This window comes from Calliphora vicina, chromosome 3, assembly GCF_958450345.1.
Source record: "Calliphora vicina chromosome 3, idCalVici1.1, whole genome shotgun sequence".
Classification (NCBI taxonomy): Eukaryota; Metazoa; Arthropoda; class Insecta; order Diptera; family Calliphoridae; genus Calliphora; species Calliphora vicina.
Window position 1 is genome coordinate 56,180,867 of NC_088782.1, and position 144,179 is coordinate 56,325,045.

At 31.7% G+C, this 144,179-nt stretch overlaps 4 protein-coding genes across 8 annotated transcripts; 1 reads left to right on the forward strand and 3 right to left on the reverse strand.

Moving 5' to 3' along the window:
• Nucleotides 1-298: 298 nt before the first annotated feature.
• Nucleotides 299-5,857, forward strand: LOC135955203 (waprin-like protein). Its single transcript, XM_065505528.1, has 4 exons — nucleotides 299-442; nucleotides 560-625; nucleotides 723-896; nucleotides 5,677-5,857. Exons 1-4 carry the CDS (start codon nucleotides 439-441, stop codon nucleotides 5,775-5,777), a joined length of 345 nt encoding a protein of 114 aa, XP_065361600.1. The 5' UTR covers nucleotides 299-438; the 3' UTR covers nucleotides 5,778-5,857.
• Nucleotides 5,858-16,879: 11,022 nt separating this feature from the next.
• lqf (epsin homolog lqf) lies at nucleotides 16,880-54,055 on the reverse strand. The gene is given in 11 exon segments (XM_065506522.1): nucleotides 16,880-17,334; nucleotides 26,038-26,791; nucleotides 26,910-26,916; nucleotides 27,377-27,506; nucleotides 27,584-27,855; nucleotides 27,922-28,024; nucleotides 28,332-29,001; nucleotides 29,063-29,730; nucleotides 29,787-29,875; nucleotides 35,860-36,032; nucleotides 53,134-54,055. Coding segments are annotated over 10 exon segments (2,757 nt in total). The 5' UTR covers nucleotides 35,861-36,032; nucleotides 53,134-54,055; the 3' UTR covers nucleotides 16,880-17,271.
• Nucleotides 54,056-58,922: 4,867 nt separating this feature from the next.
• Nucleotides 58,923-94,374, reverse strand: ltl (larval translucida). The gene is made up of 4 exons (XM_065503109.1): nucleotides 92,690-94,374; nucleotides 64,879-65,893; nucleotides 60,431-60,629; nucleotides 58,923-60,358 (listed from the first exon to the last, which is right to left on the reverse strand). Exons 1-4 carry the CDS (start codon nucleotides 92,989-92,991, stop codon nucleotides 59,499-59,501), a joined length of 2,376 nt encoding a protein of 791 aa, XP_065359181.1. The 5' UTR covers nucleotides 92,992-94,374; the 3' UTR covers nucleotides 58,923-59,498.
• A 29,127-nt stretch (nucleotides 94,375-123,501) lies between these two features.
• Nucleotides 123,502-138,547, reverse strand: LOC135955959 (large proline-rich protein bag6). Of its 5 annotated transcripts, none has more exons than XM_065506397.1 (12): nucleotides 138,203-138,547; nucleotides 137,988-138,105; nucleotides 137,716-137,918; nucleotides 132,342-132,470; nucleotides 131,647-132,276; nucleotides 131,035-131,563; nucleotides 130,870-130,938; nucleotides 126,733-127,317; nucleotides 125,736-126,350; nucleotides 125,520-125,656; nucleotides 125,257-125,457; nucleotides 123,502-124,195 (listed from the first exon to the last, which is right to left on the reverse strand). In XM_065506397.1, exons 1-12 carry the CDS (start codon nucleotides 138,266-138,268, stop codon nucleotides 123,860-123,862), a joined length of 3,618 nt encoding a protein of 1,205 aa, XP_065362469.1. In that variant the 5' UTR covers nucleotides 138,269-138,547; the 3' UTR covers nucleotides 123,502-123,859. The 5 variants fall into 5 exon arrangements, with proteins under 5 accessions (XP_065362469.1, XP_065362466.1, XP_065362467.1 ...); XM_065506394.1 differs by having other exon boundaries at nucleotides 125,736-126,431; XM_065506395.1 differs by having other exon boundaries at nucleotides 125,257-125,421; nucleotides 125,736-126,431; nucleotides 138,203-138,545.
• Between the last annotated feature and the right edge of the window lie 5,632 nt (nucleotides 138,548-144,179).

Here is a 144,179-nt window from a genome sequence, read left to right on the forward strand (position 1 = left end):
GACATTAATATATTGAAAATTTTAAGATTTAAAAAATCTGTTATATTTACTTATATATGTATGCATGCCTATATTTTTAAAACGCCAAAGCGTGTACTTAAATCGGTTTGGACTTTTACAATTTAACAATATTTAATTTATTAATAAACACAAGATTAATAAACAACAATAAAAAAAAATCAAAAACAATAATTAATTTAAAGGTCGAGCCTGTTTGTACATGTCATACATACTGTTTTATGTATATTCTCAATCTAAATCTCAAATTCTGCTCATCTTAATTTACGACTTAAAGTAAAAATAAAAAAAAACTCAGACATCAGGGTTCACTTGTTTAAAGTGAATAAATTCTGTATTCAGTTTGAATTGAATTCTCAAAGTGTGAACAACTAAACGTGCCCGCAACAAATTTTAAATTTTTTTATATTGTTTAATAAAATGGGTTGGTATTTCTTTTTTTCTGTGTGTTTTTATGTTTATAAAACTAATCTAAAAGTGTCTGCATGTTTAAAATTTTATAAAAAAAATAAATATTTTATTTGCATTTATTCGATTTTAGCCAATAAAACCGTAATTTTAACATTGTGCGCCTTAAGTCTGATTGCGTTGACCTTGGCAGCTGGTGGTAAGTAATGTTTATTTACCGATTTAAACATATTTGCTTTATTTAATATTATGTATTTATTACATGTTAATTTTTTTTTGTTTGTTTTTCTGTTTAGATTGTCCTTCATCGACTAAAGTTCAAACATGTACGCCAAAATGTTTACACGACAGCGAATGTAGTGCCATTGGTGGCAAATGTTGTCCTAATTTATGCAACGGTCGCTCATGTATCCAACCTAATCTTTTGTCTAATTCCGGCAGCCGTGATAATTCTCCATTTAGCAAGAATTGTAAGTATAAAACAGAGTAATTTGTTTTGGTTTTTAAACTAGAGATCTTTTCAAAAGGGAATTATGATATTCAAACATCTACTCACGATAGATAACTCAGATTTAACTAAATTTGAAAATACTGTGTGCCTACAAGTAATTAAGACTAACTTAACTTTTCTATAAAGCATTTGCTTGAATTATTGGTTCTGTCTAAGTGTGTTCAGGGAAAAAAGTTTTGCCATTGTTAGCTCTGACCATTTCCCATCATTCTGGTAACATATGTATTCCCAAATACATATGTCAGCCAAACGAACTGATCATATTTTGAGGCCATGAACGAATCAGACTACTTCACTGTTCCAAATTGAAGTAGTCTGACGGGGCACAGTCTGGTCTATAAAGCGGGTGAGGCAAAACTTCCCAACCACTCCATTCTAAATACTTTTTAACAGGTATTGCAACATGTGGCCGGGCGTTATCATGATGGAATATTACGGTTTCATGCCTGGCCGCATATTCTGGCCGTTTTTTGTTTCATACGAATCAGTTGCGTTCGGTACATGTACCCTGTGTTGGTCTGATTAGATTTCAGCAGCTCATAATAGATAAGACCCTTTTGCTCCCACCAAATACAAAGAATTACCTTAGCGCCATGGATATTTAGATTTGGTGTCGATTCGGCTGGTTGACCGGGCTTAACATACGATCTCTTACGCTTCGGGATATTGTAATTCATACATTTTTCATCGCAAGTAATGATTCGGTGCAAAAATTATTTTCTTTTATAGCGTTCAAGCATCATTTCGGACATTCAAAATCGTCTAAATGTTTTGAAATTGCTGCTTGTGTAGCTCCCAATGATTTTGCAAGATCTTGTTGAGTCTGACAACAATCTTCATGGATTAATGCCTCCAACTATTAAATCTTCAAACTTTTTTGGCTGCCATTTCTGAACCGCACAAATCATCTCCCGCAAGTTTAAACCGATGAAACACATTCACCATAAGCTTTAGTGAGCAAACGTTTTTTTCGAATTAAATAAATAAAGCAAAACTTCCCGCATATGAAGTTTGCTTTACTTAATTTGAACACCGATTGCTCTCCAAAACTTATGGTGAATGTGTTTCATCGGTTTCAACGTACGAGAGATAGTTTGTTCGGTTCAGGAGTGTTAATTTTGACACGGAAGAAAAAGATCGCCAAGGCCAGTCAAAAAAGTTTGAAGACCAAGAGCAGCAGGATTCATCTAAAAGAAGGGAAATTGGGTACCATACGAATTGAAGCTGAGATACTTTGATAGACGATTTTGCATGTCCGAAATTATGTTTGAACGCTATAAATGAAAATAATTTTTCTACCGAATCATTACATGCGATGAAAAATGGATCCAATACGTAAGTCTAGTTGTCATCTAAGGACTGAGATCGTAAAATTCTTAACATATGTTTATCATTAAAACTTTTAACCCAAGTATCATTTGATTTTTTTTTGATCAAGTTACCTTTGTAAAGCACGTCAGTTATTATGTTGAATATCAATTATGTTCATTTGTTGCTAATCTGATTAAAATGAGTGACCAGAAAAAAGTGCGTACTAAAATTATTAAATATTTTCCACAAAACCCAACTTGGTCCTACAAAAAGTTGGCCAAACAATCAAAGGTCTATCAAACTGTTTCCAATGTTATCAAATAGTACCTGGTTTAGGTAAAAGGAATGGTCCACATGATGTTTCTAAAGCCAAAAAAATAGAAAGCATTTTCAAAAGAGCCCCCAACACCTCCGGTAGGAATGCAGCCCGGTTAGGTCGGTACTAGGAATATTTGATACGAAAAGTTAAAGCCAATGCAGGTTTAAAAGCATACAGGCTCAAAAAGTTCCTGACAGGAACTCTGCTAAAAATTTAGAGGCCAAAGACAGAGCACGGAAATTGAAGTAAAATTTTATACAAAAAATATATCTGCTGTATAATGGATGACGAAATGTACGTATGGACATTTTTTCGCAGCTTCTGGGTCAATTTTTATACCCTACACCACCATAGTGGGGAGGGTATAATGCTTTGTAACGCCCAAAACGATGTCCTTCCGTCCGTCTGGCTGGCTGGCTAGCATGTAAACCTTGTGCGCAGAGTACAGGCCGCAATTTTGAAGAATTTTCGATCAAATTTGGTATATATTATTTTTTCGGCCCAAGGACCAAGCCTATTGAAACTGGCTGAAATCGGTCCATTATTTCACCTAGCTCCCATACAAATGTCCTTCCGAAATTGGACCTTATGGGTCATAAATCACCACAAATTGCGCTCCAAATAAGTTTTATATATACAAAATTCATGTCACCAAATTTTGTTGCGATCGGTCCATAATTAGTCATAGCTCCCATATAGACCCGCTTCCGAAAATCACTTTAACGTGCATAAATCGCTTGGTATACACACAAAAATCAACATAGTTAACTTTAATATAGACATAAATCCCACTTCCGAAAATCACTCAAAAATATACAGTGGTGGTCAAAATATATGCAACCAGCAACAGAATTTTACAAAAGTGGTTTAAACTACTTTAAGATGTAAACAAAAATATTCATTTGCTTATAATATTTTTTAATTTATGCTTTAAAAATAAGAATATGAAATTTAATTCAGAATTTTTTGCATTGAAAAGAAAAAAAATTTAAAAAACTACGTATGGGTTGATATTTCATTGGCCAAAACATATGCAACTAATTGCTTTTAAAACATTTCTGTCTATAAAACTTAATATTTCGTGGCAAATCCTATATTTTCAATGACGGCCTTACATCGGCAAGGCTGTGAAGCTATCAAATTGGCAATAAAATTTGCAGGAATAGCGTTCCAAGCATCTACCAATCCTTGAAACATAATATTATTAATAATATTGAAATAGTGCAATTTTCGGTGTCGATTCTTTGATTAACGATTTCCCAAATGTTCTCAATGGGATTTAGATCTGGTAATTGTGGTGGCCATTCCATTACCGAAACTGTTTCTTGTGCTAACCACGATTTAACAACATGTAAAGAGTGCTTGGGGTCGTTATCGTGCTGAATAACTCATCGAAGAGGCTTATTATCCTCAGAATTTGGAAGCATTACTCTTTCCAAGATGTCTCTATAGATAAATCCATCCATTATTTCATTAATTTAGAGCGATGGGCCAACTCCAGCAGCAGAAAAACAACCCCCATACCATTACGTTGCATCCTGCAAGCTTCACCGACGATTTCCCTACGCGCAAAAAGCGCTTATATTAAAAGAAACGTTTGAAGTTTGCTATGGAGTATTTAAATTGGCCAGAAAACAAATGGACGACTGTCCTATTTAGCGACGAATCCGAATTTAATATCATCGGAAGTGATTTCATGTGTTACGTAAGACGACCACTTAACACGCGGCTTCAAGCACATAATGCAAAAAGACACTGAAACATGGAGGATGCAACGTAATGGTATGGGGGCAGTTTTTCTGCTGCAGGAGTTGGCCAATCGCTCTAAATTAATGAAATAATGGATGGATTTATCTATAGAGACATCTTGGAAAGAGTAATGCTTCCAAATTCTGAGGATAATAAGCCTCTTGGATGAGTTATTCAGCACTATAACGACCCCAAGCACTCTTCACATGTTGTTAAATCGTTGTTAGCACAAGAAAGAGTTTCGGTAATGGAATGGCCACCACAATTACCAGATCTAAATCCCATTGAGAACATTTGGGCAATCGTTAATCCAAGAATCGACACCGAAAATTGCACTAATTCAGATATTATGTTTCAAGGATTGGTAGATGCTTGGAACGCTATTCCTGCAAATTTTATTGCCAATTTGATAGCTTCACAGCCTTGCCGATGTAAGGCCGTCATTGGAAATATAGGATTTGCCACGAAATATTAAGTTTTATAGACAGAAATGTTTTAAAAGCAATTAGTTGCATATGTTTTGGCCAATGAAATATCAACCCATACGTAGTTTTTTAAATTTTTTTTCTTTTCAATGCAAAAAATTCTGAATTAAATTTCATATTCTTATTTTTAAAGCATTAATTAAAAAATATTATAAGCAAATGAATATTTTTGTTTACATCTTAAAGTAGTTTAAACCACTTTTGTAAAATTCTGTTATTGGTTGCATATGTTTTGACCACCACTGTATATTATTGAAATTTTAAAAGAAAAATGTTTTTGCTCTCTTACTTAGTGTAGGGTATTATATGGTCGGGCTTGACCGACCTACTTTCTTACTTGTTTTATGTTGCAGATGCTCGAGGGAATGTTGAAGAAAAGTTTAGTACCCAAAAGCAGACAAAATTTCCCAAAAAGTTCTTGGTATGGCAAGCAATATGCAGTTGCGGCAAAAATGCCAAAAATTTGTTACAAAGGGCTCTATAAATACCGAAATTTACATCAAGGAATGTTTACAAAAAAGGATGTTTCCATTCATAAGACTTCATAATGTGTCCACTTAGTTTTGGCCTGATTTGGCATCTATCACTATGGTAAGAATGGTAATGGGTGTTACAATATCAATAATGTGGTATTTGTACCAAGAGAGGCAATTCCTCCAAACTGCCTGGAGCTGAGGCCAGTGGAGAGATATTGGGCTCTTGTTAAAAGAGAATTGAGGAGCACAATTATGCCAAAAACCTTATTTGGACTGAATTCATACGTAATTTTTCCGAATTAATTTCTTCTTAATCTTTATTAAATTCTTAATAACAAAATAATTTTCAAAAATGTGTCCTTCCTATTTTACTAAACAACAACATCTCTTATTTTACAGCTGGTTCCAGTGGTTCTTATTGCGGCAATGTCAAGTGTAGCTCGTTTGAAAAGTGCGAAAGTGATCGTTCTACCAAGAGACCAAAATGTGTACGTGCTTAAGCTATAAATGTTTAATAAACAAGATCAAATCTCCACATTTGCTTACGACTGTTAATAAAGTTTAAAACCAGTTTTTTTTTTAAATTATAATTGTTTTTTCTGAGAACTCTAGACTAATGTGAATGGTAAGTATCAGCCACAATGTTAAACGCAAATATATGGTAATTTTGTAGCCAAAACTTTATAGTTTGTTGTTTAAATTGGGTTGGGGAATATATTATTTCTAGTACTAAAGAATTGTCAATATAGTGTTATGCGTAATTAAAATTATTTTATCATTCAGCATTATAAAGTTATGTATTTACCAGAGACATCTGACGTTTGTGTGCTGACAGCACACTTCATTCAGTAACTGTGTCAGCTACAACAAATGCTCTGAAATGTCACAATAGCCCCCATTTTCTCAATCTGTGGTTATTTTTTATCGTGACGATATACTGACAGTCCTCATACAAAAAAAATGTTACGAAAAACGATAACCAGATATTGAGAAAATGGGGGTAGGTCTTATGTAAAATGTCATAACCCGGCTTCTAACTAAACCATCTAGGTATTTATTACAAATATTTTTAATCCTTTTATAACTTTACTAGGAGTATTTTTAAAAACTTATGCTTAAACGCTTTTGAACAACAAATATTATGAAACAAATTAAATAATAAACAAAATTTGATTTACTAAATGTTTGTTCATGTTTATTGTGTAAGTATTTACTTACCTACATACATACGTAAATGTAAATGTGTATTTATTCGATATTTCTGTATGTATATCTTAATTGAATATTCCTGATAACCTGCAGACAACAATAAAAAACAGTTAAGGTGTTTGATGAAAAACACAACAGCAAGACAATCTTTCAATTATGCAATATTATATATGCAACAACAATAACAACAAAAACACATCCTTACATCCATTGATACATGTTCAAGTACTTATGAATACTGCATACAAATTTATATCTATCCCTTTAATGTCTTTTACTAAGTAACTGATAGATAGTTTTGACTCAGCTATATATTTTTTCAGAGACCCGGAATGATTGTTTAACTCTTTGCGGTTTGGTGGTCACTTTACTAACCACCTTTTCTATAACCTTTAAAACATAGTTTATTGACGCATTTATTGTTCATCGAATTCAGTGTTATACCATGTTCACACGACGGCATTATTCGTCATTCAACCCCCAATTACGAACTGAATTACATGATTCGCCATACAAAATTTCAAGTGCGAATTACCTTGTTCGTACGTAATTCAGTTTGAATTACCTTATGAATTACGAACGAATGACTGTCATCTCTAATTTTTATCGATTATTTATGTATCAAAATCAGCTGTCCAAACAAAAATGTCATAACAAAATAAAGAAAAAGATTTTTGTATTAAATAAATAAATTAAAAGAAATAAAAAGTCTGATTAAAGTTAAATTCATTTGTAGAAGTAGCAGCTCTGCCATTCTTTCAGCCCACACCTCTAATAAAGCCCGCTCGCTGCCCTGGTCCCACTTGCTTGCACTTTTTCTTTTTTCTAATAATGAAAATAATAATTAAATTATATTTGTTTAATTAATAATGCTACAATTTTATGTTTTTACTTATCTTTTTTATCCATTGCCAAATTACAAATTTAAAATTCGCACCAAACAAACAAAATAAACAAAAAAAAAACATGTAAACAGAAGAAAAAAAAACAAGAAGAAGAAATAAATAAATGTCAAACTGAATTACGAATGTTGTCGTGTAAACAGGTTGATTCGCAATCGTAATTCAAAACCCGAATTAAGTAATTCAGACTGTCGTGGAAACATGGCATTAGTTTGCTATGTTTGGTCAGAAAATTTAGCCAAAAATATTCGATTTCAAAAAAATATATACCAAAATTTGTATCATAGTTATTTTTAATGCCAACCACGTTGCACAGTGGTATGAGAATAAAAAAAGAGGGAAATAAATCTGTAACTTCTAAACCCTTAAGCCGATTTGAATGAAATTTAAATTTAAATGTATATATTTTTGTTAATTGTAGTTTTTTATATAGTTAGTAGCTTTTATTAACCATATAAGGCCCTTAAGGGCTCGGTTATGTAATTGAAGAATTAATAAAAAAAAAAATAAAAAATTTCACATGCGCAAAGAGGAAGTGTAGTCGAGTTTAAGTTTAGAATTTGGACCTCATGACCCCACCAAGAGCGGGATCTGGGGTTCCCAAAGTAGGACACCTCGGGTATGTTCAATTTTTAAAATGATCCTATTTCTTCGTTTGTGTTCCGATTTAAAAAAAATTACACATACACAATCTCCTCGTCGAGCACTGGTCCCGCTCCTGGTGAGGTCATGAGGTCCAAATTCTAAACTTAAACTCGAATACACTTCCGCTTTGCGCATGTGAAATTTCATTCAAATCGGCGTAATGGTTTAGAAGTTACAGATTTATTTCCCTCTTTTTTTATTCTCATACCACTGTGCGTTGGTTAGTAAACTAACCACTTCACTCCACAAAAATCATTGGAATGGTTTTTTATGTTTTGATTTATTTTTCTTACTTTTTATAATAAACTAACCTAGATTAAAGTAAAAATGCAATTTTGATTTTAAACTTATACACAAAAAAGCGTGGCTGCATGAGCTAAATGGTCTTCCATTTTATTATTGTGTGTTCTTTCATAGCATTCGCCAGAAGAACGTCGTTAATTGTTCAACGAGGCAAAGAGGCTGGGAAACTGGCCGGAATATAAATCCTCATTGAGGGACTTCTGTAGCGGCGTGGAAGGATCCTCAAAGACTATCCAAGCTACACATATTCATAAAGCCTGTGGTAGATGGACTCTGAATAGTAAAGAGACACTTGAGGTCCTACTTGACACACATTTCCCTGGCTGCCTCCCAGTCGGCGATGAGACTGTGAATGGGTCTGCTGATTCTGTTGCTCCGTGTATTAAGTCTGTTCCGGTGAACAGGGAAAGTATCCAGTGGGCAATCAAAAGCTTCGACCCGTTTAAATCCCCTGGGCCGAATGGCATCATTCCTGCTGATCTTCAAAAGAACGAAGAAATAGTTATACCATGGCTCACTAATATATACGCAGCGTCTATCAGATGAAACTATATTCCTACATGGTGGAAGAGGTATAGAGTAGTCTTCAGAAGTAAGGCAACACATACTAAACCAAAGGATTACAGATCAATTAGTCTTACATCATTTCTGCTGAAAGCTATAGAAAGCGTGATTGACGTATACCTGAAAATGACCTCTCCGACGAAACTCTTCTCTAAATCCCAATATGCCTACATACATATGGAACAGCACTTTGAAGAGTCGCTATCAATAAAGGTGTATTCACTTGTTGCCTTCCTCGATATTGAGGAAGGCCCGATGACATCCTATCTGCAATGGACGAACATGGAATTGATCTATGTATACGCAGAATAGTCGGAAAGACTATTGAGTCATATGTCTTCAATAGGAGGTACAAGATCGATGACTTTAGATCACCTAGACTGAATGGAATCAGTCTTTAGATCAAGGATAATGCAAAGTACCTTGTCATCATTCTAGAAAAGATTATCCTGGAATCTAAACATTCAGAACATGATTAATAAGGCATATGTGGCCATCTACTCTTGTAAAAGAGCAATTGGGGTATTAAGCCGAAGGCAATGAATTGGATCTTCAAAGCAGTTGTTAACACATCTTGTTTTATGGAGAACTGGTGTGGTGGCACGCCATGGAGAATGCTAGTCACCGGAATGCCGTTGAACGTGTTCTAAGGACTATCGTGATACTGATTACAGCCGCTATAAGGTCTAGCTCTTCTAAGGCACTTTTTATTATTTTAAACTGGTTACCATTTGATTTGATGGTAATTGAAATGGCCCTCAACTCTGCTGTGAGACTGAATGCTGGCTGTTCGTGGTTTGGTAAGGACCTTGGGCATTCTAAGATACTGAATTGCCAATTACTGCATCACAAAACCTTTTTTCCAGGTTAGGGATTTATTGGAGCGTGGACTCTTCCCCCATGACGATGTCATAAGGGTATATGGAGGTTGATGGAGATTTCTATGTATATTAGGAACTTTGGGATAAAATCCTAATTTAGGCTACCTAACTGATCTTCAGGCAATTGGCTGAGATATTATAGAATATCTGGTGATATATGTATATTTACTGATAGCAAGGCTGCCGATAACGAAATAGTGGGTGTCTTCATGACATCTAGGTTAACCAAGGAATACAGGGTATCTCTAAATGAGATAGCGAGACATTCCAGGATAACGCTTATATAGGTCCCTGGACACGATGGAAATCAGAGTAATTGTATAGCAGATGAATTAGGCAAAAGGGGTGCGATGATGAATTAGGAGGCGATCGACCCCTTTGTTAAATGTAAAACAGGTGGACCACTGAACCTTCCTGTGCTACAACGAGGTCGACCTGGTCCATATATGGTGCCAACAGGATGAATCTACTTATGGAATTCCGTCGTGAGCAAATAAGGCTAATTGTCTCCTTTATTACAGGGCACTGTATAATTGCGACACATGCTAGAAGAATGGGCCTACGATACAACGACTAGAAGCTGTCATAATGAAGAAGACTGTGCCTCACCTTTTCTGCTATTGCCAGTTTATGAAAAACCAGAGGAAACGCATCCTCGGAATCCCATTTCTATCGTCAATGTTGAAATTTTGATTAAAAAAATAGGTCAATTTCCGAAGATACCTTACAGAAAATCATAAAATTGTTATATATTCTTAAAGAAAGTTTTTTTTAATAAAAAAAAGAGTTAAGTCACCTTTTCGCCCAAAAAACAGCAAAAATTTACTATTTTTTCAATTTTTAAATTGAAAATCGTTTATTTTTGGATTCATAATTGATATTGCTCTGAAATCGTTTGTATGTTATTGGTAATTTAGCTGTCTAACTAACAAAAAATTCGACTCCATTCGGTCCAAAAGTACGCCCTTTATTTTTAAAAAAACCGAACCAAGTTATGGCAAAATTTTAAAATTTAAATTTTGAAATGCCTATAACTTGAGATATAAATAGCACATGCAAGCATGTTTTTTCAAGACCTAGCCGAACGCTTTCCAAGATGATAACTCATCCAGAATTAAATTATAAATAAAATTTACAACAAATTAAAAAAAAGTGAAAAAGGTGCATTTTAATTTTTTTGGGATTTCAATAAACACAATTATTTAATTGCAGTTATTTCGGTAACGGCAGCTTAGAGGCAGCGATAGCTTAGAGGTAACGGTAGTTGCGCTGAAAGGGTATTTTAGGTGTAACTGTAGACAACCTTTTTGAAAAAGTATCAAATGAGTCACTTTTTAATATGGAAACCCTCAAAAAATGTCCAATAAAAGATATCATGAAATCTATCAACGATGTCACTTTTAAAACTCTCTTGATCTCAAGTTAGAAGTTTTAAAAAAGTAAACGATTGGAATCTCGCAACATCCAATAATAATTTGTACAAATGCGTATACCCAGCTAATTATATGAGATAAATAAGACACGCAAGAAAAATTGTATAGTCCTAATCGAGGACTAAGAATATATAATCATTTACATTGGGCGAACCACACAAAAACTCGAAGATTCTAGAAGGTTCTAGAAGAGTTTACAATATCACTAGTTCTAAAAATGTTATCAAATAATATGAAAAGTTTATGATTGTAGTGATTCTAAAACCAGTGATTTTCATATAAGTTCTAAAATTGTTCCTACATATTTATCTCGTTTGAATAGTGTTAAGTGTACATCGAGATATATGCACAACAATATTTGGTTACTGCACTTTATAACAATTTGCTATTGTTTTAAAGACATTTTCATGTTGATGTTGCTTCAATTGTTTATCGTTTTGTGCAAATTATAAAATTGTTTAAACAAGCCTGTCTGTATCCTCTAACAACTAACAAAATTCATACCGTAAATTTGAAGTGTGGGCGGGCCGCCGTTTTTCTTCATGTTTCTTTTACTTTTTGTTTTCCTTTTTTTTGGGGGATTTTGGCAAAGGAAAAACTCACTTCACCAACCATGAGCTGGAGCATGGATATGTGAACACTTTCTCTGCGCTGACAAACCATTCATAACAAATTAAAAGGAAAAAAATCACATACTCGTTCATACATACATAGAAAAGGAAAAATGAAACGAAATAATTAGCATAATCGTGCCGATATATTTTTCTTTCATTTTCTTGCAAAATTTATTTCTAAAGGCTCTGGTAGTGAGTTCAGTGGGTACAAGCGAGTATGTGGATTATTCCAGCACCTATTTGGTATTTTAAACTAATGGCAAATATCAAATGAACAACAAATATCTAGCTGATGAAAATGTATGTAAGTGGCTCTTCTTGGGTTTACAAAATAAATGAGATAATTTAAATTGCCCAGAAGGGAATCATTTTTTAGGTTTTAGTTGCAACAAAAATAAAAAAACTATTTAAAATGTATGCATTGTAAAACTGACCTAAATAAGGTCATGGAAAATATAGTATGTACATTATACATATATTATGAGAGAAAGTTAAAGTCCTGTCCTACGTTATGTTTTTATCATTAAGATAGTATTTACTACCACAGAATTATTGCCCTAAAAAGTCGAAATTAATGGGATCTATCTTTTTTTTTAAAAAATAAAAACTTACTCATACAAGTTATCAAAATAGATCATCGAACTCAAAATTAACCCCATATAAACGATGCTTATCCACATCATAAATAAGTGAAAGTATGATTTTGGAGCCATCTATCAGGACTGCATTAAATCAGTCTTACGAACTTAACTATTTACATACAATTTTAGATAAAGTGTTAAAATGAAAATATAACTATCACTAAACACACAAGATCATTAAAAATATTTCACATTTGAATCTTACACTGTTGTAATCCACATATACCCTCACCGAAAATAAGTTAGATTAGTTACTATCCTACTGTGTTCTAGGCAGTGATCCTTGTTAGATAAGACAGGCAAACTGCCCTATCTAATCGGTGTCCACGATATATTTCATCTCGAGATCCTTGTCCTACTGGTAACAAAGTAAGAACGCTAAATGTTCTATATCTCCCAAAGCATCTAATTGTCTCTATCATGTTCGATTAATTGGATTGGTCTTATTTAAGTGAGAAAAGATTTCCAATGATACCAAAGTCCATATTGTTTGAAGAGCTTTAAAACCACTCCAGTGTTTCTGAATTGAGGCCAAGGAATTGTACTACATCTACCAGGTTAAATCCACAGAACGAAGTGAAGTACTATATATTACAGTCTGTGCTTCATTTCATTCAAAACTTATTTTCAACAAACGCACAGATTGGGCAACACAGCACTCACTTTGGAAATATGTAAATTTGCAATATTTCCCAATGTTCTTCAAGGTTATTTTGGCCAGCGGAGATACGAGGTACCGTGAAATAGCTCCCAAATGAAATAACTCCCTAAGTGCCCTGCCGAAGGCCGGCAATGCAAAACAAATTTTCTGAGCGAAGCCAGTTTTTGATACGAAATAACTCCCAATACAGTGAAATAACTCCTAATTCCCAAAATAAAATGAAATAAAACCCAACAACAATTTCATTGGGAGTTGTTTCATTGGGAGTTATTGCATTATGAAATAACTGCCTATGCGGTAGGAGTTGTTTCATAATGACATAAGTCCCAAGTTGTATGAAAAATTTGTTGGGTGTTATTTCATTTGGGAGTTATTTCACGGTACCGAGATATGATACTGACTGAAATGATAAAACGTTGTTGATATTGTAACATCTGAGTCTAAGCTATGGGTGGATGAAAATATCCTACTACGATATGCATTTATGCGACTGCGGACCATGCACGGACTATAGTTGAACTATCGTGCAAATACATCTGTGATATGAAGGTATTTTTGTAATATGTCTCATAGGAAATTCCAACTCATCCGATGACATCCCAGGAGGAACTGTTTTGTCAACATGACATCTTGTTCCGTGTTAAGTTGCAGCGATTTTTCTATATATATATTGGTGCAGTGTAAATTTGGTTGATTAACAGTCAGAATATGGACTCTATACACTACAACACCAAGGATGTTCCCGAAGGCTTTGTTTCAGGTTTCGTGCAGGTTTATAAAGGGTCTTCCAATTCGGACATCCGAACTTTGACGGTTGATAGCAGCCATATTGTTAAAGCTATATCTGTCGAACTGACTGTCATTTATTCAGTTTATTTTGCAAATCACCATGGACTGATATAGCATTCAAAAATACGTGAAAATGATAAAATTGTTTTATAAAAGTCGGTGTTCGGGCAACGTTCCGCGCGCTTTTTACGGTTTGGTCCATTTCTGGATGAATGCGCACGTCAACAAACAGAATTGTCGAATTTAGAACGATACCAATCCATATGAGATCCAAGAACATCCAATGCATCCAGAAAATTTCACTGTTTGGTCTGGATTTGAGAACGACGTTGGCCTGGCCATCTCAGTAAACGACGAAAGCTATAGGTTGATGATTAGCAAATTCTTTTGGTCTGAATTGGATGATATGAACACTAGAGTGTCCCTTAGAATTAAATTTCTTGAAATGTTGAAACGGTAGCCGCTGAAAACTTGTGTAATGACCTAAAATACCACCAAAAAAATGTTTAGCTTGTTCTACGAAGGGCAACCCGTGCCGACTTTCGATTTAGTTTTGAAATTTTTGCCATTAAATAATTACTTTTGCAATTTAATTTAAAAGAATCGAAATGTGTACGTAATTGTCGTTCTAATGAGATATAAATGACAAAAATTGGTTAAAAAATGTTAAAGTTATTAAAAAATCGCCAGGCCATTAACTTGTCTCAGGCCACTAGAACAAGAAATGTAGGAACAAAATTAAAATATTTTGAGAAATATTAAAACAAAAGTTTATTCTTAATTAAAATATATCCATATTTACTTGTATTTGAGTTTTTGTCTTCGTAGGATACCGTTAACCTATTCGCAGGTATAACCAAAAAAAATATTTTTTAACGGCAGTTTCAAAACTGCAATTTCAAATTTTTAAAAATTTTGTTAAACAAATTTCTGAATTTTTTGATCATCACATGGGGATTTATTGACAACATAATAGGGAATAAAAGTATGAAAAAAATATGACAATACCTCCTATAGTTTTTCCGTACCTGCGATATAAATTTTGCGATTTTCGAGAAAAACTAATTTGTTGGCCATATTTTGGCGAATGAGCCCAATTTCCTTACTGTTATTAATTTTAAGTAATATCTGTTCAGAATATTATAGTCCAGGTAATTTTAAATATAGTCTGAAAGTCTTCCTAAAATCGGAAAACGTTAACCCTTAAATCGTGAAGGTCAAAGGTCAAATTTTTCAATATTTCGAATTTCGAAATTAACCCTTAAGAGCACTTGTTGTGTTCAGGTTTGGGATAGTGAAGAGTTACCACAAAAGCTGATACACCTCATCAATAACCTGTAGAGTAGCTGCTTTTTTTGCGTCCTCGATATAGTGTTGAAAAGGCCTACAAACTTCGTGGGAAGGGTATATATAAGTTTGTCATTCCGTTTGTAATTTCCACAATATAATTTTCCGATCTTATAATGTATATATATATTGGAGATATGAGGAAAAAACCACCACAACCTCGATTTTTGATATATTTTTAGATTTATCTCTATTACTAAGTCATTAATATAGACAATATGGATATCTAATGATATATATTTCAAAGACCTTTGCAACGATGTATATAATACCATAGTAAGTTGGACCTACCAATGGGTCAAAATGGAAAAAATATTTTTTAACCCGAATTTTTTTTTTTCACAAAAAAAAATATTTAAAAAACCAAAATTTTTTTTTTAAATTTTAAAATAACAATTCGTTCACCTAAAAATATTTAAAATTTGTATTTTACAGTATAATTTGGTGAAGGGTATATAAGATTCGACACAGCCGAATATAGCTCTCTTGTTTTTTTATTCAAAATCGTTTTTTTACATAACTCAAATACACCTCCCTAAAAAATTATGTTGACGAATTACAGATTTACAATAATTAAAAAAAAAGCCGTAACTCATTTCAAAAATAGTTTGAAAGAAAAATCGCTAACTCATTAAAAAGTTGGATGCATATTTTTTGGATTTCAGATTCTGTAGGAAGAAACAAATCAGCTCCCATAAATGTGGAAATTCAGATGCGTAATTGATTTTGGATTGAACACACGCTGCGAAAACCCCAAACTACCACAAGGTAGTCGTCGTATCGGAAGGCCAGCATACACATGAATGCGCCAAGTTATGATGGAATTATCCAAAATAAGTTTACAATGGAAATCGCTTTTGCACCGAATCATTACTTGCGAAGGCTAAGAGATCGTATGTGAAGCCCGGCCAATCAACACCAAAGCCAAATATCCATGGCGCTAAGGTAATTCTCTGTATTTGGTGGGAGCAATATTATGAGCTGCTGAAAAATGATTCGTTTGAAGCGAGCATTGGCCGAAAAATGACCAGAATATGCTGTCAGACATGAAACCGTAATATACATGTAAACAACTATTTAGAAAGAAGTGGTAGGGAGGTTTTGCCTCACAAGCATTATAGTCCAGACTGTGACCCGTCCGAATACTATTTGTTTCGATGGATGCAGAACACTCTCTCTGGGATATGCTTCACTTTGGAACAGAGTATCCGATATTGGCTTGATTCGTTCTTGGCCTCAAAAGATGAGCAGTTATTTTGGCTCGGTATCCATATGTTGCCAGAAATATGGGACAAGGTCATAGCTAGCAATGGCCAATAGTTTGTGTAAATCGCATTTTAAAGTCATAAACCCAATAACTTTAGGTTAAAGTGGGGGTTAGGATATAAAACTCTTAAATGTTTTTCTTTAAATGGACTGATAAAATTGTTAACTTAAAGAATCAAATGCATATATTTAACGAAAAATTTTATTTCAATGATACCTATTCATTAGGGATTGGTAATTGAAAATCAGATCATAGCTGTATTCCATTCAATACCTTAGATGTGCTAAAAACACAATGAAATGCTTTCCTATTCCATATTTCCCCTGTTAAAATAAATTCATGGGAATTTTACTTTTTTTAAGCATTTTTTTTTTCATATTTATTACAATTATAATACTTAAAGATTAAAAAAGAATTAATTTATAATCGTTTTTTTATCATCATCATTATCATCCTTGTTTTAATCTACATTTACATAAAAAATATTATTGAATTAATTTTTGTGTTTCTTTTTAATCTTTTTCTTTTAATAATTTATTTATAGGCATTTATGTGTGTGTATAAGTGTGTATATAAATTAATTTCCAAAAATTTAAAACATGTTGATTTTTGTTGTTATTGTAATTAATTTGTTCAACTAGGAAAAATTATATATAATTTATCGACTTAATTTTAAAAAAAATAATAAACAAAATTATAGTATGTATAAATATTTTGAATTATCGCTTCTTTTGTTGTTTATGACAAAAATGGATTCGATGCTGTTGCTTCCGGTTTCATCCAAGGCATGTTATTGTTGTTCTGAAAAATAGAATTAAAAAGAAAAAATAAAATTAAATTAGAAAGAGAAAGAGAAATAAACTACATATAGTAAAAGAAGAACAAAAAATATAAATATAGCATGCAAATTTTGTGTTTAAAAAAAAAAAAAAAAAAAAAAAATAGATATTAATTTGTAGTTGAAAGATTATTAACTACTAAACCAATCATATGCATAAATACTAATTCTCTACTATAACTACTATTATTAAGAAAAAAAGATTTTGCTAAACTACATTCGGGTTAGTATGGGTTTAAAACAAATATGTTAGAGCAAATATTTACATATAAAGAAGAAGTTATAGTTAAATTTAAGATTTTTATAAGTTTTACCCAGTTTATTTAAGCGTCCAAGCTTCCATTGTTGGCTACAAGATATAAAATTGCAATTGTATATTAAATATTAGCATTACATTCATAAGGATCAGCATTAGTTGTATTAAATATATTTAGCTTTTTATTTTTCTATTTTAAATTAAATTTATTTTATGTTTTTTTATATTAGCTGCTGCAGTAACAAGAACAACTTAAAAGTAATCAATCAATATCACTTTACACAAGCAGGCGCAAGCGATTAATAAAAAACACTTCACTTTTTCAAAAACCTATACAACAAAATGTATTATACAACTTGTATGATACAAGAGTTAACATTTTTTATATTTAATTTCCTATTTATTTCTATATTAAATTTAAAAACTCTCAAATAATTAAAAAAAAAATCTTTAAAAACTATTCATGGATGATATTTTAAACGGCTTCCTTACTGGCGATTTTATTCGAATTTAGGAAGGCATTTAGAATGAATTGTAAAATACTATTGCTTAAGAAGTCATGAAAATGTCATACACTTTGAACTACATCCAATTTTTCTTTTTTTCTGGGATATAATTTATTTGTTTATCCATGAAATAAAACTTCTCAAAATTTGATGATTGTTTGATATACTAATTACGGCAGAATTCAAGAAAAAGAATATTAATGGTAAATATTGATATTTTCACAGCACGAAAAAACCTATGCATATAAAATATAAAGGGTACTCATTTAAACGCTTAAGTTTCCCATTCGTTCAATTGTGCAAATTTGAGCGACGTGTTTCATAAACCCACTTTTGTGCTAGTTTATACCAAGGCGAATTTATTGTACAGGTGGCGTTGATATTACAACAAGTACAACATAGCAAAAACAACATTGTGTTTTATTGTTGCTTGAGGGGCAAATGTGTCAAAACAAAATATGTCAAACAATCAAAAATTTGTGAAAACAAACAAAAGTAATAAATTTAGTAAAAAATAAAAAAGTAATTAATCCTTGTTATAGCATTTTTAAAATGGTTTGCTGTGCAAAATAAGAGAACTCCAAGGCGGACAGCTCCAAAGAGGATGTGCCTAAGCCTGCGAAACGCAATGTGGTCCGAGCAAACTAGAGCTTGTCGGGAGAAGTCCAGACAGCAAATTTTGCTCCACTTAAGCAGGCGGTCATCACTTGGAATGCGAAAGAAGCTACCGTTTCCCGGTTTTTGTTTTTTTGCATATGCAGCAATTGTTGATTTTATTTTATTTTCACAAAAATAAATTTCAAATAATTTAATTTTGAAAGTAACATTTTTTTGAAATTGAAAATGTAAACAAAAAACAACTTTTGACATAAAACAAATTCGCCTGTATACAACTTTTGACAAGTCGACCCCAAGGCGAAGAAAAAAAAAGTAGATCAGCTGTGCTGTTAACGCCACCTGTAAAATAAATTCGCCTTGGTTTATACATTAAATTTCTCTCTATTTGATAAAAATGTCAAATAAAAATAAATTCAACAAAAGCTTTTAAAAAAAAGTTTTCCAAATTGTTTAAATTTAAATTCTAGAAATGTTGAATGAAAATTAAATCTTTGGAACAAACGATGGTACACATAGTTTGGAAGAATTTGTCTATGTTCTAGCTGTTGGTTAATGTTTCCATACACAATGCCATTCAATCCAATCATTCTGTTAGAAAGATACACAATTTTCACATGCACAAAAAGTAAACAAAAGCAGCTGATTCATCAATTGCACAATAAATTCAAGTTTGCGAGTCGAAATTGTCGCACAAACTTATCGGAGTTGTGCAAACGAATTTCCATACATTTTTTGACAGTTCATTTGCGAGAGTGTAAAAATGCACAGATTGCTCAGTTTGCGAGGCTTTTAATTAAGCGTTTACATGAGGACCCTTATAAAGTTTAAAGTTGTATTTTTTTCTGGAATTTTATTCATGTGTTTATTGTGTAAAAGTGTAAACAAAAAATCAGAGTGTAATTTTCCATTTTTTTGAAATGAATACCCTTAAGGTTTAACTTTCGAACATTGGAAAGTATAAATAGTTCATAAGTTTAGAATAAATTAAAGCATTAGAGGTTTGTTTTTTCTTGGAAAAAAGTACCGAAATTTTTAAGGTGCGGTCAGACTTGGCCAGGCATATATTGTAGAAATGGGCAAACTTAATACTAATAACTAGACAAAAAATCATAACAGATCATTTACAAATATTCCAAAACAAGTAACAGTTTATATTGCATTTTCCTTATATATAGCCTGGAACAGATAATGGGGATTTCTTAATAACTCGTCAATTTTCCAACTGATTTCTCTTTTTTTATTGGTGGACATAAAAATGCGGGATTTTGAACGCGGTTTTTGTTTTTAATAATTTCTACGTAATTTTATTCTCACTTAGTTATTGAACATTATAGCGTAAACAACAAACCTTGCTTCGAAAATGTCGAATTTTGTACCAACAAAACTTCGTTAATTGAATAAGAGTTCCGCTGAATCACACCGATTGCTCACCAAGGATTATGGTGAATCGGTTTAAACGTGCGAGAGTTGGTTTGTGCGGTTGAGAAGTTGTGAAGACAAAGATCGCCCAGACCAGCCAAAAATTTTTGAAGACTTAGAATTGGAGCGATCATTGGCCGAAAAACGCCCATAATTTGAAACCGTAATATTCCATCATGACAACGCTCTGCCACATGTTACAATACATTTTAGAAATGATTTAGAATGAAGTGGTTGGCCTCACCCGCTTTATAGTCCGAGTACTATTTGTTTCGATCGATGCAGAACGCTATCTCTGGGATACGCTTCACTTTGAAACAGAGTGCCCTATATTGGCTTGATTCGTTTTTTGCCTCAAAACATAAGCAGTTTCTTTTGGCTCGAAATCCATATGTTGCCAGAAAAATGGTAAAAGGTCATAGCTAACAATGACCAATACTTTGAATAAATTTATATTGTACAAATGTTTCAAAATAAAAGCTAAAAATTTAAAAAAAATCCCGTTTAAGTCATACACCCAATATATTTTTATAAAAATTACGATACCGTTGTAAGTACTGACTAAAAAAATCCCAAATAAAAGTGAGCAGAAACATTAAAATTATCTTTATGTTGTTAATAAATTCCGTCGCCACATGAAAACAAAACTTTAGAGCTCTGAAACAATATATTAACTATATTATTATCACTGAAGACCTAGGCCAAGGAGTTGTGCTACTTCAATTGGATTCGTCCATAAATCAACTGAAAGTAGTTCAGATGGGTTGCATACATACTGGGCAGAAGTTGAAGCCGGCACAATTAGTCCTAGTTCAGTAAACAACAAATTGGTTGAAAATTTAATTTAAATTCAAAAGTTTATAAATCTCATTGAAACATTTAATAAAATATCTTTTACTTTTGGAAATAACTTTTAAATACATTTAATTTGGTATCTAAATTAATCTGCAAAACTGAATATATTATGGAAAAGAATACGTTATTAATTAATGTCGTTTAAATCTGTCAGGAGCAGTAATCTAAAGGGACCTGCTAATATCCCTATGCTCTCCTCGCACATAACTAAGTTTGAAGGAATTTGTTGGCAGCCCTTCGCCAAGGTACTTCTGGTCATTATGTTGCGTAGAACCAGTGTTCGAGCAATTCGGTTAAGACTGTGCTTTAAAGCCTTTTTCAATATTGAAACAATTTTAAGCCAACCTCTATCTGACAAGCTTTATCTAAGTGAAGTCTAAAGAGTACAAAAATTTATCTTTTTCGATATTGAAACAATGTCGAAGTTCAGAAATAGGCTCACAGATGCAGGCTTGGAGCCTATTTCTGAACTTAGTTTTAAGCTATGGACAAATGGCTTCGTAGAAAGGTTACTCTCGATTAGGAACATTTATGGGGAGACATATTTATCTTAAAAAGAGGGGTCTAGACAAATCATACAAATGCTATGGCTAAGAGTTGGTTGTAAAATCTTTATAGAGCAGTTTGGAATCAGAATTTCTCTCAGTCCCTTTGATTACTGTTGCATAATTCATGCTGAAGTATCAGCTATTAAAAGAACGACAAAATCGTGACAAATCATTAGACAGTGTAATTTATATGCGTGCATAGACGCGTGGAGCATTAGCATTGCACTGCACATGCTGCATAAAGTTGAGATTGAATCTTTCTATTACATCTTACTTGTTTGTTATAAGAAAGATTGGTCGTACTAACCTGTTCAACGAACATTTACTAAAAATATAGGATTTTTTCTAAGTTAATTGGTTGTTTCATTTAGAAATATGTATTATATAATCAGGAGAATAAAATTTCGTGAAAATAATGATTTAAAATCTAACCATTTCTCAAATGCCAATTGTTTGAGTATGATTTGATAAACATTTCAAAATAATGGTGATCTCAACAAAAAAAAAATAAGTCTATTATCTGTATGTAAAATACAGTGGTTGGCAAGACAATGGAAACTTTTCCAAATATTCCATATGTAGCCCAAAATTTAAAATATTTTTTTAAAATAAAATTTTTTTTTTTAGTATTTTACTTGTATAGTTTTATTTATATAAATTAACTGAAAAACAAACAACATAATTAATTATATTCTGAAAAAAGGGAACAAAATTAAAAATATTCACTATTTCGCTACTGACAAAACAATGGAAACTTTTAAACTTCTGCAAGAAAGAAGTGTAAAACGAAAATAATATTTAAAAGAACGATGTAAAAAGCAGAGCTGTAAATGAATCACTCATTTTTGAATTAATTCGCGAATCATTCACACAAAAAAATGAATTGAGAGAATTTGAGTCAATTCAAATGAATTTGGTAAAAATGAATTGCAATTCGTTTCCAATTCAAATGAATTGAATTGATTTTGAATTAATTCAAATGAATTTGGTAAAAATGAATTGCTATTCGTTTCCAATTCAAATGAATTGAATTGATTTTGAATTAATTCAATTCATTTACAATTCATTTGAATTGAATTGATTTTGAATTAATTCAAACGAATTAGAAAAAAATTAGCAATTCATTTCCAACTCCGACGCGAAATTCGCAGCATATTTAGCAGATTCTTCAATGTCATTAAGTATGCAGTATAATTAATCGACGGTAAAAAAGTCTTCCTTTAAATATAATGCGCCGTTACCATCGTCAGCTGGTGTTGAAAGATTATTTTCGTACGCCTCTTTGTGCATTTCTTTCAGATGATAATTTTGAAAAGCTATTGTTGTTAAGGTGAATGATGCATTCTAATTAAATCTAATAAATATTAGCAAAAAGTTAGTTGTTGGGTGGTCGTGGGTCACAAAATTTCAAAAATTATTAATTGCTTCTTGAATATTACATATATGTTTTGTCGTTCAGCGTATTTCAAAATAAAAATCAGTTCTTCTTGAAGAAATAAACTCCAAACACCATGTTTTTATTGATCAGGCGCGTATACAGGACAAGGCTTTTCAATCTTTCTACTGGATATTTTCATTTTGGTAGGAGAAATCTTTCATTCCCCCTAGATATCTGCTCTTGAATTTGATTGATTGCAACTCATTTTTGAATCATTCATTTGAATTGCTAATTCTTTTTTCTAATTCATTTGAATTAATTCAAAATCAATTCAATTCAAATGAATTGTAAATGAATTGCAATTCATTTTTACAAATTCATTTGAATTGGAAATGAATTGAAATTCATTTCTGCCTAATTCGTTTGAATTGATTCAAATTTCATTCAATTCATTTTTTCAATTCAATGAATTAATTCAAAATTTAGCTAATTCATAATGAATTAAAATCAAAAAAGAATGATTCATTTACAGCTCTGGTAAAAAGCATCCTGTTTACAGTTATTTTATTTTTAAATTCTGGTAATTTTTCACAATTTCTTTTTCTAAGTTTTTCGCATACTTGCTTTTTTTCAAAGTTAACGAAAATAGCTAAAGTTAAGATTTGTGAAGACTTAAAAAATAAAATAATTAACGATTTTAAAGCTGGTTTAAAACAAAAAAGTATCTGTGACAAATATTCAATAAATAAGTCAGCAGTTTCAAAAATTATAAAGAAATTTCGTGAGACCGGTTCTGTAAAAACTCAACATTTAGGTGGAAGACCTCGTAAGACTACTCCTAGACAAGATAATTTAATAGCGAGAGAGTTCAAGAAATTCCCAAAAATAACTCCTCGAGAGGTTGTTAATAGCCTAAAATTAGAAATAAGTACCCGAACAGTTAGTCGCAGGGCAAATGAGGCTGGTCTTGGTTGCTATCGTCCTGAGAAAAAACCACTCATTTCTAAAAAGAACCGTTCTGCTCGTTTACAATTTGCCAGGGATAATTTAAAATGGTCGATACAGAAATGGAATACTGTCCTCTTTTCCGACGAATCCAAATACAATTTAAGAGGCAGTGATGGGAGAACATTTGTAAGACGACCAAAGGGAAAAAGATTATATCCAAAGTACATAAATAAGACTGTAATGTTTGGCGGTGGCAATATTATGGTATGGGGATATTTTTCAGGGCAAAGTATGGGCCCAATTCATATATATATACAGAACCATATTAAACGATGTTATGTATCCATACGCTGAGGAAAATATGCCCCTAGTTTGGAGATTCCAATACGACAACGACCCGAAACACACCTCTAGGTTTGTAACCGAGTGGTTACAATCCAACGAGGTACGTGTTTTGAAGTGGCCTGCCCAATCGCCAGATCTCAATCCCATAGAAAATCTATGGGAAATTGTAGATCGTAAAATAAGGACCCAAAATTACACCAGGAAGGAAGATTTATCGGAGGCGGTTATAAGGGAATGGCAAAATATTTCAAAGGAGACCATTGTCTCTTTAATTGGTTCAATGCATCGTCGATGTGTAGCAGTTATAAAAAATTAGGGATACCCAACAAAATATTGAGTTATTGCAAAGTTTATACCACATTTGTTAAAATAATACCTAAGTTTCCATTCTTTTGTCAATGCCGTAATAAAGAAATCTTTTAATTTTGTTTTCTCATTTTTAGAATTTAACTTGTTTTTTGTTAAATTAAGTTAATAAAAGTATACAAATAAAATACTACATAAATGTTAAAAATTTTTAAAAAAATATTTCAGATTTTAGGCCACTAATGAAATATTTGGAAAAGTTTCCATTGTTTTGTCAACCACTGTATGTATCTTTATTCTTAAATTGAAATAAATAATAATTATAAATTTGTTGTATTCAAAAATTTGTATTTGCATTTTTTATTTTAACCCTTATCCTGTAGTCACGGGTCTAAATCGTCCAAACAGTTTTTAATGCAAATAATTATTCGGGATGTAATAAATTTATTTATATTTTTGCACGAGTGTGAAAATATACTCAAAAATAGTGTCATTTGCATTTAATTTTTTAAGTACAAGATAAAGCATAAAATATAAACTTGGGAAAAACAACATTGTATCATTTTCGTTTCCATTCCATTGTTTGAACATTCACTTTGATAGTTTAATTTTCATAAATTTGTATCACCTTTCTTGCTATTATTTGCTTTGCCACCTAAGCTTTATTCTCCTAGGAAATTATAAGCCATTCAGATATGTGATGGACATCGATTTTGAAAATTTCGCTTTGTGTGATTAAAATTAAAATTTGTTAACTAAATTATTTTAAACAACTTGATATTTGACATACATATGGATGGACTGTATTTACGAATCATACTTGAAATGGAATGAAATTCATCTCTCTTTTTTAATTCCAAAATTATTCTTGAATCGAAATTCGTTAAATTTTCGTTACCAGGGAAAGTTTTTTAAGCTTTTTGTTTGAAAAGTTAAAAGAAAAACTGCTGAATTTTGCATAATTATGCATATTTCGCACTTAGACTATATCGCGTTTAAAGAAAATATTGACTTGAAATTCAAATGTGAAATTCAAAACTCTGTTTAGGTTTGCGAAAATTTTAAGAATTATATTTTGTATCAACTGAAAACAAAGTAATTTTGTATGACTTTCTGTTTATTAGAAATGTGCAAATGCACACGCTCAAAATCTTACTAACGTCAATAAACATTCTAATAGATAAAGTTCACAAAAATGTTTGTTTAAAATGTTCATATTTTCGTATAAGAAAATTAGCAATAATAAATCAATTACAAATTTAAATATAAAGAAAAGTATAATATACAAACAAACAAACAAAACAACAACTTATAATAACAATTAAATAGAAATAATAACAAATTCACTAGCAAACATTATCTCATCAACAACAACAACAAAACAAAGTAGGAAAAAATTGCAAGTAGAAAGTAAGAAAAAATAATAAATTTTTTTTAAGTAAATAACAAAAATCGTTGTTTGTATGTAGTAGGTAGTAAGTACTCACTTCCAATTTGCACTGAGCAGTAGTAGTAGTAGTAGGATTGAAGTCATTATTGGAATCATAGAAACCGTAATTGAATAGATTTGAAGCTGAGCTTGATTTATTATTCAATGGCATTATGGTTACTCCAGGAGTGGAAGCCAGGGATGCCGATAGGACATGACTGTAGTTGGGACCAGATGATTTTGGAGCCGTGGTGGCGGCGTTGCCTAAATTCGAAGACGACGACGTCATGTTTGATGAATTGTTATTGTTGTTGGTTTTGTTGTAGTATTGGTTATTGTTGTAGTTGTTATTGTAATTATTATTGATATTGACGGTATCTTGAGGTGTTATGGGCGTTAAGGGTGGTGCATATGATGGAGCGAATGATTGAAATGGGGGCGATAATTGTTGTTGTATAGGAGAAGAAGGTGGTGATTTTGTATTCATTGATAGATTATTATTAACAATTTCCACATGGGGATACAAAGAGGGATAGGATATATTTTTAGTAGTTTGTGTATAAAACACATCTGAAGCATCTAGAAAACTATCGTCTTCATTTAAAGAGTCACTGCGTAAATTGTCCATGGTATGGGACGATGTAAAATTATATATAGAATTTTTAGGGACAGATGGCGGCGGTGGAGCATTTTCCGCCGTCTCAATTTGAAAGATGCTAGTGAAAGCATCATAATCACTTTTTGAATGTTTCATGGTTGTGGAAAATGTTGAATTGTTAGAATAATTCATATTGCTGCTGCTGCCACTGCCACTATTAAAGCCACCACCGAAAGGTGGTAGTGGTTGGCTTAGATTACTATTGTTATTTGTATTGAAATTTAAAGTAGTTGGTCTTAAAGGAGCAGTCTGGTTTGGAGGGGTATTAAAACTTAGCAACTTTTAACATATCATATGTAGACAAGATTGACGACAACAAAATAAAATTCATGCAGAAATAATTAAACAATAAAATGCACAGGGTAAAGATGAATAATTATGTAGAGATATATATATATATAGAGATAGAGAGAGACGGATTAATGTTTCGCAAAAAGTTTTGTAGAGTTTTTATAAAAAAAAAGTGTAAAAAAGGGGGAAAATAAATTAAAAAAATAAATCATTATAAAAGGTAAAGAAAACAAATAACAAATAAATAAGTTTTAAAAGAACTAAGAAATGTATAGTATATAAAAAAGAAAATAAGACATAAGAAATAAGAAATAAATAAAGTAGAATGCCTAACATTTTCAACACCATTGTAATACAATTCTGTTCTTAACTGATTTTGTTCTTTTCTTTTTTTTTTGTTTTTGTTTAATTTGTATGCTTAATAGCAATTTGGCCATTTCCCTTACACATATTTTTAAATTAAATTAACTAAAGCTTACCTGAGAAGCTGGTACATTTGTATTGTTAACAGGTGCCCATGGATCTTGATTGATGGTCATTTGAAAACTTTGTTGTTTTAATTGATTTATGGACGGCACCTTTGTTAGCGGAAAAATAAATAAAATATTAGTTGTTTAGAATGTTTTAAAAATAGAAATATTAATGTAAAACATACTGCTGGTTGCTGTTGTTGGAATAGATTTGTTTTTGGTGGTATTACTGTATCACTAAATGGATTGTAAGCTGCTGCATTGGCTGCTGTAGTTTGCGGTACGGCAGGTTTTATTAAATTATCTAAATTAACCAAACCCGAATTTTCACCCAAAAATGACTGCGGATCTTTGAGCGGTTTCTTAGCTGTTGCTCCAGTTGAATTTGTAGTAATAGTTGTAGTAGATATAAGCGCATTCGTTGACGATAATGGATCTAAATCATCAAGAAGTAGTGCTGCAAAGTAAGTTATAATAAAAATTTTATTCAGAAATTTAATATTTATAAATTGTTTCTTCTTACCATTATTATTGCTGATATTTGTTGTGGAATCATTAGTTAATAAATCACCAGTCTTATTACGATTCGTTATTATATCAAATTCATCCATATCAGGCGAAGGTTTCTGGAAATTGAAGAATATTTGAAATTAAAAATGTTTAAATACAAATTTGAGATGTTGAATTTTCTTTCGATATATAGTATTTCTAAAATCGTTGCAGTTAAAGTATTTAAGAACACATAGAATTTTGTAGACTCTGTAGTCAAAATGTCCGCACAGGAGTTTTCGAAACTGTTTTTAAAAAGTAGAAATATGTATCTCAGGCTAGACTTGTATCGCAATAAGGCGATACAAGTCATTTGAGTTTCCCTTACTCCTAATTTGTTCTAAGACACAACAACAAACAAAAAAAACTCTCTTTAAAACATACCTTAGCTGCTGTTGTATTCTCTAAATTCTTCCAGGGATCATCATTGGCAGCCGCTAATGCCTTTGGTGCCCAAGGATCTTCTATCAACGGTTTGGATGGCGGAGGAACAACTGCTGCAGTGACTTTAGCATTTTCCGATAACCATGCATCTAAAGGTGCATTAGAGGGAGGAGCTGCCAGCACACTAGCTGATTGTTTTCCCAGCCATGGATCGGCCGATACGGCGGCACCACCTACAGCCCCCGCTACATTTGTCGAGTTCTGAGTATTACCATTAGTTTGTAGCCAGCCTTCTGTGGAGGAACCCGAAGTAACCGAAGGTGATTGTGTACGCAAACCACCCCAAGCCTCGCCGCCATTAGTGCCATTGGTGGCCATCGACAGGCCTAAACCGCCAACAGCACCCATTTGAGCCGAACTCAATGGTGTGGAACGTGATGCTGCCGTTGGTTGCCAGGGATCAACGGGTGGCGAAGCCGTGCCAGTCCAAGGATCAGACATTTGACTAGCCGCTCGTGCTGGTGTACCCCAAGGATCCGAAGGGTTGTTGGTTAAGCCGCCAGCGGCTATACCTAAGGGGGGACTGGAAATACTAGTGGCTCCCAGTTGTATATCCAATAGATCCAATAAATGTGATTGTGGCGGCTCCTCATCGTGTTGTTTTTGCACGCTAAAATAAAATTGGTTTTTAAATTAAATTAGCCAAATATTAAGAACAATAAAAAACTTACTTAAAATCTTGTTCACTCTGGCTCAAAGCCAATTGTAGGCGAACATCATCACTGCGGCGTTTGGCCTCTTCCTGTTCAGCTTCTTCACGTGACATGGCCATGGCCAATTGTAGTTGTAGCTCTTCCTCTCCAGCCGTTTGAGGACGTACCATTTCCAGCTCGGAAACTGGTTTGGCTGGTTCCTCTTGCCAGCCAGGCGGCATGTCACGCAAATCACGTTGTAAGGGACCATCTATATAGCCATCACTGCCAAAACCACTTGGATATTGAGCAAAACGTTCCTTGGCCTTTAAGGCTTTAACACGTTCATTTTTCAAGCGCTCATCGTCTTTCAACAGATTTACCAATTGTTTAGCCTTTTCCCTCACATGAGTACCTTGATCTTTGCCCTCCTCAAAATATACAAACTCCCGCAGAGTTTGTATGGCAAATATGTTTTCTTTGCACTGTTGCGACACCTTTTCATTGCCAGTCTTAATTAGATATTCCAGCAGTATAAGAGCCTTATAGACATGACGCCAGTTCTTGCCATGATCATTGAGACGTTTCCAAATCATTTGCATTATTTCCGAAAATGCCACCACATTGTTGGTTAATTCGGCGACTTCCGCCATTATAGTGGCCGAGGGACCCCATGGATCATTTGAAGTAGCCTCACGTACTTTAACCTTTATTTAGAAAGTGTTTAAAATTGAGATTTCAAATTGAAAATTTTAATTATTACCTGGGCATCAGAGTAGTTGTGGGCTAAATTTTTTATATTCCGACGTAGACCTGCCACATTGACTTGCATATCGTCTTTATGTTTTCGCACTTTAAAATAAAGTAAAAAAAAAATATAGAAAAAATTTAATTTAATAACAATTAAGCAAATTTATAAAAACCAAAAGACAGAAACTTATTTTTTTACATTTTATATACTTCAATAAAAGTTATGTTTTAGTTAGTTTAAAGGTAAAATAAAAAATATGATTTATAGATAAATATTGTAGTAGTACTCGCCTAGCAAATGTCTCAAAAAAAACTATAACCACATTAGAGAATTATTATTTAGAAGTAGCTAAGAACAGCAGACAGTTGGAAGAAGAAGAGACGAAACCAAAGCCTTACAAGTTCTTAATCTGACACTGAAGACTTTTGCTTGTCTTACATGTTTACGTCATTTGTGTTTGCACATTTCTGTTTGTACAGAAGAAAACTATTTCATAATTGCAAAAAATATAAAACAAAGAAAACAACACACAATCCTAGACAAAGTTACACAAACAAAAATAAAAAAAAGATTTAAAAGCTAAAATTAAACTGCTTGGTTTTATTGCTTTCTGTTTTTTTATTATTATTATTTCAATTAAAAACATAACTTTTATATCGGTTTAAAATATATGTGAATAGTAGTTGAATATTTTAGTAGTGTACAGTGGAGAACACTTAATTGGGATGTATTTTATTTACTTCTGAAGTAGTAACGAGTATTTAACATTTAAATAAATGTGTGTTGAATATGTAAATTTAACTATATGGTTGTAAATAAAAAGATTTTGTTCAATTATAATTTGAGTGAATTCAATGGAGCCAAACTGTTTCCAAGTAAAGAAATGCCTCAGCGTTATTTTGATATTTTCAACAAAATCCATTAGACAAGAGTTTGCAAAGTTCTTCAATGTGCAAAATTAATTGCTAGAAATTTGGCGCAACAGATAGTTCATGGAATATGTTACTTTCTGAAAAGTTTAACTCAAATCATATTCAAAGTATTTGCATAGTTACATTTCAAATTATGACAGACGAATAAATATTTCCAGGACGTAATATTTAATAATTTGAAGACCCTCGCCCCAAAAATTATTTAATCGTAGGTCGGCTTATCACAGTTGTAGAAGATTAATTAATTCAGTTTAAGTTTAATTCCACAAAATCTTAATTCATGTTTATGAATGAATTGAATTGAAGAAAAATTGATAAATTCAATAAATATTTTGTAATGGATTTGAATCAAAGCTTTAAAAGAATGAAACTTCGTGTTATTCAGCCAATTAAATGTGATTTTTACAATGCATTAACTTTGCCGAAAATATGAATTGAATTAAAATTTTAATGAATTCATGTTGAACTGGAAAGCAATGAATTTAATTAAAATTTTAATGATCGCGAATTAATGTCTTGAATGCATCCGTTTCATGAAATCAACTTGAAATATAAATTCTTGAATGCATTATTATTGACTTTCATTGTAATAAATATTTTATTGCAATATGAATCCACATCAGATAGCGTATCTTTTGCTTCGAAAAGCGTCAGATGCTGAAAGACGATTTTACATTTCCGAAATGCAGCATGAACACTATAAATGAAAATCATTTTGCACCAAATCATTACTTGCGATGAAAAATGGATCGATCCATTACGATAACCCAAAGCGTAAGAGATCGTATGTCAAGCTGAATCGACACCAAAGCCAAATATCCATGGAACTATGGTAATGTTCTGTAATTTGTCGTATCTATTATAAGTTGCTGAAATCTGAACAGACCATCACAGGGAAACTGTACCGAATGCAACTTATTCTTTTGAAGCGAGCATTGGTCGAAAAACGCCCTGACATGAAATTGTAATATTCCATTATGATAACGCTGGGCCACATATTGCAATACCTGTTAAAAAGTATTTAGAATAAAGTGGTTGGGAAGTTAATTTACACCCGCCTTATAGTCCAGACCTTGCCCCTTCCGACTACTATTTGTTTCGATCGATACAGAACGATCTCTCTGGGATACGATTCAGAACAGACTATCCGAAATAGACTTGATTCGTTCTTGTCCTTAAAAGATGAGCAGTTCTTTTGGCCCGGAATTTATATGTTTTATTTATATACTAGAAAGAAGGGAAAATGTCATACCTAGCAATGACCAATACTTTGAATAAATTCATATTGTACAAATGTCAAAATAAAGCTAAACATTTTATAAAATCCCACATTTTTAAGTCATTCTTTTTTTTTGCAAAATACGAATGCAATTCATATTTTGTGCATTTAAGAATTTTTAATTCATAATTAATTCTAATTCAATGAAAAGAACGAATACAAGAATTAAACTGTGCTCGAAAGAGGGGTACCCGGCGGGTTAAACTAATTTGTGTACGCTGAATCCAGTGGTACTAAGCGTTTTTTAGGTTAGCTCTTGTATTCGAGATATACCGTTATTTTGAAAATGGAGGAGGTTGCACAACATATATTCGCGTAACTCAAAAACGGTTTAGTTTATTCAATAAACTGATAAAACTGAAATTCGGCAATAAAATTACCTTTAAGTAAGGATTAACATTTTTTTTAATCTGCGCAGTCCTTTTAGAAATATTTCCAATTTTATTCCGCATTTTCCAATTTTTTATGCCATTTTAAAAACAAAAATTTCAAAATTTTCTTAAAAAAATTATTTTTATGTTGCCAAAATCTATATTTCTAAAACGACAGCGCATATTAAAAAAAATTTTAATCTCTGCTTAAAGGTAATGTTATTGTGGAATTTCGTTTTTTTCAGTTTATTTAATAAACTAAACCGTTTTTGAATTAGGCGAATATATGTTGTGCAACCTCCTCCATTTTCGAATTAACGGTATATCTCGAAAACAAGAGCTAACCTAAAAAAAGGTTAGCGCCACTCTGCGTACTCGAGTTTACATTAATTTTAATAAATTTTTTCAAATATTTTTCCAGTGAAATCAAATTCCAAATTATATTAACAAAGCAAAATATAAACATAGTATTTTACTAAAAACCTGGCCCACACCAAAAAATCCACACTGCTCGTATACAATTTTCCAAAGTACATTTAAAATGGACGAGACAGAAATCAAATATCAATTTTAGATTATTGATAACCAAACTTGACTGTTTTATTTGTGTACTTAGAAATATACATTTATAATTGGTAAAATGTAATGTCTTTGAAAACTTAAATTACGGAATATGGATTTGAAAAAAGTTTCCATTGAATAATGTGCTGCTAAACAGTTAGAAGATCAAAGTAATACATGAAATTCTCAACTAACAGTTGGAGCTAAGGCCTATTACACTAGTTTACAAATCAAACATTTTTGTTTGCTCATGGAATGAAACTTATATTTTCGAGAAGAGCTAGGGACGCTAGTTAATTGACCATTTTTTGTTTCCCTTCTATACGTCAAAATTTTGAGATATATGGGTTTTTATTTTTCCCCTGACCTGAGTACTACTAATGCATACTGTAGTGTACCGAATTGTGGTAATTAGGTATTTACATCGTTTTTGGGTACATAACACTCTGGCGAAGCTACTAGATACTTTCAGAGTTGTATTCTTTTGACAAATTCCAAAAAAAATTAACGGGAAAAAAATAAATACTGTTTAAAAGTACATCTTTCCTATAGATAAACGTTAATAAATCGCTATTAAATACAAAACTCTGAAGTAAAAACTATTTTAAAATGTCTTCTAGAAAGTGTAAAATAAACCCAGACCATTTTTGTTTTATTTGCGGAAAAATTATTCAGTCAAATCAAGGTTTTCCTATAACACAAACACTGCAAAATGCTTATTTACATTAAAAAATTTCGTAAAAGCTTTAGATAAGACAAAACCAGCATTTCAATATTTATGCAGCGTGTTCCCGAGTCTTTCTGAGGCTAAACTAAAAGAAGGCATATTTGTGGGTCGTCAAATAAGAAACATTTTGGTTGATACCAAATTTGAGTGTCTATTAACCGACGTTGAAAATGCAGCATGGAATTCTTTTAAACTTGTTGTTCAAGAATTTTTGGGGAATAAGAAAAGTCAAAATTCAAAGATATTGTTGCGAATTTATTACATAATTTTGAACTGATGGGTGTAAATATATCCCTCAAAATTCACTTTTTATATTCTCATGTGGATTTTTTCCCGAAAAACCTCCGACACATGAGTGACGAACATGGAGAGCGTTTCCATCAAGATTTGAAGATTTTCGAGAGGAATTATCAAGGTTTTTGGGATCAGAATATGCTAGGAGACTACTGTGGGAGTGTCGTGAGGGAAACAAATGAAAATAATTATAAAAAGAACTTCACTTTTTATTTTTTTTGTACTAATTTAATGTAAATTTTTATATGTTTCGTTTTTAAGAAATATCTCAAAAGTTTGACGTCCAGGATTTTTTTAATATTTTTTCCGAAGTTAGAAGACCTAATTACACAAACATTGTAAACTAGTGTTATCAACCGTTCGTTAAGGTATTCGATAGTATGATTCCAGTCTATATTATTTGTGCTGATTTTTAACTCGATAGGCGATTCTGTTCAATAAAATAGCGCAAGTCTGAAAAATTTTCGGATTGAAAACTAGTTGAATAAAGACAGAGTAACAATTTGCTAGGCTACCAATGCGAATGACAACAAATAGTATGTAAATAGTTATTATTTTATTATGCTCTCCACTGTACAATTTTATTGAAATGATTAATTAGTCTACATTCAAAGTATATATCAAAGAAAAAGTTCCAATAATAAGTTATATTAGACTAAAGAAAACAAACTGTTAATAGGAAAAAGATGGCAATTAAATTAGTGATAATGATGACTTGTTAGAAAATCAGAAATACTTATGAATGTACATATTAAAAATTAGACCAAACAATTCAACAAAGAAGAAATCTTTGGAAAACCTTTATAAAGCGGGTTTTTTTATGACCGATAGAACTTGAAATTGTAAAAAAATAACAACAAAAAAAGTAAATTTTAATCAAAAAATTGTTTTATTCGAAAGATCAACATTTGGGCATTAACATTTCAACATGATTTCTGGCATATGGCGGCTGTTCTTGACGTCCAATTTAGCACGAATTTTTCGACTTGGTTGCCTCCAAGACGTCAATTGTTGCTGGTTTATCAGCATAAACCAGCGGTCCACCGAAAATAATCGAGAGGTGTCAAATCACACGACCTTGGAGACAGGACCATTTCTTGAAATCAATTTATCGCCAAATTTTGATTTCAATAAATCTCGTCCGAATCAATGTCATCCATATTTTCAAACTAAAAATCATTGATCAACGTTGCATTCTTCTGGATATAATGGAGTCTGTTGTGGATTGGTCCATATGCGGCAATTTTGTTTATTAACAAATTCCAAAATGAGCCACATCGCTGAACACAATTTTGCCATAAAACATTCGGCTATAAGTTGCGCGAATCGATGACTGATTTGGATAATTTGGTAGAGTTGTTCAAACGTCAATCTATTGATGATGATTTGCCAGAGTATACTGATCATATATAGCAAAAAGTAAGCGAAGTATGACAGTTCGTTTGGCAGTTACACGTTTCAAAAGTTCTATCGGGCTTAAAAAAACACACTTTTGAAAATATTTGCAAAATAATTTATTTTTGTTTGTAAGTTAAGGCTTAAAACAGAGAAACAAAACACAATATACAATATACAATAGTAAAGAAATTAACCAACAAAAATTCAAAAGAAAAACAATTATTCCAACAAGTGTTTAAAATAAATAAATAACAAAAGTGATTATTTTAGTGTTGAAATTAGTTTAATACCAAAAATTTAATATATGTTTGTTTGTTTATTTAAAAGTGTAATAGTAGGAGAAGGTATGATAAGTGGTAGTTGGTATGATAAAGTGTTTGATTGTTTTGTTCGAAATGTTTTTTTTTTAAACGTATTTCATTTTTAACGGGTTAATGTGAAAATTAAAATAGTAAACAAAAATTAACCACAAGTTTCATTTTCTTAGGTGGAAAAAAAATTATACAATTTCATTAGAACTTACTTTTCGGGCCCTTGTTTTGTATTTAAGGCTTTGTTTGATTTGTTTTTGTTTGTTTTGCTGTTTGTTTTATTTGCAAATTAAGTTTAATGTGATTTATTCTTTGTTTGTTTAAACTTTATATTTTATGTTGGCGTTTTATTTTATATTTATTTGGTTTAGTGCTCCAAAGCAAGCTAAGAGATACAACAAGATTAAAAATTGAAATATAAATAATTTAAAGCATTTGTATTATTAAAAATGTAGTTATAATTAACAATATAATGGTGAAAATATATATGATACTCAAAAAAAAATAATAATAATAATAAGATACAAAATTAAGTATTTTTTATACAAACAATTCTAGAAAAAATAAATTGGGAGCAAATTATACATATATTGTACGTGTGTAAAAACATTTATAATCAAAACTGTAAGAATTCATATTCATTATTAAAATTAGTCACAATTAATTGAGTTTTATATAAAAAAATTCATTTAGAAAAAAGTTTTGCCTAAAGAATTGCAGTATATTTTTTTTACATATCAAACTGAACAAACAAGAATATCAGCATGCAATAATTTTATTATTAAGATTATCAAATGAATATACTAATTTCAAGTTAAAATTCAACATATTCAACTTTTTAAAGGCTATACACTTTTTTTTACATGACTACTACTGAATGCATAGAGATTTATACATAGAGAAGAGACACTCCGTTTTGTCAAACAAAAATAAAACAAATCACATGGTTGATAAAACAACAAAATATAATCACTAACATGTATTTTGTTTTGAATGAAATGATTCAATAAGAATTAATTCTATAAAGAATTAATTCTCAAAAGAATGAGTTCAATACGTTTGTTGTACTAAGGAAATATGCCTAGAAATTAATTTAATGGAATGGCTAAGAGAAAAACTTTAATTTGATTTTGAAAATTAAAATCTAAACGCTATTAGGTAATATTTTTGTTCTTGTACGATTTACTAATTTTAGTTATTCAAATTTGCAGATCCCCATATACTTTCCCATATATAATCTGTGTGAGACGCATCATAATACCATGAGTCGAAAATATATTCGCGGAATGAAATCAAGGTTATAAATCTAAAACACTTTGAATATGATTATTTCAAATCATATTAATCCTATTGAAAGTAGAAACATCAACGGATCTATTACGGCCAAGTAAATATCGATCATTAACTCCTAACATAATTGCTTAATATTCAAAGAATTCATCGATAGACATTGAAGGAAATCATTGATATTACCTATAGATTGAAAGGCCGTCAAAAAAAAAGGCAAATGTGATCCGCCAAGGCATTTATTTAAAGAACAAAGAGAATGTTAAAGTGCAAAATTCGAAAACTGGCTTACTATAGCCTTATCTACATCGTTGCAATGGACTTTGAAATATCTATCATTAGATATCCATATTCTCATATTAATGACTTAGTAATCCAGATATATATAGATCAAAAATCGAGGTTGTCCCGGTTTTTTGCTCATATCTCTGTTATTTATGGACCGATTTTGCTGATTTTAAATAGCAAACTTCTCGAAAGCATGTCTGACAGAATTATTGAAGATTTGGATCCCGAAGATATCTGGGGTCTTCAGAAATTTGATTTCAACAGACAGACGGACAGACAGACAGACGGACATCGACTCCGCTATCTATAAGGATCCAGAATATATATACTTTATAGGGTCGGAAATTAAAAATGTAGAAATTACAAACGGAATGACAAACTTATATATACCCTTCTCACGAAGGTGAAGGGTATACAAATAAAACCGAAAAAATAACAAGATTAAAGACCTGGATATAAACGTACATATATGTAAGTCACATTCACCCCTATCGGCAATAACATGTAAAATTTATGTTCCCATGAAATATCCATTTCCCCCGAAGGGAAAATTGCTATCTTAATATTCCCATGAACTTTTCATTCACAATAGTTGATTTTGTTAGTAACAGCTGTTTATTGTTTACAAAATTCCATGTAAAAAATTCACAACATGGGGAATTTTTCACGTGAACAAAGTTGATGAACGAAAAATGTGAAAAGGGAACATATTTCATGTGAAATATTGATTCGAGATAGGAGTGATTAACTCTATCGAAATAAAATTATACATTCACAACCTCAAGTGAAACAATATCAACAGATTCATTACCATCACTAATAAGGCACCATTATCAAAATAATCATTCATATAACATGACAATTCACCTTCTCCTACAAAGCCAATCACACTCAAAAACATCCACATACAAGAACAATATCCTTTCCCTGGAAAGCACGTTCTTCAGCATATATGCAGTATATAGTCAAATTCAAACTAGATCTATGAAACTGAAAAGCAGTATAACACAATTGTCTTAAGGATGTCACCAGATCATTCTTAATTCTCCTTCTAACTACTAGAACCAAATTGTAAACGAAGTCAATCAATTACTTTTCAGTCTTCTGATTTCTTAAGAAATTTCGTTTTTTTCACAACATTGATTTAATGATTCATTAAAAGTTTCATTTGTGGGTCATCAAAAAGATCAGCTTTTATTTTTCGGTACTTTGAGCAGTTTTTCGCAAAATTTGTTGTTTTTCAGAAATGTTTATGAAAATATTTTCAAAATCAGGTGAAGTTTTTTATAAAATAATAAAACATTTGTGAAATTGAATTTTTCAATATTTCAACATTATCAAATCATTGTTGCCCTAAGCCCTTAATTTATTTAATAAATGTGTTTCAACGCATTTATTTCACTTGGCCGGCTTTTAAATAACATCTAGCCTAGCTAAAACAACAATTTTGTTACCTGTTTACGAAAACATTGCCACATGTAACAAACATTTAAGCAATTATTTAAAATACTTATTCCACAAACAGCTGCTCCCTGAAACGTGACGAGAGCACTCGTCATACATATTCCAAAGGGTCAAGTTGCAAAATATTTTCAACAATTATTTATTCTCTTTCTGCACTAAACGATACAATAATTATTTCAAAAATAAAAAAATCCATACACCAACACGTAAGCTTAAGGTCATTGTTACTGGAAGAAAAAAAATAATATGCAAATACCTAGCAGTCTTTAAATGTAAAAAAAAAATTAAGATACAAGTTCAATGCAGGCCGAAAAACAAAAACCGAAAACAATTGAATTAAAATACCAATATAAACAAAACGGAAATAATTAAATTTGCCATAAAAAAAAATAATAATGTCTGGAAAGATAAAGGGAAAATAAAGAAAAATTCTAACAAGAAATAATTAAATCAATATATATATCGTTACCTTAATATAGAAAGGTCCTAACGCGTGCTTTTTTAAGTCGAGATTTTTTGGCTAAATATGTTAATGAGCGGACCATTTATCGAAATAAATGAAAATCTGGTCGTCAAAAAAACGAGTTAGGGCCTTTCTATATTAAGGTAACGATATGTAATTTAAATGAAACCATAAAAATTTAAACAATCTGAAAAATAAAAACAATATTCGATAACAAAACAAGCAAGCAATAAACAAACATGTAAAAGGGAAGAAAATCAATGGACAAGTAATTTAATAAGTATCGATAAATTTATGTAAGTCCTACGGAAGATAGTTATATGAATTTATCAATAATTTGTATTATTGTTGATGAGGAACATGTTACCGCAACCCGAAATGTTTATTTGCTTATCGAAAGTACAATATAATTAAATTATGCACTTATTAGTCTGGACAGTTTAAGTTCCAATAAAAATCCATTGAATTGTTGAGGAATATTTAGCAATTTCTTAAAAATTATAGAAATTTTTGCAGATTAACTAGCACTGACCTTAAATTTTGACCCACTTTAAATGCACATTTTTGAAATTATGGTTTATAAAAAGAAATAAGAGCAAATAAGCAAAACGTTTGGATCCATTACAATAAAGACGAATCGACACCAAAGCCAAATATCCATGGCGCTAAGGTAATTACAGAGCACTCGCGATAATATGAACACCCCAATATATGGGAATTAGATGACATTCGCTAATATGAACAATCTTGCAAAACTGAACTGAACTGGTTTTAATTAGTTCATATTATCGCGAGTGCACTGTATATGTATTTGGTGGGAGCAAAAGGGTCCTATCTACTATGAGCTGCTGAAATCTGACCAGACAATCACAGGGAATCTGTAGCGAGCATTGGCCGAAAAATGCCCAGAATATGCGGCAAGCATGAAACCGGAATATTCCATCATGACAACGCTCGGCCACATGTTGCAGTACCTGCAAAAAGTATTTAAAATTAAGTGGTTGGAAAGTTTTGCCTCAATCACTAATAAAATCACCAACTATGCTAACGATTGGACAGCCACTATTATTTGACTGCTATCAGCGTATCCTAGTAAATCACGAGTGGAAATCATAAATGTTATAGAAATAGTTAATGTGTTAGTTCGCTGCACACAAGGAAATGGTTTAGAAATCTAATTTACACAGAAAAAACAGATTCGTGATAGCAACCGAATTTGTTGCCAATCGAATGATTCTTCTACCTTAGTGACCGAATTTTACAGTTGTGGCTACGAAATTTTGAAAGGGGTAACAAAAGTTTGGTTGCTTCAACCGAAATTCTTCTTTATCATCTGAATTTCTGTTGATAGAACCGAAATATTCTATGTCTACAACCGAATGATTCGATTGGCAACAAATTCGGTTGCTATCACGAATCTGTTTTCTGTGTGTAATTCGATTTTAAAATTTTAATAAAAAATGAGACTCACAATGAGATCAAGACTGGTTACTATAGAAATGAGTACTTAATCCATCTTATTGCATTGAGATGTCTTATAACATCTTATTTCCGATTCTCCTGAAAAGTTTTCAAAATTGCGCTGACTGACAAAAATACTACTTTTAGGTTATTTAAATGCTGGGTCCTACACATTTCTGTCTTGCTACATGCGGAGTTGGTCATTCGCAGTGATGATGAAAAAGAACTTTCTCATTTTATTTAAAGATCGTCATATGACCCGAAAACACTACCGTCAAGATCCAAATTTCCGGTTACGATATAAAAGTTGTGACTATTTTATGCCATATATTACAGTGTCTGAACATTGCACTTTCAATAATCCCAGTATTCCGACAGATACAGCATCAAAAATATTAAAAGCGACAAGGATTACAAATAACAGTGAACCGACAGTGAACCACCCGAAAATCTTGGGTATCAGTTTTGATAGCCTTTTTACCTCCTCAGCACACGCCACTGCAATCACGCATAAACTGCGAAATAGGAACAAGGTCCTCAAAGAACTAGCCGGCAGTACTTGGGGTATGGACAAAGAAACTTTGCTTGCTACCTACAAGACGATTCAGTGGTCAACTATGCTGCTCCAGTGTGGTCGCCTTCGTTGAGTGATACCCAGTGGAGAAATATTCAAAGCTGTCAAAACGCAGCCTTAAGGACCGTCACAGGCTGCCTTCAAATAACCTCCGAACACCACCTTCACGAGGAAACCAAGGTTCTACCGGTCAAGGAACACAACGTCATGTTGTTTCTGGGATGTCATCGGAGGAGTCATCCAAACTTCAACATCACACAGTTGGAATCTCCCCCGAGGCATGTCAGACAGGACCTTCGGAAATACGAGGAGAACATACAGAGGTATGTGCAGGATCCATTTGATTGCCGCTCGTATATGACAGCTTTGAACGACATTCACAGAGACGCCATCAATTCCGCGGTAGCAGGATACCGTATGAATGTCGTACTTGGAGGTCGCCCACCACCGATAGCAGACGCCGAGAAGGTTCTGCCGCGTGGAACAAGAGTCGTTCTGGCACAACTTAGATCAGGATGGAGCAACAGGCTTAATGCCTTTTGGTCTCGCATAGACCGTGCCGTCCTTAACTTATGCCCAGCATGTGGTCAGGGTCCTCATGACACCCTCCACATATTTAACTGTTCAGCCAACCCTACTTCACTCAGTCCAATGGATTTATGGACTCATCCTGTTGAAGTAGCTCAATTTCTTGGACTTGAACAACATGCAGAACCACCAGAACATCCAGATAGATTATTGTAAATTGTTTATGCTGCTACAACAACAACAAATAAATTTCAGGCGGGTTACTGCGCAACTCAATCCGAAAACGGAAATGTTCGAAATTGTCTGCTAAATACATTGTAATTCGAAACGATTTCCTATCGAATCGAATTATGGAGTACCCCCCCTAGGATAATGGCAGGTGTACGAGCTTACTTGGACAGTTCCAACATGAAGTATTTAGCTTAAAATTGAAGAATTAGTGCATAATTTGTACAACATAAGCCACAAACAGTCTATCGACAAAATTATTAGCTGGCAACTCTTGGGACATGGATTAAGAGAGATTGTAGCGACATACAAGGCAAATGGTGGCTCTCTTCTTAATTAAGCTGGGTTGGGGTTATGGACTCCATTCCTCAGCGACACCCAATGGCGAGGTTTACCCCAATGGATCATCTTCATGAGAAGACGAAGTTACAGTCAGCCAGACACCATAATGTGTTGTTGACTAGACAGTTGCTTAGTCACCCAGAGATTACCCTTCACAGAAACATCCGAATGGAAACGACATCTAAGACGTCATGTCCATTGTCTATTGCAAATGTTAAACTTTTTTTGCATCAAATGACCGTTTTCAAAGCTCTATCTGATATTGAGAGACACCTCCCTATGTAGGCAAGAGCCGGTTGGTGCAGTTTTCTCAACAACTACCGTATTGTTCCTGGCACTTTAAACCGTTGACCTGTCTGTTATCGCATAGACTGACACCGTTTCTCCACCTACTGACATAAAAAAATAATTAAAAACTTCTTCATAAAAATCTGTTACAACAACAACACAAATCAGGAGCCAAACCTAATCGGATATCTGTCTCTAAACAACTTGAATAACAAAGAAGTCTATAAAATTTATAAAATAAGAAACAAATATCATAAATAGCTGGTCAGATTACAACAGAGAAAGAAGGTGCGTAACAAGTTATTACAATATAATTCAGGATCCACGTTCTCTTGATGCCTACGACTGGCGTAAAGACCCACAACTAAACAAATTAAAAGACAAAAAAGAAACGAAGTTAAATTTGAAGTGTAGTAATATATTAAAAATGTAAGTCGAATGTCAATTGCACATGTTTTCTGACAATGTTGTCATATTGCTTTTGATCGAACAGAATATTTGTAACACACAAACATCCCTTCAGCAGAAAAGGATTTAAACCCAGCAGAATCTAATTATTACCAAGCCTCCGTGAAACTTGACCTATATAATTATGCTATAATTAGAGCGATTCTGATTGTTTTGTGATTTTCTCACTTCCAAAAATATTGCTAAACACAAAAAGCCGTCCATAATTTAACATACCAAACAAATACCAATATCTCTAGTTACAAATAATTGATAATTCAATTTCAATTAAGTATGTCTTAAGAAAACATTTTATAAATTGTATCCACTTAATACCTTTAATACAATAAAATGCTACAAAAATGATGATAAACATTGTATACCTATTGTAAAACAATACCATACATTTTAATTAATATTTATTCATTTATTGTATTATTTAATATAAATTCTACTCATTGAAGTACAAAAAATAAAAGCAAGAACAACAACATGTTCGCCTTTAGAAATTTAATAATATTTATAATAATTTCATTGTACACGTCTCGAGTTCAATTCCAATTGAATTTCAATAATATTTTATGTTTGTATGTATTTATATGTGTATAAACTTTAACTAAAAGTCACGTGTTTAGAATGTACATATGTAATGACAAATGTATGTATATTAGAGTGGTTCTTATTTAGAATTTTTTGGAATTTTAATGTTCCCAAGGTTTTTGTGATCCAAAAACCAAATGTTGAAAATTTGGGAAAAATCTGATAAAGTTTAGAGGTAGCAATATTTAAAAAAAAATCCAAATAAAAAATGTTTTTGAATTTCATTTACCCGTAGATGTTTAAATATCTATATATATAAAAATGAAATGGTGAGAACGGCTGGAGCGATTTGGCTGATTTTTTTTTATTCGATTCGAAATTTTCAGAAGATCGTTTGTAAAGAAAAAAAAATCAAAAATTCCGGGTAAAACTCGGAAATTTTTTTTTTTTGAGTAAATAAAAAATTTTGAGCAATAAAAAAGCTCCTTAAAGTATGCAGTACAAATTTAGATATTTTATTTGCAAATAAATAAGAACAGGCGTATGTGGGTTGGAGAAACTTGAAGAACTAACATAAGTAAATGCTACCGGGCGAAGCCGGGGCGGTCAACTAGTAAAATATAATAATGTTCTTTCATCAATAACTTATTATAATTTCATACCACAAAAATTCATGCCTATCTCAAATCCCAAATTTTACATTTTAAAAATTTGTTGTAAAAGAAATTTCAAAAGAATTAATTCTTAATTAAATTTTCGAAATCAAATTTTTTTATCTAAGACTCGAAATTTCCACTAAAATGTGAAACCTCTAAACGTTATCCGATTTTGCAAAAAATTTTAACATTTGGGTATTAGATGATGACGAAAAATATTACACCTTGAAAGCATCGAAAATCTAAAAAGCGCGAAATAAGGTCCACCCTAATATATATACATAATATATACGCACATAAATGCATACATATGTATATGTTCTTTAAGTATTTGTAAATTTAACAAATTAAAAGAAATAATTATAAAAATAAAAGGCATTAAAAGCTTTTTTTAATCATTATTCATTATCATAATGTCGAGATAATGGCAAAAACAGAAATACAAAAACAAAATGCTTTTATCAATTATTATTTGACTACATGTACTATTTACTTAAGTGTTTAATAGATTGATATCAAGGTCTAAAATAAAGGGGGTTACTTGATTTAAGAGAGTGAATAAGTAGCACACAGCATTTTTTTTTTTGCAAAGAGCATCAGTTTAAAAACATTAAACATTTGAAAATATAAACTATTAAAATTATTAAACAAATTAATTGCTTAGAAAGATGTTAAAGTTTAAGTGTAGATTTGTCTAGTAAGAACTTTGAAATTAAATAACGAACGCTAAAATAATCCACTATTGTTTGTAATAAAGAAGTTGAGCATATAATTAAATCAAAAGATGGGTTCCGTAAGAACCCATCTTTTTATTGAGAGTTAAGAGAGATAATTTAAAGGATTACTGAACTGAAATTAAATAACTGGCAGCTCTAATGAATGAGCAAAACGAATTTAATATACTAAAATGATCAGTAATGATAGTTCAGCAACTACACAAGTCTGAAAATTATTAAATTATCTGTGAAATGCCTTCGAATAAGTGCATTTGAAGGTTTCCAAATAATTCAAAATGACAGCAGAAAATAATTTTATTTTTTAGAAAATTACAGAAAGTCATTGCTAACAGTTTAACATTGTTAAATAATTTTATATTCTCTTACATTTACTTCTGAAATTGTGAAAATTTAAAGCGACCGGCACATTTAACTGCAAAACTTTGGAAGCTTTGTTTATAAGATATTTGTTTACTTAATGATTAAAGTTTTGTATTGCTTTATCTTCTGTTTATGTATTTTTGTAAGTGAATTATTAATGCTACCTTTTTATCATCAGCTTGCCGAGATAAACAAATTATCATTGTTTTACTTTTAGACAAAAGGTAATAAGTTTTGTTTTGTAACTAGTTATCTTATCATGTTTTTCTGACTGACTCTAAATTTAGAGATTTCCGTACAAATTTATTGCTAAATTGTGAGCATTTCAACAACAGAAATTTTTTTCAATTTCGTGATTTGAAATATCTAGGAGAGAAAAGTTTGAATTATGCTTCCAACGCAGGGACGGAGAATTAAAAAAACTTCAAATGAAAAACTGTTATACACAAAATTTTCTACAGAACAAACAGTTATACACAAAATTTGTATAGACAAAAATTGTTCTACACAAAATAAGTTTAGAACAATTTTTATATATAAAAACAGAAAAAACCGTTATACAAACAATTTTCTATGGAAAAAACAGTTATACATAAAATTTCTATATAAAAAGCAGTTAGATATACACATATTCTTTTATAGAAAAGACTGTTATACACTAAATTTTCTATCGAAAAACTGTTATACACTAAATTTTCTATAGAAAAATCGGTTATACATGAAATTTTCTATAAAAACATTTAAATTTTCCTATAGAAAAGACTGTTTCCCGTACGATTTTCTATAGAAAAAACGTTTTCCATATAAAACACTATTATACACATATTCTTTTATAGAAAAGACTCTTATACACTAAATTTTCTATCGAAAAAACTGTAATACACTAAATTTTCTATAGAAAAAAAACTGTTATACCCATAATTTACTACAGAAAAAGCTGTTATACATAAAATTTAGTATAGAAAAATTGTTATTGGGTATTAAAAATGGGGGATTTACAACAGAAGGCGTATTTTTTGAACCCGTTTTTATACCCTACACCATGAGTGGCAAGGGTATATATAACTTTGTCATTCCGTTTGTAATTTCTACATTTTTCATTTGCGACCCCACAAATTATATATGTATATTCTGAATCGTTATATATAGCGGAGTCGATATAGCCATGTCCGTCTGTGTGTTGAAATTAACTTTCTGAAGCCCCTAAATAACTTACATACACGAATGATACATCAATATCTCCGAAATTCTTCCTGCTCGGTTGCTATTTAAAATCGATAAAATCGGTCCACAAATGGCTGAGATATAAGGAAAAACCAGGACAACCTCGATTTTTGACCTATTTTTGACCCATATCTGGATTACTAAATCATTATTATAGACAATATGGATATCTAATGATAGATATTTCAAAGACCTGTGCAACGACGTATATAAGACCATAGTAAGTTGGACCTACAATGGGTCAAAATCGGAAAAAATATTTTTTAACCCGAATTTTTTTTTTTCATCAAAATTTTTTTTCACTAAATATTAAAAAAAAAAATTTGAAAACTAAAAAAAAAAAATTTTTAAAATTAAAAAAAAAAAATTAAAATTTTAAAAACAAGTGGAAAAAAATTTAAATTTTGTTTACCTGAAAATATTTAAAATTTTTATTTTAAGGTATAATTTGGTGAAGGGTATATAAGATTCGGCACAGCCGAATATAGCTCTCTTACTTGTTTTTATTAACTTATATGTAATTTTGATCTCTCTTAGACCTTGTTACTATTTCGCATAAACTGCGAAACAAAGAAACCTAGCTAGTTACATACGATTGGTCGGTCAGTGGTCAACTATGCTGTTCCAGTGTGATCGCCTTCGTTGAGTGATGCAGTGGAGAAATATTCAAAGCTGTCAAAAGCAGCATTAGGGACCGTCACAAGCTGCCTTCAAATTACATCCGAACACCACCTTTACGAGGAAAACAATGTTCCACCGATCAAGGAACACAACGTCATATTGACGCAACAGTTCCTTCTGTGATGTCACCGGTGGAGTCATCCAAACTTCAATATCACACAGTTGGATTCTTCCCCGAGGCATGTCAGACAGGACATACGGAAATACGAGGAGAGCATACAGAGATATGTGCAGGATCCATTTGATCGCCGCTCGTATATGACAGCTTTGAATGACATTCACAGAGACGCCTTCAATTTCGGCATAGCAGGATACCGTATGAATTTCGTTCTTGGATGTCTGCCGGGTAAAAAAAGAGTCGTTCTGGCAGAACTTATATCAGAATTGAGAAACAGACTTAAGTTTTTTGATCCCGCATAGGGTCCTCATGACTCCCTCCACATATTAAACTGTTCAGCCAACCCCACTTCACTACGTCCTATGTGAAGTAGCACAATTTATTGGACTTGAACATCTTTCGCCAAAGTAAAAACAATTTTTGGTGAAAAAATTTTTAATTCCGGAATGACAAACTTATATATCGTCGTCTAAAATGCAAAATAACGTACAAATGTACGATTGTATTAAATTTCCATAACTGTACCAAAGTGCTTTGTAAATATCTCTCCTATCACTTTAGCAAGATGTTTACTACATAACACTTTATTATTTACTTAAATAAACACAAATATTTCCAACAATTTGCAAAATCATTTATCATTCGATACAATTTTTATTTAAAAAAATACGAATAAAATTTGGTTTGAAACAAGTATATAATTGCTAATGGATAAACAAATAAAATTTGTTCTTTAAAGAAAATTCTCATTCACTTCTCAATTTTCTAGTATTTGCCTTGTTAAATGTAAGTTGGCTGTACAGCAGAAACTATATGAGACTGCACAAAACAGGTGGACCAGTGAACATTTCTGTGCTACAACGAGTTCGACATGGCCCGTATATGATGCCAACAGGACGAATCTATTTATGGAATTCCGTCGTGAGCAAATAAGGATAATTGTATCCTTTATTACAGGACACTGTATAATTGGGACGCATGATGAGGCAACGGTACAACGACTACTGTATAAGCTGTCATAATGAAGAAGAGGAGGAGACTATGCCTCACCTTTTCTGCAATTGCCCGGCAGCGGAAGTACTATAAATACCCTGCTGTTTACCCCTTGAGTATCACAATGGGATCAGTTTTAAATGGAACCAAGTGAGCTGCTTAGAAAGTGACTGCCCACTCAAAATTTATCAAAAGTTAAATTGGAAATTTATCACGTTAAAACTAAATCTTATTTATAGTTTAAAATTTCACAAAAAATATCTAATTTATCGCATCAATATAAAAATGATTACAAACCACCTTCAATCAAATATTCCCATTAAATCGCAATAGTAACAGCAACAAATATTTCAAATATTTTTCAAAACCACAACAAAAATGTTAATTTAAATACAAAAAATATGATTACTATAAAATTACAACAATATTAACATTTAAACTATAGATAAATACACATAGATCAGAAACTCTCCTATCAAAGACACCTAACTCAGTTGACAAAAACCTAAATGATGTATTTAAAAAAAATGATGAGTAAAGAAGCAACACTCATATGTGTAATTTTTTTTGTTAACTTTTTTTTAAGTGTCCGCTCTATGTTTAGTACTCTATAAATGAAACCTTGAAGAATTACTCATAATTTGGAGAAAAAAAAATACAAGTATTTTGAGAAACTACATACAGTTCCCAAATGTATGACTCAATATCAAACGTAAAACACAAAACCCATTAAAAACCACAACAGTTGAAGCGTTTAGTTATCTTATCAAGAAGTAAATTGAAATAAATAAAAGGCTTTATATAAACTGTAAATAACAACAGAAAATTACGAATAAAAAACAAAATAATAACTACAAAAGAGACACGAATTTGGGGTAAAGCGAACAAAATTCAACGCAAAAGAAAGTGTTTATTTTGAAAATAATGGCAAACAACGAATTTAAACAAAAATTCAAGATCAACGACCAGTTAGTGTCTCAAGGCAAACATTTATATACGAATATTTCAAAGAACATTGTCACAACAAAGAGACAGTAAAGAGCATACGGTCGGCAAGAGAAATGGTAGTTAGTTGTGCTAATCAACAGTTATTTTTATCAAAATTCTAAAGAAACTAACATTAGTTTTATATTATTCTAACTGCTATTAGCAAATAAAAAATGTTTATATTAATGATAGTAACTTGAAAGTTCTGAGAGAACTGAACTGATATTTGACTAGTAAATACTTTTAAAGTGTTTCTGCTTTTTTTCGCCAATACAAGCACATACCACAGGTCCATGCACATGTTATTTTCAAGTTTATTTTCAAGAATAAAAAACCCTCAAATTTGATCGCCTCCAATAAATATTAAAAAATAATTGAAATGTATATAAATGCCTTGATATTAAAGTAATTTAAACCTGAAACTCAAGTAGTGCTAAACTCCATATGCCACCAATCTAAAGTCAATGCACTTTAATAATGCTAATTTTTAAAACTGAATTTATTAATTTATGACTTTCGTCTTTTGTTTAATTTTTTTTATTTTTTGGAAAAAGTCTAAATTTAAGCAGATATTCGAATAAAAGAAAACACACAAAAGAGGCAACCAAAAATACTTAAAAATAATGAATTAGAAAACAAAACAATATCATAAAAAAAAACAAAAGATTTTATGAATTGAAGTACTCTGCTGCTCAAGTGAAACGTTTAAATTAACAATAAACAGATAAAATATACAAATAAATTTTATTTGATAACAAAGTTAAAAATAAAAACAGTGTGTACATTTTTATATAGATTTCATTATAAAATAAAATTTTCTTCTAGAAATTAATTGATATTATTCAAATTCAATAGATTAAAGGAAAAACCCCCTTGCAAACTACTAGCAAGTTGTGGAGAAATGATTCATACAGAGTATTGTTTGTATTAAATAATTGTAGTATGAGAAAAATTGTTATATGTATGAAATAATAAAATCCAAAAATATTTCCACAATTTTATCTTTGCTCCGGAATGTACCTACTCCAACTCGGCCAGAGCTTGTCAACTCAGCAATGGAAATAACTTTCGAAGTCACAGCTGTTACAACAACAACGTAACAGTTTCTCTATAATAAAAGTTTTCTAAATAAACAACTGTTATTTAATTACAAAAGATTAGATATCGTAATTAAACATCATTCAACCGCATTATTGTACAAGCCTGGAGAACAGAAATCATTAATTGTTCGTGGACTAGAGGTAATGTAGTAAAATTACTTAAAAAAGATGACCTCTGAGATTGTGACAACTGTAGAGTATTAAGTTGATTTATACAAGGCTGTATAGTCTGGACTTAGAGACTAACAGGCTGGGTTTCGCCCATATCGTATCTGTGTCGATCAGGTAAATACACTTGTATAGTTATTGAACAGTTGATCGAATGGAGGTCCCCACTGTACCTGCTTTTCGTTGATTTTAAAAAAGCGTTCTATTCAGTCAATAGAAACTCCTTTCTTATACCATCTCTATAAGAAAGGAGTGACAAACAAAATAATACACTGCGGCTTCTATACAGCGGGACAATTGGTGATACGATCATGATCATTATGGGCGTCCGACAGGGCTGCCCTCTATCGCCATTATATTTTGTAAGTAAGTAAGTATAAAAAAGACGTACGCCATGCGCCTACATAACAGCAGCAATGCTCATATCACCATCGACAATCAGCGAATAGAATACGTTGACTGATTCTGCTACATAGGGAGCAAAATTTCGTCAAGCGGTGGCATTAATGAGGACATCACGAATAAGCTCAATAAAGAAAGAAGTGCATTTGGCAGATTAAAAAATATATGGCGAGCACCACAAATCACAAGACCAACAAAGACCCGTATTTTCAACGCATGTTTCAATTCAACCCTTTTATACGGAAGTGAAACATGGCTGATAAATAAAAGACTTTGCATTATATGTGGCATATACAGCCCCAACACAATAACAAACGAAAACTTCTGGAGCTTGGCAAAAGAAGAGCCCATACACATACAGCTATGGAGCTGGAATGGAACCCACATGGAAGTAGACAAAGAGGAAGACAATAAAAATACCTGATATAGGTAAGGAAAAAACTAGCTAGCATCAATAAATCATGGGATGAGGCAAAAATAATGGCGAATAAAAATATTAAGTTGGAAATATCTTTTTGTAGAATCCCTATGTTCCCTCGAGGAATAAATAAGCTTATCTACTTATCTAAAAATGTAATAATAAAGTATGTTTGTGGAAATCCTGCTTTTGAAATTATGAAATAAAATGACTACCGTTCAAGCAAAACTTAATTTTGCAAACTAACACTTTATGGAACGAACTAAAAAATTTTTCTAATCAATTAGAAAAAAAGTATTGGAAAAATACCTATGTGAAAACAAAAACAACACTAGTATGCGTGATTTTTTTAGTTATATTTTTGTTTCAGTTTTTTTCTAGTCCCTGCTCTATGTGTATTTCTCTATGCTTATAGCATCAATCAGAAACACGAACGGAAACCAATTACAAATTTTTTGTATGAAGATCACTTAGATTTCTAATAATTTTAAGTGTATTTTATACAAAAATTAGAAAATTGTTTTCCGGTAATTTTTTCGAATCAGGCTCTTATATGAAAATGAAATTTGCATCTGTATTTCCACTCAGAATTTACATTTAGACAATTATATTGTTGCTCTTCTACAGAAAATCTTATGTTTAATATAATTGCCAGATTGTTGTTGCTGGGTTGACAGACCTTGGCCGGATATTTTCGTAAATTCCGGTATGTAGATGCTGCTGTCATGGGAATAGAACACAATCTTCACGAGGAGACTAAGGTTTTATCAGTCAAGGAATACAACGTCATGTTGACGCCATATTGTAGCAACTGAAAGATATTTTGAAGATTTATTCAATAATACCCATAATGTTTAGATTATTAATTTATTAAAGGAGATATTTACTATTGCATATACTATTTAAAGAATTTTAACACCTAAACTAAAAGACAGCCGACAAGCATTGTAGCGTCTTTATGCTTATTTTCTTAAAATACAAGCTGATTCGATTATCTTAATTTATGCTACTAATTTTCAGAATAACGGACGTATTCTGAACTTTATGACAATGACAAACATATATGTATTTATGTAACAGAAATTAAGCCTGTGAACAATATCTTTAGCAAAATTTATAGTTAAAAAGCACTCAGGCACACCGGCCATCTACTCGGAGAACAATTTTCAACGAAGCCTGAATTCAACTAACCCCATAGTTAAATAGAAGATCGACCAGAGATTAAATTTAGCAAATCTGACTTTTTATTTTTGGTTTTTTACACAGAATAATGATAATTACTTCCTCCGAACTGTATAGGTACAACCTAAAGTTCTTAATAGACTAGTGTAAAAAAGACAACAACAAAAAACTATTAAGCAAAAACTATAATAATAATATGTCTTGTTTTATTATTATTAGTAATAATTTCCAAATAAATACAACTACTTTCTATTTTGTGGCACAAAGAAAGCAAAAAACAATCAAAATAAAAGAAATACATCGTACAATTGTAAAATTTCCGGTTTCGAACGAACGAACGAATGTGAAAGAAAAACACAAAGTAAACAAAGTGGAGAAAATATATAAATAAATACAACACAATAAGAAACAAGAGGCAAAAAGGGAAGACGACAAAAAACAAGAGAGTTCATATACATAAATTAACACCAAAATAAATAAGAAAATTACAATAATAAATGAACTAATAAAGAATTGTTTGTAAAAAAGTATTCGTATGTAAGTAACTCACCTGAATTAACAAACAGCAAATAATAAAATTTTAACAAATAAAAATATGAATGGAATTTTTTGCTTTAAAATTTTCGAAATGGAGTAGTAAGTAGTAGGTAGGTATTTTAGTTGGTGAATGTTGCTGATGTTGTTGTTATTTGTTTGGCGAGAAAAGTTAGTGAACCCAACCAATCAACCAAAATCTAACTGGGAATGTGCAACACTGCTAAAACGAACGTCACGAGACACCACAAACGTAAAAAAATACTAAATTAAACAGACACTCAAGTCTCTAAAACACCACTAAAATAACACAAATAGTAAAGTGTTTGGATATGGTAACTAGCAGCAGCAAAAGCAGAGTTAGATTTAGGAAAACCAAATAATAAAAAAAGAAACGATGACTGACTGTGGCTTGCTGACTGATAGACTGCTTTGAAAATATAATGGGAAAAAATTTGATGTAGAAGAAATGGTGAAAATAGGTGTAGTCTTCTTCCACAATATTGTTGTGCTGCCTTTATCGCTCCAATTTATTAAATTCACACCCCACGCAATTAACTTTTATTTCAAGTTATTTTAATTTATTTTACTATCTTAATTTTGTCGTTTTGGTTATTCAAACAAAATGTATAAAAAATATATTTTCCACTTTTTTTCGTAATTTATTGCTGCAACAACTTTTTTTATATTCTTTTTACTTGATGACACAGCACTGAATGACGTTTTACAAAATTTTCTTTTAATTACAATTTCTCTTTTTATCGATTAAAAATTACTTATAAACACTTGAATTTGTTAAAATTTATTTCGGTAAAAAATTGCACATATTATTTAAAATTTTTCGTTTTAATTTCTATAAGAATAAAAATTTTAAAAAATAAAAATATTTTTTTCCGTGGCTCAGCGAATTTGCACTTCTATGCAGTACGAATGTCAATAATAAAATATAGTAGACGTCAAGAAAAATAGTATGAAAAGCGAATAAAGAAAAAGGAGAGAGAAACAAATTTGATGCTGCCTTATGTTAAGCATACGAAAATAGTGTTGCCGGATATGGTTTGATTTTATAGTTTCTTCACACTAGCATCGACAATTTAGTATTTTGTTTTTGAAAAACCATTGAATTGAAAAATTATTATATTTTTCATTGATATTATTTGTTTACATTTAAAAATATCGAAAACATTTTTTTCTTCTCTTTGTTCGTCATATATTAAAGCTCAATAGTACGAAAATCCAGAGTTGGAAGTTGTGTTTTAGTAGCTTATACTGGGTTTTCATCAAATTTGTATGGGAAAACTAAAGAAATTTTGTTAGATTTTCGATCAAAAACCGAATAAAGACAAAAAGTACTAGTTTCAGTTGGTGTAGATGACATATAATTAATATTTTATGGTTATGGTACATTCTCTGTAGAATTATACACCAAATAATTATATTTCCTTAGTCCCTACTACACAGTGCTTAAATATATTTTTTAAGTTATTTCCTAAAACTTTAACCTCGGTCTTGACAAGGCATCAATTTGTTCACGCACGGAACAATTTCATGTCAACATATGAATTTGTCTCGTGAGGACACTTCTTGTCGATCTTATATTTTTGTTTTGAATGTTGTCAGAACAATTATTCGTAGAACTATTTCTGACATTAAATGTAACTTTCACAAAAAAAGACTGAAATTTTTTTTAAAATTACAACAAAAACTATGAAGATGTTCTAATGTTTCCCCATACCAAAGAATTTTAACAAATTTTTGTTTGTAATTCTGCCGACGTTATGCTATTGTGTGCACTAAAACATGGCGCTTGTCAAGACTTAGAGTTAGCGATTTTGGACATACAATTTGGCGATGAAAGTAGAACCAAATTTGACAATCCTGTCCCTGAGACATATACATTTTTTGTCTGGCAATACCAAGCCATATGTTAGTATGGCATGTCTGTTCGTATTTACAGTTACAAGTTGATTGGTGTTTGGTGTGAGAAAACAAATTTTAATAAATAAACAATTTGTGAATAAAATATTAATTATGAAATTAATATAATGAAAAATAAGCATCTTCCTAAAATCATTTTATGGACATACAGTATATTAATATATAAATACACATTTTTTACTGTGGTGTAAAAATAAGACCTTTTACTTTGGTCCAAAGTGTTAACAATTAAATACAATTGCAGAGTAGGTACGTTACGATATTTTTTAAATACCTACAACTATTGAGGTTATTATATTTATATTAATAAAATTATAATTACATATGCATATAAATAAATTCAGACTGCAATTCAAAGACTGTTTCAAAGAATATTAATAGTTTACTGTTTAACAATCACAAAGTCACGGTTAGTAAACCCGTGATTTTGTGATTGTTTCCGGTGTATAGAACTCAACTGTGCGCCACGAACTTTCAGCATATTGCGTGCTTGTACGGACATATTGACGAGGTCGGGTCAATAAGTCCGTGGCTTTTTGATTGCTTCTGGTGTATAGACCTCAACTGGCTGTCGAGAACTTTCAGCATCTTCCGTCCTTGTACGGCCACCACGATAACTTTAATAATTTTTTTTTTTTTTAGTCTCGGATTATTAATAATTTCATAAACATATAAGAGTTCTATGAAGCATTTGCCTAAAAGTGGCCAAATTACTCCAATGAGTAGAATTGCACTACAAAGTAAATGGAGACAAGTGACAATGTTATCACAACTAGGGGTCTTAATTTCCCGGGGACAGACGTTGTCCTGTCCAAATTAAAAAAAATGCTTGTGTTCGATTTGTAAATTTGTGAGAAGTGATTTGAAATGGGTAGAAATAGTCAAAAAGAAAAAAAAACGTATTGTTGAATGATATATTTTTATTCATAAATCGCACTGGTTCTCTAAAGAGCGTCAACTCAATATTTTGAGTTTTTATATAAAAAAATCGATTTTTGTTCAGAAATATAAGTGATCACAAACGAGCTTCTTTTCTTGATTAAACGCTTATTGGCCGAGTAATTTAGATATTTTGAGTTTTTATATATAAAAAAGTGATTTTGTTCAGAAATATGAGTGATCACAGATCGAGCTGCTTTTCTTGATTAAAAGCTTATTGGCCAAGTTATTAGTGAATTTAGATATTTTGAGTTTTTATATAAAAACATCGATTTTTTCTCAGAAATATGAGTGATCACAGATCGATCGAATTTAGATACTTTGAGTTTTTATATAAAAAAAATCGATTTTTGTCTAGAAATATGAGTGATCATAGATCGAGCTTATTTTCTTGATTAAACGCTTATTGGCCAAGTTATTAGCGAATTTAGATATTTTGAGAATTTGTTCAGAAATTTTTGGTCAGAAATATGAGTGATCACAGATCGAGCTGTTTTTCTTAATTAAACGCTAATTGGCCAAGTTATTAGAGAATTTAGATATTTTGAGTTTTTATATAAAAAATCGATTTTTTGTAAGAAATATGGGTGATCTCAGATCGAGCTCGTTTTCTTGATTAAACGCTTATTGGCCAAGTTATTAGCGAATTTAGATATTTTGAGTTTTTAAATAAAAAATCGATTTTTGTTCAGAAATTTGAGTGATCACAAATCGAGCTTCTTTTCTTGATTAAACGCTTATTGGCCAAGTTATTAGCGAATTTAGATATTTTGAGTTTTTATATAAAAAATCGATTTTTGGTCAGAAATTTGAGTGATCACAGATCGAGCTCCTTTTTTTTTTAAATGATTATTGGCCAAGTTTTAGTGAATTTAGATATTTTGAATTTTTACATAAAAAAATCTATTTTTGGTCAGAAATATGAGTGATCACAAATCGAGCTCTTTTTCTTAATTGAACGCTTAACAAATTTAGATATTTTGAGTTTTTATATAAAAAATCGATTTTTGTTCAGAAATATAGGTGATCACAAATCGAGCTCCTTTTCTTGATGAAGCACTTATTGGCCAAGTTATTAGCGAATTTAGATATTTTGAGTTTTTATATAAAACATCGATTTTTTGTCTGAAATATAAAAGATCACAGATAGAGCTCCTTTTCTTGATTAAACGTTTATTGGCCAAGTTATTAGCGAATTTAGAATGTAGACAACACTGAAATACATACTTTTAATTAGATTTTTAAAGTTTAGGGAATCCCCTTATATAAAAAATGTGTTTGCATCCCCTATATTATTTTTTTTTTGTATGACAACGAATGAGTAACGAATTTTAATTAATAATTTTAGTTTTATATTTTAATAAAGCGTTTAATAATAAAAGAATTTCACGTTCAAGTGTGTAAAACACAGGTTTATATTGTAAAATTTTATATTTTTCTCATGAAATTTAATAATCGCTCCGATTTTAGATAAATCGAAAAAAGTGGGCGTGGTCAATTTTCCTTCAGTAAAAACTTGAATTGGATAACTACGTTTTCAGAGTGATCACAGATCGAGCTCCTTTTTTTGATTAAACGCTTATTGGCCAAGTTAATAACGAATTTAGATATTTTGACTTTTTATATAAAAAATCGATTTTTGGCCAGAAATATGAGTGATCACAGATCGGGCTCCTTTTCTTGATTAAACGCTTATTGGCCAAGTTATTAGCGAATTTAGGTATTTTGAGTTTTTATATAAAAAATCGATTTTTGTTCAGAAATATGAGTGATCACAGATCGAATTTTGGTCTGAAATATGAGTGATCACAGATCGAGCTCCTTTTCTTGAGTAAACGCTTATTGACCAAGTTAAAAGCGAATTTAGATATTTTAGATAAATCAAAAAAAGTGGGCGTAAAAGTGGGCGTGGTCAATTCTTCATTCCTTAAAAACCTTCGTTAGACTATTACCAACATTTAAAAAAAAAAGAAATTGGCTAAATCGGTCCGGCCTAGAGTGTCCGGCAAATTTAAAAAACCGTTCCGTTTTAACCGAAAAAGTGTGTTTTTAAAAAAACCGGTTTTGATTATTATCTTTTAAAAAAACCGATTAAACGGTTTCAGTTTTTGTCTTCAAAAAAACCGGTTAACCGGTTTATATTAAATTTTTGTTTAATATGAAAAAGGTATCCATAAATTTATTTCTTTTTCTGAACGCTAATAGGAAATGTGTTAAGAATTGTCTACTATATCTTTGGAAATTTATCATTTTTGAATTCTTTAGGATCTATTTTGATCCAATTATTTTATATCTTTTACGAAATATTGTCAAATGCTATAGTTTTCTAAAAAATAAATCAATATTTTTAAAAATGGTATCAAAGTTTTTCATAAATATGTTTGAATGAGCTTTTGAAAATATATTTCATTAAAACCGGTTAACCGTCTTATAAAAACCGGTTTGTCAAAAAACCGAAAAGTTAAAAAAACCGAAACCGGTGGTATTTAAAAAGATGAAAAAACCGGTTGACCGGTTTTCGGTTTCGGTTTTGGATACTCTAGTCCGGCCGTTCTCATCTGATGCAATTACCAACGAACGACATTTGATTTTTATTTATATAGAAGATAGATTGGGCTGATAATGATAAAGTAAATTCGAAATATTATAGGCAAACTTCACATAAAAACTTAGTGTTATAATAATTTCATAGAGCATTTGAGAAAAAAATATTGTGAAAATTGAAACCCGTTCGGTAAATTTTTTGGAGGTCTATCCTGGAATTCAGTATATACTCTTCTGAGTCTAAGTCCAATATTTCGATGGGTTACAACCCGAATGACAACAGAAATATATCCCCCATATTTTTGATGATGGGTATAACAATTCTGTAAATGTTTTAATAATACAAAAGTAAGTAAATAATATAAAATAAGAATAATAAAATCCTTTAATATTTGAATTAAATAACTATTTATTATCTTCATACATATTACGAGTACATACAGTTAGTATATATCCAAAACAAATACTAAAATCTTAGCTACAAATAGTATGATGTATTTATTTATTTATGTACCATTCTGGCAACAATATTATTTAGTAGTAGTGATAATAATAGTATATCGAGAAAATACAACTCAAAAAAATAAAAGTTAATCTTACAAAACTATACAGAACAAAAAAAAATAATTGTAAAAAATCTACTAAAAATAACTTAAAAACAAAAAACCACATACAAATTAAGGTTCTCTCATTTTCTTTTCTTTTTTTTTTCATTTAAATATCGTATATTGTAATAATAATCTAAATTATATCTGGTATACATAGGTATTGATATCGTATTTAATAACTTGATTTAATTTGACACTTTGTTTTCTATCCGTGTAGCCAAATTGAAAATAATAAAAATTAAACACTCTTCCGTTACACAGAGGGCGAGCAGGCTTGTGTGCACACACACGCCAATTTGAATGTAGACCTAAATTGAAAATTAATTAATAAAAGAGAATAATTTATACAATTTTAAGGATTTTCGGGCGGTTCATCCGGTTGTAGTAGATTTTGTGGAGCATTGTCATAGTCAGTTATTACTTGTTTATGATACTCCTCGTGTATTGAATTTGACTTTGAGTCCTCGTCGATGAGAACATCGGGAGGCGGTACCAACTCATGACTGTCATGATTCCCCATATTGGCTATGTATTCCACAGTGGCGTATTCAGTTTTGGGCACATTATTACTTTTCGCATCGGGTGGTATAACGGACGGTGGAGAATCATCCATGTTTAACACCAATATTGAGGGTTTTTGGGTAGAAGTTTGATCATTATTTACCTCGGCTTGGTGTAATTGCATGTTTAATGTTTCTGGAGTAGAGTTTAGACGTGGCATTAAAGTCGATAGTTGTGGTTTATTGTTCGCGCTCAAAGTTTCGTTATTAGTGGTTTCGTTAACATTTTCCATCGTTTCACTAAGGTGGATTGAGGTCGCAATAGGTATTGCCGTAGTTGTAGTAGTTGGGGGTTCTGTAGTTGTTGTAGTTGTTGTGGTGGTTGTGGTTGTCGTAGATGTTGTGGTTGTAGTTGGCTCTAAAATTTGTATAGCCGGTGCCAAAATCAAAGGCTTTATATTGGTCTGACCTCCCAAGGGAGCAAACAATGGCGGCAATAAATTGTCACCCTTCAATAGATCCGTGGAGGGTAAAATTACCGGTATCACTTGTTGTGTAAGATCATTAGTCGGCACCATTAACAGGAACTGACGATTTTTACATACATCTTCATAGGCCTCAAAGCACTTGGTACGCAATCGTAAACGTTTTTCGGGATTGGCCATCAAGGGACAATATTCATCCAGTAGCATTTTACAATGGAAGGGATTATCTGTTGCAATTAAAAGAAAAAATATACTATTTTTAATCTTTGCTTTCACTTATAGTTTTATAATTTTATTACCTTCCAAGTAGAGTTCCAATTTACCGGGTACATTATGATTCATACAGTTGGTTTTGGCCACCAATTCGTGCGAAATGCTTATAATTTGGTTATGTTTCAAATGAGCTTGACATAAGACGGGCAAACCATGGAAATCTTTATCGAGTATGGTTAAATTGTTGTAGTCCACTTTAAGTACTTTCAAACTGGGAAGCACTGTCTGCAAAAATTGAGAAAGAAATTAAATAATTATCGTGTTATTGGACAATTGATATAATAAACAGAAATATATCGTTAATTTGCAACACGACTGATATAATTAGTGTTTATAAACCGAACATTTTTAACAATTACAATAATTCTAAATATGTACTCGAGTGCTGTGTAAACGTATATATACCCTTACCACTCATGGTGAAGGGTGAGTGTTAAGGTTATATTTCCGATACCCCATTGATGCCAGGAACTATACTGTCTTCCTGTTATTACATGTCTCGACACTTATAACTATTATTGTACTATAACTACTGTCGTACTATTCGCACCACACAATTTAAAGCTTTTTTAGCCAAGCAGAACTGGCTTCCTTGATCTTATGACCAAAAGCATTGCTCTTAATGCTGTCATAAGCATTGGCTATAGAACTGAAGAAACTTTACCATACGACCTTATTGGTCTGTCTGAATGTACTCTCGGGCAACATTGAGTACAACACCCCCATAACCTTCTTCAATGTGTCTCTTACAGATGGTAGAACTAAAGGGATAAATCCCTCCAGGGAAACCAATGGCTAGGGTTGAAAAGACATTATACAGTTGGAGATTTATGGGTACCGAGACACCAACATGTCGCTATATGTTTCCAAAAGGGAAGCCTCGTTCTTTGTAGATGAGGCTGATCGAATAATTTGTGTACTGCTCTCATCCTCTAAACGGGGCACCTATATAACTACGTGCAAACTATTGGGTGTATGACTTAAAAACGCTATAACATTTTCCACAACTTTCTGGCAGCATATGGATATGGATTCCGCTCCAATAAGAACTGCTCATCTTTTGAGGCCAAGAACGAATCAAGTCAATTTCGGATACTCGGAAGTGAAGCGTATCCCAGAAAGAGCGTACTGCATCGATCAAAACAAATAGTAGAAGGAATTTCCCAACCACTTCTTTCTAAATAGTTTTTAACAGTTATTGCCAAATGTGACCTAACGTTGTCAGGATAAATATTCATGGCTATTCCAGTTCTCACATTCACCATTCACCCTATTTTCGAAAATTATATAATTAAGGTTAAACAAATTACGTGTAAACATGTCTAATAAGAAATTATGAGCAAATTAGATACTATTGTTGTAATTGTGCTTTCAAAAATAAGGTGAATGGTGAAAGTGAGAACAGGAATAACCCTGATTATTGTCTGAACGCATATTTTTGGCGCTTTTTGGCCAATGCTCGCTTCAAACGAATCAGTTGCGTTCGGTAGAGGTTCCCTATGATGGGCTGGCCAGATTTCAAATGATCATAATAGTTAGGATCCTTTTGGTCCCACCAAATACAGAGCATTTCCTTAGTGTCATGTATAGTTGGCTGGATGATCGGGCTTCAAGCACCATCTTTTACGCTTCGGATTATCGTAATGGATCCATTTTTCATCTCAAGTATTGATTTGGTGCCCAAATCATTTTCTTTTATAGCGTTATAGCTTCATTTCGGACATGCAAAATCGTATTTCAAGGTCTCTCGGCTTAAATTCGTGCGGTACCATATTTCCCCGCTTTTAGATGAATCCTGCTGCTCGCAAACGTTTTGAAATTGCTGCTTCAGTAGCTACCAATGATTTCACAAGCTCTTGTTGAGTTTTACAATAATCTTCGTGGTCTTCAAACTTTTTTGTCTTGCCTGGTCAAAAATCCGCACAAATAATCTCTCGCACGTTGAAGCCGATGGAACACATTTTTTCAAATTCGTTGGTACAAATTTTCGAAGCAAACTAAATCTTAGTTGTTTAGACTATAATGTTAAATAACTAAGTGAGAATAAATGACAGATATGTACCCTTAAAAATGAGATAAGTTATCAAAAACAAAAACCGCTTATAAAAGATACGTCATCTATTGTAAATAGCGCATTTTTGAGTCATACGCCCAATATATCGAGCCCTTAGCGCCAAATTATCGTAAGCGACAAAACACAAATTTTACAGGAGAAGGTTTTTTCGATTATTTTGAAATTTATACATAAAATTAAAAATGTTATGATGCGATATAATATAATTTCGTTCAAGCTATTTGTCTATTTTTCAAAAATATTTATAACTTTTGACAATTAAAAATTCATAGAATACTTTATTGAAAAATATGACAAAAAAAGTTTTTTATTGAATTTTTGCTTAGATAAAAATGTTTCGAATTGAAATAAAATTGTTATTTATGAATAGTTTTTAATGAAATTTCACAGTTATGTAAAATTTTCTATTCAAAATGTAAAAATAAAAACGAATTTTTAAATTTATTATCAGCAATCCCGCAATTCCCAAAAAATTCTTGAAAAATCCGAAAAATGGAATTTTTAGTATTTTGGCTTTAATATCAATACCAGGGTCTGAGTATAGCATATTGGGCCATCTAAAATCGGTTACTATATTTTGATTTGAGAATTTTTGCCCTAAATTTTAATTTTACATAAAAAAAATAGGTGTTTTTTGAATGGACCTGGTCCCCTCGGTAAGAAAAATTTTTAATTTTTTTTCAATTAGAATATTTTATGAAAACTTAGCTTCTAGAAAGTATAATTTCCTTATACATCCTCTTAGAATTTTTTTGCGATAACTTAAAAAGAAAAAAAGTTCTCTTTTCCCAAAAAATTAGCGAAAAATCGGCTTTTTAAATTTATTTAAATTAAAATACCTATAACTTTGGACTTAGGCATTATTTTTAAACACTTCTTTTTCTATTTGACACATACATATGTTGTTATTCTAATGAAGGAAAACTGGAGAAAATCGGAAAATATTTGGATACGCTGTTATCAAAAAACTGGAGTAGGCTGGGTAAAACTGTTGAAAATTTAATTTTCAAATGCGAATATATCCTAAGCTATAATAGGTAATTGATAGCTACGACTAGGTATTTTGTATCGATGAAAAGATTCTATATCTGTAATTTTTTTGAAATCGGAACACAAACGAAGAAATAGGATCGTTTTAAAAATGTAACATACCCGAGGTGTCCTATTTTGAGGACCCTTGGTCGCGCCCCCGGTGGGCCCATGAGGTCCACATTCAGAACTTAAACTCAACAGCACTTCTTCTTTGCGCATGTAAAATTTCATTTAAACCTATCTAATCAGTTAGAAGTTACAGATTTATTTCCCTCTTTTTTTTATACCACTATGTGTGGTTTACGATAAAATTCGTTTACTGTAAAATGTAAACATTGACTTACGATAAAATCTTACCCCCTATAATTTTGAAGTTATTAACAATTTTGATATTCTGAGAACGCTAAGGCATCAGTCGGTCCATAAAATTTTAATTTTTGCAATAAAAAAAAAAAATTTGAAAATGTCGCCTACGTTAATTTGGCGCTAAGGGCTCGATATGGTCTCCTGAGACCACTTGTACGACAAGATCCATATGGTTTAAGTATGACAGTCATACTTAACTACAACATTCCACGTGATCAACTACTGAATGTGGTGCAGTGATCGCCGTCCACTACCAGCTTGTTTTGCACTCCAAGAGTTTGAATTCCCCATATAATGACTTATGCAGGGGTTGTCCCGATTAAGCAGAGGACTTGACTGCGTCGAGATTAAAAATCTGGGCGACTTCTTCTTGCTCGACCTGAGACTCCTCAGGTCGAGGACGAACAAACATCAAAAACTTGTATATGGATGTGTTTTAATACCTTTAATTTGATACCAAACTTATGTGCAATAGATATTCCTTAAAGTACCAAACAAATATTTTGTAAGTGAGACGTAGAAAAAAGCCACATATTTCTCCATAAAAGAAAACGGGATAAATTAAAAGTCTGAACTATTGGAGTATCGTTCCATAATTAGCCGTTTCTCCAGTATAAGACTCACATTAGGAAATAATTTAAATATCAGAACTGTTATGATCAGAACAAAAGGATCGAATGAATTAATTCTAAATTAAATTTTATCTCCTAACCATTCCGTAACGAATTCATTACGAATTAATTCATAGGCTTAATTTATTTGTATTTCAAATTTATTGAATTCATTACTTTGAGAATTCGTTCTTTATATAATTAATTTCTTATTGATTCATTCAAATATTCAAATCCATTACAAAATAGCTTTAAAAATCAAATCCAACACAAACATGACTAGTGCTAGGAAACAAATTTTTAGACAATATGATTTTAAAAGGAAGTTAACTTTCATTTCAGTTGGTTGCTTTGAAAATGTATATACGTATAAATATATCCATTTACTCACCGTTTGCATTTCCCTTAAAGTCAATAGCTTATTATGCGATAGTTCTAAGCTCTCCAATTTTTCCAAACCAATAAAATCCTCCGGCAGTATGCGCTCAATGTTATTGTGGGTCAAACCCAAAATACGCAAACTATTTAAACCCATTAGAGCACCATCTAAAGTTGTCAGCTCATTGAAATCCAAATATAATTCCGTTAAATACGAATTCTTGTCGATGTTATTCTCTTGGCGACCAGATAACTTGCGTATACGATTATTCGATAAATCCAATTGCTTTAGACTCATTAGACCGCGTATTTCATCCATGGAGAATTCATCAATGGAATTAAATGAAAAATTGGCCTTACAGAGTTTTTGCAATGGCAACAGCGAACCATTTAACGACTTAATATTGTTGCTGGCTATATATAACTCTTCCAACTTAGATGCCATTTGGAATTCATCGCGTGCCAACGACTCGATACGGTTGTTGAAGACATAAAATTCATTCAAATTCTTGGCGTTCTTTAGCACACGATCCAGCGATATAAGATGATTGTACTGTACATGCAATGTTTCCAATTTATCCATTTGTCTCATGCGTTCGGGTAAATGTACCAACATGTTGTTTTGGGCCATAATCAATTTAAGCAGATTCGATTCGGGCAATTCATCTTCCAAACTTGTAATGCGATTCTTATTGATGAACAATGATTCCAGTTTGTTGAGATGTCGCAAGGTGCCATTTAGATTTTCAATACTATTTCGTCCCAAATGTAGAGTAACCAGGCCAGGTGGAAATGTGGCACGATCAAGACGCGTCAGATTGTTAGTCGGCATAAAAAGATTAGTCAGCATTTGAGTGCCCTTGAAATCGTCTTGCAGTGCTGATCGTATGCGACACCTTCCTATATCGAGCGTCTTAACAACTGGCATATGATTAAGCATGTGCTTTGGAATTTCTTCAAGTTCATTGTCACCAAGACCCAAATACTCAACATTTGATAACCCTCGAAATGGTAATTCAGGCACAGATCTAAAATTAAAATTAAAAAAGTGAAAATAAATTAAATTTGCACATATGGGAATGTATGAATGTGTGTTAGAAAAAGTATTTTTTATACTTGCTCAATGCTTCGTCAACAACAATAAAACAAAATAATTAGAAAATATAAGAAATTAAAGTACTTCTTCAATAAATATTATATGGAAATTAAAATTAATTACGCTTGCAAAAGTGATTCACACGTGTCATCCAAATTAAGAAGAAATTTCGATTTGAAATTTCATAATTTTAGCAATGTAATTTGTTGGGTTAGATTTAGTATAGTATTTTCAACAGTTATTTGTAATTATTGAAATATATACATTAGGTTAATTTCATTAATTTCAATTCGTTTTTCTGAAGGTTTTTGCGTAAATAAAAATAATGGCGTCCTTTTTTTTGGAAAATTTTTACTCTTTGTTGTGCTTCAACGCACCTAAAGACGCGGATTTTGAGCACATTTTTCTGTAGATCAAAAACGGTTGAATATATTGCTAATCTAATTTCACCAATCGATTCTGAATCAAAAATTAATACAATTTATGTTTTTTGAATCCTTAAAAATAGTTCAACTAACCCACAGGTGCACAGTGTCAGATTTTGCAAATTTAGGGGGACAAAACTCATTTTTTTTTGTGTGTTTTTTTGATTAAGTTTAAATGCAGTACGACAGACAACTGTCCAAGTAATAAATAAATGCTTAAGAAAGTGAAGGAATGTAAACCAAAACAAGGTAACGGTATTCTGAATGTCGTGTATATTACAAAAAATAAAAATCTTATTTTTATCTGCCGAGTATTCAATAACTTTAAATCATTATAACTTTTTTGTTTATGGATATTTTTCCATTTTTTTTTTGCTTTTTAAAGGTATTAATCTATTTATTAATAGTAATAAAGCTTTTTGAAAAATAAGTGAGGACACATTTTTCTGTGCCGTTTAAAGTAAGTCATTTTATTTTAAGTAAGTTTTGAAATTAAGAAATATTTAATGGAATCAAAAATATAGAATACCATTTGATTCCAAGGTTCTGTTGGCACTATATGATAAATTGATATATAACCTATTGGGATTACAAAATATTTTTTGCATCTTTTTGCATACCCCATACACATTTTTTCAAAAGTTCATCATGAACTCGCAAATGTCGAATCAACAAATTTTCGATGTTTGGTGTTCCGCTGCGCCAAATAATAAATATGAGCGGGTCTTTGATTTTATTTTAGGAAATATTAGTAATGGATCCAATCAAACTATTGATCTTAAAAAATTAAAAATTTTTGTTAGTAAAATTTGCCATGATATACTGGAAAAGTGGAGGAAGTCTCAAAGATTAAAATCAAAGTTTTTAAAAATTAACAGTGAGTGGCTTGCATATAAAATTGATTTCTCAGTATACTTGAGTCAACCTTCTATTTCAAAGTCCAGAGGTGGTAGACCAACAAAAAATTTCGTTGACTGTTGTCGAAAAACAAAAACAAGAAAAGCAAAGGAGATTGTGAAAGGGACCACTCCGAATGAGTTGTTAATGGCAGCGGCTGTACAACTACATTCATCTGGTAAGCGATCTTCAGCTGCAATTGTAACTGAGCTTGCAAATGCATCCCCAAAAAGAGGTGTCTCAATAAAAATGGCTAGAATGTCTAATGAAAGGCTAACAACTCTTTCTCCTGACCAGGCCTTAGCAATGATAATTGATACCGATTTATCGACGCATAAATATCGATTAGTAAGACAACATACAAAAGCTGTACATCCCAAGATATATCCATCTTACGATTTAGTATCGAAATCGAAGCGTTTATGTTATCCGAATGGTATAGTTGTCACTGAGTCGTATGCGGCTATTAATCTTCAATCTTTAATTGATCATACAGTTGAAAGACTATGTTCCGCTTACGAAGAATTTTTTCTATCGATACCGAATAATTTCCATGATGTAATTATCATTATTAAATGGGGCTGTGATGGAGCTGAACATAATCAATACAAGCAAAAATTCGCTCAAGAAGATATTTCGGACGAAAATTTGTTTAGTATTTCCATGGTCCCAATTGAAATGTATGTAAATACAAAGGATGGAGTTAAACATACTATTTGGAAAAACTTGGCACCATCCTCAACGCGGTATTGTCGTCCAATAAAATTTATATTTGCTAAAGAAACTAAAGAACTTATTTTAAATGAAGTAAAGTTAATTGAGGAACAAATTTCGTCACTTGTACCAACCACGATAACAATAGGCACTATTGCTGTTACTGTTACTTCCAAATTAATTTTGTGTATGATTGATGGAAAAGTGTGCAGTGCACTTTCTAATTATTCATCGTCACAAGCATGCTATATATGTGGAGCAACACCATTAGCTATGAATAACCCAGTGGCAATTTTAAATAGATCAGTGGATCAGCATATGCTGCGTTTAGGAATTTCTCCTCTCCATGCCTGGATCCGTTTTATGGAATGTCTCTTACACATTGCATACAGAACAGACATTCAAAAATGGCAAGTTAGAGGAGATGAAAATAAAGCAAAATTGTTGGAACGAAAAAAACATATCCAAAAAAGATTTAAAAACGAAATGGGATTACTAGTCGATATGCCAAAACAAAAATCCGGAAATTCTAACGATGGAAACACGGCAAGAAGATTTTTTAGAAACGCCGAGAAAACAGCAGAGATAATTAATATTGACATGGAACTGATAAAACGTTTTCACATTATCCTAGAATGTTTAGCATCAGGATATCCAATAAATTCCACAGCTTTTGAAAAGTTCGCAGAAATGACAAGAAATATATATTTAGAGAAATATTCTTGGTACTTCATGCCAGTGACAGTACACAAAGTCCTCTTCCATGCAAAAGAAATTATAGATAGCAGTATTCTTCCAATAGGCCAGTTATCGGAAGAAGCACAGGAAGCTAGGAATAAAGACAACAGAAGATATCGACTAAACTTTACGAGAAAAACATCTAGAGTTGACTCTAATACTGATTTATTGCATAGACTTTTGATATCATCTGATCCGATAATATGCAGTTTGCGCAAAAATCCGAAAACTAAAAAACACGTTTTAACTCCTGAAGTTTTGGCATTACTTAAAGAGCAGGATATTTATAATGACGACTCTGATGGCTCTGATTTGGAATAAATAATGTAAATTAAATGTTTATGTACTTACCTACTATTGTATTATTCTGTAACAAATATTAAATTAATAAAAAATAAAAATATATTTTTTGACCAGCTATAAATTTTTTTTTCAGTGTAGTAAGGCCCGAGTATTTTTAAATATGGGTTTATCCTAATGGGTTTGCCCTAAAAAATCTCCTGGCCATAACTTTCAATCTTTCTTTGGCGCAATCTTAGCATATTTATTCTTACTGTTACATGGGAGGTGGGCGTGTCAGTTGTCCGATTTCGCCCAATTTTTCTAAAAAGATGCGTCTTTTCATGATAATACCAAGTTCAAAAATTCGTGGCTTTACCATTAATAGTTTTTGAAATACAGAGTTTAGTCCCCCTAAAATGGCAAAATCTGACACTGTGAGGTGGCGCAAATCTCATAAAAAAATAAAAAAAAAGATTTTTGATTTTTTAAACATGCATGTTGAAAAGACATTTTAAGCTTATCAAAACAATACCAATATTTCCTTTCTATGACAACCCGTTAAAAAGTTATGTGGCTTTAAAAATGTTTTGCTAAGGCAAACTAGTAAAAAAATGTCTAAACTTTGTTTTACCAAATTTTATTTTCTTGTTAAATAAATAACTTTGAAGCCTCATAAATTTTTAATGGTTAGTAATAGAAAGCAAATATTGGTGCCGTTTTGCTAAGCTTAAAATGCCTTTTCATCGAGCATGTTTAAAAACACAAAATTTTTTTTTATTATTTTTTATGAGATTTGCGCCACCTGTTGTGGGTTATTGGAACTATTTTTAAGGATTCAAAAAACATCAATTGTATTAATTTTTGATGCAAAATCCATTGGTGAAATCAGATTTGCAATATATTTAATCGTTTTTGCTCTACAGAAAAATGTGCTCAAAATCCGCGTTTTTAGGTGCGTTGAACCACCACAAGGAGTGAAAATTTTCCAAAAAAAAAGGATGCCATTATTTTTATTTACGTAAAAACCTTCAGAAAAATTATGATACCCGAAAAACAAATGAAGTGACCTGGTCACAAACGAACTCTAATATACATATGTCAATGTGAGATATTTAATCATCGAAAACTTTCATCCTAGCCACACATAAAAATAATGTTTAAGGATTCTATTACACGATCTGAAACTGGTCACAACGTTATTTTAACAGGACGTCGACACAAACATGTTAGCTGAATAACATCGAAAACATTAAAAAATTGCTGAAATAAATGTGAATTTCTTTTAAATAAATTCCAGTGTACCCAAAAATCTTATTACAAACTATGCCGAGGATCGATCCATAATTGGCCCAAGCCCCCGTATTAGGCATACACCCGAAAAACATTTCAATACTCACAAATGTGAGTAATATTTACGTTTCGACATAAAATCCATCACTATATTCTAGGGTGATCGATTCTTCGACATTTTTTAGAAACCGGTTTTCGGTTTCTTCGAAATATAAGCCGGTTGCGGTTTTTTTATAATAACCGGTTTTTTGGAAAAATATTAAAACGCCTAGAAATAAGAAGAAAAAAAGTTTTATTTATTAAAATAATAGTGATTAAAACCATTTTGGTTACTTCTTTTATCCTTCACAAAGCCTTCGGTTCAAATTTGACCCATTTTGAAATTAATATTTAATTTTTTCTCAAAGTGAGTGGTTGATATTTTTGATATTTTATGAATTTTATTTCATTTCAAATGTCAACAACTATGTTAGGTTTTTAGAAAAACAAATTGGCAAAAAAATATCTATAAACTTGTTTGGACTTAAGGTCTTCTGTTACGTACAATTAAGTTACAGTGAGCGTCAAAAGAAACTGTACAACTTGTTTTTACATTCAAAACGTTTTGTTTACATAATTAAAAACTATTTTTTTTCAGTTCTAGTATATTGAACAAAATATTAAATTGTTCTTCCAACATATAAACAAAAAAACAAAATTAGTTCAACAGCAAAATGTTTTTTAATATGTAAATAAAACGTTTTAAATGTGAAAACAATTTGTACAGTTTCTTTTGACGCTCACTGTATATTTTTTCAGATCTTTGGTAGTACTACAATATATCTTTGGTAGCTCTAATATACTTGCTGAACTACTGTTTTTCTTATCCATCATAAGGTCTTCGCGTAAAATGTTACCCATTTTGAAATTAAAATTGTTTTTTTTTCTCTAAAAATGATTGGTTGATATTTTTGATACTTTATGACTTTAATTTAATTTCAAATGTCAACGACTAGTTAGGTTTTTTTAAAAAAAAATATATTTTCTATTTGGGTAAAATTTGACCCGATGATTGTTAACGTCTGTAAATTTGAAGACCTTATGAAGGTAAAATAATGTCTTAGGAATAAGTAAAACACAGATTAAATGCTTTGGAGTATATCGATTTTTTTTTTGTTTTTATAAAACTAGACATTGAAAATTATTTTTTACTTGGTGTATTTGTAGGACATATAGAAAATAAAGCATTGAGTAAGTTTTCAGGTTTTCCAGATCACTTGTCAGATTTTCTAAATATAAAAAGTCTTCTAAAATAGTTGAAGTATCTGTTTTATTTTTTTTTTGGATTTTGAATATTTTTTAAAGTTTTTAATACACTAAAATCCATAAAACAAACACTTTTATAAAAAAACGGCTATACGAGGAGAAAAACCCGGTTTCTTTGATATTCGAAATGTGAGCTTTTCAAAAAAACCGAAACCGACCTTAGCAAAAAAAAACCGGTTATAACCTGTTATTAAAAACCGGTCAGATCACCCTACTATATTCCTATATAATATTAGACCAATTCGCCGAATATATCCGAAATTAACCCTAACTCCCATATGCCCCAAAAATACTCAGAAAAACCTTTTATATATGAATTTCAAGTTAAATCTATAATAATGAATAATATTTGTTTACAAAATATTATCTAATACGGAGACACCAACTTCCATATAAATATCCTCCCGAATTAAGTCAATAACTTTCAAAAACTCTTACACAGCTGGTTATGAACATAAATTTCAAAATAACTAAGTTCAATATTATTTGAATCAGTTAATGTTTTTATGTTCGAGATACGTTAATGATCAAACTAAATTTATCATGTTCGATTGAAAATTTTTCGTTACAATGATTTTTTTATAGTCACTTTTGAATTTTAAATTTTTTGTTACCTTTTACCTGAACGTGAGGTGTAGGATTTTTAGTGAATACACATGGTCTTCCCTATTCACATATACATGGAAACAGAGACACCGAAATTAACGAGGATTAAGCAGGGTACGGTATTTATTACTGTATTTTTGAGGAATATGGATTTGAAATGACACACATCCATGTTTAAAAGTATATCCTTATAGTGGTCATTAATCAGGACTACATTAAAATAACTGAAAAAAACGCTGAAAAAACTAAAGATCACTCGAGGTAAATGTAATTGATATCCAACACTGACTCTTTTTTGAAAGGCTACGAGTGAAAAAATGCCAAGATCGCAAGGAGAAACAGCTAAGTATGGCTAATAATAATCCATTAAGGAATTGAAGAAATTTGAATGGAGATTATGACAATGAGAAGCACAAAATTAATAACTTTATGAAAAAAAATCACGGTTGAATTCCTAACACTTCGGCGACATAAATGCCAAAAAAATGTTGCCACTCAGTTAACATTTTTTAAATGAAGTTTTTAAGCTGAAAAAATTAAAAAAATGCAACTTTTTTAAAATGTTATTTTAGCAATACGGATATCTACACAAAGTTTTGATGCTAGCTCCGTTGGAAATAATTTTTGCCGCAATTTTGGCTTTTGGACACACAGTGCACTAGTGAGATTATTAATAGTATTTAATCTCTGGGAATGGGTAAATCTAAATCAAGACATGCTGCCTTGTTTCCTATATATGAAAATTTGTTTGTTTTTGTTTTTTATTGAATCTTTTTAGAAATTCGCAATAAGTATTAATTATTACCACTGCACTATCAAACTAAAAGTATTCATCAATAACATTATCTGGCTAGGTCCAAGGTTTCCTTTCTTCTAAGGCGTATGTGACACTCAAAGTATACCAATTTCCTTGCAAAGGGATTTGGATGATTTACTATTTTATCATTTGTAGTTCCAAGTAGAGTATTTGGTCGCCTAGCGTTTTGTAGGAACATTGAGATCCCTTATTACGAAAGCATGTTACAATTTCTAACGTAATAAGAAGCATCTGTTATTATAATTAAGGGTTTCGACTATCTTCTTTGCAGCTTTTCGACATTAGAAGAAGTGCCTGTTCCCCATACTATCATATTGGTTTTATAACCCTCTTATTCACGATAGCCTTGTAGTCCATGTCTAGGGCTGACCTAGGACCAAGGAGCCAATACATATGAATAGTGTTTTGATTTTTTTTCTTGGACCAGCACTTAGGGGATGACCCCTACTCATGCAAAGCATTGTGTTGGAACTAGGAAAATAGGTTATGGGCGGGAGGATAGAGGGAGTAGTGTTTGTGGACATTTGATTTGAATTTTCCTATATTGAAAGTGACAGGAAATACTTCAGGAGGAAGCTTATTCCACATACGGACAGTACGGCTAAAGAACGAATTTTCCCTGTAATGTGTTGTGCAATCTACTGTCCAGTCGACGACGAATTGATGTGCCCTTGCCGAAGAGCGTGTGTTGCGTAAAAATCTACGGGTTTCGGGAACAAGTTCCCTAATTTCATCAGAGCACATACCATTGTAGTATCGGTAGAACAGTGAAACACAACCCACATTGCGACGATGTTCCAGTGAGTCAATAGAGCTGGATACCCTACTGTCACTGATAAGCATCTTCGCCCACTCCTGTACGCGGTCGAGTAACTCCAAAATAGACTTCGAAGCATCGGCCCACACATGAGAGTTGTATTCCATTTTAGGTCGGATATAAGTGGTGTAAATAGTAAGGAGATCAGATGGAGTGAAGTATTTCTTACACCGTTTTAGAAAACCAAGGCACTTGAATGCTTCTTTCGACACTCGAAAAATGTGTTTTGTCCAGCGGACATCGCACTGAATACTCATGCCCAGAACATCAAGAGCTTCTGATTCCTTAATATTTACACCACCCATAAAAACAGATGGAGCAACATGATCTGTTGTGCGTTTGTAGGTTAACATACAACATTGAGTCTTGCGTGCATTAAAATCGACTCTATTCGCACAACCCCATTCAGAGGTTGTCACAAGATCTCATATTTTGCCTCATTGCCCCAATCTCCGACAGGCTTGGTCTATAATTGAATGCATATGAATGGCAAATGTTGCTGTCATCTGCAAAAGAGTAGATAGGGTTGGAAGTTTGACGTAGAAGGTCGTTTATAAAGATAAGAAATAGAGTAGGAGAAAGGACGGAGCCTTGCGGTACCCCTGAATTGATCTTAAACTCGTTTGATGAAATTCCATCTATAACAACTCGTATAGTGCGATCTCTGAGAAAGCTCGATATAAATCGACAAGTTATTACCAACACCAAAAGCAATAAGTTTTGCTAAAAGCGCACCATGCCATACTCTATCAAACACTTTAGAAATATCTAGAGCCACCACTTTACTTTCGCCAAAACGGTGTATGGAACGACACCATTTTTTCGATAGGAAGGCTAGCAAGTCTCCCGTAGAGCGTCCTCTACGAAAGCCATACTGCCGGTCGCTGAGTAAATTCTTGGACTCTAAATATTTCACAAGATGGTAGTTAACCATACTCTCCATAACTTTGGAAAGTGCAGAACAAATTGCTATTGGGAGATAATTTTCAGGGTTGTTAGCCTCTCCCTTTTTAGGAATTGGCGTTACATTAGCAACCTTCCAACATACTGGAAATTTGCCGGCACGGTATAAAGTGCTGAAAAGGTTAGCTAATGGACGAGCTAGCGTCGAAGAACACTGCTTCAAGACCAGTGCTGGTATACCATCAGGCCCAGGAGACTTATTTATGTTGAGATCCTCTAAAACCCTTTTAACTGCGCGAGCGCGAAAGAATATATCCGGCATAGTAACTGATACTCTTTCGAGCTCGGGTAGTGGTTGATTGCTATCCGGTAAGTTCGAATTATTTGAATTATTCGAATTATTTATAAGTGACACTTTTGACTCAATATGGAGGGTCCATGTTATACGGCGGTCGAAATGGATACCAAGGTACCTTGTTCGGATATCCAGATGCTGTTGATCTATATTCAAAATGAACGAACCGTAAACACATTTTGCAGTATTAACTTTTTTTCATTTGTGAAGCCATTTCTCCAAGTCGTTGATATGAGACTGAAGTTGTTCGGATGCTAAAGTGTAATCTGTGTGAAGATATTTATAACCTACACCACCATAGTGGGGGGTATATTGGGTTAGTGCAGATGTTTGTAACGCCCAAAAATATTAGACTATGGTGGTGTAGGGTGTGATGCAGTTTTTGTTTCCGGGGTTTGCTTAGTCTGTCCAGGTTCTTCAAAGGTCTGCTTCCTTTGAAATCTTTACCACAGACCTGTCTTGGATCTTTGGGATATGTTGATTAATGGGCGAAATTTCTAATATTGAATTCGACGAGATAAACGCTTCGGCTCTCGGTCGCATATGACTAATTATTTGTAAATATTGTCTATGGATGGATCCGAGGAGATAAATTCTTCAGCTCTCTCCGGCTAACTACAACTTATTGGCTATGACTAGCTAATGAGTACAATCCGACGAGATAAATGCTTCGGCTCTCGGTCAGCTAACGACTAATTATTCGTAAATACGGCTTATGTAAGCAATCCGAGGAGATAAATTCTTCAGCTACAACTTTTTGGCTATGACTAGCTAATGAGTACAATCCGACGAGATAAATGCTTCGGCTCTCGGTCGGCTAACGACTAATTATTCGTAAATACGGCTTATGGATACAATCCGAGGAGATAAATTCTTCAGCTCTCGACGGCTAACTACTTCTTATTGGCTATAAATAGCTAATGAATACAATCCGACGAGATAAATGCTTCGGCTCTCGTTCGGCTACCTACAGATTTCAACTACAGTATTAATATGAAGTAAGAATTTAGGTCTCGTCTAATTATGCTTTGTTACCCGGGCGCTAGACTTTGAGTCTAGCTCCCCTGTTCATGTTTTTCTTAGATGTCTTATATCAGAATTCACATAAACTGTTTGGGAATTATTGACAACCAATTAGAATTCACATAAACTGTTTAAGAATTATTGACAACAATATGCTAATATATATTGTATTAGTATTAATTATGTTATGTTGATGTATTGATTGTTGTAACTGCACATTACAAGGGTATAAAAATATATCCGAGGTAAGCATGTCCTTGTTGCGATATTAAAGAAAACTTAAATCTTTATTATTTATCTACGATAACACTTTCTTTTCGTTATATGGAACGACAACACTGTGTTGGATACAGAATACGGTAGTGAAAATAGAGAGTAAAACATGGCTCGAACTGTTACTAAATAATATATGTCAGGGCAACCAATGTCTGGGGAATGTGGAATTTCCGAAAAATAACTGATGCCAAATATCTTGTAGAACAGTGTAAAATGTGAAAGAAATAGCAATACAAATAACAAAAACAAATATGGCATTTACCATCGGTGGTGTTTGGGGTCATTGTTTGTGTGGAATACTACAAAATATGACGAAGTAATTTAATTGAATTTTATTATTACATTCAATCAATGATCAGGAGGCCAATTGGGTCGTGCGACAATTAAATTTCGTATCTGTTGATATAAATGATGATACACAGTGTATACGAATACATACAAACATACATACAACAATCCATCTATAAAGAATATTTTGCATATAGATCATTCAACAAGTGTTTGTGTATTCTATAGATATATGCACATCGAGAATGAGTGAACGAGTATGATCGAGCAAGTGTATTTATTTAGTGATCAAGTTCATAATAAATGCTAGATTTTTAAAATAATGATAAAATGCTTTTTTTTTCTTATGCTTAATTTATTACATCATGTTTGCAGCTAAAAGGAAGAATAAGAAATAAAGTAGTATAATAATAATAATAAAAAAAGGTACAAGGAATTCCATGCCAGACAACTGCCTAAGGGGTTTTTTAACCCAAGCATGTGTCTAAAAATAACTTTAACGGCATTCAAGGAATGTTTTACAAAAAACTGTCAAGAAAATCATCTAAAGGACGTCAAGTTTCTGCAGACAATAACGAATTCTACTACTATTACTACTATACTAGCAACCACTCTATCCAATTCAATTCCACAGCCAACATCAATTTAATAACAAGTTGTTGTAGACACATTCTAGGCATTTGTTTCTGTTTTTTTTTTTTCCTCTCTACCACATTAAAGTAGTGATTTTTTTCGTTCGTTTTTATACGATCATCATCATCATCATGATCTTCCTCATTACTATGATCACAGCGAACAAGTGATGTTCATCCCATTATAGATGATTTTAACACATTCTAGAGATTTATATTGTCGTCTGGGTTCCCATATGAATAATGTATTGGTGGTGAAAAGTGGCATGTAGTAACCAGTAGCAATATGATGTGGCAGTATGTATGTTTTTAGTTTTTATCTACATTCAACCACATCCACAAATAATTTAGCAAGCATCCTTGTTAAAATTGTGTACACCAGACGCCTTTTAATTGTTTATTGACCAGGCGCCACAAAATTACACGAATAAAGTTGATCATTTTATGAGTTATTTTATATCAATTTTTATTTAACATTTATCTAACGTAATGCACCTAAGACTGCCTCAACGCAGAATTTATTTCACAAAAATGAAGATCAGTGCATCACAAAGCAGTTCATTATGTTTGATCGCTTCCACTAAATTGTACATCTAAAGGCTGGCTAAAATTCATTCCCCTTAAGCTAAATATTTTGTAATGTTTTTATGGTAAAAGGTGACAAGTGTACTATAAATCAATGTGATGGTTTTTTATCGACACTGACATAGACGTGTTAGAATTTAGTTAATCTTTGGAAAATTCCTACAACATTTCCATTTATAGTAAGTTATTATATTTCTAACTCTATTTTTAAACATTTTCTTGTATTTTATAGTTTAAAATTAGTTATCTATACATTTATAGACATTGGAAAATAAATTGATGGGAAGTAAAAAAAAAACTTGAGTACAGGATATTGTAATAAGACATGTTATTTGCAATATTTTTTTTTTATTAAAAAATTCGATGTTTCATTTGGTCATGTAAGGTATGACGAACGAGTAGATCGAACGGGTCTGATCAACTACACATCCTACGATCAGTAGTTTCTCTAGGTTTAGACAACTTACCCATGATCTGCATCGTATTCATCGTCTCTTAACGCCGTAATAACATCAACTAAAAGAAAGACTGAAGAACTGTAACTTGAGTTCAGGAGTTGACAAGTTGTGGTCCACAGTTCGGTCTCTATTCAAACAGACGTTTTAGTTTGCGGATACCACCATATCCTACCCTGAACTGTACTCGTGCGTTCTACTGGGTTATCATTGAATACTCTTCACAGTAACTAACAATGGTTTGCAACCTCAATAATGAGTCTGAAAATACCCAAAGCCATTAAAAAGGATAGAGTTAACCCGATTCTCAAATCAAGGAAGTACTCGACAGAGGGAACATTTTACGCTTAAATTTCAAAATAATAAGTAAGAAAGCAATATTCGGCTGTGCTGAATCTAGTATACCCCTCACCAAATTATACTTCAAAATACAAATTTTAAATATTTTTAGGTAAACATTTTTTTTCCAAAGTTGTTTTTTTTCCTTTTTTGGAAAAAAAATTTTCGAATTGTTATTTTAAATTTTTAAAATTTTTTTTAAATCTTAATTTTTTTAATTCTTAATTCGGGTTAAAAAATATTTTTTCCGATTGTGACCCAGGTCCAACTTACTATGGTCTTATACACGTTGTTGCAAAGGTCTTTGAAATATCTATCATTAGATATCCATATTGTCTATATTAATGTCTTAGTAATCCAGATATACGTCAAAAATCGAGTTTGTCCTGGTTTTTTCCTCATATCTCAGCCATTTGTGGACCGATTTTGGTGATTTTAAATAGGAAACTTCTCAAAAGCATATCTGACAGAATTATTGAAGATTTGGATCCCGAAGATATTTGGGGCGTTCAGAAAATTGATTTCAACAGACAGACAGACAGACAGACAGACATGGCCTAATCGACTCCGCTATCTATAAGGATCTAGAATATATAAAATTTATAGGGTCGGAAAATTGTATTGTGGAAATTACAAACGGAATGACAAACTTATACATACACTGAATCAATTAAGTCTCCGTACAGACATACACATAATATAAACTAGCAATTTATGGTCACTTTTCATTACATATTTAAAAATTTTTTTAATTCATTTTATAAAAAATACTATAAACTAGAAATCAACATAAAAAAAATACAAACATTTATATTAAAAGTATCACAAAATCACATATCAAAAAGTCTCCGTACAGTTAACCGTTTTAAGGCAAGGAATCCCAATATTGCTCAGAAAGGTAGGTACTCCTTTCTGAGCAATTGCAGCATTTTAATCGCTGTGCATAGAATGGACCAACTTTGTTGTTGTCAGGGAATGCAAAAATAAAAAAAAAACAAATTTCAATGGATAGAAAGAAAATTATTATTAACCTGCAAAACGAAAAAAGTCTAACCGAAATCAAGGATATTGCAAAAAGACCACTCTCTTCCATTCAGTACGTTATTCAACATTTCAAAAAACTCGAGCAATGGCAAATAAACCAAGAACTGCATTATTTTCGGCCCAATGCCTATTGAAACTGGTAAAAATTAGTCCGTTATTTCACCTAGCACCCATACAAATGTCCTTCCGAAATATTGCAATTGAATTATGGTTCAGACTATTCTTATATAAGTTGATTTAACCGAATTGTCTATTTATAAATTTGTTTCTATTAATTCGATACACACAACCTACTTAAATTCTGGTAATATACGTTTAATTTCGGAACAGTGATGGCAAATAGCTGTTTCGATTTTGTATCAACTATATAAATAAAATGTACTTTTTGGACCTTCACGGTACCATTTTTAATAAAAATAAAATTTAACAAAAAAAAAAACTTATAAAAAATTGAAGTGTAAATTTGTTATTGTATAATGATGAATGCTTGCGATCAGTCAATATGCCAATAACAAATACCCAAAAAAAATTGCCAAAAGCTACAGATTAATGCATTGACAACAATGTACAATATATATACATAGTTACATATAGCTCATTCTATCAACAATTTTACCATATTTTAAAAAATTGCATGTTTTTTGCTTTCGAATTTGAACATTTTGCTAATTATATATTACTAAATATTTTGAAAAGTTTTGATTTCAATATTAAAAAGGCTTAATTTTGCCAAAGAGTTATATTTGTAACTATAGTACTTTTCCATTCCGCTTAAAGGCCAAAAACGGATGTAAGCCAAAACAGTACTATTCACTTGCAGGTTTTTTCAAATTTCATACAAATTATTTGTTCTAAAGTCCACTTCGCCTATAGTCCATTTTCGTTTAAAGGCCCAATTATATTTGCATGCATAACTAATATTGTATAGAAAAAAATTTCATATAGTCCTCTCTGATGACGAAAATTTTGTTCTGACAAGGAAATTGAGCAAAATTTAATTTTTGAAAAAATATTTAAATCAATATTTGATTATATTTTTAATAAACTTTTATTTTGTTTAAAAAGTGGTTTTATTGCAGAAATTACATAATTTGTATATAATCCAAAATGTGTATTATATCAGGATTCAGTTATAATTCATAAAGTGGCTTAAAAAGAAATTCGGTTATAGTCCTAATTCGCTTATAGTCCACAAAAATTGTGCAACTGTTGTTGTGGAATATAAGCGAAAACTACTGTATGTATGTGTATAATTTAAACAAACATTGATTTTGTTTTATTAATTTTAGAGCTAATTAAATTGTCTAAAACCTGGCAATGTCAATTTGGTTGAAGCAATATCCAAATTTCTTATCGTATTTGCCCGAAAGCCTCTACACGAATTTGATTTAAAGTTGCTTCATTCATATCTTAATTTAATTCTAAAAAACTTATAATATAACTAGCTGCCTCGGCTAACGTTGTTGTGCCATATATTACACAAAGTTTGAAGACTCCCACTATAATAGTACTCCAGATATGCAATAATAAATTTTTACTTCGTATGGGAGGTGCCACGCCCATTGTACCTATATAGATCAGTTGTGAATCCAACCCATGCAGGGATCCACTCAAAGACACACAACAAATTTCATCGAAATCGAAGCCGTTATATACAAATACAGAAAGATAAATATGATATTTTTTGAGATACAGGTTTTTGTTATTTATTACAGAAACTAAAAAAAAGAGCAGATTACAGCCTTTGTTTCTATGCCCCTCCAATGACATTTCCTAATTTACTAGATTGTATAGAAAGTCCTAATGAACAAAATCAACCTCACGTTTTTGGAATCAGCCTCAAAATCATTTAATATGAAATAATAATTAAGAGGCTCCCACTCGATAATTCATCCAACGACTTCTTGCCCTGATAACTTTCTTGTAGATAGATATTAAAATATGATATGGACATCAGTTCCAAAATACCCTTCAAATTTAATAAAATCATTTCTTTGTCTTGAACTATTACAAAAATGGTTATTTAAATCCCTCATAAATGTAGAATTTATTTAATATACATCAGTTTGTGTATTTGAAAATGTTTCAAATTAAGAGAGAACATTAATGAACATATATCAAAAAAAAGTGGACTATTTTAAAATTGTACCAAATGGCTCGCGGTAGTACCACGGTACCAACTGAGTCTAAAATGTACCAAAAAAAGTACAATTGTACCATGTTTGCCAACCCTGTTTCGGAATATTGGTGACTATAACCAAATTTTTCGGCTGTGATATAAAAAATTGAAGTCGATAATCATAACCGAATGAAATTTTCAATTGGTACATTATTTTTTGAAGTTTGTAAATAATAAAACAACACAAAGATTTATTAGAGATTCAAATAAATTATGAAAACTCAGAGAGTTCTCCACCGATCTTGTTGAAAAATTGTTTGTTCACTTGATATGAAATCCCCCATGGGTCTGCGACAAATATTTTCATGTGGGGTATAAAAACAATTTACTTCAAGAATACTTTTTCAAAGTCTTGGGTAATATGTAGTGCAGCTTAACTAAAATGTGACGGTTTATTTAATCTCTTTAAATATTAGTCGAAGTTGTCATCATAAAAGTAGATGAGAGTATTTAATTTGCCAAAATTTCTAGCCTACCTAGCATTTTCGTAATGAATTTTTCATGTTCTTTGTTTTTCCGACCAAAATTTACCATTGCTCGAGTATGTAATCATAACAGGTGTAGGGTATTAAATAGACGCTCTTATCTTATAACAACTTATTGATTATAATTCCCTAAAAACATTGCAATGCAGGGTATTCCCACGAAATACTTCCGGTGCAAATAAATTTATAATATTTTTTGGGAATCCCTACATATCATAATGTTTTATTTGTTATTTGTTGTAATTTATAGTTTTGAAAATGAACTGATTTTAACAAGTTTAATTCTTAACTTTTACAACAAAATACAATTCGCCGCAAACTTTTCATTTATTCATACAGACTAGCAACTTAATTTAAAATTTTTTAAATAATTTGTTTAAAATTTCTTTCATAATAGAATTTTTAATTCCAAGAATTAAAAAATTTCTAATAATCGCCAAACAATCAAATTCTTAACGACAATTATTTAAGTACATATTCAATTAATTTTAATTTCGTAGAAAAATAGTTGCGTTTATTTTTACACTTCACATTTTGAAAATTTAGTTATTTTTAGTATAATTTTCATTTTAGAAAGCTGAAAGAGTGATAACCGCAACATAAACGTATGTATTTTGGCGCCAGAATAAAATACAATATTTTTTACGATCTGTTTTATGACTATATTATAATTTTGAAAATATACAATACATATAATTTAATAATGGGGCGTCAAGTCGTAAAAATCAAACATAAACAAATTTTGAATGATAAGAATTACTTAAAAAAAAATACGCAATGTTTTGAGAATTTTACAAAGAAATTAAAATTTTGCAAATCAGAATGAAGGGAAGTGTATAATATTTATTGCATAGTTTAAGGTGCATTAATAGTAAAGGGATGGAAGTTTTATATAAATTTTAATGTCCGTGCAAAAATCATCATTGATGGTACATGTAAGTCATCAGGATCCGATGGTATTATCTGATTGCTTTTTGAAGGATTTCGTCATGTTGTCTTAAGTTATCCTACAGTTCTGCTTGGAGGAGAGACACGAGGATTGTCCTCGTACCCAAAGCAGGAAGTAACTCTAACTATGCCAAATGAATTTAGACTATATGGCTATTATATTTCTTTATATCTCTTCATCAGCACACGTAAAACAGTGTGAGGTTAACAGAAATTACTATGCATCAGCTAATGTATAATCAAGAGAAAATTCCAGCTTTATCGAATCTGGATGTTTTTAGTAAAGTATTCTTGGGTTAGAAATATATTGATACACGCTGATCACATCTTTTTATGGTTTTCCCAGTATTAACCACTTTGTAAATAAAGTGTAAATCTAAATTTTTTCTGATGACATTCTTCTTGTTCATCGAGAGTTGGTTCAACAACATTGATTCTACTAACACCTGTTTTATCAAACCGCTTTTATGAAATCTGTCTCTTAATCACACCTTATAGTTTTGAACTATACATTCTTTTCGATAAAGCCAAATATCTTGGATATTTACAGCCTGTTTCACAATATCGAATGAACGATTTGGTTCGCATTCTATGCGAAAGAAAACTGATTTTGGTTTTCATAACTTCATATTTATGTGAACGAATCAGTTTTCTTTCGCTTTGAATGCGAACGAAATTCATTCGATATTGTGAAATGGACTTTTCATTCAGAACAGTGAGATGAGTTTCTAACTGAAAGGGCTGAAATGGATGAAAAAGGAGCCAGTCACCGTTGCCATTGGAAAGAGATGGAGGATATCACTAAAACCCTTTTAAAGGTTCCACACTACAATAGTGCCTTTGTTTTCCCCATATTCAGTTATCGTTTGGTAAAGCAGGACGACGACATGAACTTCTCAATTAGTTTACTTCTAAATTAAGTGGAAATACCTACGGCCGTTGTAAGATCCTGGATACTGAAGATTCAAACACTAAATAAAGATTCAGTACTTTAAATGAGTGGTGAGTCATACAATCATACCATGATGAATGAACGTTACACAGATAGTTCCTTGTTGCACAATCGTGTGTGTTATGGGAAATACTGCGGGGATCTTTGTAAAATGAACACAGCCCTCGACTGTCTCTAATCTCTTATCTAGATGTCTAAGTGTTTTAGCATAATAATCCCTTGGATTCGGGAAAGGCTTTTATTCTGAATAAAAGTTCAAAATTTGTTTTGCAGTGATTGGATTAATTTTAAATGCCTCCAATTAATCGGCCAAATGCCGTCTACATTATACAATGGAGTGTAACTACTTTTGGTAATTTCAAGATTCTGGATATTTAACATTACAACCTCAAATAATTTAAAGATTTTTGAACTTTAAATGGATGGTGGATCTGTCAATAACCTATCTTCATGACGATGTTCATGGAGTTTTTATTGGGAGAAATTGTAGTCTTGGCAGAAGGTGAGTTATGGGATTTACTCCGGATATCTTAATTTCTTTCAAAAATCATTTGGGTCCCAGGGCACAGGACTTAAGACCTTATGGTTTAAAATATCGAGCCCTTAGCGGCAAATTATCGTAAGCGACAAAACACTAATTTTACAGGAGAAGGTTTTTTCGATTATTTTGAAATTTATACATAGAATTAAAAATTTTATGATGCGATATATTATAATTTCGTTCAAGCTATTTGTCTATTTTTCAAAAATATTTATAACTTTTGACAATTAAAAATTCATATTTTTTATTGAATTTTTGCATAGATACAAATTTTTCGAATTGAAATAAAATATTTATTTATGAATAGTTTTTAATGAAATTTCACAGTTATGTAAAATTTTCTATTTAAAATGGAAAAATAAAAACGAATTTTGAAATTTATTATCAGCAATCTCGCAATTCCCAAAAAAGTGTTGAAAAATCCCAAAAATGCAAATTTGTAGTTTTTTGGCTATAATATCCATACCAGGGTCGAAGTTATCGGAATCCTTTACAAAATAATTAAAAGCGTATTGGGCCATCTAAAATCGGTTACTATATTTTGATATCGAATATGCGATTTGAGAATTTTTGCCCTAAATTTTAATTTTACATAAAAAATAGGTGTTTTTTGAATGGACCTGGTCCCCTCGGTAAGAAAAATTTTTAATTTTTTTTCAATTAAAATATTTTATGAAAACTTAGCTTTCAGAAAGTATAAATTCCTTATACATCCTCTTAGAAATTTTTTGCGATAACTTAATAAGGAAAAAAGTTATTTTTTCCCAAAAAATTAACGAAAATCGACTTTTCAAAATTTTTTTTGGACTTAGTCATTATTTTTAAACAGTTCTTTTCTTATTTGACACATACGTATGTTGTTAGTCCAATGAAGGAAAACTGGAAAAAATCGGAAAATATTTGGATACGCTGTTATCAAAAAACTGGAGTAGGTTGGGTAAAAATGTTGAAAATTTAATTTTCAAATGCGAGTATCTCCAAAGCTATAAGAGACAATTGATAGCTACGACTAGGTAAAAAGATGCTATATGTGTAATTTTTTTGAAATCGGAACACAAACGATGAAATAGGATCGTTTTAAAAATGTAACATACTGGTGTGCCCATGAGGTCCACGTTCAGAACTTAAACTCGAGAACACTTCTTCTTTGCTCATGTGATATTTCATTCAAACCAATCTAAACATTTAGAAGTTACAGATTTATTTCCCTCTTTTTTTTCTATACCACTATGTGTCGCTTACGATGAAATTCGTTTACTGTAAAATGTAGGCATTGACTTATGATAAAATCTTACCCCCTATAATTTTGAAGTTATTAACAATTTTGATATTCTGAGAACGCTAAAACATCAGTCGGTCCATAAAATTTTAATTTTTGCAATAAAAAAAATTATAAAATGTCGCTTACGATAATTTGGCGCTAAGGGCTCAATATATTCATAATGCGTAGGTTTGTCCCTACTCTCTTGCACTCTCTGTTATCTGTTCACTCTTGCCAGTCTTGGCGAAGGGTATAATTAATCAATAACCCTGAAATTTCATAACAATATCTCTAATAGTTCCCAAGATACCGAATTATTTCTAAAAAAAAACTACTTATACCAAAAAAAATATTTTTACTATTTTTAATTTACAAGTAAATTTTTTCGAACTTTTTTCGAAAAAGTTTAATAAGACCCCTTTCACTGTAGGCAATTTAGTTGCGCAAGTCTCTTGTGTTTGCTGATGCCAGAGGTAATGTCGAGTTAAGGAGAAGAAAATTTTACATGCTGTTTTGTTGTTGGGCAAGAGACTTGCGCAACTAAATTGTCTAGTGTGAAAGGGGTCTAACTTTTGCAAATATAAACCGATTTTAACAAGTAATGTCTTGTTTTTATCTATATAAAATTGTTCTTAAAACAATGTGCAAAAAATAGGTTGAATTTGAAAAATTTTTAAAAAAAATAAAAAAAGAAACGAAACTTAAGCAATTTATTGTAATATACATTTTATGATAGTTTAATTCTTTGCCTATCCATAACAGTTAAAATTTTGAAATCGGTCTAAAAATAACCCAAAATTTTGAGAGTGTTCTATATTTTTAGACTTTTCATTAATCGAATAAGTCAATCCTTTTTCAATTTTGACAATGTTCATTGCATTTCACAAATTGGTACATAGAAAACCAAACCGATTTGTCATATGTCTGATACAACATTGAGTAGCATTTATTTTATTGTTGCAAGAGTTAGGTTTTTGATAATGACGTTTCGTCTAAATGTTACCCATGAATTGGTATATCAAATCAAAATTTATGTTCAAAACAAATAGCTCTGCTCTAGTAGTTATCTGATTTACAGGTCTTTCATGAAATTTGTTCTGTATTCAAAATTTAAATATATTTTGTTGTGTTTCTGATTAAATCTGACACAAAAATATCGAAAATTTCATTAAAAATTTAATTGCTAGCATTAAATTTAAACAATTTGCTGGGCTACAAAATTGCATGTACGGGTTCGTAGGCATTTCAACATATAAACATTTGTTTATCGGCAAATCGCCTTTTCGAATACAAGACTTAATGACGATGAAACAAAATATATACTGTGGAATATTTTTTTTTTTATAAAATTCAATGTACTAAAGAGTTATTCACATGTGTTTCAATATCAGCATATATATAAACAATTATTCAATTGAATTATTTGTTTGTTTATGTCCTGTACTGATAAAAAAGAAATGAAATATTGAATTACTATTAATAAATATTTACATACACATATGTAATGAAAGTATTTGTTAGTATTAGATCAGTTTTATATAAAAAATGTATTATTATATTGTAGTTATAAGAAAATTCACAGAAATTTTGTTTCGTTTTCAATTAAATTTCAACATATTAAGAAATTCCAAACAATTTTGGTAAAATCTAACTCAAGGCAGTTTCATGTGCTTTTCCAACATATACTGAAACCGAACATGTGGACATTACTAGAGTTCAAAATAAATGTTGAGTATTCAAAGTTGTTACTTGAAAATACATATACAAATATTTATTTATTTATTTGCATTTCATTTAAATAAATCAAATGTTTTTTTTTTCTTTCTTTTCAAATAATATTTTACGTAGACTTCGTATCCCACGAAAGGTTGATAAGAAATTTTGAAATTATCATTCATACATTTAATAAACAATACAAGTGCCGCAAATTCAATTACGATGAGATTTTTTTTTTTCGAAAAAACATACTTTTTTTTCTTTCTTTGTAGATTTTGTTTTGAGATGATGATATTATTGTTTTGGTTTATGAAGCATTAAACATTTTTATGTTTTCAAATTAAATAGCAAGATTTACGTTGAATTTAGCATTAGAGTTTACTGTCTGACACAAAAATCCATAAATTATTCTGTTTCATTGCAATTCTAAAGCGGATTTCATGTATTCTTTTTTCAAAAGCTAATAGCAACCTAATTGTTTTCCAAATAAATCGTTATACTAAAACATGGTCAATAGTTACGACTTGGATTCTCTTTTTTGGAGGTAATTATTACATGTTTTCCCTGCATAAATTGTTGAACTTAAATGATTATTCTGTAGGCATAAACCAATACTATTCTATTTAATATTAAACCTCTCAAGTATGTTCAAAAAGAACTGCGATGAAATTACAATATACTTGTAATTTTTTTTATATTTTTATTAATGAGCGTCTTTTTAAAATATTTTTTTTATTTTTTTGCTCAAGTTTTGTTTTTAAAACTCTGGGTGTATTTACTAATTAAGATAATAAAATAATTTTATTTAAATGATTTTATGTCTTGATGATTGTGACATGATCATTAAGTAATTAAGTGGTGGAAGTATGTGAGCATATTTTTGTAAACAAAAAGAGAAGAAAATATAAATAATGAGACGATCTGACGTCCTACATGAGTATCAATATTTGTATACCTACAATCGAACATTCGTATTGACATCCTCTTTGTAATAATTAGATCAATTGATGTTCTATTGAAATTTTAATTCAATTTAACGGATTTCGAGAAAAAGTGAAAATATTTTGCAAGTTATAGTCTAATATTTTTCCCAGTTATAATATACAAGTACAAATCATTTCTTAATGATATGAATACCGAAGTTCACGTGCTGACTGACCAAAACAGATCCAAAACTGCACTAAACAAAAAAGCTGACCACGGCTTCGCTGAGAAGAATTTTTACTCTCTTTTCTATAAAATGTTTCAAATCGATTTCTGTCAATTTATAGTTTAGGTCCTATCGTTTTTAAACGTCTTTGTTCTAATTATTTTGTTGTACTAATTTAGCTTAACTTACAAAAATCATGTTTAAAGGAGACTACGTCTGCTCTCCAGTTTCCTAAATTTGTTTTAGCGCTTACACTCTCCTTACAGAACACTTTATCCGTAAAATGATATATGTATGAGAGCTATGATAAACAAAATTTGGTAATTTTCTGATGAACAAAACTCATTTGAATATAGGGTTCTTGGATTTTGAAGGAACATTCAATAATATTAAATTTAAGAAAGGTCATGTTTCTTTTTACGGCCCTATGCTCCTTATAGGAACAACAGGAATTAATATATATCTGTTTCTTCTTTCTAAATCCTCTGAGAAACTTAATATCGGTTGATACTCAACTACGTGCATAAAGGTACAAAAACAAGGTTTTTTATCCTTAAGCTTTTGGAGGTGTTTGGAAAATTTCAAAGCAGATTCTTGTTATACTCGATAACAATTCTAGCCTAGGGCAGGAGAGTTTAAGAATGGAATTGGCCAAGGGAACATCGCCCCTACTATGGCTATTGGCGGTCAACGTTATCCTGAGGACTTTGAAGGAAATGGGTCGCAAGATAAAGCTTATGCGGATGACGTTGTAATTCTGGTTAAGGGGCGAAAACGAAGTAAGTTCTCATCACACGAAGGTATACGTTAGGGAAGTTTGGTATGTATACCTACTTTAGACGGAATTGAGCTAAAATTGGCGAATGAGGCAAAGTACCTGCGTATTTATCTTGATAGCAAATTAATTTGGAAAATGAACCCTCAGGAACACTCCTCTACGATTTGTTCGTACATCATTTTGCAATCGGACCAATAGTTTAGAAGCTTAATTTTTAAATGACTCTGCGATCTTGTGCGAAATTAGGTGCTTTGGACTTACACCTGACCGACGGTTTGAGGGCGATATTCACAGACGGGTCATAGTGGATACTGTTATACAGGCTTCCTGATGAATGCAGCGTTTTTAACGCCGAAATCCTAGCGAGATCCTGGAATCATCTGAATTGATACTGGCAAACATCACTATTGGGAAAAAGTGACAATTTAACATTACATGCCGCTTGACTGTAAAGGATTTTGTTGTTAGCCTTATTAAAAGATCTAAATTATTTAGAGACTGTAGGAAAACCATGCGGGGACTTATGGGTCGAATCAATATTGGGTCGTGTTGGGTTCCGGGTCACTGTGAAATTCAAGGCAACGAGATGGCGGATGAATTCGCAAGACTGGGCTGTGGAATGAGTTTATATGTAGGAGTAGGTGCGTAAAACCTCCATTACGTCACAACTACAGGGAATTATCCGAATGGTACGTGGCTGAATACCAACTGATTCTGGAGGAATTGGAAGAGCTCTAAAGTGTTGACATTCTTATGGGCCAATATGGACATGACGAGTACCAAATTGATTCTTGGATTAGATAAGGGTAGCTTGACAAATTTAGTGGAGTGAATACAGATGACTACAGAAATGGACCCTAAGTTAGCAGATGAGACAATAACACTCCAAATTTGTAGGATGTGTATAGATGTCGATGAATATAATTGAGCACATTATCTTTAATTGTACTATGCTGCAATGATATAGGCATCACTAAGTGCAAACTGTAGATTATTATAAAGTTCAACTGGAGAATTAGATGGCTGAATGGCATACAAACTATTTCTTGGTCTGGTTTGCAATTTCCTCTACTTTTAGCAATTTTTTTCAAACATCTCATATATTGGGTTGAAACATTTGTACAATATAAATTTATTCAAAGTATTAGCCATTGTTAGCTATGACCTTTTCCCATCTTTCTGGCAACATATGGATTCCGAGACAAATGAACAGATAATCTTTTGAGGCCAAGAACGAATCAAGCCAATATCGGATACTCTGTTCCAAAATAAAGCGTGTCCCAGAGAGGGTGTTCTGCATTGATCGTCTGGACTATAAAGCGGTTGAGCAAAACTTCCCAACCATTTCATTCTAAATACTTTTTAACAATGCTCCCTTCAAGCGAATCGGTTGCGTTCGGAACAGGTTCCCTGTGATGGTCTGGTCAGTTTTAAGCAGTTCATAAGTTGCTCCCACCAAAGAGAATCACCTTAGCGCTACAGATTCGGCTTGTTGGCCGGGCTTCACATGCGATCTCTTCGTTTCGGGTTATCGTAATGGATTCATTTTTCATCGCAAGTAATTATTCGGTACAAAAATTATTATCTTTTATAGCGTTCAAGCATCATTTCGGACATGAAAAATCATCTTTTAAGGTCTATCGGCTTCAATTCGTATGGTGCCCAATTTCCCTGCTTTTGGATGACTGATTGGGTAGCTCCCAATGATTTTGCAAGCTCTTGTTGAGTTTGACAACAATCTTCATGGAGTAATGTCTCTAATTCTACAAACGTCTTCAAACTTTTTTAGCTGGCCTGGGAGATCTTTGTCTTTTGTGTCAAACATCACTTCTGAACGGCACAAACCATCTCTCACACGTTGAAACCGATGGAAGATATTTATCATAAGTTTTGGTGATCTATCGGTGTGCTTCAGCGGCACTTTTTTCAAATTAAAGAAGTAAAGCAAAACTGCACGCATATGATGATTTGTTGGCACACAATTCTATACTTTCGAAGCAATAACTAACCGTAGAATAAATGACAGCTAACATATCAAATGACATATAAGTTATTAAAAACAAAAACCGCGTTCAAAAGATACGCCATCTATTGTAAATCCCACATTTTTAAGTCATACCCCCAATAATTAAATACAATCTACTCTATCCCAATTTATTTTACTCCTCGCGCAAAACATGTTTATACCCATCATCTTTATTGTAAACGTAGGACCTTAAGATATATTTGTTTAAAGTTTCAAAACCAACACAGAGAAAACAGATTCGTGATAGCAACCGAATTTGTTGCCAATCGAATGATTCGGTTGCACATTTTGAATTTTTCAGTTCTAACAACAGAAAGTAAGTTGATAAAGAAGAATTTCAGTTGAGGCAACCAAACTTTAGTTACACCTTACAAAATATTATAGTCACAACTGTAAAATTCGGTCACTAAGAAAGAATCATTCTATTGGCAAAAAATTCGGTTGCTATCACGAATCTGTTTTCTCTGTGAACCAAACATATTTAATATTTCGTTATATTTTCATTCGATTCCTAATATTGCAAAATTCCCTTCACGATGTAAGGGTTAAAGGTTAACGTAAAGTTTAAAATTCGCAATTTCATTTTTTGGAAACGCTAAACAAGATGTCTTGTAGGAAATGTTTGCTTTCCCACCATTACAACAATTTATGTATTTTAAAAATATTTACAGTAAAATATAAAACCTAAAAAATATATATTTAAAAATGTTTAAAGTTGTTTGCATTTTTTTGGACCTCTTCGCGGAAGACCTCGTTGTTGGCGCCAACCTCCGTTTTCAGTATTGAATTTTTATATTCTTTAACTAAATGTATTTTATACATTCAACACTTTCTTTACACGTAAAACAATTAAATAGATTTCTAATGAAATATATTTATGTATATAAAAATATAAACTTACTTTAAGCCATTCCACAGCATTCGCAATTTCACCAAATTCAGTTTCATATCCATAAACGAGCGCATTTCCAAATCTTCCAGTTGTGAATGGGTTATTTTTAAACTTATATTAACATTCGGTTCAAATTTATTCGACAAAGCATCAACAATTGTATGGAACGAATCCACTTTTTCACACGATAGCTCAACATAATTATGGGCATAGGTGGGTTCACATGTACAGGGCGAAAGTTCCGGACGCACCGAACAGTGAACCGATGCCACATTCGTTATACTCCAAACGGCATAAACAAATGATGCCATTTTGGAAAGTTTTCGTAATTAAATTAATTGTGTAATGGAAATCTTAGGGGAAATAACTTTAACTATTTTCAAAACAAATTTCCAGAAGTATTTATTTAAACATAATTATTTTTTGTTTTTATTTAAATAGTAATAATTTGTTTTTCTTTTTTTCCAATTTCACTGGTAACTTGAACAAATTTTAGTTTGTTGCATTAATTCTGGGGATTTTTTCGAAATACAGGCATCAGCGGTTTGTAAATAGTAGTTTTAGTTTTGTGTTTTTTTCTTTCTGTTTAAAAGATTTCGTTTGTTATTCAAATGAATTTTAACAACTCAATTATTTTCATTTCCTTTTGGATTTTGTTTAACACAGATGTTTGGATTTTCCATATGGCACTTTTGGTAATTTCTTTTTTTTTTAAATAAAAACCAAAATCACATTACGATCACTTACAGACGGCAACAGGAACGCAAACGTAGAATTTCTCAAATTTCAAAACCAAAATAACAACAAATGTTATACATAAACAATTATGCATTTAAATTAAAAATTTGTTTCTTTCTCACTTTTTGTGTTTTTTGTTATTAATGACTTCACTTCACTTATCACACTCTGTTTTGATAATTATCACTTTGGTTGACATTGTCGTTATATTTTTTGTTTTTTAATTTATGTATTTATTACAGTGATTTTTCTTTGGGGGTTTATTATTATTTCGTTGAGAGTGTGAGCATTATTTTAATCACAATAAAGAGTTTGAGTATTGAAAAAAATATTGAATTTTGTGCCGAAAAATTACAATAACTGCCTACGAGTCTGACTACTTAGGATCGGCGTTACTGATAGCGACAATAAGAAGTAAAAGTACAAACAACTTATATGATAATATAGACATATAGAGGAGATGTTTTTTTTTATTATTATTATTGTTATTATTTTTTTGTTGAAATGTTCATTTATACAATACGAACGAACAAATACTGGCATACAGTTGACATTTGACACGATCTATCAATTAAATTAATCTATTAGAAATTCCTCTTCTAAATAGAAAACAAAAAAAAAAGAAGAGAAATAATTTAAATGAAATCTATTTCATACGATTTATTACAGTCGCCGTTTTTGAGTGAGTGAGTGTGTTTGTTATTATTTGTTTTATTCGATTTTTTATATGATTTTGAAAAAATCGGACTGATCGTTTTAATTTTTTTGTTATTATTTCAAGATAACTTGTTAATATTTTTCACTTTGTATTATTTTGGTTCGCCTCTTTGTATTTTTTTCTTTATATTTTGTGTGATGATACGTCTGTATTCCAACACGTTCCGTTTGTGACTGGGAAAAACACTTTGCTGCTGTTTTAGTTGGGAGGATCGTTGTTGTCGCTCTTGTCGTTTCGATTTTTTGTTATTATTGTGGTTGTTATTGTCGATGCTAGTCATTTTGTGATAGTATTAGTTGTTAGCAGCAGTAGTAGTACCATCAGCCTCAGCAGCTAATGTGGTAGTTAGTTGGATCGTTCAAACGCCTGTCTCAGCATCAATACGAATCCCTCCATCCAATATCACTTCACCATCATGATCATCATCACCATTACAATCAGTTTGAATTTCTCATGTGTATGTTTATATGTAAGTTGATTGAACAGATTTTTATACCCACCATCACCATAATTATGGAGAGTATATTGATTTTGTCATTCCGTTTGTAACATATCGAAATATTGGTCGTAGAACCAAAAAGTGTGGGTCCTTATAAAATTATAATTCGTCCTTCCGTCTGTCTGTAGGGACTTAATAATCTCCGCAACTAATTTTATGAACATCGGTCCATAATTGGTCATAGCTCTTATATAAGGACCACTTAAGAAAAATATGAACATTAACCAAACAGAAATTCCTTATAAATATCGATATCGAAGCATACTGACCACGTCCGAAAAATATGTACACTAATCAAAAATAAATTCCTTATAAATATCGATATCGAATCAAAATTTTTCACAGATCAATTGTACTTATGCAAAAATTATACTATTTTATTTAGTTTTTATACACAAACTACGAATATTCCCAGAGTTTTTGTCGCGAATCGAACCCGCAACCCCCAGATAAATAGTCCAGCACACACTCGTCTAGTCTATCGCGACGATCAGTCCATAATTGTCCGTTGCTCACTCATAAGATCCACGTTCGAGAATTATTTTATAATGGTAGGTCCTAGAGGGACGGACTTAAGGGGTGACATTTTCCGGAAATTGTTATTTGTTGATCAGACATTTTTGGGGTTGAAAACGGGCCAAATGCGACAATTAAAATAGGAGTAGACCTAGAAAACCGAAATTTGTCAGAAATAGTTATTTGAATACACAAGTTTGTCACTTATGAATTCAAAAAGATGCGTTGAATCGTTAAAAAGCTATGGATCATATATGAACAACTTTGTTAGGACCACTATACATTTGTTGAATTCAAAAAGATGCGTTGAATCGTTAAAAAGCTATGGATCATATATGAACAACTTTGTTAGGACCACTATACATTTGTTGATCCCAATAACATTTAAATGCTTGAATCTAGCATGGCACAGTGGGGCAGAATCGAAATTTTTTGGAAATAAATCTGGCATTTCTAAACGGCTGGTCCGATCGGGACAAAATTTTACATGGGCGTAGCCAAGAAGCATTTGAGTTTAAGTTATTAAAATGGACCATACAAATGCTCCAGGGGCGTCGATATGGGGGCTCAAAGTAGTGTACCTTCGATATGTAAAATTTTTAAACATGTGCCATTTTTTTGTTTCCCATCCGATTTCAAAGATTTTAACATTTTTGAAAAGAAAATTTATACAATTTTTTTAGTATGAAAAAGTGCAATATTTTTGAAGGACGGAGTTTTAAAGTGGCATATTTTTGAATCTAATTGAGATATTGACTTGAAATTTTTTTTGTAAGATCAAAAATTAACTTATCTAAACAAGAAATATAGCTCGGAATAAATGTGGATCAAATTGTTCCTAATTGCAATCCTATTAAAATTTTGATGTAAATTTTAGTTTTAGAAACTCAATAAATATGTAATATGTAATAAAGTATTTATTTATTAACGAAACTCAATGAAATTTTCAACGTTTTTTAAGTTTGTCATTTTAAATAACAAGGTGTCAAAAGGTCAAAGGGAATCCCGAAATTCCAAAAAATTTGAGCGAACATGTGGCACAAATTTGAGATAAATAGCACACGCAAGCATGTTTTTTCAAGACCTAGCCGAGCGCTTTTCAAAAATGTTAAAGTCTTTGAAATCGGATGGGAAACCAAAAAATGGCACGTGGTTAAGAGCCCCATATCGATGCCCCTGGAGCATTTGTATGGCCCATTTTAATAACTTAAACTCGAATGCTCCTTGGACACGCCCATGTAACATTTTATCCCGATCGGACCAGCCATTTAGAAATGCCAGATTTATTTCCAAAAAATTCCGATTCTGCCCCACTGTGCATGGTTAAATATAACACTGATATGCTCTAGTAATATAAAATACTAACTGACCGTCCCGGCTTCGCTCGGTAGCTATTAATAAATTTTAACTGCGTATGGGAGGTGCCACGCCCATTGTACCTATATAGGGACCCACTCAAACACACACAAAAAATTTCATCGAAATTGGCCCAGCCGTTAGCACACATATGGGAGAATCCATATCAAAACAGACAAAAAAAATTATATTTTCGGATTTGACATCTTCGATTTTAATGAAATTTACCACACATGTTATGGTTGCAAAGGATTACTCAAATTAATGACTTTTTCATCGGAAAATATCATATTGAAAAAAATCGCGATTTAAAAATTTAAAATTTTTTAATAATGCTTTTCTTTATAACTCATCGAGTCTCCATCGAAATTATTTTGCACGAATATAGTAGAGAGTTTATGGGTTCTCATACCGTATTCTTTATTAATTTTTAACAACGCGATCGTTGATATTTTATACATTGACCTTTAACCTTTTGAAAGTAAACAATTTTATTCACACCATTTTAAGAACAATTTAAAATGGAGTCAAAAATATTGATGGTCTTTTAGTAGTGTCAAAGTTATGGGCAATTATGTGTATACAATTTTAACAAATTTTTCAATTTTCAAATCGCAATATTTTTACATCGTAATAAGTTTCCATTAAAAAAGTCAATGATATGAGGAACATATTGGATATATTATGTATGTGGTAAATTTCATTAAAATGGAAACGATAAATCCGACTGCTGTCCGCTTACACATGGATCCTCCCATACAAATCGGGGGAACTACATAAATATTTTATACAAAATACACAACAATCCATGCCCCTGTAATATTGATGGTGGGTATATAAAATGCGGCACAGCCGAATATATCTACGCTCTTAGTTGTTCGTTTCGTATTCCTCTTCTTCTTTTTTTTAAATTCTGTGAATGGATTGTTTTTGTTTTGATATTGTAAGTATGCTCTTCTTCAACTTCAAGATCATTACGAGTACATGCAATTGTTGTTGATAATTAGTTGTCTTTACCTCAAACTCGGAATTCTCTTACTCATATGTATATTATGGTGGTTCTTTCAGTCACACAATCTTAAAATTTTTTGTAATGAATGCAGTTTTGTTCATTTAAATTACACTCACTGTCACTTCGTTCATATTCTTATACACATACAAATTTACTAAAGAGTCCTTATCAGCGCTCACTGTAAGTGTTGTTGTGATAAAAATGTATGCCTGTGTGTGCGTATGTGTATATTTTTTTTTCATATTGCGGCATCATCTTGTTCAATGACTGAGTACGAGTGTTATTGATAACGGTATTTTTTACTTATAAATACACATACATACATTTGATTGAAGAAAGAGAGAATTTGGTTATGGTGGTTGTGATGTGTGTTTTTCCCAACACCCACACTTCATTTTATAAACAACAACAAAAGTTAACATATGTATGACTTGATTTGAGTTTTGAGCGAATAACCAGACGTAACCTAACATTGGTCATTACGAAATAATAGTAAATGCATTAATTATGTAAACTAAATTCCTAAAACTTACTTCCGATTTGAGAATAAACTGAATTGAAACAAGTTAAAGAGTTATGCTCGGCTAAGCCGAGTCTTATATTCTTTTCTCTTAAACGATTCTGGTGAAAAAATATTTTTCTCAAAATTGATTCAATGTAGATGGTGAAGCTTTTGAAATATCTTTGATTTGATATAAGGAGTTCTTATCAATAGTGTCCTTTTTCGGAAACCCTTCCATTAAGGGTTTTATAGAGCTTTCTGTCACTTTGTTCGAACAGGTAGTCCATCTCCGTTTTAAAATCTACCACACTTTTGAACACATTTTTTTTGCGCTCTTGGTACAAATACCACATTGTTCTTGTACCACTCAAGACCTTGTTTACCATAGTGACAAGATGCCAGATCAGGCCAAAAATAAGTGGACACATTAAGAATTCTTTTGAATGGAGTCTTTTGTAAATGATCCTTGATGTAAATATCGGTATTTATAGAGCCCTCTGTAAGAAACGTTTGGCTTCTTTTGCCGCAACTGCATATTGCTTGCCATACCAAGAACAACTTTTTGGGAAATTGTCTGCTTTTGGGCCTTAAACTTTTCTACAACATTCCCTCGAGCATCCGCGATGTAAAAATATTGACCCAGAAGCTGAGAAAAATTTTCCAGAACAAACGCTTCGTCTCCCATTATGCAGCAGGTATATTTTTATATAAAATTTGACTTCAATTTCCGAGCTCTGTCTTTGGCCACTAAATTTTTAGCAGCGCACAGCAGTTTTATGAGAAAAAAAGAGGGAAATAAATCTGTAACTTCTAAACTCTTAATCCGATTTGAATGAAATTTCACATGCGCAAAGAGGAAGTGTTGTCGAGTTTAAGTTTTGAATTTGGACCCACCCACACTGTGGCAAATCACAAATCTAGCTGGACAAAATTAAAAAATAAATGTCTGACAACATTCCTTCAATGATCATTTAATGAGCTTCTCAATACAATAGGGAACTGTAATTCATGTCTTGTTTTTTTGGGTTTTAGCTCCGATTAGGAAAAACTAAGCTTTAAAGTCAGTTGTTGTCAACAGGTACATTAAGATTTCAAAGAGAAGTGTATTTTTTGTGTGACTTTGGTTTATGATTAAAAAGGCTACGGTGATTTTATTGTCATAATTTTTTATATTATTATTAAGCTCTATTTGAAGGAAATATGCAACAATTTTCATTTAATTATTTTCGTTGTAACTATTAAAAAAACTATTTATTGTGAGAAGATCAGAAATTGGAAAAAATTAAATATTTCCTTTTTTCAAGTAGAGTTAAAGCTGTTTATTCCGCATAGTTCCGCTGTAAAACTATAGTTGAGTTAATCTGTCAAGTGTTCACTTTAAGGTAAATCAAAAACATCTTGCGCATTTTAGCGACCGCCATACATTTTTTTCACTTTTCCAGTATGACCTACACAAAGAATAAATAAAATATTTCCTTTTTTCAAGTAGAGTTAAAGCTGTTTATTCCGGATAGTTCTGGTGTAAAACTATATTTGAGTTAATCTTTCAAGTGTTCACTTCAAGGTAAATCAAAAACATCTTGCGCATTCTTGCGACCGCCATAAATTTGTTCACTTTTCCAGTAAGACTTCTACTTTTTCACGAAAGAAAATTTTTGAAGAATGGGTAAAAACTCCCAAAATACATTGCGAAAAAAAAAGTTGGTTTTTTATAATCGTTTATATATTTGAACTAATTTTTTATATGATTCATAAATGAGAAGTGAACCCAACGTGATTTATTAATTTTGTCTAGTTAGATTTGCGATCTACCACATTGTGCCACCATGAGAAAAAAGTACTTTTATTCTTTTTAAGTTATCTAAAAAATTTCTAAGAATTTGACAAAAATATGACAAAAAAAAATTTTAATTTAATTTTTGCGACGATACAAATATTTCAAATTGAAATAAAATTTTTATTTATGAATATTTTTTAATGAAATTTTACCTTTATATAGATTTTTTATTGAAAATGGAAAAATAAAAACAAATTTTGAAATTTATAATCAGGAATCCGGCAATTCCCAAAAAAGTATTGAAAAATACCAAAAATGGGATTTTTTTTTGTTTTTTGGCTATAATATCCATACCAGGGGCGGGGTTATCGGAACCCTTTACAAAATAATTAAGAACATATTGGGCCATCTAAAATAGGTTTCTATATTTTGATATCGACTATGCAATTTGAGAATTTTTGCCCTAAAGTTGAATTTTACATAAAAAATAGGCGTTTTTTGAATGGACCTGGTCCCCTCGTTATCAAAAATTATAAATTTTTTTTTTCATTTAAAATATTTGATGTAAAGTTAGTTTTTCAAAAAGTACAAATTAATTATACATCCTCTTAGAAATTTTTTAGATAACTTAAAAAGAATAAAAGTACTTTTTTCCCAAAAAAATAGCCAAAAATCGCCTTTTTAAAATTTTTTAAATTCAAATGCATGTAACTTTGGACCCAGTCATGATTTTTAGACAATTCTGTCTTTATTTGATATATACATTTGTTGTTGAAGTTATAAAAGAAAAATGGAACAGCGGTCATCAAGTAGGGTGTAGGGTGGGTAAAAATGTTGAAAATTTAATTTTGAAATGCGAATATCTCCTAACCTATAGGAGATAATTGATATCTACGACGAGGTTTTATGTAGAGCTCGACCAGAAGATTCCATATACGTAAAACACACATCACGTTTGAAATCGGAACACAAACGAAGAAATAGAATTATTTTTAAAATTTAACATACCCGAGGTGTCCTACTTCTTTGCGCATGTGAAATTTCATTCAAATCGGACTAAGCGTTTAGAAGTTACAGATTTATTTCCCTCTTTTTTTCTCATACCACTGTGCAGCGTTCCTGCCAGGAACTTTTTTAGCCTGGTATGTTTTGTAAACCTGCATTTGTTTTAACTTTTCGTACCAAATAGTCCTAGTACTGAGCTAACCGGAAGTGTTGGGAGCTCTTTAGAAAATGATTTATATTTATTGGCTTTAGAAACATCATGTGGTCTATTCCTTCTACCTGAACCAGGAATCAGTTTGACAGCAGACCTTTGAGTTCAATATGAATCCGTTTTTTTAAAATTTGTCAAACTCATTAAAAAATATTGAGTTACGGGTTTTATCCTACATTTATACACTTACAAGTTAGTAACTTAGTTAAATATCAACTGATTTTAAATTTAGAATGAAGAACGTGAGGTCTTTCGAATGGCATATACATATGTTGTTTAAGTTACCTTGTGAAATCTATATATATTTCACCATTCACTGAATGTGTAGAAAAATGTGATAAAAAAACTAGCTGTCCCGACAAACGTTGTTCTGCCATAGCTCACACAAAGTTTAAAGACTCCCACTATAATATTACTCCAGATATGCAATAATAAATTTTTACTTTGTATGGGAGGTGTCATGCCCATTGTTCCTATATAGGTCAATTGTGAATCTAAACCATCCATGGACCCACTAAAACACACACAACAAAGGAGGAGTTCAGATATTAACACACGTACAGAAGAATTATATATATAAAGATATCTTTATTCATAAGCATTTTTACAGGAATTCAAGTTGAAAGCAAGTGTAATTCAAGCTTTGAATTATAGTCAAGCAATTGAGTTACAGTTGTATTTCACTTTATTTTAATAGCATTCTCCACTAAAGAGGAAACATAAATTCAAGCCATATGTCTTTTGCTTGAAAAAATTAAATTTTTTCAAATATTTTTCAAGTTTAAACAATAATCACATTTGCATTCAAGTCAAATTTCAACAAAATGTTCGAGTGCTTGAATTTTTGGGACTTTGGTGCTTATTGGGGAGTTATTGATCTTTTTATTAAAACAATATTTCCAAAATTTTTTGCTTGACCGTTTTATTTTAAATTCAGCATCATCAGTATTCCGTTCAAATTTGTTCTTTCAAACGACACAAAAACAAATTTTAATTGGATTTTTTTCTTTTGGATTTAATGCATATGTGGACTCCATTTTGTAGAATCTCAGACTTTATATTATCTGATGACCTTAAACTCTAAAGATATGACCGAGGTTTTAGGTATAAACATAGCAGAAACGAAAATTTATCTTGATGTTTTTCTCCGATTTAAATGTATGCACCCACGCATTCTATATTTGACTCTACTAGAATGTCCTTTATCAAGAACAATGCAATATGGGTTCTTCTGATTGGTTAAATATTGAAACGAGAACTAGTTAGGTAATGACCTTTCTTGATATATCTGAAATTACCTTAGGAAGTTGTTTCAGAAACGTCGACCATCAAAAGGACGGGTTGGATACGGATGAAATCTATTCACAGACGGATATTCAGATATCTTTAATTGAGGAGTGGTGGCTTGTGAGAAGGACACAAAATGACCAATTGTTAGATATCTAAACTCAGCTGTCCACGACATATAATAGTTAATAGGGCCATTGTGTTTTAGTTGACATTTATTATATTTTTGATTGGCAGTCTCATGAGAATAGAATAGGATAGTCCCATATAGGAGTCGTCACAACCCTATATGTGACTCTATAGTTAAGCTGTAACGCAGACTTAGATATCACATAAGGCGCTGCTTCCTGCATTTGGATGGACTTAAAGAGAAATCACTGACAAGCTGTATAAGAAATACTAGGTCTTTCAAATGAATTGTGTATGCTAGAACCATAGAGAAAATACATAGAGTGGAAACTCTCCTGTCAAAGATCTAACTCAGTTGTCAAAAACCTAAGTGGTGAGAATGTATTAGCAAAAAAAAAACTATGTGAAAACAAAAACAACACTCGTATGTGTAACTTTTTTAAGTAATTTTTTTGTTTGAGATTTTTTTCGAGTTACCGCTCTCTGTTCTCTATGGCTAGAACTTCATAGGGAGAAAGTTGGAAGATCTGTTTGAATCAACGTGTAACACATTAGGGCCTATGGATTGAACTCGCTTTTTGGCGAGCGAAAACCATTTGGCCTAAAAAATGCTTGCAGGTACTATTTACAAACCTATTCTCTACATATGGCTTATTACATGAAGGACCGGACCTTCATCAAAAAAATTAAGAGGTGTTAATCCTCATACTTATATTTTTAAAATTGATAACGGTTTCACAGTAGCAGTAGCCTCTTTGTGTTAAACATTACCAGTACCGTTCTATTTTGATTCACTCCTATTCCACAACTACTGACTGTTATTGGACTAAGGTAAATCGTTCAAATAACCAACGACATTCATATCCTTGTTATGATCTTCCCTCTAGTCTAATCCAATTTGGCTTCTTGACATTACAAAGTTTTCTTTAATTCACCATTTGGGAACTGCTGTCATTAAAAGAAATTTTCTTATCACTGCTTTCATTCATATTACTCTTTCCATAAGTCGTTCTCTTTTTAATCAGTACGACACAGTCAAGGCAAATAAAAACGGGTGTGCATACCATACATAAACAACTAGATGCGAAGGTTCGAGTTGAGTGTAAAGCTAAATCATTTAGAATGTTTTTTTCACTTTGACTTCTCGAATCTATGTCCATGGCAGCCAACAACTTACTTCATAAAAGCGCGCAACTGTTGAATGTGTTTTTACACTCCGCCAAAGCAAAAAAAAATTGATTTATGAATCTCTTGACAATGATCAGCTTGAAGATTTCCACAAATTCAAAACGATCTTATATACGTGTATAGGGCCAACAACAGCATGCTGCTGCAGAAGCATCAAATACGCCAACGGAAAAAAATTAGTAGCAGCAGCATTAGGCCTGGCGACGCATCGAAATCGTTGCTGTAGTCGTGGTAGTGACCGGCCAGCTGTAAACAAAACAAATTTGTATGTAGTACTCGTACTGCATACTTTCGATTATGACGTTAAACTGATCAATCAATGATCTGGCTAAATGCGGAAAGAAGGCACCAATTGAATTATGGTCATGTGCTATGATCTGTTTTCTTGTGTATCGTAGTAGTGCTCTTTTCGTTTTATATTGGTAATATTTTTGTTTTTTATTTTGGAGAATTTGTGCCACTTGTAAAGTAGATCAAATAATTAAAATGATCATTGTTTTTGGTATGACGTACAAGCAGAGTAGGTAGAATACGTTAAAGGTTTAAAAAGAGGTGTATCTATTGTGTATTGTGTATTTTGTCTTTGTTTTTTTTTCTTTCAAAACTTATTTATGAATGGAGGATTATATCTACATATATAAATATTTGTGGAATTTTTATATGATGATTAAAATCAACTGGTTAAAGAGGTTCTTTCCGTTTGCGTCACAACATTCAAAGAAGTCTTGTGATTGTTAAGGAATTTTGTTTGTTAAAAACAAATTAAAATATTTGCAAAAACATATTATTTGGCTGAAAAACAAACAATCGCAAACAACAAATACCAAAGTAATCAAACATTTCTGAAAAGCAAGTACAAATCTTATTTATTAAAATAATTTTTGTCAGCGGCGCCATCTTAATTATACCAAGTTCATCATTGTCGTTATTGAAATAAAATGCGTGTTACTCCTTTGCATATATTATTGCTGTTGTTTTATGTTTGTAGAAGATTTTAACACTATAACTACCACACTGGTCAATACTGCCAAAATATCATGGAAAAACATATTCGTATTTAGTGTAATCTTATCATATTAGCTGGTTTTATCCTTTTCATTTTTTAGTCGAACCACTAAGATACAAATATTTTATAACTTACGCCATCACAGACTTCTTCCAATAATTGTTCCCACGACAATTGGATATTTGTTCCGGAACCACCCAACCCGAGTGACAGCTGTATCAACCGGACGATTTTCAACCAAGGAAAAACTTTATATTATTTTCTTAAATTACAGATATTATTGCAGAGTTTATTCCAGCATAATTTTTTTTTCCAATTTTTAATAGCGTTCTTCACAGGTCCTTTCAAATTTAACCCATTTTATCTGGTCAAATGAGCCAAAATCTTAAAATTTCCATTTTTTTTTATCCAATATATTTTAATTTACTATTTAGAATTAATGTACCCACGTAGAAAAATTCATTGCGATATCTTTTAGCAAAACTTATTGCTTTTGGTGTCGGTAATATCTTCTCTCGATTTATATCGAGCTTTCTCAGAGATCGCACTATACGAGTTGTTATAGATGGAATTTCATCAAACGAGTTCAAGATCAATACAGGGGTACCGCAAGGCTCCATCCATTCTCCTATTCTATTTCTTATCTTCTACGTCAAACTTCCAACCCTATCTACTCTTTTGCAGATGACAGCAACATTTGCCATTCATATGCATTTAATAAGTCTGTCGGAGATTGGGGCAATTAGGCAAAACATGAATGATATGCTCAACCAAGATCTTGTAACAATCTATGAATGGGGTTGTTCGAATAGAGTCGATTTCAATGCATGCAAGACTCAAAGTTGTATGTTAACTCACAAACGCTCAACAGATCATGTTACTCCATCTGTTTTTATGGGTGGTGTAAATATTAAGAAATCAGAAGCTCTTGATGTTCTAGGCATGAGTATTCAGTGCGATGTCCGCTGGACAAAACACATTTTTCGAGTGTCGAAAGAAGCATTCAAGTGCCTTGGTTTTCTAAAACGGTGTAAAAAATACTTCCCTCCATCTGATCTCCTTACTCTTTACACCACTTGCATATATCCGACCTAAAATGGAATACAACTCTCATGTGTGGGCCGATGCTTCGAAGTCTATTTTGGAGTTACTCGACCGCGTACAAGAGAGGGCGAAGATACTTATCGGTGACAGTAGGGTATACAGCTCTATTGACTCACTGGAACATCGTCGCAATGTGGTTTGTGTTTCACTGTTCTACCGCTACTACAATGGTATGTGCTCTGCTGAAATTAGGGAACTTGTTCCCGAAACCCGTAGTTTTTTACGAAATACACGCTCTTCGGCAAGGGCACATCAATTCGTTGTCGACTGGACAGTGGATCGCACAACACATTACAAGGAAAATTCGTTCTTTTGCCGTACTGTCCGTATGTGGAATAAGCTTCCACCTGAAGTCTTTCCTGTCACTTTCAATATAGGAAAATTCAAAGAAAAAATGTCCACAAACACTACTCCCTCTATCCTCCCTCCCATAACCTATTTTCCTAGTTCCAACACAATGCTTTCATGAGTAGGGGTCATCCCCTGAGTGCTGGTCCAAGAAAAATAATAAACATCCTATTATATATAATACATATTTAGAGTTTCTCCAAAAAACACAAATAACTCCCAGAACTTGATATTTTCATTTCAGAGTATTATATTTATACCCTACACCACCATAATGGGGAGGGTATATCGGGGTTGTGCTGATGTTTGTAACTCCCAAATAATATTATTCCAACACCCACCTAAAAGTATACCGATCGAAATTGATTGAAAACGTTCCATTATTTTACCTAACCCCCACACAAATATCCTCCCGAAGTAGGATTTTTTTGTCATAAATGTCAGATTTATTATCCACACAAATTTCTCCACAAGTAAGTTATATATAAAGAGAAATCACATTTAAAATTTGCTTTTGGATCAATCCATAATTGACCATAGCTCGCTTATAAGGCCCACGTCCTAAAATCAATTTAACAAGCATTAATCCCTGTCGGTATCTACATAAAATTCAACACATGTTTCATATAGAAATAATTTCATGGTCAGTAATTGGCCATAGCTCCCATACAAGACTCAATTCCGAAAACCACTTTAACGAGCATAAATCTAATAAAATTGTTGGATTACAAATAAAATTTATATAAATTATACTTCAAAATACAAATTTTAAATATTTTTAGGTAAACAAAATACATTTTTTTCCAAAGTTGTTTTTTTTAATTTTTTTGGAAAAATTTTTTTTTTTAATTATTTTCGAATTCGAATTAAATTTTTTTGGTGCTAAAAATATTTTTTCCGATTTTGACCCATTGTAAGTCCAACTTACTATGGTCTTATATACGTCGTTGCAAAGGTCTTTGAAATATCTATCATTAGATATCCATATTGTCTAATGACTTAGTAATCCATATAGAGGTCAAAAATCTAGGTTGTCCTGGTTTTTTCCTCATATCTCAGCTATTTGTGGACCGATTTTGCTGATTTTAAATATTTTATTTATTGAAGATTTGGATCCAGAAGATCAACAGTCAGGCAGGCAGGCAGGCAGACAGACAGACAGACAGACAGACAGACAGACAGACAGACAGACAGACAGACAGACAGACAGACAGACAGACAGACAGACAGACAGACAGACAGACAGACAGACAGACAAGACATGGCTTAATCGACTCCGCTATCTATAAGGATCCAGAATATAAGGTATACATAGGGTCGGAGAAATATATTGTGGAAATTACAAACGGAATGACAAACTTATATAATCCTTCTTACGAAGGTGAAGGGTATAAAAAGAAGAAAAATGGTTGACCTGTATCCGCGCCTGGAGTTGGGTATTATATGGTCGGGCTTGACCGACTATACTTTTTTTGTTTTAATTACATTTCCGGTAACATGACTTTAAAATGGGTGATTTTTAAAATTTTAGCGTTTATTTTGATACATTTGTAAAATATTCAAAGTATGGCCACTGTTAGTTATGACCTTTTCCCATTTCTCTGGAAACATATGGATTCCGAGTCAAAAGAACTGCTCATCTTTTGAGGCCAAGAACGAATCTAACCAATATCGGATACTCGGTTCCAAAGTTAACAGTATCCCAGAGAGAGAATTCTGCATCGATCAAAACAAATTGTAGTGGGACTGAGCACCCAATAGAACACCTTCGGGGAGTGCTCAAGAGAAAGCTCGAGAGTTTCAGTCCGAAAAATAAGGAGGAATTGTGGGGAAAAATCCAGGAAGACTGGATTTCCATTGACAAAATGTTTGCAAAAAAATTGGTTGATTCCATGAATCGCAGATACAATGAAGTTGTGAAAAACAAAGATAGAGCAACAAAATATTAAAATAGAATAATTTTTTAACAAAAAATCAAAAGATGTACATTAGGGTGGGTATACCAGAAACGCATTCTACGGAAAATTCTAAGAAATTTTCCACAAGAAACCATAGGTCTAAAATCAAATCCTATCTTGCGCATTTCGTCTTTTATTCAATGATAGTTCAGTATTAATTTTTTTTAATAGTTTTTTTATTGGATAAAAAACGAAATGCGCAAGATAGGATTTGATTTTAGACCTATGGTATCTTGAGGAAACTTTCTTAGAATTTTCCGTAGATTGCGTTTCTGCTATACGATTTTTTTACTTTTTGATCGTCCATACAATTCGACCCAATTGTACATATATAATTGAAAGTCCTAGCATACTTAATATTTTAATAGCATAATTGGCTATTTTAGTGTTAAACTGTGTGAAACTATAAGATTGGCGCCTAAAAGGGCACCAACATTTTATTAGCATTGTGCTGTATAAATTCCGCACGATTAATTAATTACAAATGAAGAGCGTAGAATCAACATAAAATAAATATCATGCAATGTGCGTAATGCTTAATTAAGCACATGTTGCAAGTACTACGCAGAAATTCCCCAAGTTAAATAAAAAAAAACCAAAACAACATCAGCAGCAGCAAATTTTTCGATAGCAATCGAGAAACCACATCCACAACAACAACAGCAGGCTGGCAGCCATTCAGTAGCTGCAGTTGTAGCAATAACAACAACAACATCATTATCATATCTCCCTATTAATACATGATTTTAAATCGTTATGCCTCTGCTACTTTTTTATTTATATTTAGTGCATTCCCATGATGATGATGATGAATGGCTATCAACATGAAACATTTTTAAAATACTCGCATATTTACAAAATCAGTCCATTGTACTCGGACTGATTTGTTAAGGCGCGTGCCAAAGCGTATTCAGAGGCAACAACAGTTGCTTGCTGTCTTTATTTGTACTTTTTTTTTAGGTTGATAAAAAATGGGATCATTATTTAGAATAAGAATGAAGGGTGGCGCTTTGTCAAGTTCTAGACTTGAGTATGAATGGAAATTTCTGTTGATCATGCATGACCATACCGTTATTAAGTTATCTGTCTGTAGATCTGTTTTATACATTCATATTTAGACATCTTTTGTAATTTATGATGACAGTGATGATAAAAGAGCTAGGATAATGCCTAAGATTAATTCCAGGGAAACATACTTGGTTTCATTGGTCCATACGTCTTCACAAATAATGATGGTCAGAACGTTGCAGTCAATGGTAAGCGGTATAGAGAAATACTAACGTTTTCGTGCCTCAATGGGAAGGCATTAGTATAGTAGACATGTGATTTCTGTGACATTTGTCTAACGAAATATTTCAAGAGATGGATCTGTTAACTGGCCACATCGTTCATGTGATTTGACGCTATTATATTATTTTCTCTGGGGATATGTTAAGTCCCAGGCCTATGCAGATAAACCAGAAAAGATCGAGCACTTGGAAGTGATTAATCGACGCTTCCAATAGTCTTAATAACTTCTATGTCATATTGAACATTATAAGTAAAGTTTTAAATTTTTATGCTGGATGTTTAGCTTTACTTCTTTAATTTGAAAAAAAGTGCCGCTGAAGCACTCCGATTGCTCACCAAAGCTTATGGTGAATGTGGTTCATTGGTTTCAACGTGCGAGAGATGGTGTGTGCAGTTCAGAAGCTTTGATTTTGACACGGAAGACAAATATCGACCAGGCCATACCAAGAATTGGAGGCATTACTCCATGAAGATTGTTGTCAAAGTCAACAAGAGCTTGCAAAATCATTAGGAGCTACTCAATCAGCAATTTCAAAACGTTTGCTAACAGCGGGATTAATCAAAAAGCACGGAAATTGGGCACCATACGAATTGAAGAGACCTTGAAAGACGATTTTGTATGTCTGAAATGCTGCTTGAAAACTATAAAAGAAAATCCATTTTGCACCGAATTATTATTTGAAAAATGGATCCATTACGATAACCCGAAGCTTAAGCCCCCAGCTGACCCGTCAACTACCAGCAGCTCGTCACCAGCATGGATTTCGTAAGATACACAGCATTATCAGCCATAGTCACTCAGATCTCACAGGGCTTAAATGAGCAAAGGCCTTGTGGAGTGACTATCTTAGTGGCGAAGTCACGCTACACTTTTCCAGGACATCCTGCAGTTGCCCAACAACATGAAGAGATGGATAGTGAATTATCTAAGTGACAGGCAGTCGTTCGTGGAGTTCAGAGACAAATGCTCAAAACCCCGTAGAGTTAAACAAGGAGTCCCTCAGGGCGGGGTCCTGTCGCCGCTCCTGTTTAACTTCTATCTCTCTTAAACTCCCAGTGCCCCCAGGTAAGAGAGGTTATCAACTATGCGGACGACTGCACCATCTTGGGGACTGGTCACAACGTTGATGAGATTTGCGGTTTGGTAAATGATTATCTCAACGAAATCCACAATTTCATCACTGCACGTAACCTGCAGCTATCATCAACGAAGGTAAAACACAACTTAGGCATCATGGTCGACGGCGTACAAATTCAGTGAACCACACGAAAATCTTATGTGTCACTTTTGATAGCCTTTTTACCTCCTCAGCACACGCCAGTGCAATCACGCATAAACTGCGAAATATGAACAAGGTCCTCAAAGCACTAGCCGGCAGCACTTGGGGTATGGACAAAGAAACCCTGCTAGCAACCTACAAGACGATTGGCCGGTCAGTGGTTAACTATGCTGTTCCAGTGTGGTCGCCTTCGTTAAGTGATACTCAGTGGAGAAATAAGGACCGTCACAGGCTGCCTCCAAATTACCTCCGAATACCACCTTTACGAGGAAACTAAGGTTCTACCGGTCAAGGAACATAACTTCATGCTGACGCAACAGTTCCTTCTTTGATGTCACCGCAGGAGTCATCCAAACTTCAACATCACACAGTTGGAGTCTTCCCCGAGGCATGTTAGACAGGACCTTAGAGAATACGAGGAGAGCATACAGAGGTATGTGCATTGGATCGCAGCTCGTATATGACAGCTTTGGATGACATTCATAGAGACGCCATCAATTCCGCGGTAGCAGGATACCGTATGAATGTAGTACTTGGAGGTCGCCCACCACCGATAGCAGACGCCGAAGAGATTCTGCCGCGGAAAACAAGAGTCGTTCTGGCACAACTAAGATCAGGATGGAGCAACAGGCTTAATGTCTTCTGGTCCCGCATAGACCGTGCCGTCCTCAACTTATGTCCAGCATGTGGTCAGGGTCCTCATGATACCCTCCACACTTTCAACTGTCCAGCCAGCCCTACTGCACTACGTCCAGTAGATTTATGGTCCCATCCAGCAGAAGTACCACAATTTCTTGGACTTGATATTGCTGAACCCCCAGATTAAATATTGTAAAATTGTTCACGCTGCTACAACAACACCAAAGCCAAATATCCATGGCGCTAAGGCAATGCTCTGTATTTGGTGGGACCTAAAATATCCTATATATTTTGAACTACGAAAATCTGGCCAGACCAGACCAGCACAGTGAACCTGTACCGAACGCAACTGAATCGAGCGAGCATTGGCCGAAAAACACGAATAATATTCGACCAGAAATGTAACCGTAATATTCCAACATGACAACTTTAGGCCACATAGCCTTATAGTCGAGATCTTGCGCCGATGTAGAACGTTCTCTCTACTTCGGAACAATATATTCGATATTGGCTTGATTCGTTCTTGGCCTCAAAAGATGAGCAGCTCTTTTGGCTCGTAATTGAAAATAAAAGCTAAAAATTTGAAAAAATCCCGCATTTTAAAGTCGTACACCCAATATTATCACTCACTCTATTTCTAAATCTTATACATACATACCTATACAAGCACGAGTAACAAGAATTTAAAGCACAAAATCACCTAAATAAATTCTTATTGGTAAATTTCTCTACCATGACATTTGATGGATACAATGTAATCAATTCCATTAAAATTCCATGCAACTTAAATATAAACTATTTATGGTAAATTCCCAACATTCCATCCATGCATCCATGAAGATGCATATCTTATTACCACTGTTTGATTTGGCCTATTTAAATAGTTTCTTTTTTAATTTATCTGTGCTAAATTGAAGCACCAAATTCCACAAAATTGTCAATGTACTCGTAAGATTGTTGAAATCGCAACGCAAAAATTTTTTAAATTCCACCACATTAATGTTTCTCGTTGTTCTGGTGACGTGAAGATTTATTTTTTTTTTGCTGAAAAAAGTCATTGGAATACGTATTTTTAGAAATTGTTTACATTTTTTACGATTAAGATAAAACAAAAAAAAATAAATTTAAATGAAATGATATTTAAATTTAAACGTACTATAAAATATTAAAAAAAAAAGTTGAATAAATTCATTTTATACAAGAATATAAAGAAAATGTCCATCTAATTTTAAATATACACATCATTCCAACACTAGGTGGGTGGTAGTAGAGAGTCAAAGATTTATAATTCTTTATATTGTTTATACATCGTTGACATTTTTATTGAGTTTTAAATATTTTAATAGTCTTTAATTTGACAATAAATAATTTAAATTATATTCCGAATTCTTGTGAATTTATAAGCTGTACATTAGAACTGCTCATAAATAATTGAGTAAAGAATTAATTTCTATCGGATAATGGGAACCGGTTATAGAAATCGATCAACAATTTTAAAATTTAGTACTGGTTTTTTAAGACGTTTTAAATAAAATTTAATAATAAGTGAGGTATGCCCAGTTTTTCCTTTGAGATGCCTTCGTGAGAAAGAAGGGTATATACAGTGATTGACAAAACAATAGAAACTTTTCCAAATATTTCATTAGTGGCCTAAAATCTGAAATAATTTTTTAAACAATTTTAACATTTTTGTAGTATTTTATTTGTATACTTTTATTGACTTAATTTAACAAAAAACAAAGGACATAACTAATTAAATTCTAAAAATGAGAAACCAAAATTAAAATATTTCTTTATTACGGCATTGACAAAACAATGGAAACAATGGAATTTCTGTATCGACCAGTTTAAATGATCCCTGGCAAATTGTAGACGAACAGAACGGTTCTTTTTAGAAATGAGTGTTTTTTTCACAGGACGATAGCAACCAAGACCAGTCTCATTTGCCCTGCGACTAACTGTTCGGATACTTATTTCTAATTTTAGGCTATTAACAACCTCACGAGGAGTTATTTTTGGGAATTTCTTGAACTCTCTCGCTATTAAATTATCTTGTCTAGGAGTAGTCTTACGAGGTCTTCCACCTAAATGGTGAGTTTTTACAGAACCGGTCTCACGAAATTTCTTTATAATTTTTGAAACTGCTGATTTATTTATTGAATATTTGTCACAGATACTTTTTTGTTTTAAACCAGCTTTAAAATCATTAATTATTTTATTTTTTAAGTCTTCACAAATCTCAACTTTAGCCATTTTCGTTAACTTTTTAAAAAAAGCAATTATGCGAAAAACTTAGATAAAGAAATTGTGAAAAATTACGAGAATTTAAAAATAAAATAACTGTAAACAGCATGCTTTTTACATCGTTCTTTTAAATATTATTTTCGTTTTACACTTCTTTCTTGCAGAAGTTTAAAAGTTTCCATTGTTTTGTCAGTAGCGAAATAGTGAATATTTTTAATTTTGTTCCCTTTTTTCAGAATATAATTAATTATGTTGTTTGTTTTTCAGTTAATTTATATAAATAAAACTATACAAGTAAAATACTAAAAACTAAATTTTTATTTTAAAAAAATATTTAAAATTTTGGGCTACATATGGAATATTTGGAAAAGTTTCCATTGTTTTGTCAACCACTGTATAAGTTTGTCATTCCGTTTGTAATTTCCACAATATAATTTTCCGACTCTATAAAATAATACATATGTATGTATATTCTGGATCTTTATAGATAGAGGAGTCGTTTAAGTCATGTCCGTCTGTCTGTTGAAATCAATTTTCTGAAGACCCCAGATATCTTATGGATCCAAATCATCAATAATTCTGTCAGAAAAGCTTTCGAGAAGTTTCCTATTTAAAATCAGCAAAATGGAATCAGACAAATGGCTGAGATATGAGGAAAAAACCAGGGCAACCTCCATTTTTGACCTATTTTTGACATATATCTGGATTACTAAGTCATTAATATAGACAATATGGATACCTAATGATAAATATTTCAGGAGGATTACTTTTGCGCCACCTTGTATTTGCTTATGTTTCATTCCTTATTTTAGGTCAAGAAAATTAGGTGAACAAATGATGAATCAATATAATAAAAGACAGTGAACTGAAAATTGACATAGTCCTATCTGTCTTGATAAAACGTGTGTTAATTAAAATCTTAAAATATTTTCCCAGAATGTTAAAAAAAATGAATTGATTGAATTAATTTAATAATCATCACATGATACAAATCATGACGGCAAACGTTTTAAAAGAAACATGTAGTTTTCTAATAAATACTTAAAGGCAATTGACGTAAATTTGTTTGCAAAAGAATTTCAAATATTTATTTCAAATTACTTATTAGGAATTGCAATTATACAAATTAAAAGTGTTTATAGTGGATAAATTAACAAAAAGTAGGTATAGTGTACAAAATATCACTGATCAAGAGCAATTAGTGAATTTAAATTGCATTTTAGATAGGATTACAAGAATTTGCTAGACGCAAACCGTTAGCATTTACTAGTAATCAAAAAAGGGAGTAGACTTTTTTGGAATCAGGTACTGTTCACAGACGAAAGTAAATTTAATATTTTCTGAACTGATGGACACACTAGGGTCTGATGAAAGCGTAACGCTGTATATGAAGGCAACAATGTTTTACAAACAGTAAAGTATGGTGGAGGAATTGTTTTGGAAGGGGGCTGTATGTCTTCTGCGGGTGTGGGAGAGATTGTATTCATTGACCAGATAATGGATAAGACAGTTTACCTTAACATTTGAAGGAGAATGACATAAAAAGCGCAGAGAAGTTAAACTTAACTAAATCGTTTACCATCCAGCAAGGCAACGGCTCATGTATTCCAGCCTATAATACGGCTCATGTCTTGCCACACTCCCTGCAGTCCCAAGGCCTAAACCATTTGTGGGAGGAGTTGGAGCGAAGAATCCAAAAACGCCCAATTTCAAATAAGACTGAGCTTAAAGCTGTTTTCATGGAAGAATGACATAACATAGGATAAAATAGAAACAAAAAGTTAGTCCACTTCATGCCAAATATACTTAAGGCCGTTATTCAGTAAAAAAGACTGCCAACTAAATATTAAATTAATGTTAATAGACGTTTTTATTATTGTACAAATAGTTGTGCCTATACTTTTATCCAGTAAAATAATGAATTTTTTAATGTTTTTTTTTAATAACTTTTTTTGCAAAGAAGATGTAATTTTCCTATAATTTAATCATAAAATAAATTTTTCGGGTTTTCTTATACAAATAAAACACCAGTTTCTTTTAAAATGCCGCTTGTGCATATACTTAAGTCCGCACAGTGGGTTCGATGGTACCCAAAGTGGCGATTAATTCATAGAAGCCGTAGTTTTAAAATATTATATTTTTTATTGATGATTTTATTATAAGCACATAAAAACACAGCATTTTAGAAAAAAAGGTAAACAATTTTTTTTTAACCCTTTAAGCGCATTATTGTTTTTTGGAAAAAAGACCTTTGTTCACAATTTATGCTGTAACTTTGGAATGGAAAGCGATAAATTATTGAATACAATTGGAAATTAAAGCTACTTAATGTGCTATTTCAAATTATTAATTTATTCTATGTATTTATATTAGTATAAATTTAATTTAAATTTTAATTTTTGTTTTTCACAAAATTTTATAAATGTAAAATTTTTCTCAAAAAAGTCACAAAAGAGAATATTATAAATTTTTGTAATGAATAATCATAAATACATAAATACATAGCTTTAAAAAAAATGTTTAACCTGTTAGGCGTTTCTTTGGTTTCGTTTTACCTTCTTAATAAAAAATATATTAAAATATTTGTATTATTCTGCATTCTCAAATTCACCACAAATATCCCAATTATCATAAACTTCATTATAATCATTATCTTCATCATCATTATTATAATCTTCTTTATCATTATCATCATTACTATCTTCATCGTTGTTATCATTTACTGGTCTTGTTAAATTAATGACAACCAGAGTTTTTACACAAAATAGAAAATAAAAAAAATGGCCGGGCATTGTCTGGACTTTTTTTCTTCTTAAATATTAGCTGATATCCTATACTATTCTAAAATCTATATAACTAACTTATTACTTGTGGCCCATTAAATGCGGAAATTATCCCAATTTTGGACCTTTTTTAAAAAAATTATTAAAAATATATACACATAATTTTTATAAAAAAAAAGAATTACATTATAAAATATTTACTTTTAATAGATTTCATACTAACAATAATCGCTTGAATTGTAAATATTTCCAATTTTTTCACTTTTTTAAAAAACAGCAATAATTTGCTAACTTTGACCGCTCACTGAAAAGAAAGTAAACAACTTAGTTGATTTATTTTTACAGCTAATGATCTAGAATTTTATCTACTATAGGGTAATACCAAAATTTATTATAAAAACTTTATTTCTAAATTTCAATTAATCGCCACTTTTATACCATTTGAACCCAACGTGCCCCGTTGCAAAGGTCTATTATTGTATATCCATACTGTTTATAGTAATGACTAAGTTGCCTTGGTTTTTTCCTTATATCTCAGCCATTTGTGGACCGATTGTCTCGATTTTAAATAGCAACCGTGGGATAATTTTCGATATACTGATGTATGAATCATGTATGTTATTTGAGGGCTATGGAAAATTGATTACAACATACAGACGGACATGGCTATATCGACTCCGTTATCTATAACGATCCAGAATATATACATACATATATTTTGTGGTGTCGCATTTTGTGAATATCTAATGATAGGCACAGTGGAATATGGCTCTCTTACTTGTTTTCATACCCTTCACCATGATTGGCAAGGGTATAAGTTTGTAATTTTTACATTTTTCATTTGCGACCCCACAAAGTATATATATTCTGGATCGTTATAGATAGAAAATTCGATATAGCCATGTCCGTGTGTATGTTGAAATCAACTTTCCGTAGACCCCAAATAATTAACATTCTTCCGGCTCGGTTGCTATTTAAAATCCACAAAATCAGCCCATAAATGGCTGAGATATAAGGAAAAAACCGGTAAAACCTATTTTTGGACCATGTATATCTGGATTACTAAGATATTAATATATAAGGCTATATATAGTAAGGGTCAAAATCAGGAAAAATATTTTTTAACCCTAATTTTTTTTTTCATTAAAAAAATTTGTTTGTCATGAATTCTTTTTCCAACATTTTTTTTTTTAAAAATTTAAAAAAAAAAATTTAAAAAAAAATTTTGTTTAAATAAAAATATTTAAAAACAAGTAAGAGTGCTATATTCGGCTGTGCCGAATCTTATATACCCTTCACCAAATTATACTTCAAAATTTTAAATATTTTTAGGTAAACAAAATTTTTTTTTTTCCAGTTGTTTTTTGAATTTTTTGGAAAAAAAATTTTTTTTTTTAAAAATTTTAATTTTTTTTTTTTTTAAATTTTAAAATTTTTTTTTCGTTTTTTCAATTTTTAAAATAAAAAAAAATCGGGTTCAAAATTTTTTTCCCGATTTTGACCCATTGTAGGTCCAACTTACTATGGTCTTATATACGTCGTTGCAAATGTCTTTGAAATGTCTATCATTAGATATCCATATTGTCTATATTAATGTCTTAGTAATCCAGATATAGGTAAAAAAAATAGGTCAAAAATCGAGGTTGTCTTGGTTTTTTCCTCATATCTCAGCCATTTGTGGACCGATTTTGCTGATTTTAAATAGCAAAATTCTCGAAAGCATGTCTGACAGAATTATTGAAGATTTGGATCCCGAAGATATCTGGGGTCTTCAGAAAACTGATTTCAACAGACAGACGGACAGACAGACAGACAGACAGACAGACATACAGACAGACAGACAGACAGACAGACAGACAGACAGACAGACAGACAGACAGACAGACAGACAGACAGACAGACAGACAGACAGACAGACAGACAGACAGACAGACAGACAGACAGACAGACAGACAGACAGACAGACAGACAGACAGACAGACAGACAGACAGACAGACAGACAGACAGACAGACATGGCTTAATCGACTCCGCTATCTAAAAGGATCCAAAATATATGTATATACTTTATAGGGTCGGAAATGAAAAATGTAGAAATTACAAACGGAATGACAAACTTATATATACCCTTCTCACGAAGGTGAAGGGTATAAAAATTTATTTTAAAAAAATATTTTAAATTTTGGGCTACATATGGAATATTTGGAAATGTTTCCATTGTTTTGTCAACCACTGTATAAGTTTGTCATTCCGTTTCTAATCCATAATATAATTTTCCCACCCTATAAAATATATATGTATGTACACATCTGCTCAAAATAATAGATACACCAAAATTTATTTTTTAAAAACGAAAAAAAATAATGGTATATTATAAATTATAAAAAAAATTCAGTCGATTTTTATTTATAGTTAAAAGGAGAGTAAAAAACAAAAACAAAATATTTCATAATTAATAATAAATATTATAAAGTAAATTAAATTTCTTAAATTTCGAAAAATTTGGTGCTCATAATAATAGATACATTTTTAAAAATTCTTATTAAACAAAAGCTAATAAATTTTATCTTAAAAAAATTAGTTTATTATTAAAGTAAAGCTAGTATCCAGTATATCCACCTTTGTTTTGTAAAACTTTCTCCACTCTTCTGGGCATACTGGATATCAAGTTCTGACACTTCTCCAATGGAATCTCGTACCATATTTTTTGCGTTTTCTCCCATAAATCGTCTTTATTTTTGAAAACTTCCTTCGAAAGCCTTATCTTTAATTCACTCCACAAGTTTTCTATTGGGTTTAAATCAGGGGATTGGCTGGGCCAGCTTAAAACAGGTACGTTATTCTCCAAGAACCAGTTTTTAACTAATCTTGAACTATGTTTTGGGTCGTTGTCCTGCTGGAATGTCCATATTAATGGCATATTTTCCGATGCATATGGAAGCATTACGTTTTCCAATATGTCTCTATACCCACTAGCATTCATGGTATCTTCTATTCGGAATATCGGACCAACACCATTCCATGAAAAGCAACCCCAAACCATTATGTTTCCCCCGCCATGTTTTACCGTCTTTTTTGTAAATTTAACGTGGAATTCTTTTCCTTTTGGTCGGCGTACATTTCTTTGGCAGTCGTTTCCAAACAAATTTATTTTTGTTTCGTCGCTCCATAAAATATTTCTCCATTTTTTTTCGCCTTCACACCCGGACCATTGTAAGTGCTCTTTAGCAAATTCTAATCTTGTCTTGATATTTTTTTGGCGCATTAGTGGCACTTTTCTGGCAATTCTTCCCGGCAATTTAGCTTGTAAAAGACGACGACGAACTGTTTGTGGACTGATTTCGTTACATAGCTCCGCAGAAATAGCTTTCGATGATATGAAAGGGTCTTTTTTAACCATAAGGACGATCCGCCTATCTGTTTCTGGACTGGTTTTCTTTGGTCTACCGCGAGTTTCTCTTTTTTGTTTTTTAGATAAAGCATTTTGGACAAAATGTAAAGATCTTCCTATGCTCTTTGCTATTTCCCGTAATGATTTTCCTTGATTTCTCATCGTTTGAAAAATTTTTTTCTCATCTTCGGTACAATGATGATTTCGTCCCATTTTCTTCAAAAGAGTCCTATTTTTTATAAAATTGTTGCTAAAATTTAAATTATACTTACTGTTTCACGTAAATAGGAACAAAGAATTGCACAAAAAAAAAAAATTGTATATAAACAAATTACAAATTACTGATGTGTATCTATTTTTATGAGCAAATAATTTTTTGTAATTCAAATAAATTCGTTTTTAAAAATCAACATGAAAGCAAATAGTTGCCAGATTTTTGACTGACATGACATTGCCAGATAGAAATTTTAATAATATGATGTATTCTTAACGCTTGCGAGGAAATTTTCAATGTTACCGCCATTTAAATTTTTTCCAATTAGGTGTATCTATTATTTTGAGCAGATGTGTATATACTTTATAGGGTCGGAAATGAAAAATGTAGAAATTACAAACGGAATGACAAACTTATATATACCCTTCTCACGAAGGTGAACGGTATAAAAATATATAATCAAAAAGTAATACATTTAATAGATATATAAATATCATAGCTGTAAATTGTGAATATTTTTATTCAAAATATTTCCAAAAACTTAATTATTTTTGAATTTTAGTTATATTTAAAAAAATAAATTTATATTGAAATCATTCTATATTATTGAAAATAGGATACTAATTAATATATATCTATTTAGAATATAAAGCAATAAATATTATTTGATTTCAATAGAATACGATATTAAATAAATTATACTTAAAAGTTTTTAATAAACTTTTATAAAATTATACTAATAGTATTTGTATTTTAGTAACAATAAGTTGTATTTTATTTATTATATAATGAATAGATTTTAAAATATTCTAATCAATATGAAAACATGTAATTATTTTCAAATTATATTTTTATAGTATAAATTAAATATTAAATTAGTTTATTCAACTAGTTATGAATAAAATATTATTTTACTTATTCGAAAATTTGTTGATAGATTTTATTCAAAGCAATTTTCTTTGAATAATTTTATTTCTCCAAAAAAAAGAAAAATATTTAAATATTCAACTAAAAATTTTAGAATACTCTTTTATTCATAGAAATTTTCTTTGAATAATTTTATTTGTGAAAATAAAGTCAAATATTTTAAGAAAAAATTTTATAAAAAAATATTTTTGTTTGTGAAAATGAGCTCGGACGATAAAGATTTTTCTTCCGAGGATTATGAAAAAGATCCTTCGGTCCTTCGAACAAAAACAATGCTCAAAAATAATTCAACGATATTTTGAACGTCTAATTTCACTTAGACCTAGGAGGAATGCCATGTAAGACGATCATTTTGAACAACTAGTTACAGTTAAAAACAGTTTTTAAAAATAATTCATGAATTTTGTTCTTCACAATTTAAATTTTATTATTAAACCTCCAATTGAAACCATTAATCTGTGTCCATATTCTAGTGATAATCAATGATTAAGTAGTAGTTTTTAAAAATAGAATATTAGATATCAGAGAACTAACTTTTTCAACTCAGAATGCAATCAGAAGATATTTTACATCAGTATTATTGTGAAATAAAAATATTCTTTAACATTTATTAGAATTATTTCTATTCAGTAATTTTTGGAAAAATAAATTTATTTGTTTCAAATTTGTGATAAATAAAAATATTTCTAAAGTTTTTTTTAGAATTATTTCTATTCAATAATTTTTTGTTTGAATAATTTTAGTTTTTTGTGTTTTGTTTGAATAAATATTCCAAAGAAATTAGTTGATGTTATTTGTATATAAATGAAATAAATTTAAATTTTATTCAACTTTGTTTTATTTGAATATACAAAATTTTACTATTTTCTAAAAAATATCAATATAATTTAGTTAAACTAATATAAAATGATTTTATTTATAATTTATTTGGTTTTAAAAGATATAAATATGCATAAATTTAACTGTAAATATTATTAATAAATTAGACAAATACTTTATTTAACTAATAAATAATTTGGAAAATAAATATTTATAATTGGAAACAAAAACTATAATAATATAAAAAATATTTATATTTTGTATTTTATTCACAAGTTACAGCTATGATAAATATTAACCCCCATCTGCATAAACAGTTTATAAATTTATCAAAGGTTTATAAAACAAATTTTGTATGGAAATTTTGTTTGATAAACCTTTGATAAATTTATTAACTGTTTATGCATATGGGGGTAAATATTCACAAACATGAGAGTCCTTGTTAACGATAAATCTATATAAATCAATTCAAAAAGAATAATAACACTGTCCAACAAATTGAGACTTTTTGATTGGAACAGAATAGCGACCCTATAATTCTGAAAGGGCATGTTGAATAGATCATTTTTGTAGAATAAACTAGTCCAGCTGGTCTGATTTTTTTTACAGTGGGTCAAAGTTTTAATGTTTTGATCGAAGGGAGCATTATACTATCTGAAAAAATATTGTAAGTTAATATCTGAGAGAATTCTTATTGTCAGAGTTATATTGTGGACAGGTTATATATCTCCTCTCTTTAGGGGTCAGTTTGACCCTTTTTTCGAGAAAATCAAAAAAAGTACTTTTAAAAGGGACATTTGAGGATTGAAATATTGAACGAAAATTTTTGGCGTAAAATTTCAGAGGGGGTCACAAAATTGAAAATAAAGCTTTTTACGGTTAATTATAAGTATCATAATCAGTTTGAAATCCGACATCAATAATCCTCGTGTACGCAAGAATCGTACAACAAAATTTTATGAACATCGTCGCATAATATAGGTCCCACTTACGAAAAACACATTAATCTACATAAAAATCTTATAAATATCGAACTAAACTTTCACACAGATCAGTTAAAATGAAAACACTGTAATTTGATGTGTATTTTTTTTAAGTTTTTTTTTTATTTTGATTATGTATGTTTTTTTTTTGTTTTTTTTTAATTACCTTAAATTATTTTAAGTCCACTATACATAAAAGTGATATATTGTGTTTATAATGTTAATTATTATAAATTTTCTTTGTTTCTATATTTGTTTTTTATCATTTGTTTTTCAGAAAATTTACTAGTAGCATTCAATTCAATTTGTTACAGATCAGTTTATGCTTATTTCTGCATGTATATCTTAACTGTCCGTTTGTCTGGCTTCTGGTTTGGTGTGATACAATAATGTATTTTTATTATTATTATTATGGAAAGTTATGTACGTTAGTAATCGTATTTTGTATGTATTTATGTTTTGGCGATTGTTGTTGATGATGATTTTTATGCGTAATTTATATATTGTTAAATAGGGTTTATGTTATTTTATTCTAAAATATGACATGCTTGTGACAAGCATTATTTATGTATTTATAATTGTTCTTAAAAACATATATGTAGTATTGATGTAGTAAATATGCAAATATGTATTTATGTATGTATGTATGTATATATAATTAAATTGAATATACATTATTTTGTTAATAATAGTTTTATTTATTTTTTTTTCATTTTTTAATATTTTAAAAACCAATAGAAACACAAAAAATGCACAAAGACTGACTTAACAAAGTTTTCGTCATTGTTATAAAAGTTGCAAACTATTAGTTGTTCTTTTTTTTCTATTTAAATAAATATCAACATAATACACTATTTTGTAGTGTTTAAGAAGAGACAAAAAAAAAAGAAAGTCAAAATAAGGATAAATAATAAAAATTTAAAAAACTTGATTTTTATTTTCTCATTGTTAGCATTTTTTAAATATATAACACAAATAATTTTTTTTTGTTTTTATTTTTAATCAGTAGTATACCTTATATTAGCCCCTAGATTTAAGAAAGAATATAAAGACACCTTGTTATTAGTTTTATTGGGTTTTCTCATTTAACATTAATCATTTGTAGTGCAACACTTTTGTTTCTCATTCGTACGTATTCAGTTTTTAAATAAAAGCGCAGGTGCCTTTAGAGTCTGTTGAAAAATTTCCATTTACATGGAGATGTGTATGTGTGGGTGTGGGTGTGTGTAGGAGTGTTAGTATTTTTTTTCTTATTCTTATTTTTTTATAAACTTGTTAGATTTGGGAAACTTGTCGGCTTCAAAGTCGGGATCCTTCTTAAGGCGTTCTCGTACATTCGTGCGTACGGCATCTATACATGATGATTGCACTGCTGCATCACTAGCAATTGCTCGGGATACGTCTTCGGGTGTGTGTGTTTGATTGGAGGCTGCTGATGTACCAAGTCCGGGATTTTGTATGGCTTTTCTAACACTGTCAGCTATGAGGGCACCAATTTCTGTTGGTGGTTTCGAATTTTGTACCAGCTTTCTTCGTTTCGACGACATACCTGATATGTAAGCATCCGAAAAGGGTGGTTGATCGGGAGGATTCTGAAAGAGTTGGCGAAATGATGTCAACAAAAATTTGGAATCATAAACCGTTTTGGTTGGAGTACCAATAAAAAATGGTATAGAAATATTCTATATTTTTTGTAAAACAAAACAGAATTCACTTTCAGAATATTGTAGAAATTTAAATTAAATTGTACAACTTAAGTAGAACTGCAACTACAAATGTAAATTGAAAATATTGTGCTTATAAAGATATATATTTGGTCGATTCACATGGTATTCTATGACAATATGATATGATTGTCCTGTTGTAACTCAAAAATTGTATGTCTTGAGTTACAAAACATTAAATTTTATATATATCCCACTCGCATCCCAGAAAGGAATAGACCTACGCATTCTTTTGGAAAAGAAAGTCAATAAAGTTTTTGATTTTGGAAAAAAAAATTTTATATGTATCTTGAGTTAGGTTAGGATAGGAAGAGGTGCACACTATGTGCACTTCCACTCGGAGACCTTGAGGTCCATTGTGATTCCCTTCACCTGTTAAAAAGAGAAAGAAAGAGAGATCTTTTTACGGATTTGGAATCGCCGTAGAACGTCCCTTAAATGGCCACCTTATTCCCTTAATGAAAACTAGTATGTTGCTCAGTTTGCAGCGAATGGGACTAACCTTTGTATCGATTTCAAAAGTTGGTTTGTTTACTTGACTTGAAATCTCCCATATATGTATTTAAAATTCATTTCGGTAGCAGAACCCTATTTAGTTTGGTTCTTTATAGTTTAACATCGTCACTGAGAGAGTGTTGTAAATACTCCATGCAATGAGTATAAGAAAGTGTGGTAATGGAACATAAAACTAATATTCTGGTAGTGTTTTTGATAGACAATCCCCAAAATATGTTTCTCATTTGTTAATTTTATCGAATTTCGCTGACATTTGTGTTTGGAACATCTAACTTAATTTAAGAGCAAGATCGGGTACAGGGTCTCAAATGACACACTGCCCTCCAAGACGTAAACTCATAAAAGAGATCGATAAAGTTTCTTAATTAAAAACAACCATACAAACAAACAAACAAACAAAAAATACTACTTACATCTGTTTGCCTTTGCATATCACGAGTTATAATTGGTAGCCAATCGTTGGGGAAATGACGATGCCAAGTTGCAGAGCCAGACACAACTGAGGGCAGCGGTTCATCATCAACTTCTGGCTGTGATGTGGTAGCAGCTTCAGACATTTCAACATCTGTATCCATTGGCTGAGAATGAAAGTAAGCGGGCGGTGAGACAAATGTCTAACATATTTTAGTGTTTTATTAATTTGATTTTAAATAAAAATTTGCTTGCGGCCGCCTACCATTTGCACATTGTTGGCAATGTCTGCTGCAGCATTGCGTTGCACAATAAATTGTTGAGCATCGGCTTCATCGGTAGCACTGGGTATGGCCGGGGTTAAATAAAGGGCTAAGAATTCGACAACATCACCTTGTAAATCTGTATTATATGTAATACATTTAGAAATATTCTTACTCTAAGTAAATGTATGGTACTATTTTGATTAGCAAGTACTTACTAGTTTGAATGGAATTACACAATAAACGCATTAATTGTACCCAGAATATTTCAGCATTTGCCCGCCCAATACAAATATATAAAACACTGTACAAACGTTTGCGAAATTGTTCACAAATTTGCTTAAGTTTCTGTTCAAAGTCCTTTAAATTGACGGGATTTCTCTTAAAGAGTTCAATAACTGCAGGCAAAGTACTTCTCAAAATATTGAAGAGTGAATCCCTTGAATCGTATTCGGGCTTCTCGTATTGCGGCAAATACAATAAGGACTCACCAAACCATTGTATTGCACGATTTATGGCCGGAGGTATGGTGTCATCGTTAATGGGTTGGCCTTCGAAAATGTGATTGTTTAAACAGTTCATCAGTTGGGAGTGTATGTTGAGCCTTTGGGTATCCTGATTTGAGCCGGTTCCCGCAGCGCCTGTTGCCGAAGATGATGCATTTCCAGACGAGGCAGCAGCTCCACCAAAGCCAGCCCACAAATCGCGCATCACCATGAAGGGCGGCAATATAGGTGGACGTACCGATGCTGTGGCAGATGCAGCAGCAGAAGCTGAAGCTGATGCAGAGTTATTTGCTGCCGATCGTGGTGTACTTGTCATTGTTGAACCTACTATACGAGATGAAGGCGGACGCATCCGTTGATAAATATCATTCATAGTGCGCAATAATGGACGTCGTGTAACAATATTTGCTAATATATTAGAACAGTTTTGTTTTTCACAATATACAAATAAGTATGAGGGAGGGGTATGATATGTGGATGGGATCATAATGGTTATGGAATCAAATGCTCAACAGAGGTTAGCGCCTAATTGAATTTCGTTTGCATAATATGTATCTTCCATTGAGATGAACTTAATTAATGAATTTTTGTTTTCTTTCTTGATTTTGGGAGTTTAAGCATGAGATACCATCACCACAATAAATGTGCTTTTGCAGGACACATATAAAAGCCAACAAACTACTTGAATGAACTCAAATTAGTAACTTACCCATAGCTGGATTACTGCGGTTTGCTGGACCAGGTGCAGCAGCGGCATTATTGGAACCATTGTCATTAGCGGCATTGCTAGCCGTTTCAGGCTCGCGTATATGATGGCTGTTACAGGGTAAGAACCTATCGAACGATGACACATTATTGCTGGGTAGGACACGACCATTCCAACCAGTTGGCATGCCCAGTACCGGTATGTTACCAAAGTGTACTTGGGGACGTGATGTTGAACGTGTTTGGGTTGATGTGGTTGGCAAAGTGGCTGTAGTTACACGTGCAGGATTTGCTGTTGAAGAGGAGGATGAATTTGTTGTAGTATTAGTGTTTGTATTATCATTTGTTGTAGTTGTTGCTGTTGCTGTTGAAGTGGTTGTTGTTGCATTGTTATCATTATTATTCAAAGTTGAATTGGCTGTTTGAGAGGCTTGAGTACCACCACCACCACTACTACTACCGCTAACACCAATGGGCACATCAATTGACACAATATTTGGAGTATTGATGTGAACATGAAATTCAGTATCGAATGGAGCTGCACTGACTACATCTTGCAATAAACGTGCGACTTGACGTTGGAAATTGCCTGTGTTTAAATATTCATCAAAAGTAAGTACAAACAATAATTTTAATTAAACTTCTTTAACATAATTTGCTCATCACAATTTTATATAACATTTTTGGTTTTAGTAACTTTAAGAAAAGTTAAATTTGGTTTATGTTTTTTTTTAATGAAATCGGTGGCATTTTTTAGGAAAAAAAAAACTAATTCTCTGATTATTCAATCGAATTATTTTAAGAAATATTCTCTTCCAAAACACAAGGCAAAACGATGCCGCCCATATAGAAAAGAGTTTAAGGAGGCATTCTCTTCGGGCTTTTTGTTAAATTGAAGCACACGTATTTACTATGTGTTCTATGGAGATCATTCTTAATTTAAATGATGAATGAAATCGATAAAGCAAAGTGCTTTTTAGTAAAATTATTTTTGACAATGAGTGAATATACAGTTGCAATTAAAATAATACTACTACGAGTATAATAATACGATTATTTACCAGACATGAGAAAAATAAAAATCAATAAGTTTTTTGTATATAATTTCTAGGTTTCGACCAGCAAAATTTTGCCCGAATCCGAAAAAAAAATGTCATAATAACTTTAGGTTAAAACATTATTATATATTGTGATAATGGGGATTAGACATTTATTTGTTATAGAATAATATAAAAGACCTTCTTCGTATTTATCAGATGTTCGGTTTTCAAATGCCATACAAGTGATTTTTAAATCACAGACAAATCTGTGGAAATTTCTCGATTTTTGCCATTTTTATACCCAGATATTTTTAGATTTAACAAAAATTTTGTTTGGTTGAAAATCGGTTTAGTGGTATGGCCTCCCCCATTAAGTTACAATAGATGGCATATCTTTTGAATGCAGTTTTTTGTTTTTAATAACTTATGTCATTTTGAAGGGTTAATATCTGACATTTATTCTCACTTAGTAATTGAATACTATAGTGTAAACAACAATGTTTTTTTTATACCCTACACCACCATAGTTTTGCTTAAAAAATGTGGAATTTTGTAAAAACGAAATGTCATATGCGGGAAGTTTTGCTTTACTTCTTTATTTTAAAAAAAGTGCAGCTGAAGCACATCGTTTGATCACCAAAGCATATCGTGAAAGTTTTTCAACGTGTGAGCGATGGTGTGTGCGATTCAGAAGTGGTGATTTTGACACGGAAGACAAAGATCGCCCGCCCAGGCCAACCAAAAAAGTTTGAAGACCATGAATTATACAATTATTCAATACAATAGCTTGCAAAATCATTGGGTACCAACCCAAAAAATTGGGTACCATACAAACTGAAGCCGAGATGCCTTGAAAGACGATTTTGCATGTCCGAAATTATGCTTGAACGCTATAAAAGAAAATCATTTTTGCACCGAATCATTACTTGCGATGATAAATGGATCCATTACGATAACCCGAAGCGTAAGAGATCGTATGTGAAGCTTGGGCAACCAGTCGAATCGACACCAATGCCAAATATCCATGGCGCTAAGGTAATTCTCTGTATTTGGTGTGAACAAAAGCGTTCTATATATATTAAGACCTGCTGAAATCTGATCAGCCCATCACATGGAAGCTGTACAGAAAGCAACGGATTCTTTTGAAGTGAGCATTGGAAGAAAAACTCTCAGACTATGCCGCCAAACTTGAAAGCGTAATACTCCTTCAAGACAACGCTCGGTGGGGAAGTTCTGCCTCACCCGCTTTATAGTCCAGACCGTGCCCCGTCCGACTACTATTTGTTTCGACCGATGTAGAGCGCTCTCTCTGGGATACGCTTCACTTCAGAATATTGTATCCGAAATTGGCTTGATTCGTTTTTGGCCTCAAAAGATGAGCAGTTCTTTTGGCGCAGAATCCATATGTTGCAAGAAAGATGTGAAAAGGTCATAGCTACCAATGGCCAATACTTTGAATAAATTTATATTGCACCCAATAGTAAATAATTAAAAAATTGGAGGAATAGGAACAATGGAATGCCCCCTACCAAAGTATAACGCCCCTACTATACAAAGCTAATATTCATTATTAGCTTTGTACTGTTGAGGGGTAATCGAAACTATGGGCGTGGCCTCTTCCATATAAAGTAAATTGTTATTTTCGAATATCTGTAGAATTATTATTGTGAGTGTCTTCAAACTTCTCTATCAAACTTCCCTATCACACATCAATTATTTATTATCAAATATCTGCGGAACAGAATCCACTGTTGAGGGGTGATCGGAACTATGGGCGTGGCCTGTTCCATAAAAAGTAAATAGCTATTATTAAATATCTGAAAAAAAATCAAAATAGTGTGATTCTCATGACTTTGCATGAGCTATTTTGTAAATGTGTTGGATCTGAGTTATGCGCGTGGAATATCCAAAGTAAATTGTTATTTTCGAATATCTGAAGAATTATTATTGTGAGAGTCTTCAAACTTTGCATGAATTACTTCACTATCATTGTAAGTAGTTGGGCTAAAAATGGGCGGTATGCGAATAATGGGCATTCAACAGAAATCAAACGTATGTAACATTTTTAATCGAATATTTAAAGAACTATTATTGTGAACCTCCAAACTTCATGTAAATAGCTTTGATCTTAATTTAGAGTGTAAAAAGTTACAACAAAATAAACAGAATATTTGTAGAATAGTTTTTCCTTATGAGGTGATACTTGGAATTACGCCAAATCAATAAAATGAGGCTTTGAGTATTCTTTACATAACAACCCATAAAATATCAATTTCCCTCGAATGGAAAATTAGTATCATTCCAATGAACTGTTCATTCACAATAGTTGATTTTTGTTCGCAACAGCTGTTTAAATTCCATCTAAAATATGAACAACCTGGAAAATAGTTTCATGTGAAATATTCACCCCTATCGGCAATAGCATGTGAAATTTAATTTCCATGAAATATTCATTTCCCTTGAAGGGAAAATTGCTATCGTGATATTCCCATGAACTTTTCATTCACAATAGTTGATTTTGTTCGTAACAGCTGCCTATTGTTTACAAAATTCCGTCTAAAAATTTCACAACATGGGGAATTTTTTTACATGAACAAAGTTGATGAACGGGAAATGGGAAAAGGGAACATATTTCATGTAAAATATTGATTCGCGATGGGGATTATTATTAAATATTATTATTATTATTTTGCCAATTATTAATCAGATTAGTTAATCTAATTTAACGTTACTGTCTTTGGTTTCATTAAATTTCACAATTTCTTATTAAAACAGTGACTCATTTATTAAGAATATGAAGATAACGTGTAATTGCCTGAGTGTGTTGGCAAATAAATAGAAAAATTTAAGAGAAATTAAAGACTCAAACCAATTTGGCAACCAATTTAGCAGGCCCAATGTATTATTGTGATTGCAACTGTATATATATGTAAATGTTAATTAAGGTAGTGGTTATTAGAACATCCATGTTTGTTTTTATTTTGCCAATTTTTAAATGTGTTAGAAAGCAAATGTTTAATTCCTGCTTTTTGATTTGTTATTAAAGATAAATAAAAAACAACGAAACAAATCAAAAAACCAATAACACAAATAGAACATACGCTCTAAATACATGGCACGGCTAGGTTGTAGTATAATTTCAAGGGTACCACCACCTCCTTGAGCTGGGACTATTTGATGGGTCAGCAAATCATTGTACATACAAACAAAATTACAACTACTTGTTCAAAATAAAATGTAAGATAACAATTAGAAATTCAACTTACCCCTGCCAGCAGCGGCGGCGGTGGCATTGTTATTAGAAGCATTTGTATTTGTGTTATCATTTGCAGGTGGAGTACCGAATTGCACCGAATTAATTGCGGGTTGCCAAACGACGGGATCATCAATGGGATCATCAACTGTGGAGTTGTTAGCATCACCAGAGGAAGTCGAAGAACCAGATATAGAATCACTACGAGCTGCAGCGTTATTGCTGGTGTTAGTGGTGGTAGTAGATGCAGTAGATGCAGCTATAGTTGCTGCCGCCGCAGCTGCATTTCCATTTCCATTCGTTGTGTTACGCGTTTGCTGTTGGCGTAAGCCTGCTGGTATCATAGCAGGTGTTAGGAAATTATTTGAGCTAACATAACCGCTTTGTTCAACTAAAATCGGACGACAAGTTAAATATCTGGGTGCGCCCTGTGAAACATCCAACATTAAATCTGAAATGGCATGCTGAGCATGTGACATGTAATGGAATGCTTCAGATACACGATCGAACAAACGTTGGGCATTTTCGCGACCTGTGGTGTCCTGCATTTAGGTAGGTAGATAAAATAGAATTATTAAAAGTTTTGTTAAAAATTCTGTAAATATGGCTATCGAGTTGAACTTACATCTTCCTCAAAGCTTGGTTCATTTTGTAATAAATCATAGTATTGTTCTATGAATGGATTAAGACGATTTTGAACATTGCGCATTTGTTCAATAACACCAGCCAACACGGGTGTGCCAGTACGACGTCTAGAATTGTCATTACCGTCTTCAGTGTTGCTGGCGGCAGCAGCATTATCATTGTTATCAATAGCCGCTGTAGCAGCTACACTTGGAGATGCTGTGGCTGAATTGTTATCACTCGGTTCATTGGTTGGAGTGTCTTCATCCTCATCGATAACATCTTCAATTACAACTGCGGCCGCAGCTGTAGATGCATTATCGACTTCAGCTGCTGCAGTAGTTTCAGCTTCAGCATCCGTAGCCGAAGCCGAAGCTCCAGCAGCAGCAGTAAGAGCTGCAGCAGCAGCACTGTTTGCCTCGTTTTCGTTTGTACTGTAAACGGTAGGCAATTGCACTAAAGTAACATTAGTATTGCCACTCCGCCTCAAAGCGGCCTGTACAGCACCTTGTACCATTTCAACGATTTGCTGACTTTGTGGTATGTCCGATGTAATGCCCACTTCGACAACTGTAGATTCCATGGTCCAACGACCGCGTGCCAAAATATCAAGCGATTGATTGTTTAAACCCTAAAAAGTTTAAGCAAATAGCTATAACTTGTTATTTAATTATTTAGATTTTATAATTTATTTACCCTGGTTGGATCTTCTAAATAGGCGGCGATATTATTGGCACATTCCAACATGTGACGGGCCACAGTTATGCGATTCATGCAAAATGACGATGAAGCTGCAAATGGATTGACTGCAGCTTGGCCATTGGCCTAAAAAATAATAAAAACTAAAAATTAGGAAACTAAAATTCTAGAAAATCAAGAAGTTTTTAAATATTTTCATAGAAAAATCGAAAAGCATTTATTTATATCATATTGGGTGTATGACATACAAATGCGGTATTTTTTTTAACCCTCCGGCGGGTTTTCAAACTGAAATTACTCCTTGATGGTCCATGGGAAGAATACCCGCCCCCCACATGTATTCCAAGGAAATTTTATCTAGAATCGTTTAAAAAAAATCAAAGCGATCCGACCAATGTGTAGTACGGGAACGTGTGAAAAGGTTCGCGTACTGAAATTTCAACAATAGTTTTTTAGGCTTTTTTTATATAAAACTCATACAAAATTAATAATGTTATATATAAAAGAAAATTTTTTTTCTAACATTCATATAAATTTTTTAAAACAAAAAAATGTTTAAAAAATGCGTTTTCATATAAAATTCCCTAAAGGTCCCTGTGGACCTTGTACAATATAAACATACTCAAAGTATTGCGGCCAAGAAAGAATCAAGCCAATATCGGATATTCTGTTCCAAAGTTAGGAGTATCCCAGATAAAGCGTTTGCCTCGATCGAAACATATAGTAGTCCTACGGGCACGGTCTGCACTATTAACGGGTGAGGCAAAACATCCCAACCTCTTCTCAACAGGTATTTCAGCATGTAACCGGTTTCAAGTCTGGCCACATATTCTGGGCGTTTTTTCTTCCACGATTCAATCGAATCAGTTGCGTTTGGTGTGACAGTCTGGCCAGATTTGAGCAGCTAGTAAAAGATAGACCGTTTTGGTCCCACCAAATACAGAGCACTACCATTGGTACAAAATTCGGCATTTTCGAAGCAAAAAAAAAAAATTCAAACCACTTTCAAAAAAAAAAATCTGTTGTAAATCCCGATATTTTAAAAAAATATTTTTATTAATTTATTTTTTATAAGTTAACTGACAACCATCATGATAATAAGCGTTAAAAAGGAAATATGAAATTCATTTGAATCGAATTACACAATAACCTCACCGAGCAAAACCGAATGAATACATGTTAGTCAATGTATTTTGTTGTTGTATCAGATATATGATTTGTATTATTTTTGTTTGTCAATACGAAGTGTGTCATCTCAATGTATAATAATTCTATATGGTTAGGTAACTTCTTTAAAATTATGTGAATACAGAGCACTCGGGATAACGTCGACTAATTAAAATGCGCATATTTACGATAAAAATGTTATTGATACTGTAGTTTAAGCATTTTTATTGTTCCTAAATTAAATTAATTTCGAACCTAAACAATATGAAACTAATAAAATACAAGATGTTTAAATATGCCTTGATAACATACAATGAATGGATAAATAATAACAATAAATTAACTTTTTGACTTTAATTTCATTCCTATTATATAAAAATCATTACATACTTTAGTCTCTAATTTACATAATTGGTCAGTTCACAAGGTCTCTTATCAGTCATATTGTCATAATGTCCTGATATATCACGACTCGCAGGCTCGGCTTAACCGACACTTAAGCATTCGGGTCAGGTCTCCGCTGGTTGGTTAGTAGTAGTAGTTAGTAGAATTATTTTATTGCTGGAAAAGCAATAAAAACCATTGTAAAATATTAGGACATTATGACATGATAAGAAACCTTGTGAATTGACGAAATGTGTTTATATTTACCTTTAAATACTAATATTAAAACCAATCCTTATTGTTTTGTCATCCTATTTAAATTTTGTTTACCCTAATAAGAAATATGTTAAGAATTGTGTACTAAATCCTCGGAAATTTTATATATTTGAATTCTTAGGACTCTGTCTTATGAAATTATTTTATATCTTTTACGAAATATTGTCAGTTCCTACAATTTTCTATAAAATAAATCAATATATTAAAAAATGGTTAAAGTTTTTCAAAAATTTTAAATGTTAATACAAAGTATTGTCGTCTGTAAATGCCAAAAATCGCATTCAAAAGTACTATAGCTAAAACAAAAAGTACGTTACTAACTTTCGACTCTTTCAAAACATTTCGACATTTGCTACTTATAAAATTCGACTATTTTATGCCACTATATTTATAAAAAATGTTCAACAAAACTCAAAAACGAAAAAAATCAATTTTTTAGATAATCGACTTTTCCGACTCTTAGATAACGTCGATTGTTCCACTTTTTTCCGAACAAAATGGCGATATCTAGTACTCTAATGATTCATTAACCCCATATTACACTCTGACATGGTACAAATCCTTCAAATGGTAAAGACAGAAGCTGCAAAGGCATGACTCAGAATAAATGTAAATAAGACGAAGTGAATGCAACTAAACACAGTGTGGAAATCAATCTCCACCCACAGTAAGATAACAATTTTCAATTCGTGTGTTAATTATGTGCTCCTACATGGCTGTGAAACGTTGAATATGGCTGTTAGAGACGTAAACACTTTGCAAGTTTTCACCAATAAATTCCTAAGAAAAATACTTAAAATCTACTGGCCCAACAGAATATCGAACACACACCTCTGGACAGTCACACATCAAAGCCAAATACATTCCGAAGATTTGAGAAGAAAATTGCGATGGATTGGCCACGCATTACGAAGACCACCCGGAGATTTAGCCCGCAATACCATTGACTGGAATCAGCAGGGTAGCAGAAGGAGAGGACGTCCAGCCCACACTTGGCGAAGACAGACATAGAGGCTTCGCTAGCACGAAAAAGCTGAAAGGAAATTAAAAACCTAGCATCAAACAGAAACAATTTAAAATTATTTGTTGAGGGCCTATGCTCCTTATATGAATTAAAGGAATTAATATATATAAATAACTTCTCACAGTAACAAAATACTTTATTAAAATCAATTTTCCAAGGTGTATTAATAATTATAAGGTGAAGTTATGTACACAGCTGATTTTGTTTTGAAATTTATTTTAAAAAAAATAAAATTTTGTTGTGTTTTAATTATATAATTTTGTAAATAAATGCAGAAAGTAGTGTATTCAATAAATACGTATTAACTTAAATTTAAGTGGTATTTAAATACAGTTTTTCAGTTCTATATAATTTTTCTTTTTTAAATTAGAAGTGTGGTAGAACAACTAAATATCAAAAATTTATCGATAGTTTTGCACAAAACAGCTGTTCAACCAAAACATAAATTGATACATTTTGTCAAATAGGAAAAAAAGGTTATTAAACAATATCAATATCCCAAGCAATATATCGATGGCTTAATATAAAAAGGCCCTAACTCGTGTTTTTTTTTGTAAGTCCAGATTTTCGTTTATTTCGATAAATGGTCCGATCATATATCATAATTAGCCAAAAAAATCACGACATAAAAAAACACGAGTTAGGGCCTTTTTATATTAAGCCATCGATATTAAATAGTTTATGAAACTTAAATAAGTATCATTTAAAAAAGCAGCGAAAAACTCATTTTCGTATTTAAATAGAACTTAAATGTAATTCATATTTAAATACGATGCCAAAAATTGGACTTTAATATTTTTCTTGTTGATATATTATGACATTGCCAGTCATTTGACAATTAACAAATACTGTATTGGTTGTATTTGTTGCAGGGCGATTTCAACTGATTAATACGACTAGAACTTTAAAACCAACATTTTTTGAAGATTTGAAATTATAAAAAAATTAATTCGAATACTAAAGTTCGAATATTGTTTACAGTGAAAACTCCTAATATACAGTGAAAACTCCTCATAGTGAACACTCTATATATCCTTTAATGGACAAAAACTCTAAAACGTAACACCACACAATAATTTTGATGTGAATGAACCTTCCATAGGAGGACACTCCCTTATACATAGACATAGACAAACACTTTATATATATTTTGGTTGAAGACCCACCGTTATGTGGACATCTTCCTAAAACTAAACATAATTTTTGGAATTTGTTTAATTTTGCAAATCTTGCATCGCTTTTGCTTGGTTTGATTTCAAATATTATTCATTTGAAAAGTCTGAAGCAACTACATATTTGATCACAAAACATTCCTATGTCTGCGACCCTTCTTCAAGAAAATGTTAAACAAATCGCCATATAATTGGAAATGACAACATTTGTAGCATCAAAAGTCTGGCAGCAGAAGTGTCTGAAGATGATGTTAACCAATTTAGACAAAGACAACAATTATTCCTTCGCGAGTTGAAACCAGAAAATGTGTACAATGCTGATAAAAGCAGTCTATTCTATAGAGCAATAGCTTTTATAAATATGAAATGTACAGCATTTAAACTGACTAGGGAAGGTGCTTTTTGGAAGGAAGTGCTTTTTGATTACCTTCAAATACAACTTCTATCTGCCAGCCTTTAGAACAAGGTATTATTCAAAGTTTTGAATTTCATTACCGCAGATTTGTTGTCAAAACAGACGCAAAAATATAAAATGATATGCCCTTTTGCATTTTAGGTGACGATTTGTATTATTTAAAAATCCTATACAATTTTTGTTTAGACGGTGAAAATATATTATGATACAAGAAGAAAATTCATTAAAAAATATGATTGAAATCCATCGAAATTCTTCACGCCAAAATACAAATAGTGATTTTCGATAATCATTATAATTGCCTGAAAACATCATTATCGCCAGAAGGCAAAATATACTAGATATATTTGCAAAACAATGCCTCCTCAGTTTGATGAGGCATTATCAAAGCAATAAGCCAGATGTAAACATGTTTAATAACGAAGTGTATTTCAATTAAATTGTCAATCATTTTTGCTAAATTATGTCAAAAAGTTATCCAAATCCTGTTTATTTCCGGGAACGTATTTTTGGCATCATTGGTCCCATTTTGACAGGTTTTAGAAATAAATTTTGCACATACTTAGTTAATGAGCTAGAAGAATTATTTGAACTGAACTGAAGAGCGGTCAAATTACTGAGCTAATAGAACCATTTCTAATTTTATACTTATTTATTTAAAAACTAAATAATAATTATTTTACTGTTCTTGCACTTGACAGATTTACAGGTTTTGGTCCGAATTAGTCAGCACAGCTTTTATGTAAATTCTGATTAAAACCTTCATATCTGACTAATATGAGAACAAAGCAATGGAAATATGTGTATAATTTACTGGAATATCATCGAATGTTGTAAAAAATATATAATTTGTTTCTTATTTATAACATTAACTATAAGAGTATCTATGAAGTTCTTCTCAAAACAACCATATGTACATAAATATTAACTTACATTAGCATTCATGGGAAAAGCCATAGTACCCACAACCATACCATCTAGTGCACGAAATAATGGCGAATTACGCATGTTAACGGGTCTGGCACGAGTCCGACGTTCATTCGGTGGATTTGCATTAGAACTAGATGAATCAGTTGCTGGAAGACGCTGAGAGGGCGGTGGTCTTTCGGCAACATGAACAACTTTTCCATCAACATCTGGAAAAATATTTTTTTTATTAAAACTCCTTCAAATAATTTCACAATAAACAAATTTGAAGCATTTACCATATTCCTTGAGTTGTTTGTCATCGACCATAACACGTCCACAATAAATAATACGCTGCTGATCGGCAGCAATATTTGTCTTTTCTGCAACTTTATCCTTGAATTCACGCACCGTAATCTATGGTTTTAATAAAATTAAAGACAAAAACCGTTATTTAAGAAAAACAAGATCGAATTTCGTGATTTGAACGGAGGAAAATTTGCATTTTACTAACCTCATTATCGATGCTAAACTCATGGGTTTGAGCATCTAAAGTTTTCACTTTTAGATTTATAAGCATTTTTGTAGTTTAATTTTTCCCTTTTTCCAACAATCGAATAATTTTCCAAAATATTTGCAATCAATGTTAAAAATAATACAATCTGTAAATCGATAATTCTTAAGTATTTGTTTTTTATTTAGCTGCTTTTATAATTAAATCACTGGAAACTTTTCATCAAACTATTTTTGCAAACCGTATAATAGTAAAATGTTTGCAAAAAAAAAAGTTTTTCACAATTTCTTTTTTTTTTTTCTTCACACGGCAAGCAAAACGAAGACACACACACATACAAAAAAAAGCTAAATGACGTTTATTCTTTGACAGCTGATATGTCAAACATGAAATCAACCGCTGTCTCGTTTCTGTGGAAATTTGCAATGTTTCTATCCCGCTTTAGCCGAAATGCCTTTGCTCTCTTTACTCACATTTGTAGATTAAAAAATAAAAAAGTCTGATCAAAATGTGTGACCACTAATAAGAATTTTGTTAGAAAACCCCAATATATTTGATTTTTGTTGTTTACTTTTATTTTATTCGTAATTATCTATATTCTTTTTACACTTTTATTAAACTGAATTTTAGTATTTTCTCCTAGTTATATTTATTTTAGGAGTTTTATTCTGGTACGTTCTACACCTGGCTGAAAAAATGACAATTTACACAAAAAACTGCGGCTTGTCAAAATTAGTTGTCAGTTTTTTTGCATTAAAACATTTCAGCTGTTTGGGTCAGTGATGGGATTTGAGCAATTGTGCCAAATTTATGTAGAAATTGTGCCAAAATGGGTTGAATAGAAAGAAACTACTTTTCACAAAATAAATAGAATTTGGATCCATTTTTAAACAATTCTTTATACAATTTGTTAAAAAGGTATAGCAATTTAATTTAAATATATCGCGTCATTTGACATTAAACTTATTTGCAAATTGCATAATCCGATTAGAATGCCCTCATATTGTTTTTTTAAACAATATTTCGTAGATTTTCTAAACTGTAATGATGGGTGTTTTACTTGAAAATTGGAGATTAAATTTAGTTTAATTAATAATAATGATTAATGAATAGATCATGATGAAAATAATGATTTTTTTCAAACAGTATCTGGTCGGATTGATAATTTTAGATTTTCTATATTTTACTAAAGATAATAAAACTTATATTTTAACTGCTCTAAAATATTTTTATTGTCTTTTGATTAAAAGACAATGAAATTTAATAATTACTTTAAGTTAACTTTAGCAAATTTTTCTGAGAATAAATTACACGTTTGAAATTATGACCGCTTTTACATTAAAATATCTATACGAAATAAAATTTTAAATATTTTTTATGAACAATTTCTATTTTAACAGAATTTCATTCAATCTTCTTAAAATGAATTGGGATGTAGCAGCAAACTTTTATTTGTTGGGTATATATTGTGACGAACAGTTATTTTTACTGAAAATCTAACATGTCTAACTAAATCTAATACTTTTTACATATATATTTAGCCGATTATTGAACAATAATCAAATTTTTTAGTATGCTTAATTTAATGATTAAATTTGAATCATTTTAGACCACAGTGCTTTTAATATTTTGTTTGTATTGGAAAAACTTGTAAACCTTCGTTATTTTTAAAATATTGCTCAACAAAGAAAACTTGTTAACTTTATTCATAATCAATTTTTAATTATACAAAAAAGGTTTATAAAACAAAATTTCCATACAAAATTAGTTTTATAAAATGTATTTTTTTAGATTTATTTTTAAATTTATAAAAAAAGTGCCAAAATAGTACGACTGTGCCATTCAAAACGTAATAGTGCCAAAAATAGCACAATTCCCATAAGTTTCGGTAGAGTCTTTATGTAGAGAGTTCGTATGTACACACATGCAAAGAAAAGCTAAATGATGTTTATTCTTTGACAGTTGATATGTCAATCCTCAAATCAACCGCTGTCCCTTTTTGGTGTAAATTTGCAGTTTTCATGAGTGGTTGTTGAATTAGCTAAAATTTGGTGGTTGGGTGTGTGCCCTGGCTGTTCTCAAACTAAATTTTTTGTTTTAATTTGCAGTTTTTACTAGTGGGTTGGTTGTTGAATTTGCAAACAGTTTGGTGGTTGGGTGTGTGTCATGGCTGTTCTCAAACTAATTTTTATTTTAAAATTCCCAAATTCTTTTTTTATACCCTTCACCTTCGTGAGAAGGGTATATATGAGTTTGTCATTCCGAACCTATAAAGTATATATATTCTGGATCCTTATAGAAATCAATTTTCTGAAGACTCCAGATATCTTCGGGATCCAAATCTTCAATAATTCTGTCAGACACGCTTTCGAGAAGTGTCCTATTTAAAATCAGCAAAATCGGTCTACAAATGGCTGGGATATGAGGAAAAAACCAGGAGAACCTCGATTTTTGACATATTTTTGACCTATGTATACTATCTGGATTACTAGTCATTAATATAGACAATATGGATATCTAACAATAGATATTTAAATATCTATTATGTACTATTTTCATTTGTTAATATGTTTATTTTTTATTAAATAAATACTTCCAAAGTTAACCTTTCTATAATAGGTAACTTAAAATCAAAAAATATTTCAAGGTAGAAAATGATACGGACAAAACGCACTCTTTCAAGGATATACATACTATAAAAAAACTTTTAATTAATTTTTTGTTGCAAATCCTTTGTTTTTGATGGCACAAGATCATCTCTTAGCATAGCAGATATTATGTTTTTATGGCGTTTTTCTCAATAGGATTGAGATCGGGAGATTGACCAGGCCAATGAAGAACTTGAATCTTATTGCTCTGTAGCCAAGTCTTACAAACTTTGGAGGTGTGCTTAGGATCGTTATCCTGTTGGAAGCTCCCTATAAGTGGCATCTCTTCACTGGCATAAGGCAACATTACATCTTTCAATATATCACGGTACATGAACCGATCCATAATCCCATAAATTTTATGATTTGGCCCAAATCCTTGACCAGAAAAGCAACCCCAGACCATTACCTTGCCTCCTCTATGTTTAATTGTTCCTTGCAATACTTAGGATTCAGTCTTTCTCCATATTCCAGCGGAACTTTTTAAGTTGTATTTGGATTCGTCAGGGAACAGTACTGTCTTCCATTTTTGGATACTCCAGTCGATGTGGGCTTTGGAAAACTTCAGTCTAGCTTTCTTGTTCTTAGCTGATAGAAATGGTTTTTTTTTGCTGGTCGTCAGCTGAATAATCGGGCTTTTAATACTCTTCTACGGATTGTTATTTCGCTAACGCATAATCTTAAACTTGTTCTTACTTGACTAGCTGATGCTGTAGAATCTTTTTGTATTGCTCTTTTGATCAAGGAATCATCATATCCTGTGGTTTTACGCGAACGACCTCCAGAATGCACCGGTAATATGCGACCAGTCTTAAATAATTTTGAAACGAGCCTTGAAATAACTAATCTGTTAATTGAATATTTTTTAATCAATTCATGTAGTGATAAGCCCGTCTTCCAGTCTTCAATAACTTTTATTTTAAATTCACTGGAGTACTTGTTCCTTGTCATTGTTTTTTTCACAATAAACTATAAAACTTCAATTTTACACGCTACGCCTTCCATTATTTTTATCTTTTGGAATTTTTAAATGCATTCATTGTAATTCCCGACAACTCACATATCAAATATGCAGTACCGAGTTAAATTTTTAAACATCTTATAAGAGGGTGCTTTTGTTTTGTCCGTTGCGTTTTGAGTTTTTATATGATTATCATTTTAAATTTATTTTTAATAAAATTATCTTTTACTAAATGAATATCATTAACAATATTAGTTAATAAAATATATACAAAATACATCCCAAAAAAGCCGTTTTTATCAAAAAAATTATGATTTGAAAAAATCCATTGAGGGGGTGCTTTTGTTATGGCCAATTCTGTAAATACTGCGAACCCCGGTTTTCTAGGAAAGGCAGCCAGCCATCTCAGCCACGCAGACCCAGACAGAAGGAGAGAGAGGAATTTGCTGACGGGAAAAAATAAAACTCCTCAAATGAGTTTTTGATTTTATGATGACGAGAAAAATTAAACTCCTCTAATGAGTTTTATTTTATTAATTAAAACTCTCTTTTTAAGAGTTTCAACCGAATTTTCATTTGGAGTTGAGGTCGTTTTTTTCATATCTTAAATGAAAGTTTTTGAGTAAAAATTTTCTGAATAACCGTTATTTATTTACGATTATATATGTAATGGTATTTTAGCGGTAACAGTAATTACAGTTATTTCGGTAAAAGTAGCTTAGCGGTAATGGTTGCCAACCTCCATGTGAAGTCATGGACAGCTTGGAAGTACATAATTACTTTTGCTTTTTTGGACCCAAAATTATCTACATATTACCTCTTGTATTTTGACTAATATTAATGGAACATTTTTTTCATATCACTAAACATTTCATATTTTTTATTTCGAATATGCAAAGCCGTTGCAGTTTAATCACATTATTCCGCCTCTTACTCCTTTAAATTCGAAAGATATGTGCATTAAAAAAGTTTTTCTGTATAAATCTTTGATGTTAGTCCAATTCTAAATTTAAACAATGTAGTCAGACGAGACAACAAAATTAAACAACAAACAATATACAACAAATCTATATTATAAATTCAACAAACAAATAAACTAATATGCACATTAGAGAGGTTCCAAAATATAAGAAAAGCTTAAAGTACATCGCACAATTTAACATACATATGTACCTAACATTATGAATGGGAATGTCAGCTGTTATATCTGGATCAAATATCTAGTTATGTTGAAATGTAGCGCTTTAAAATTGAATTTGGACCAGTCTAATGTACATCTATATAAGTACAAGGATATGTATACGAATGTTTGAGTTTGAATATGGAGATTTGCAAATAAAAACAAAAGGACCCTTATGACGTCAGCATACAGAGAATAGTGCAGTTAGTAGTAATGCCTCAAGGAAAATTGGTTTAAGTTAAAAATCAACAAAAGGACATTATAATACACGTACATACATAAATAATACACACTTACTTATGTTGAAACATACATACATTCAAATGTTGTCTTTGTTTTGTTTGTGCATTTGAAAAGTAAAGAAAACAAATGTCAAAACTGATTGCAAACCAATGTTCAAATATATTTACTTCAAAACAAATGCGGGTCGAAAACAAATACACATCCACCTACCTATTCTTACTTACATTTGCATTCATATCAAATTGCATTAAAGTTTTAAAAGAAAATTTAAAATTTGTTTTGGGGTCTTTCAGTCATCTTTAATACCGACTTTGCTTTGCCTTTTTGTTTGTCAGACGTAGTGCAATGACATTTGTTAAAACTTAGTGTCATTTGTTGTAATCAGCTTCATTAGTTGTGCCTGTTTTGATGACGCTGACAACGAGAAGAAAAATAATCGGAAGCCAGCATCAGCAGTAAAAGTAAATTGAAATCATGTAGAAAAAAATGTACTATATTTTCTTTTCCCTATGATATGCATATATACACTGCAAGAAAGTTTTGCTATTGAAATTAACGTATGTAATGTTATACGAGGGTTATTTGAGGAGTTCTGTGAGAACTATAAATTAAGAAATTTACCCATTTAGTACATTGAGCTATAAAATATAAAAAAATAATAATACATTTATTGGCTCGATCAAATTTGAAACATGTATTTCTTTCGACTTAAGGACGAAGCCTATTGAAAGTATCTGAAATCGGTTCATAATCTCTTCAAAATGTTGGAATCCAATCAGGAAAATAAATTATTGAAATTTTACTTACTCATTTACTTAGGCCCTAATTTTGTAAATCACGTCACCAAAGTGATATTTATATGGAAAGCAAAAACAAAATTTCAAAAATTTTAAAAATTTGTTTTTGTTTTATATACAAAATTTTCAAATTATGAAAGGCAAATCA

What these genes read in the sequence shown, in the direction of transcription:
- LOC135955203 (XM_065505528.1), top strand. An exon ending in GTTGACCTTGGCAGCTGGTG is followed by an intron (nt 626 to 722) that starts GTAAGTAATGTT and finishes TTTTCTGTTTAG; the next exon opens with ATTGTCCTTCATCGACTAAA. An exon ending in TTCTCCATTTAGCAAGAATT is followed by an intron (nt 897 to 5,676) that starts GTAAGTATAAAA and finishes CTTATTTTACAG; the next exon opens with CTGGTTCCAGTGGTTCTTAT.
- LOC135955959 (XM_065506394.1), bottom strand. Translation starts at nt 138,268, where the DNA reads ATGCTTATAAATCTAAAAGTGAAAACTTTAGATGCTCAAACCCATGAG. An exon ending in CGCCGCCGCTGCTGGCAGGG is followed by an intron (nt 130,939 to 131,034) that starts GTAAGTTGAATT and finishes CCCATCAAATAG; the next exon opens with TCCCAGCTCAAGGAGGTGGT. An exon ending in GTGTAATTCCATTCAAACTA is followed by an intron (nt 125,657 to 125,735) that starts GTAAGTACTTGC and finishes CATATAATACAG; the next exon opens with ATTTACAAGGTGATGTTGTC.
- ltl (XM_065503109.1), bottom strand. Translation starts at nt 92,991, where the DNA reads ATGGCATCATTTGTTTATGCCGTTTGGAGTATAACGAATGTGGCATCG. An exon ending in ATGCTGTGGAATGGCTTAAA is followed by an intron (nt 65,894 to 92,689) that starts GTAAGTTTATAT and finishes TTTTAATTTTAG; the next exon opens with ATCTGTGCCTGAATTACCAT. An exon ending in ATTGGAACTCTACTTGGAAG is followed by an intron (nt 60,359 to 60,430) that starts GTAATAAAATTA and finishes TAATTGCAACAG; the next exon opens with ATAATCCCTTCCATTGTAAA.